This window comes from Haemaphysalis longicornis, unplaced genomic scaffold, assembly GCF_048455015.1.
Source record: "Haemaphysalis longicornis isolate Haplotype H1 unplaced genomic scaffold, Haemaphysalis longicornis Haplotype H1 scaffold_1, whole genome shotgun sequence".
NCBI lineage: Eukaryota > Metazoa > Arthropoda > Arachnida > Ixodida > Ixodidae > Haemaphysalis > Haemaphysalis longicornis.
The window spans coordinates 155490646-155634824 of NW_027526203.1; the positions used below are offsets into that span (position 1 = coordinate 155490646).

Genomic DNA, 144179 nt, shown 5'->3' on the forward strand with positions numbered 1-144179 from the left:
TCATCTTATGGTATCAATGGTAACTCTTCAATGCTGTTGCAGAGGGCGGGAAATTTGTCGACAATTAGATCCGACAGCAGAGAGTTCATGGCCAGAGGTTGAAGAATTAGTTTTCCATTTTCGGCATACTGTGCGTTGATGCCAAGCAGAGCCCTGTCAAGTCGCGACGCGCTGTCGATTTTTAAAGAAAACATCCGATTTTTCGGCGACTGCGAAATTTCTTCTCGCTTGCTTTTTGCTTCTTCCTGGACCCTGTCCTTTACAGTCTCTGGTGTGATGGCTCGCTTAGCATTGAGCGCTTTTAGGACCGGATCGATTATTTTCCGAAAGCCTGAGTCATCAATTAGCCGAAATGGCCGACCGTTTCTTGTGACTAGTTCAACGCAGCTATTCATGATGATGTCCTCTGTTATTTCGAGCGAAACACACTTCGGTGAAATGGGTTTAAACATGTTCTGTATATCCACTTGCCTGTGCTTTGCCGCAGGAGAGCCTTCCGCCTCGTCCGACGCAACACGCTTTGTAGAGTGGGCTTTGTCGGCCTGAATGTTGTCGTACACTTCCTTGTGGTGTCGCTGCAAATGACGCTCGAGGTTCCCACCATGGTCGCCCGACACAACGTGCTGGCAGTCCTCAATCTCGCATGTCGATGTCTTTGAGACGCTGTCATACTTGAAATACCGTCGAACGCGATTTGTTCTGTCGCGTCCCATCTGAACTATAGCTGCAAACGTTGTTACGAGGCACTTGGGAGGTGGCCGAACATCAGCAATGTTCGCTTGGAGTCAGTCGTAAAAACGTAGTGGACGCGCACGAGACAGTAACAACGTCGGTAACGAAACACACTGCAGGAATGTCACGCCTCCTCTTTGCATGTTCCACCGAACAGGAAAAACGAAATAAAAAAATTCCCGCGCCTTCCCGCGAGGGGAACACGAGTAAATGCAGAGCATTGGGGCCTCAGTACTGGTTGAAGGCAGTGTTGCTTCCATCGCTTCTTCCGTGATGCTGGAGTAGCAGACACGAGTAAACGTGGGAGCGAGCGTCAACCAAGGAAGGAAGGAACAACGCAGTGACTGAAGCACGAGCGACCGCTAGCGGCTTTATATTTGCAGCGCGCGCAGTAGAGGGAGAGCAGTACGGAGGGGAGAGCGCGCATGCGCAAGCAGCGCGCGCTCTTCTACGCCCCACCGCGCTGCTATCACGCACCTGTTACGCCGAGACACGACCGGACTGGAGGAGCGGCGAGCACGCACTTTCATATGAAAGTGCGCGCCCGCCGCTCCTCCAGCCCGGCCGTGGCCGAGACCGCGACGGAGCGTTCCGGGGGTGACGAGCGAACGGGCTGACTACGACGCATGCGCGCACCTGCTGCGGACGCGGAGCTGTGGACACCGTCCGACGCAGGAAGAGGCGAGGCTAAGAAATGCTCTGCATTTAAAAAGGCAGGCAGTAGTGGTGAATGGAAAAAAAGTAGTTTGCCTGCTAATCTATGGTCGAAGCTATCTGGTGGAAAATAAACTTGCTCGCGCATGCGCAGTAACTATTTTGCAAGCTGTCAATGGTGCAGACACCAATCCACCGCACTGTTGACAAGGCAAATGATACTGCCGGAATTCAACATGATGGTGCTAGCGACGCGATGTGGACGTACAAAGGGCGACAACGTTACCTTGACCGTGCATTTCTTGGGACCGTGCAGACATTTCCCGTGAACGGAAAACCATTAAAAATATTTCGGTTTCACTCCGGAACGAAATAACATATAACGTTTCGGTTACGTTTTCGTTCCGGTCAAAAATATCGTTTTTTAAGTGCGAATGCACTTTATAAGCGACCCCAAACCTTCCCCCGCCGCCGGCGGCGGCGGCGGCGGCGGCGTCCGCAGTCCTCCTCTTCCTAGCAACGGCGTGGAGCGGAGAGGAGCGTCGGTAGCAACGGCGCAGTGACGTCACTTCACCACGTGACCGCGCTCGCTCCGCCTCCTCGCCGTGGCTGCGCGGGTGCGCGCCGCTCCCCGCACCGCTCCTCGCGCCGTGACGTCATGGTATGACGTCACAGCGCGCCTCCTCTCCCCAGCAGCTGCCGCGCGCCTCTCTCTCCACCGTGACGTCACACTCTCTCCTCTCCCCTCGCTCGGCTGCAGCTGCCGTGCGCCGCTGTCCCTCTCCCCTTGCGCTTGTATCGTGTTAACTGCGCATGCGCCTTTTTGTATCTGCGCCTTTCGCTTATCACTGTTTCTGTACCGCTTGGCTGAGATAATGCAGCTGCCTCACGCTATATATACCGGCACGCTACCACAAATAAAGGCTCTTCTTTTTGTTGCTTCAACGCTGCGTGCTTACTGCTGGACGCCGGAACATGGTGTCAGAAGTGGGATTACGTTCGCCAACGCAGTGACAACAGGCAGAGGGGCGTCGCCGTGCACCTTCATGATGGAACTACTGAAGCCACCGCAGCCATTGGTGCTCTCGGGAAGTACAGCAAAGAACTGGAGCCTTTTCAAGCAGAGGTTCGAGCTGTTCCTGCAGGCAACGGAGCCGTCGAAAGAACCGAGGTCGGAGGCAGCCAAGACCGCACTCCTGCTCAGCGTTGCCGGAGAGGACGCCCTAGAGGTATTCAACAACTTTGCCTTCTTGGAGAACGAAAGCAAGGAAGATTACGCAACTGTTACGAGCAAATTTGAGGCGTACTGTCCACAGCAGCAGAACGAAGTATACGAGCGTTATGTTTTCCGCTCAAGAACGCAAGCGGAGGGGGAACCCTTTGAGCATTTCGCCCGGGACTTAAAGGGACAGACAACCGATTTTTGTCGCGTGTATGTTCTCTAGCTCATATGAAAGCCAGCGTTTTATATAGCCGCGTAACCACAAGCAATTTTAAAACAAACTGGCGGAAATAATTTTAATTTGGCAGCAAACTTCCTGAAATCGGAAGTGTGGCGGTTCGTAGTGTCGAAACTTGACACTACAATATGTGTCCCTGTCACGTGACCTGCAAACCTAGCAGCTACTGTAACTGCTGAAACGTTTATTTACGTATTAAAAACCTTTTAAGACAAGTGTTTGTGCAAGCTTAAATAATATATGTATTTCTAAACATTACTTTGAAAATTCTAAAGACACGCCGCCCGCTGCCGCTGGGTTGCTCTCAGTGTGGCTAACTGAGCCACCATGCCCAGAATCAAGGGCAGCGTTCAGTAAACAGACCCAGCGAAGGAGCTTTGACGATTCTGTTTGAGTCAGGGGCGTTTGTTCTGCCAAAAATATTTGATTTCAGTCTCCAAATACGCCAACGGCAGCTTAAAAAAAAAAAAAAAAACGTCGCGCCCGGGGAGAATCGAACTTCCCGCCTCCACAACGTGAAGCCAGATTCTACCTATCGTTTATCACAACAGATGGCGCATTCGTGCAAAATAGACCCTTGCAGTAAAAAAACACATAAAGGAACAGGAAAGCCTGCGATTCAAAGTTTTTTAGCTGGGAACAAGTTTTTAAATATCGTTTTTTATTTCGCATACAGACAAAAGTATGTTGCCGAGCTACTCTATGTCATGGTTGCCAGCATTAGTTTTGGGAGGGACACATACGGCTCGTAGATCAAAAATTTGATTTAAAAAGTTCTAGAGCGTTATCAGCAAAACCGTTTCTCGTCAAGGTGTTTTAAGTGATGCCCTTTCATTTGGGATAGAGAATATATACTCGACAAAAATCGGTTGTCTGTCCCTTTAAGGCGGCTTGCACGAAGCTGCAATTTCGAAACCTTGAGTGACTCCATGGTCAGGGACCAGATTGTTTTTGGAACAGTTAATCCGAAATTGCGCGAGAAAATGCTCAAAGTTAAAGACCTCACGCTACAAAAAGCGGAAGACATTTGTAAGGCAGACGAAGTGTGCGCTGAGCAAAATAATGCCTGGGCTGGTACAGTGAAGGAAGTAGCGCCGATCAAGATGCGCCAGCAGGCCAAATGTGCAGCGTGTGAACAATGTTCCGAATGTGCCGAGGAATGTAGGGTGGAACCCGAGAAAGCAATTGCACATATTAAGGCACGTAGACAATTCAGGTGTTCCCGGTGCCATCGTTCACACGAGCGTGGAAAATGCCCAGCCTTTGGCAAAACTTGTTTTCTGTGCCGGGGCGCTAACCACTTTGCTTCCTGCTGCAAGAAAGGGCCTCAAGTCAGTGAAGTACGGGACGAGCAAGATGACTTTGACATCCTCGATGTCAACGTTGGCAGCAAAGCTGATTGGCTGATCAACGCAACAGTGGCTTCCAAACAAGTGTCTCTTAAAGTTGACACAGGCTCACAAGCCAACTTGTTGCCTCAGTTTGTGTTTCAAAGCCTAAAATCGAAGTCCAGGTTAAGGGAAAGCTCCTCTGTTCTGCGCTCATACAGTGGCGACGCTATCAAGCATATCGGTGTTACTACGTTACAAGTTGTCGCGAACGGCCACACCGGTTACTTCGACTTCTTCAATGTTAAGAAGAGCACCCAGGCCATCCTGGGGCTGTCAGCGAGCGAAGCTTTAGGACTGGTCTCTCGTACTGTCGACGTAGTGAATACAAGCAGCACCATCCAAGTGATGACAGAATTTCCCGAGTTGTTTCAGGGCATCGGCTGTCTAACACGCCAGTACCACATGGTTCTGCGGGAGGATACAACACCGGTGGTCCAACCGGTACGACGGGTGCCCCAGGCGCTCCTGCAGCCCTTGCGAGAGGAACTGGACCGCACGGAGCATGAAGGCATCGTGGTCAAAGTCAGCGAACCGACGGATTGGGTGAGCCCCTTTGTCGCCGCGAGGAAAAAAGATGGTAAACTGCGTGTCTGCATTGACCCCAGGCGCATTAATGAGTGCTTAAAACGAGAGCACTATCAAATGCCAAAAAGAGAGGACATTGAGGCTGAGCTGGCCGGTGCCAAGTTTTTCTCTCGCCTCGACGCGCACTCGGGCTTTCATCAAATTCCTCTAGATGAGGCTACTTCGAAGGTGTGCACGATTGGAACGCCGTTTGGGCGCTACCGTTTCCTAAGGCTACCTTTTGGGATAGCTTCGGCACCTGAGGTTTTTCAAAAAACCATGAATGAAATATTCGACCAGGTCCCCGGAGTGCGAATATATATCGACGATATATTGATATGGGGTAGCACGAGGGAAGAGCACGACGCCCGCCTCCGCACAGCCTTGCAGTTGGCCAAGAGCGCCGGCCTAACTCTCAATGCTGCTAAGTGCAAATTCGGGGTCACCGAAATCGACTTCTTGGGCGACGTGATAAGCCGAGACGGCATCAGACCTAACCCCGCAATGACAACACCATTAAGCGAGATGCCGCAACCAGTTGACAAAGCCGGCGTCCACAGACTGCTAGGGGTGGTCAATTATTTTGGTAAATACATACCGCATCTGGCGGCGCAAAGAACGACGCTCCTGCGAAGCCTCCTTAAGAAAGACACCATCTTCGAATGGTCTGAGAACCATGCCCGCGAATGGAAGTCTGTTTGCGCTTTACTGAGCAGTGCACCGTTGCTAGCCATTTTCGATCCTCCTAGGGAAACAAAGGTCGTCGCAGATGCTTCGAAAAACGGCATCGGTGCGGCTCTCCTTCAGCGTTATGATGACAATTGGCGGCCGGTAGCCTACGCGTCCCGCACCATGACCGAGACAGAGCAACGATACGCACAAATCGAAAAAGAGGCAATGGCGATCACTTTTGGGAGCGAGAAGTTTTTTCACTTCGTATACGGCCGCAAATTCGTCATTGAGACGGACCACAGACCGCTGATAGCAATTGCTTCGAAGGCAATTGGTGACATGCCGCCACGACTTCAGCGGTTTTTTCTGCGCTTGCTCAGATTCGATTATGTTCTTCACTTTGTCCCAGGTAAACAGCTGTTCCTGGCTGATATGTTATCTAGATCGTCGCCAGTGGCACCGGGCACTATGGATGACTTCACGGAGGATGTTGACGTTCACGCAGTGAGCGTGTCTTCAGACCTTGTAAGCAAGAAAATGTTTGCTCGTCTAGCTGAAGCAACAGCTGCTGACCCAGATTTACGAACTGTGCTGCGCTGCATAAGAAACGGCGAAGAACTACAAGGCTGCTTGAAACCATTCAGCTCAGAGTTGACCGAAGTTCAAGGGATTGTCCTGAGAGGAACAAAGGTCATCATCCCTAAGGCTATGAGAGCTGAAATACTGGGTCGTATTCATGAAGGTCATTTAGGCATAAATAAGTGCAAAGCAAGGGCCCGTCGACTGGTATTCTGGCCCGGTCTGAATGGAGACATCGAAAATCTAGTGAAAAGCTGCGCTGTTTGCCAAAAGTACGCGTACAGGCAACAAAGTGAACCGGTAGTGCTCAGGCCAACCCCAGAGCATGCCTGGTACAGAATTGGCGTTGACATCTTTATGTACGCCGGGAGCTCCTACCTGTGCGTGTTTGATGCGTTTTCGAACTTTCCTGAAGTCGAAAAGCTGCCGGACACAACGACGGGCACCGTCATAAATAAACTTAGCTCAATCTTTTCTAGATATGGAATTCCCTTAGAAGTCTGCACTGATAACGGTCCCCAGTTCGCATCCCATGAATTCTCTTTGTTTGCCTCCAGATATGACTTCACGCACGTGACTTCCAGTCCAAGATTCCCGCGGTCGAACGGGCTCGCAGAAAAAGGAGTTCAAATTGTCAAAAGGATCATGAAGAAGACTGGTGAAAGGAAGGAGGACTTCTGGCTTGGTCTACTCAGCTATCGCTCGACGCCACTGGACGAAGGCCGATCTCCAGGTGAATTGCTGCAGGGCAGGAAATTGCGCAATCGGCTGCCCGAATTCAGACCCTGCTCTGGACGCCAGGACTTCAGGCGTCAGTCGTGCCAACCGAAGTCGTCGAGAGGGAAACCTTTGCCAGAACTCAACAAAGATGCAGTCGTAAGAGTTCGTGGGGATACATGGGATCGCAAGGCTCGTGTTTTGGATAAGGTGGCGCCGAGGTCTTATCGCGTCTTTACAGAAGACAGTCGGGTGCTTCGACGGAACCGGCAACACCTTCTCGCCACACGTGAATCTTTCCAGAGGGACGAAGCGGAAGACTCATCCCCCGACGAAGACATGTTCCAGGAAAATTCATGGTCGCCGTCAACGGTACAACCTGCGTCAACAGGAAGTTTGCCGGAGTCGACGACGGCAACCCCAACGCTAGAACACCAACCAAGGAAGTCCACCCGGCAAAGGCGAAAACCTAGCCGCCTTGGTTACGACGAGAACTTCAACCAAGTGACGTGTATATTGCTGTCAAAGTTCTAACTGTCATACGGAGGGAGATGTATCGTGTTAACTGCGCATGCGCCTTTTTGTATCTGCGCCTTTCGCTTATCACTGTTTCTGTACCGCTTGGCTGAGATAATGCAGCTGCCTCACGCTATATATACCGGCACGCTACCACAAATAAAGGCTCTTCTTTTTGTTGCTTCAACGCTGCGTGCTTACTGCTGGACGCCGGAACAGCGCTCGCCTCCTCTCTCAGCCACCTGGCTCGGCGCGCTCGGCGCGGCGTACCCCCCTATATATGCAGCGATAAACTGCCAGACCTCCGTGGGTCGGCTCGCGCGCGCTCACGGGCGAATGCCAACGGATTTTAACTTTACTCCCCCTCATAGCATCACCCCGTGCATTCGCACTTAACCATGTTCACCCTCGGGGAAATGCTTGGGAGTTTTTTTCGTTTTTCATTTTCGTTCCGTTCCGACACACTGCCCACAACAGCTGAGTACTCAGGATTTCAGTACGGGGGGAGGGGACACCTGAAGGACCACAAAAGTAAATAAAACAAAACAAGCGAAGGAAAATTTGATTGCTGCATTGAGGTGGATGTCAAATTTTTCTTCCCAGAAACTTACTCCGCCTTGCTGTTTTCCCCTAAATCTGGCCAATTAAAATAAAACAAGACAACACAAAGAGCCAAAGGTAACAATTTATACGGGTGATTACGTGCTCTGTCTCATTTTCCAAATATTTCAAAGTTTCCGGCCTCTAGATGCCATTCGAGGCGAGTGAGAACCATTTTTTTCATTAATTTTCCAATACAGGAGGTCATCGATATAGGGCGGAGGTTCGTCGTTAAAGTTGCTGGTTTGCCGGGTTTGGGGATAAGGGTAACTGGGCCTCTTTCCATTCTGGCGGCAGACTTCCAGAAGGCCACACCCGATTGATATGCGTCAGAAGCTCTTCTAATTTAGAGTCAGGAAAGTTACGGAGCATTTTATACGTTACGCCATCTGGTCCAGGGGCTGTGCATCGGTTTAGCTGAAATAGAGACTTCCGGAGTTCTGCCATGGAAAATTCAGAGTTCATTCCGGTATCCATATCTTCTCGTTGATCAGATATATGAGTATTCGATGGGTGCATGGTGGGTAGAAAGTGTTTCGAATTTCTTCTATGAGGGCGGGTTGATCGAGGTGCTGTGCCAATAGTAGTTTTCGAAGGGTGTGTCGAGGTTTTCTCTCTCCAAGGAGAGATCTGAATACGTTCCAGCCAGGGGAGATGTGAAGATGGCCATTCATGGCATTGCAAAAGTCAAGCCAATGCTTTGTGGCCAGTTTTTCGGCGTATTCCCGGCATTCCTGCTCTAGTGCTACGACTCTTGAGTGGAGAGTCACATTGCGTTTGTTTAGGCGGCAGCGTTTGAATAACGTGCAATGTTTGTCCCATAATGACAGGAGGTGGCTGTCAACATGTGGATGGTCTTCGGTGCGGGCGATCTTTTTACTGTGTCGACAAATCGTTGAATGTATCAGAGTACTCACTATGCCTATGGGCAGATTACGCGCGTCAGTGGCGTCCAAAGCTGCTCTAGCGTCTGGCAGTTGACGTCTAGCGTCTGGCTCTAGCAGTTGACGAGTTTTGCACGATGAAAGTTCGTGCTGGCTTGACGGATGCGGGAACTAAAATGGACATGCATTTCGAGAATGTAATGATCGCATCCTAGAGTTTCTTCAGTATTCTTCTATGTTGCTCTGAGAGGTCCTCGGATCCATGCGAGATCTGGGGCGGTGTCCGACTCCCGAACTGTCCCCAGTCGTGTAGGGGCAGATGATTCGGTGAGGGGTGTGAATTGATGACTGTCAACAAAATTTGCCAATTTACGGCCGAGTGGTACCATGCGATCGTAACCCCACGTAGTATGAGGACAGTACAAGTCACCAAGCAGGAGGACAGTATCACGAGCACTCGCAGTAGGGATAAGGGTGTGTAGCGGAGGCAAAGGTGCTGAAGGTTGGTTGGGGCTCCAGTACACATTGATGACCGTGAGTCGATGGTCGCCTACCAGAGTAATGGTGCTGACATATTTGTGCGAGGGTGTATTAATATGCGTGGTGTCATTTTGGGTGGTAGGGAGGTATTTACGCACGTAGGTAAGTGTCATGGTAGGTGTGGCGCTGGTGTCTACGATGCCTCGGCGACAATGGGTGATACTAGGTTGCGAAAACAATTGGTAGCCATGGGAATGACCCTCCAGCTTCTTGAACAACTATGATGTCTGGGTTGATAACGTTATGCTCCATATACATTCATCCTGATGTTGCACTTTCAAGCTCTGACTTCGGGGCGCTGGTTGACCAGCTGCCCGAACCATACATCCTTACAGGCGACCTTAATGCTCACAACTTTCTTTGGGGCTCTTCTCGCACGGATGCCCGAGGTCGCCTGATAGAGAAATTCCTTACATCTTCACGAGCATGCCTTTTCAACAATAAACAGCCTACATACCATAACATAGGACACAACACATACTCATATCTTGACTTGGCGATTGGCTCCGCAGTTCTCTTTCCTCTTCTCGAGTGGGGTGTGGGCACTGACCCATACGGTAGTGACCACTTCCCCACCTCACTAACATATATAGGTAAAGGCCCATGCAGCCCATCTTCCCAAAACAGGTTCAATGAAGCAAGAGCTAACTGGAATACATTTACAGAGACATCCAAACTACACCACACATCCATTGGACACCTACAGGTTGAAGAAGCTACCCAACTGCTCACGGCGCACATCCTCGACGCCGCCGAAAAGTCCATTCCCACCTCCTCTGGTGCCCCGCGCAACCAGAGGAGGCCGTGGTGGAATGAGGCCTGTAGGCGAGCGCGAGAGGCCCAGAACAAGGCGTGTGGTATCCTACGTCGATACCCCACGTCGGGTAACCTCATTTTGTTCAAACGGGCCAAGGCGTTCGGAAAACGTGTGCGCAGTGAGGCAAAACGAGAGAGTTGGCGTACATTCATAACATCAATTAACTCCTACACAGACACACGAAAAGTATGGACACGTATACGCAAACTCAAAGGACAACAGACACACAGCCTGCCCCTGGTCAGCACAACAGGAGACACACTCGAAGACCAGGCTGACACACTCGCACGACACTTCCAACACGTGTCCAGTTCAGCACACTACACAAACACTTTCATGAAACACAAACAAACGACCGAAAAGAAGCCTATACTAGATAGCAATAGGTCAACATCTTCTTATAACTCAAAGTTTTCACTGCATGAGCTGAGGGCTGCTTTGAGCACGTGTAAACCCTCAGCTCCAGGCCCAGACAACATCACATATACAATGATACAACACCTACACGCAGACACACTTGAAGCACTTCTAAATCTATATAATAAAATATGGCTTTCGGGGCACATCCCACACTCTTGGAAGGAGGCCATAGTAGTGGCTTTCTTGAAGGAGGGAAACGACCCGTCGTCCCCCTCAAGTTACCGTCCTATAGCCTTGACGAGCTGCCTGTGCAAGCTTCTCGAGACGATGATAAATCGCAGGCTCGTGTACTTCCTTGAGTACAACGGTCTTCTCGAGAGCTGCCAGGCAGGCTTCAGGGCGGGGCGATCCACGAATGACCAACTCGTAGCTCTTGAATCGTATATTAAGGATGCCTTCGTGCATGAACAGTATTGCGTAACTGTGTTTTTCGACCTCGAGAAGGCCTACGACACCGCTTACGGCTACGGTACCCTCAGTGACCTGAAGTCTTTCGGTGTTTCGGGCCATATGCTCAACACTCTTGCTAGTTATCTGTCCGAAAGAACTTTTCGCGTGAGAGTTGGTAACGCACTGTCAAGGATTCATGTGCAAGAAAACGGCGTGCCGCAAGGTGGAGGTCTAAGCTGTACTCTTTTTATAATTAAAATGAACTCTCTTGGTAAGGCATTGCCACCTACCATTTCTTACTCTATGTATGTAGACGACGTACAGATATCTTTTAAATCTTGTAATATGTCAATCTGTGAACGTCAGGTCCAGCATGGTGTTAAAAAACTTGCCAGCTGGGCAGACAAGAATGGTTTTAAACTCAATCCACAAAAAAGTTCTTGTGTTGTGTTCTCCAAAAAGCGCGGGATCCATCCGGACCCAGATATTACTCTGAATGGCGTTTCAATTCCTTTTAAAAAGGAGCGCAAGTTTTTAGGCATAATATTCGATAACAAGCTAACATTTGTTCCACACTTGAAACATCTTAAGCAAAAATGCCTAAAAACTATGAATATTCTCAAAGTTCTCTACCACCAGTCGTATGGTGCAGACAGGCAACTCCTTCTGCGGGTTTATAGCACCCTAGTGGGATCCCGCTTGGACTACGGCAGTGTTGTATATGGGTGCGCAACAAAAACGGCACTAAAAATGCTGGACCCGGTGCTGCATTTAGGGCTACGCCTCGCATGCGGTGCTTTTCGCACTAGCCCTGTCCAAAGTCTCTATGTAGAATGCAATAAATGGTCCCTAGATCACCAGAGGGTGTACATTGACGTTTTATATGCCTCAAAAATCATGTCTATGACAAATCATCCTTTTACTCCGACCATTAATGATGCATCCTCACAGCAACTCTTTTTAAATCGTCCATCAATCTCCATGCCGTTTCCTCTAACAGTGCGAGACGAAGCTTCTGAGCTAGAAGTCTCGTTTTCAGGCATTCACAAGACGCCCATCATTGATTCAATTCCACCATGGCATCTCCGCCCTGTGTCATGTGACATGTCTTTTATGCAGTTTAGCAAGAAAAGGTCACCAAGGATTGCGATTCTGCAGCATTTCTTGTTTGTGCAGCATAAGTACCGCTGTGAAGAGTTTTACAGTGATGCGTCCAAGACTGCAACTGCTGTGGCTTGTGCTGCGCATGGGCCAAACTTTCACGTCAGTAAAACAATGAACCTTTGTAGCAGTATATTCACAGCGGAAGCATACGGTATTTTAATGGTAATAAATCACATAGTCCAACATCAAATCCTAAAATCCATCGTGTACACGGACTCTCTTAGCGTTGTACAAGCACTTGCATCAGGAAAGCATTCTAAAAACTTTGTCATCAATCATGTTTTTAAGGCTATCATGTCTGCATATGCATCAAACCTTCAAATAACTTTCTGTTGGGTTCCAGGGCACTCTGGAATTGCCGGGAACGAAACCGCAGATCGAATGGCCACTGCAGCTACACTCTTGAATACAATGGACATAGCAACAGTGCCATACACAGACATGAAGCCACACATCAGACACCAACTTCGCAACAGATGGCAAGCACACTGGAGTGAACAAACAGATAACAAGTTACATGTTATAAAACCACGCTTGGGACCATACACCACTGACACACGCAACAGATACACAGAAGTTGCCCTTGCTAGGCTACGTATAGGGCACACACACGTCACACACTCGTTTCTCCTCACGGGGTCTTCAAGACCCCAGTGTGGCAGGTGTGGAGAAGCCCTATCCGTAGTTCACATACTCATTCAATGCAAAGCACTTCACACAACACGACGCAAACACTTCCCACAGCTATTCAGACTACACGTCCCACTGCACCCAGCGTTTTTCCTGTCTGACGATCCCATGTTTTCTATCAAGTGCGTTTTTTAATATTTAGAAGAAGTTCAATTTTTAGACCTCATTTCGTACCACGCGTGATCACTCCCTGGCCCTATACACCAGCCATGCTCATTGTCGTTTTGTGATTTTACTTTTTTTTTGCTGACTTTCTTAGTGTTTAAGGTTTCACCCCTCATATATGACTATTGTTTTGGCGCTCTTTGCCCCAGTTGGCCTTGCGCCATAAACATCCAACCATCATCATCACCATGATGTCTGGGTGTTTCCCAGGAAATTCCATGTGCTGTAGGAGAAGGTTTTTCTTTCTTCGGAGCCCACAACAATTCTATTGCCAGACTATGAGGGATTTACGGAGATGAGGAGGGTTTGGAGCCAATGCCGTATTATTCATTTTGCATCTAATCGTAATGTTCGGCCGAGGTGGGTGTGCGTTTATGCGGAAGGCGGTCGTCTTCAAGCGAAGAAAGGCGGGCGGTAAGCTCTCAAAGAGCAGCGAGAACCGGAGATAGAGCTTGAGATACGATGGAAGAGACTACTTGTTCAAGCAAGGAGGGGAGGATTTTATCCAAGGCGGCACGAACAATGTTTTGAATATCGATGTGCGTAACAATGGGCTGCATAACTTGGGAGGACGAGGTAGGGGCGGACAAGGGGTTGACTTATAGGGTAAGGGAAGGTAAAGAAGAGGTTGTTGGGCGCATAGTTTGGGGTGGGGGGGGGGGGTGAAGTGTTGGCGGCAGGAGGATTGACGGAGGGTGTAGATGTGGGTGAGGAGGGATTTGCTCGGCCGCTCACCTGTCGAGTTGGAGGAGGAGCCGGGCTGTTGGCACACAGTACGTTGGCGATAACCTCGTGCTTTCTGGAATCCAGGCGTGGAGGAAATCCAAGGTTTTGGGGTAGCAAGGAGTGGTTGACTTTCAGGCCCACCCGTTGCCCGGACCCTTTGGAGCGGCTCTGGTTCCGGTTCTTGAAGCCATGGGGGGACTTCTCCCGCATTTTGCTCCGGCTGCGTGAGGAAGCTAGAAGTTCAAACCGATTAGAGGTGGGCAAAGCAGACCAATCTTTGGCTGAAGCAGTCAATAGAGGTTGCTCTTGGGTTTTCATGTACCGCCGTCGCATGGTCCTCATGCGTTTCCGCCGTGCCTTCGTAGTTTCATCGCGTGCAGGGCAATTGGGGTCCGTCGCTGGATGTTCGCCGCTACAGTTGACGCACCGAGGCTCACAGTCGTGACGAGTGTCGGAAGGTGACTGGTCTGGAGGAAACTTGGTCGCGCATGTCGCGCAGCGCAGGAACACATTTCGGTTAGGGTAGGTGAGGGTCCGGTGCTCCAAGCTGAAGCAGTGGAGGCATTGCTGACTGTTGGGGCGGGGCGGGTATACTCTGAACACTGTTGAGCAGAGGACAACGTGGCGAGGTAGGGTAGGTCCTTCGATTGTGATGAGAAGGGAAGCCGTTTGACCAAGCCGGCGGAAGCGCAAATTTTTCGAGATGACTTCCTGCAGTTCCATTGCAAAATATTTTCTCTTTCCATTATGAAGTGTTCAGAGCTACTGGAGTGTGACTATTTACGTAAGGTCTTTCGGGGCTTGCACTCTTTGAAGAGGTTTTTTACCTTCTCTGGAGGTTTGGATGAAAGGACCCGCTCTTTCCGCTGCGAAGACAGGAAAGGTGCCACATCCATTTTGTCATCAGATCTGGGGGGGGGGGGGGTGGTATCCAGAGGACCGGACCCCCTGTACTTGGCTCCCTTTTCGGAGCCCTTCGTTCGACCCGCGATGGCCGAGGGTGTCAGGAACGCTCCTGGTGGCACAGGCGGTGCGGCGGGGGTGGAAGCTGCCGCGGGAGCTTCCGTCTCCATCTTATCCGTGCCCTCGCATGTGCTTTGGGCCGGTGGAAAGGAAACAGTGGGTGCAGCAGCATCCCCAACTGACGTGGTTGCCACCACAGCCGCTCCTGGCTCAGCGAGTGGTGCGGAGGCGAGTTGGGCTGCCTGGGGCAACCCAGGGGGGAGGGGGGGGGTGGTGGACCAAGCCCGACTCTCGGTACTGGGTCCCTGCCGAAACCAGACGCCGCTCCGCCCCCCCCCCCCCCCCCCCCCCCAGCGAGCTGCGTTGGCGTACTTCCCCTGAGAGAAAAAGGCGAACCTCTTTCGCGTCTGTGGGGAGGTGATGTTCTCGTTGACTCTTACAGTGATGATTTGTTTTTCTTGCTTGAACTTTTCACAACTCCTAGAATAGGCAGCGTGTGGTCCCTGGCAGTTCGCACAGGTGAAGCTCTCGGATTCGCAGTTGTCGGTTAAGTGATCATGTGCTGCACATTTTACACACATCAGTTTACCACGGCAAGAGGTTGTGCCGTGCCCAAACCAATGTCACTTGAAGCAGCGGCGTGGGTTTGACACGTAGGGTCGGACCGGATATCTCATGAAACCTGCGTTGACCGACTCGGGAAGTGTTAAGATTATATGTTTGGTTTCCATTTTTTGGTCATCTCGGCGTATGGTCATTCGCCTCACTGCTGTCACGCCCTGATCCCGAAGGCCGTCGAGAAGATCTGCTTCAGTCTCATTTAATAGATCCCGATCAGAGATCATGCCCTGGCAGCTATTAAAGGAGCCATGAAGAGAAAACACAAGTTTGGTTCATTCGAAAGATTGCCTCGTCAGAATCATACTGACACCACTTTTAACGTAAACTTCGCTCAAATAAGCTACATAATTAGGAAAAAAGGGAATGGCCATGCGACCCACTAGCTCATTTCCCGCAACAGAACCTATGATGTCATTCGAGCCAGTTCTGCGATTGGCGGAGGCCGGCGAAAGTAAACGCGAATTAGGCAGAGCTTACAAGCTTGCCGAACGAGCTATTTGCGCTTAAATTTAGGGCACATTCTTTTTAAAGCCGTAAGAATGGTGGTAAGTGTAAGTTACGAAAGCACATGTAAACATAGAAGTACCGCTTCGTACTGCTGTTGTTGGTACTGCGCGCACTATGCTTGTTTAGCTGCACAGAACTGCGGGGCTTTGGGGTTGTCTCAGACGACACTGGCCGATTGATTGCCGCGACGGTGTCTTACGTGAACATATTTGTCGAGCGAGCACTATGTTTCACGAAACCATTTTCTCCCAGAACGAAAAAAAGGCAGAAAACGACACGCCACGGTATGGTGGCGCCATCTAGGTACAGTAACGTAAACAAACGCGCGAGTACCTCAGTGCCAGCACAACGTACAGGGTGGAGACACCCTTTGAACGGTCCCGTGCCGCTGCAGTTGGGTCAACGTGCACAACACGTCGTTCTCGTTTCCCACGAGACCCAGCAACGCGAAACAAATAAGATGATTCAAACTTCGCCAGTTAACCCCGTTGCGGCGATAATTTTAGCGCGGTTTTGATACAATGACTTGTTTCGGCAGCGAGCGAGTGGACCAAAATGGCGGCGCCAGCGCATACGTGTCTCCACCCTGTACGGCGGATGCGTGAATCAAGGGACCCTAGGCTGCAGAGCGGTCGGTTCCTGTGATGTCATTTGGGACCCAGAAAACGCACGATTGAGCGGGAAAATCAAAATTTTTACCTAAATTGATTAATTTCTCAGTGAATAAAGCATCGTTTGCATTCGGACAAGCGCTGGGGGCACTATAAAACACGAAATCTTTCGAATAACACAAACTTGCATTTTTTCTTCATGGCTCCTTTAAGGCTGCGATGGGGCGTGATCTTGATGTCAACATCGACCATGCGCGTTTGCTTAAGGAGGTTAGAGGATTGTTTGTTTTCTACTTCAATCAGGACATCTCCCGTTGTGAGTTTCTTAGAATTGTACGACTTTCCGATAAAACTTTCAAAAAACTTGGAAATCAGAAAGACAGACTGATAGGTGATGGGTTTTGACTTATCCAGGGATTCCATTACCAAAAAGCGCGAGATATTATTGGGCTTTGGAAGAGAGATCGAAGGCAAAGGAGGAAAAGAAACTTCGGTGCGGCCCCTTTTCAGGGACCGATCACGTTGGGGGGGGGGGGGGGGGTGAAAATACCATATGCTATAGTATAAAAGCAGGGGACGGGGGTACTTCCTTCTCAAACCTTACCCTGAGAGCTTGAGAGGTCTCGGAGCTCCTTGCCTGGTAAATAACAGGGAGCCCATCCACCGGAGCTTGACCACGACTCCGACAGCCACCGTTCGTGGTTTCTCACCCTCCACCTATAAACACATCGCCACGGTTGACTACAGCTATGTTTGGGCGCTCGGGGTACTCGGTGTCACCAATACCGTCACCAAGATTACTCAAGGTGCCCTGTGCGGGGTTACGAGAACACTATAACAGCAGTTGAAACCATTAGGTGCCATTAGGAAGTGCATCGTTTTGTACAATATAGGTAGCCCTGTTAGTTGTTCATGACGGATTAAAATGTTTGCTCAGTGAACTCACGACATTACCAGCATGCATGATGGGCGATAGAGTTAAATGTGTTATTGAGATACTCCCGCCTTGGATTTCGCAATGCGTGAGTTTCGAGAATTCCGCACCTCTGAATTTTTTTTTGACATCTGGCTAACCGCTCATAGATTGAGTACAAAAGAACGCCACTTTGAGAAATATCTTGATGCACTCTGCGGTTACCCATGGTTTGTGAATTTTCTTAGTGTGTATGTGTGTTTTAAATTTAAAGCGCTTTTTGTGAGCTTGTAGGCACAAATATATGCAGATAAAGATATATGTTGACCACAGCGTGCCATTAGTTGAAGCAATTTGTTGTCTGAAAATTTACAAGGTAGTGACAGCGATGTCCTCAATCAGAGCAATGACAGGCAGTGAAGTTTTCCCTAATTGAGGACTAGCGTTTCTGTGAATTTGCTTCTCAGTTTTACGGTATTGTCTGTGAACTGTGAGGTGTTATTTTATGTATGTATGTATGTATGTATGTATGTATCTATTTATTTATTTATTTATTTATTTATTTATTGCCACATACTGCAGCCCTTTAAAGGAGCCATGAAGAGAAAACACAAGTTTGGTTCATTCGAAAGATTGCCTCGTTAGAACCATAACGACACCACTTATAACGCAAACTTCGCTCAAATAAGCTACATAATTAGGAAACACGGGAATGGTCATGCGACCCACCAGCTCATTTCCCGCAACAGAACCTATGCCGTCACATGGGCTAAGCTCTGCGATTGGCGGAGGCTGGCAGAAGCAAACGCATGTTAGGCAGGGCTTACAGTTTGCATAGCGAGCTAAATGCCCGTGAAACATACTGCACATTCTTTTTATGACAAAGAACGGTGGAGTAAACGGTTGAAGGTCAGAACAAACTCGCAAGCGTGTGCGCCAATGCGTACGAAACTAGCGCGCCGGCCGAGCTCGACATCTCGCCGCCGCGCAGACGAATTTTCGGGTTCGAGGCTCTTCGGGGCCAACGAACCGTTCCAGCACGCACAGCCGCGATTTTGCTTCGTATCGTAATCCCTTCGCAGGAGGTTGTCCGTCATATCGCCAACCAGCAAAGGTAAAAATAGAAACGAGGGGAGTACGGAACAGCAAGAAGCGACGAGATAGTGCCAGTCGTCGCGTAAGTTTCGAATGGTGTTGGCTTGCTGCTGTCGTTACGAGCTCGTTTCCAGTTTACAACCACTGAAAACTTCAGTTTGTTCAGTTACGGCAGGGACCCTTACGTTAGCTCACTCCTGGGACCTGCTGGCGCTCGTCGCCGACTTCGTCAAATCGCTCTGACCTTGGGGAAAAAAATGCCGTAAACACCGCGCATTGACGCTCGTATCTTTCTGGTCGAAGCAGAGAGCTCGCGCGAACGGCTTTCCATACACGACACCGGCCAACTGGCATAAGTGATACTGCTACTGAAATTGAACTATTATTAACCGTAATCAAAACACGGCACATACGTACCAGTCTATATTCGTCCGTCGCGACGGGGCTGACGAGGCAGCGGTGCCGACGGCTGGGCGTTCGTCTGTTGGCTATCGCGGAATGGTCGCTTTCCCGTCCACCGCGTATCCCACAACTCTTGCCGCTCGTGCACTTAGAAGCATTGAGCGTTTTTGTGGTGTGAGGTTGTTAAATGCAAGCCCGAGCTCCTCGGCGAGAGTTTTGTTCTCCGGATCAGGCGATTCCATGACTAGGGCTGCGGGTGCACTAGGTTTTACTAGTATTTCTAAAATGGCCGCCGTTTCGATCGACTCCCGCGTGTGGGTGCTATATGGAGTCGACATACTAAGTATCTGTTTCATGGACCGGCTCTATGACGCCATTGTACACGTCACGGAATGTTCAATTTTAGCGGGAGATTTAAAATTTTGGCTTAAATTGCCTTATTTCTCAGTGAATAATGCATCATTTGCTTCCGGGAAAGCGCTTGGGGTACTATGAAACACCTAATCTTTCGAATAAAACAAACTTTTGTTTTCTCTTCATGGCTCCTTTAAGGGCTATAGCAGGAGTGTTTGAAATACAGAGGAGCGATTAGAAGTGCATCACTTCAGCGAACAAGAAGTACAATTAACACCGCGCACACATTGCAATTCCATTCACAACAAAAATACTGGTCCTGTAGATGCCAATGTATGTAGAATCCTAGTTATACATCCAATGAGCGGGCACTGCAGGACGGGGCCCACATACCAACACAACAAAGCAAGGAACTATTGATTAAGCGCGACTTTCAAGAAAAAGCTGAAATTGATTTATCGATGCGCTCCTGATCTCACCCAGCAGTAAATTCCACTGTTCTGTCGTTCTTGGAAAAAAAACTAAAACTAATCAGTCGCATACGGCCACATGTTCATGGTCATACATCGTCCGCCAACCAAAAAGCTAGAGCTAATTCCTTTCTTTCTTCAGAACTATGTATACCTTGATTTGCCAGCGTTTATTACCTGAAACCGATAATAGGGGCGCTCCTATAAAATGGTGGCCGATGACCGCTAACCTTGGTCTCAATTACTCAGGATTTCGTTCCTGTTACATCAGCTTGTGCACTAGATAGATCGTAAACAGTCTCAGCTTCAAGTGTAAGGCGCGTGGGTTTGGGTTCACAAATCAGCTTTTAGAATATTTGATACGAGCAGCAGTGAAAGCTATGAGCCTTTGAGTACTGCTGTAAAACATGTGAATAGTTAGGTTAGCCCTAATTGCCGATTTTAGTTTATTAAAGTACGCTAATCGAAGTATATGTTTAAAGGGGCACTGACACAAAATTTTGAAGGCGAGATAACTTCGGAGATAGATTGGTGGGAACACATATACATCATCTGCAAAATATCAGCGGCGAATACAGCCTAGAACATATTTAAAATCAATTTTAAAGTGTGCGAAACGCAACCGACCTGCCAGCAGAGGACCACGCGCAATCGACATCCCGAAGATATCGTGTAAATAAACAACATCCAAACACGTCACGAGTTTGTGTTTGCCGCTTCCGCACTGCCGGCGCTTTTCGCCGGCTCGTCCGGCTCGCCGCTCCAATCGGAGGGCCGGAGGGCGGAGCTTCTGCTCTCGAGAACGAACGACCCGATCGTTGGCGGCGGAGGCGCCGTGATTTCGTCAGCTCATGGGGCAGCTGGCAGCGACCAAAGTTCTACAGCGATTCCAGGCACTCTGTTTCTATTACTGTTTATTACCATTGGATGCGAAAACGCGCCGGAGGCACGAAAAGCCCACTGAGCTAGCCGCACGATCGCTGTGCAGGCGGCGGCCACGGCCGCGAAGTGGCCCAGGCCGGCACAGGTAGCTCGAGTGATAGCTTGTTACCGCTGCACGAAGTTGTCCCCAAGTCCCGACCATGGTGGCTTACATGAGAAAGGAGTTAATGATGCGATGGCGGGTTGCATTAAAAATTGTCATCTGCACCTCTTACGAGAGCGGCACTCGAATATCCGCCGCAGTGCTAAGCCAAACACATCTGCAGGTGGAACTGTAGGCAGACCGGCCGGCTGCTCCCAGCGCGCGTCTTGCCACCCACCGTCTCGAGCGTCGCGCGTCGTTCTTTAGCCGCGGTAGCATTTGCACTCGCAGCGCCTGCGTCACATCCACGGTCGCTTTTTAGACGCAGAGCATCTGATTCACTCGCCTTGTCCCTCCGGCGTCGTCGTCGTTGTCGGCGTTGTCCACCCCTCTGCCATTCTCCTCGCCGCGCGAGCTGCGCTCTCCGCCGCTCTCCGCCGCTCACCCCCTCTCCTCTCCGATAACGAACACTCTCTCGCGAGGGGCATTGGATTTGATTTTATTTGATTTGATTTGATTGGATTGGCTTGGATTGGATTGGCTTGGCTTGGATTCGGTTGGATTGGATTTGGATTGCATTGGATTAAAGTGGATTGTGTTGGATTGTGTTGCGTCATAGCCGCGGCACGTTGCGTCATAGCCGCGGCAGACGCGCTGGGGCCGGCGCATGTGCAGTACTCTCTCTTCCGCGGTTTCCTCTCCTTCGGGCGCGCTGCGCATATAACCGGTGTGCCGTTCTCCGGCGAAGCAACATCCACGCTTGGCTCAAACACCTAGTCCACGCCGCTTTACAAGTACGCCAACGTCGTCATCGACTGGGACCAGCTTACGCAGTCCCCTCAACGTTATGCGCGCTATACAACGCGTTCCCTTCGCCGCTCCGCCTATGCGTCGCATCTACACAGGGGTTCCCGCGAGGGGAGGTGGGAGTTTTTTTCATATTGAGCGGGCATCTTAATACGCTGAAAACGACTAATACTTAATGGATATAATGATATAAAGTGTTAATTATGAGGTTTTGCACACCGCTCTATAACTTTCTAGTTGGAATATTTTGTCTAGCTTCCTTGGTTCGAAAGTTGGCCAATATATATATATATATATATATATATATATATATATATATATATATATATATATATATATATATATATATATATATATATATATATATATATATATATATATATATATATATATATATATTTATATATATATATATATATATATATATATATATATATATAGGGTTTGTAAATGAGGGGCTCGTTAGAAATACAGGAAGAAATGCCCGCAGTCTACAACGCCAAAGAAGGCATAGGGGAATGGTTAGAATATTTTTTACCGTTAGTAGTGACGTTACATTATTATTTATTATTGTTAATTACGTGAGAAAGAAAGAAAGAAAAACACGCGCCCAGAGTGGGGACCGAACCCACGCCTTTCGATTAGATCTCGAATGCCTTACCAATTCGGCTATCTGGGCGACTGTGTTCCGCTTCACTTTCTGGGGTATTTATATATACTACAACTGTATCTGACGCTTGAGGGTGGTAGCCAGCGCCACTCAGACTGCACGGGGAGAAGGGGACCTCTTTTCAACCCCCGGGGCGTGACGCGAACGTCTACAGCTTGTCATAAGCGGGTATATATAAGCGGGTATATATGCATATATATATACATATATATGCAGCTTGTCATAAGCGGGTATATATATATACATATATATACAGAAGCGGGTATATATATATATATATATATACATACATACATACATACATACATACATACATACATACATACATACATACATACATGCATGCTCGTATTGCAAGTCTTGTCTAAACTATTAGGGTACGAGTGGGAGGTATCCTTTCTGTTTTCTGTATCCCCTTTCCCAACTCTCTCCCAGATTCCTGTATTACACAAAGTATTCGCGCGGAGAAGTTTTCTGTAGAGGTATGAATTCCAACTTAGCGCCATGTATGCTGCAGGCACGTTGCAACGCGATGCGCGCATTCAGAAAAAGCCTGGGAGGCCCTTACAAACGCTTGTTCGCTTAATGAATCAACGTTTGTTTATGAAATGTTTTTTTTTTCATCGCTGGACATCATAAACGTTGCTCGACATGGTGCTTTACTGTACGTTTCTTTAAAGGCCCCTGTAGTGGCTCTCGAAAAAACAATATCGTGGCTGATGAAGACAGAACGCAGACGTTCTTCTTCCCCGCAATTGTGCTTCCCAAGTGCTTGCCTCTGCTACATTTACACAGCAGCAAAAAAGAGAAATACCGTCCAGGAACGCTAGCGATGGCCTCAGAATGACGCAAAAACACTGACCGCCGAGAAGAACAGCGCTTTCCGCTGATCATTATGCTCGTACCCAAGGAAGGAGCTTTATAGGCATGCGGTCGCTGGCGTCATATTGGGGCTACGATGGCCTGCGGTACTATGGTCGCCCGTGCTCATTTATAGCGCCAGCCGCCGCGGTATCGATGCGTATACGCGTTTGCGAGAGGGCCGGACGGCAAGCCCATTCTTTACGCCCCCCGGCTCGCATTCTCGCTCGCTCATTCACTCGTACCCACTCGGTTGGGTAGCCCATGGGCCTGCAAAACGACCAGTGGATGTGATTTCATAAAGGGTCATAAAGTGGCGGACGTTTGACGACAGCAGATAAAGGACGACATTCATGGGGCGCCGAGTAGGTGCCCTCTTTTCTCTTCGGACGTCCCTAAGGCGCTGCTCGGTGTGCCTGCAAAGAGGAAAGGATTACTTTCGTTGTTCAGCCAATGTTATCAACCCCGGAGGGACCGTAAAATGCACGAAAGTTCGGCCCTCTCGCTGAAGGCCTCGCCTGGTGGCGGCGACGCAGAAGGCCGTCCGTGGACAAAGAGAACGGCGCCGTCAGCAGACGTACGTACAAGACAATTTCCGAGCCTGGCACTGTGCGTCGTTCCAGCTGGGGGCTATATTGCATACGGCGCGTGTGCTACGACCACCCTCATATGCGTTTACTGCGCACTTTTGCAGCACTCACGAGTTTCCCTACAGCCCTGTTGCCATCAAGCTTCTCGCCGCGCCATCACTCCATCAGAAGCTGGCTGCATGGCCTGAAAGCTGATACGCTCGTTCGGATCCCGGTGCATAGATTACGACCGCACTCGTTCTTTATGTCCCTGCTGCTGCAGACATGCACTATTATTGAACACGCACTGACATGATATTTCTGAGTATTTGTAACCGAAGCACGCGGCAATTGGAGAGCGAAAACCCCAACTTTCGTTTTAGTTTGTACTTCTCTGAGACATAAAGCAGCAACTGTCGAAACACTGAGCAAATGTCGGTTGCAAACAACCACCTGGCGGTAGTATTTTTGACCTACATCCACACTTTGCTCTGTACACTGTATGTATGTATGTATGTATGTATGTATGTATGTATGTATGTATGTATGTATGTATGTATGTATGTATGTATGTATGTATGTATGTATGTATGTATGTATGTATGTATGTATGTATGTATGTATGTATGTATGTATGTATGTATGTATGTATGTATGTATGTATGTATGTATGTATGTATGTATGTATGTATGTATGTATGTATGTATGTATGTATGTATGTATGTATGTATGTATGTATGTATGTATGTATGTATGTATGTATGTATGTATGTATGTATGTATGTATGTATGTATGTATGTATGTATGTATGTATGTATGTATGTATGTATGTATGTATGTATGTATGTATGTATGTATGTATACACATGTGTATATACAGGGTGTCCCAGCTATCATGCACCAAGATTTATAAAAAGAGCAATGGCGTTACTCGAAGAAAACCTAGTGCATAATGTTTGCAGTACTGTGATGGAGCGGACAGTATTTTTTTCGTTAATGAGACTTTACTAATTAGTTGTAATTAATTATCGAACTCCAGAAGTACTGCCCTAATCACTAAAGTGTCAATGAGGCACCTGTAGGTGCCCACGAAAGGCATCTAACTGCGGTATTTTCAGCGACCAACTAATTGCGTACTCGTTTATTCTGCCTGATAAAGAAAACCCGCGAAATATGAAAAATACCACGTGACGGCGCCTCCGCGCGCATCGTAAAGCAATGCCCTCAAACAAGCTGCCTCTGAGTTAGCCAGAATGAAATAAACAAAAGAAAGAAGAAATCGCGACGGAGTTTGTGCCTTATCTGCACACGCACCCCGCCAATCTTGCTGTTGCTCCTCCTTCCATGCATGCCATTATCAAAGTCATGCGCTGTCTTTTCGGACGGGTGGCAGGCGAAGCAGTTGCTTTCAATCAGCTTGTTTGGGGACGCTGCTTTACAATGCGCGCGGGAGCGCCGTCACGGGGTATTTTAAATGCAGAGCATTTCTTAGCCTCGCCTGTTCCTGCGTCGGACGGTGTCAACAGTTCCGCGTCCGCAGCAGGTGCGCCTCTCCTTCCCTCCTCTCTCTCAATAGCAGCTGGCGCGCGCATGCGTCGTAGTCAGCCCGTTCGCTCCGTCGCGGTCTCGGCGTAACAGGTGCGTGATAGCAGCGTGGTGGGGCTTGGAAGGGCGCGCGCTGCTTGCGCATGCGCGCTCTCCCCCCCCCCCCCCCATACTGCTCTCCCTCTACTGCGCGCGCTGCAAATATAGCGGCTAGCGGTCGCTCGTGTTTCAGTCACTGCGTTGCTCCTTCCTTCCTTGGTTGACGCTCGTGCCCACGTTTACTCGTGTCTGCTACTCCAGCACCACGGAAGAAGCGATGGAAGCAACACTGCCTTCAATCAGTACTGAGGCCCCAATGCTCTGCATTTACTCGTGTTCCCCTCGCGGGAAGGCGCGGGAATTTTTTAATTAAGCGCCTCACGAGATCAGTACGTGGGGGAATTCGCAGAAACTGCCGTATATGCGGATTCGACAGTGTTACGGCGGCTCTGCTCTGTGATATCCCTCCGACGGTCACGTGGTCAGCTTTGTGCACACAAAATCCATGGTTTCGTGGCACTCGCTGAAACCGAAACTGCGACTGGCCGCATTAAAAATGCCTCTAATTAAACAACCGTCGCACGCTGAGGCAAATGAGGTTTCTACAGGTTATAAGTAGGTCACTAGCTACTTATCGCAACAAAAAAAAAAAACAAGATGCAAAATTTTTGTGTCAGTGCCCCTTTAAGGAAAGAAAGAAAAATCCCCAAATATTTGTTGGTGGACGATATATAACGATTAATATTTGCCGCAAGTGACTGATAGCACCTCAGAGTTCCAGACGATGCCGTGAAATTGAAAAGCAAATTGACAGAAAGAATACTCTTGATTAGTTCCGCATTTTCGCCTCGCTTACCTTGCCTCTTTGTAAGAGCTGTAGCCGGGCAGTAGACAACTTTTCTGTCGCAAGTACAACATGTTTGGGTTAACATGACGGCAACAAAATAAAACAAAGAGTTGTTGAGAAGTGCGGCTGTGCATTTGTGTTTATGCCTTGTGGATTAAAGAAATTGAGGCATCTGGTGACTTGGGAGTGCGTAATATCTTTTGAGGTCGTTGGTTTCGACGGAGCAACTGAACTGGGATAGTGGTCATCAGCGCGGGCCGTAAGAGTGCATCACACGCTGAAAACACTCAGTATGTATACTGGGCAGATATCTGCATTGAAAGGGGGCCGCAATTAGATATCGAAGTAGAGAAAACAAGAGCATGCAATAATGTTGATTAAACACAGACATTTCTAGGAATATGCCGTTGGTTGTATTGTATATGTCTTGTTGACATTTTTGGTGCTCCCTGCTTCTGTCTCGGACCCGTAATTTAATTGCGACGAGAAAGTTTTCTCCGATTCTCGCATTAGAAAAACGCATAGAAAACCCTATCAGCTGAGGACAGTAGGCTCAAGTGTAGAATATTTAAGACATTATTGCCACATGTGATGCGGAAACAACTCTGAATAGAGGCGTATTCCCGACTGTTCGTGTTAGATTGTGGATATTGCTCAACCTCACGAAAGGCGACACAAAACACCAGCACAGCAAAACACTACCTCACCAAGACACCTCTTGAGCTCTGGCCCAGGCGCTCATTGATGAACATGGGTCAATTTATTTATTTATTTTATTCCCGTGAGCAGAGTTGTTCGCATCATTCAACTCCGGTTCAGTTACATCGGCCAACACCTCGTTCTAACACGGGCAGCACTTTTTACTTGAATGTTTGGGTGGGCTGGTTGATCCAAGTAGGCCATGCAGTGGTCGCTAAAAAAGCAACTCCAAAAGTGAAGCCTTCTTCGCTTTAGGTTGCACAGCTTCCCAAAACCGCTCCTGGAATGCGCTGAGCTTCGGAAAGTCGGCCGCGCAAACAGTGCAGGTCAACCAGGCCAAGCTCACCTGCGGATAGTAGTTGCCGACAAAAAGGCGAATATCGTAGCTATCGGTGCTCAGCCTCTTAAGCTCCGGCATTGATCGTATTGCTGCATGCAAATGTTCAGGATCCACGCCCAATCGCTTCAGTGGCGCTCTTGTGGCCAGTGTCAGTCGCTGCAAACGCTTTAGAGTCTTCCACGGCTGACTCTCGGACGCGAGAAATGCTGCGACAGTTATTCCTGAACTAAGGTACAATTCACTCAGAGAGCCTGCTGCGGCGAAGATAGTTCGGAAGGTGTCAGGAGGGATGAAAGTGCTGAGCTGAAGCGACTTCAGACTGTTTAATCCATCTGGAGGAATGGACTCGTTCCGCACGCTGCATGCAATGATCGTGAGGTTTTTGAGGGCCACAAATGTCTTGGCGATGATTGCAAAGCTCACGTCATCAAAGTGGGATAGTGCCAAATCCGTCAGGAAGGGGACCGTGCGCAGATGTGTTATGTACCCATCAAAGGGGCACGGGCGATCCGCAAAGTATGTCACTGAGAGACGTGTCAGATTGAAAAAGCTACTGAGGCAGGCGATGACCGCCGTCGACGTTGTCGTCAGCTGCAAAGAAAGCAAAACACTGGCTTTAAAACGCTGTGAAACACTGGGGAATACACTTGAACGAATGCTTACACTGCTTCGCTATTTTGCATATAAATATTGTGTATGACTTGCTGGAACCAAAATTTTGTCTGTTGTGACCCGCACACATAACGGTACACTTCGCCGAATCATCAAAGCGGTTAACTATTGCGTGTATACGCGCACCTACGCAAACAGCGTACTTTATTACTTTGCTTCCTTCGCACGGCGTAGGCCCCGTGCGAAAACTCAGTTCTGCGTTTACCAAGCGCAAACGAACGCACGCTCTTCAAGCAAATCTCTGAGTGTACGTTGGGGGCACGTATCTCGCTCGTCCCGTTCCCGCTGTTCTGTGGACGGTAAGTGGCATCATACAAAACAAAATGCCGCTTTCTGGCGCCTTACATGCAGTAGCGAACACAACCCAGGATTATGGAAGGGCTCGGTAACTAACGGGCCGGCACGAAAATTGCAATTACTCATAGTAAGAACACGCAGGGGAAAAACCAACCCGCCGCCAGACATCACGGTCACTGTCGTTAGGAGAGTATGCAGGCTACGGTTGCTAGGACTGCACGCGCAAACAAACGCGAAGGTCACGTAACCCTTGGCGCTACTCAAAAAGCAAGTTAATTTGATAACCCGCATTATCCCAAGGATAACCAACCACCGCCACAGCATAAAAGAAGCGGACGTGCAGGCTCTGATCACAAGCCGAATGCAGTAGCCGACCGATTTTTCGTACCTGGAGGGGAACGAAAAATAGTCCCAATAAAGGAGCAGTCCAAAAATCCACGAGCCGCAAAAACGAAGTTTATTCAATCTAAATATGACTGAAGGAGTCGCGAATGGTTCCTTGCTTTAAATTCCTCCTTTGTTTGAGAACGTCTGCTTGCATCTCTGCAAGCGTCACATTCTCTTAGTAAACATGACAATCTTTGTGATGGTACGCGCAGTGAACAGATGATGGGGTGAACCGCGTGAACCACAATCACCTGGCAACCGATCAAGTGAAAGAACAACATGCACGACGACGCGCAGCACAGGGGAAAACTGATGATGACGTTGGCTATAGTCAGCGTCACCTGGTGCCTAAAAAGGGTGATTTCTAAAAAAAAAAAAAAAAATGGCCACGTACCACCCGTTTCAGGCTTTGCAGACTGCTTCCAGCGCAGATGACATGTAAAATTATGGCCTCCAAGATAAAACTTTGTTACGCGGCATAGTATTCAAAATGGCGTCGTCCTGGAGTCGCACCGTGGCTCTGCCGCGGAAAATTTTGTCCGAAAAATCGAACTTCTGCCTTTATTTTTGTCCGAAATATCCGTTCTTCATATACATTACTCCTATAGGAAAACTGGCGATTCCTTGGGGAAGTTCGGAATATCCAGCAAGTCCGAATTTTCGGAGTCCGAAAAAAACGGTCGGCTATTCTAACATATAGTGCACCTTATCACCGACTCACTCAGGCATAGACAAAGCAGATGGGCACCCTAATATCCACACCGCAGAAAAACGGCTACAGACATCCCTATCTAAGCCTTAACAAACCTTCTCTTACTGTTGGACATACATGTTACGACGATAAAATTAATCTAAGCTGAAATATTTAATCAAATAGAGTAATCAAAATGCACCGCTAAGGGGAGACACGTTATCAGGCAACTAAAGCACTAGACGTCTGATTTTTCCCCACGGGAGCCCGAACCTAATAGCCCCTAAAACTAGAGCGCGTATAACAGTAGCAATCACTGGACATAAGAAAAGTGCTCTAAAGCGACGTAGATGAAGGAGACACGAAATACACGTACCGGCGAAATTTTCGCGCAGCGCAAACTGCAGTCTACCCGGTCACGGCGCATAACGAACGCAGGGTTCCCCCGTCGCCAAGCATGATGTTGTAAACCGTGTTTGAACCCCCCGCCAAATGTCACGTGGTTCGGATGAGCCATGCAACGAGGAGGAGAGAGAGGATTGCTTTATTGCAAGAGAAAGGAGAAACGAGGAGGACGCCGAATACCCTATGTACATGCATTACACAGCGCGTGCTGGGCTTCTGGCCCTCCCCACCACATTTTCGCCACAATTTCCTCCTCCGTTTTTCTTCTGTGTTGGGTGTTTCCTTCGTTCGCTCGGTTACGATGTCGACAAGGCCGCCAAACCGCAGTAGCGGACGCTTAAGTGCTTCGAACTAAAATTTTTGTGTTTCTAGTACACTCTCTTTCGAACCCGTCGCAGGGTTCGCACGTTGCTCTAGTGGAGTGTGAACCGTTGTGACATGGATGGCTGCTTGAACAATACTCTGATTCTGATTGTGGGGTTTAACGCGCCGACGCAACGCAGGCGATGTGGCGCGCCGTAGTGGAGGGCTCCGGATTAATTTAGACCACCTGGGGATCTTTAACGTGCGCCGAAATCTCGTACACACGGGCGTTTTTGCTTTTCGCCTCCATCAGAAAAGCGGCCGCCGCGGCCGGGGCTTGAACAATACTCCCTCCTGCACAAGCCGACACTGAAGCTGTGTGGGCTGTGGAGGGGTTCGCTTCATAATGGAATGCGAGGTTGTGATTCTGAGGGTGAAGTGTGTTTGCCATGTTCTGAATTCGTTTTCTTTAGTTACGATCCAATTCTGAATCGGGTGGGTACAGTCTGCGCGGCCACCAGCTTTTTGCGCCAGGGTGAAGTGGCTTGTTCCCTAACTACAGAAATCTCAGCAGGTGAGTGTTACCTTTATGAGGGGTTCGAGGCCATTGATCGTCTGCTAATCTTGCGCCTTGCACACGCAGCGCATGCTTTCACGTTAGGCTCGTTTGAAGGACATCACCGATAGTTTTGGAGTTGAATAACTTGTATGCGTCAAACCCGGTCTCTTGGTGCGCCGGGGATTCGTTGCTTTCAGTATAAAGCATGCATAGGAGGATATTCGTATTATGGTATATGTTATGGGATGGATGCTAACGCCTGCATCCATGCTTGTGCAACGAAAGGCCTTCTTGTTAGTATTCAACGCAGTAGGCGCATAATATAATACGAATACGCTTTCAATATCAAACGCGCTCAAGAGGATATTCGCATTATGCTATGCGCGTATTGCGTTGAATACTAACGAGAAGGCCTTTGATTGCACAAGCATGGGTGCTCGTGAAAGTTTTTAAATACGTCTGCCCATATTTACGAGCGCCTTCGCACTACATTCAACAAATGCCGTAGAAAGCATGAATTTGCGCTTTCTATTTGGTTCATCAAACGGCGCAGTGAGCATTAATGTTTGGCTGCACAAAGGCAACAAAGCACAGTTATAAATGTCTCCTTACACTGCCAACATACCAGGCAGCAAAAATTTAGCGTTGCGCTAACTAAAACGCATATTGCAAGTAGAATGTATCAGTTGTTAATAAGTATCGCCGCCAAGCTCTCGCCTTCAAGTCACGTGCTCCTAAGAAATTTTGTATCGACGGAGGGTTTCGATAACGTAACACCAAGCACCAATTATTTTGAATGTGGCGCGTTTCCATCAACCGCTTTCTTTTTTTTTTGCGAATCGGCCCTAATTACGTGATTGCATTGTCTGCTACCAACGCCAGAAATGGGCAGAAACTGCTTCTTAGGACGACACATTTCAAACAAAAATCTCATATCAGCACCTGAAATAAAAAAGTACATTAACTTTGTAATTAAATGCAGATTAATAAAATAAAGCGCGATAGTTGGATTTGCTTGCCCCCAGTAGCCACCAGTGCAGCAGTGGAGCGAAAGAACGCACTGAAAAATGCGCGACGGCCTAGCCGCGCCTCCTTAGAGCGCACTGCCCTGGACTGGTTACGTCACCTCAATAATCGGCAAATAGCATGAATCGCATTTTAAGGCACTTGAGCTCCGCCTTGATTGATTGATTGTAGGGTTTAACTCGCCGACGCAGCGCAGGCGATGGCGCCCGCCGTAGTGGAGGGCTCCGGATTAATTTTCACCGCCTGGGGACCTTTAACGTGCTCCGCAACCTAGTACACACTGGCATTTTTTGCTTTTAACTCCGTTTTGAGATATTATCATCATTTTATGTAGGCGTCACTACAGCTCGTGTCTTCCGAGTTTCACCCAATCTCGGTCCTTCTGGAATAGCACCCCGAATCTGGCCCTAGAGACTTGCGGTCCCTACCCTAGTTTTCGTTGTTGCCCGGCGACGTAGAGCTCCGACCTGACTCGTTCACTCGTTCAGAGCACACACTGCGACACTCAGTAGAACGGTTCCTTAAAGCGAAATGTTTTGTTTTTGGAAGTGGATCAATTCGGCAGCCTCTTTTAACTGAGTGTGATTAGTTTAGAAAAAATTTGGTTACAGATGAGCAAGAAGGCCGCAAAGAATGGGGGGGGGGGGGGGGGTGCAGGGGGGATGGAGGAGGCTATAATGCGAGGTGCTGCGTAGATGAAAAGAAGCATCAGCCACTATTGGACAGATGGTTACTGTTAGCATTTCTGACGAACGGAAAACTTGGAAAGTATGTTCACCCCGCCAGACACCGGGATATGCATTTTCACCCAAAGAACGTCTTCTTTAAACTGGAAAGAAGAGGCTCAGTGGGATTTTCTTATAAAGAGTGGCCTTGCAGTAATGTGGTTGATAGCTCCTGTGGCACGCCACCTTTTGCAGTAGTTCAGCATTGCAAGCGGGTCAAGATTGAGGTATGCGCGTGCTATCTGGCTACACCTACACCCTCCATATAAACACTGCATACAGAACGAATTGTCTGCTCAAACTCTCTGTGTAGCTGAACGATTGTATAGAATGGAGGTAGTATGTCAGCTATATACTTATTAATCGACAACGACTGCGGTCTAATAGCCTGTTTTCCTAACTCTTGAGGAGTGTCTCTTAGGAACATAGGCATATAATCCAGCACGAGTTATAAGCACGTGCTGCGTACAGGCTCGAATGTTGACGAACCGCGTTCATATTCTGCATGCATCCTCAGCCAATCTCCGCGTCTTTTGGCGGAGCTGTATGGGATATGAGAAGAAATTCCTGAGCTAGCTCACGCTTAAGGTTGTCTTGAGCAATAGAATGACCGCGACGACCAATTACAGGTGAAATGTGGATACATGCAAAAAAAAAGCGTTCCATCAACGTGGTGATTCGCGGTCACCGCACTGGAGTGTTGCATACGGTAAGGCGTACCCGAGCCGAGCTCCGTGTTCTTCGTCATGCATGGGGTAGCGTGGTAAAGCGAGCGACCAGCAAATGTTGCTGCCTTGAAGATGACGACAAGAAGTCGAAGGCAAACTTCACTGGTTTACTGCATGGAGAGAGATGAGCCAAAGCAATACAAGAACAATGCCCCGACGGGCGAGGTTACAGTACAGGACTCGAGCAGAGTGACAGCATTGATCCACTGCTCCAACAGGAATGAACATCAGTGCTTAGGGGAATTTTGTTTATACCCAAAGCCCAAAGGTCAAACAAGCATTCTTCCCTCAGGTTTTTGCACACGGCAGGACATGGTACAGGAACAAACAACGCTCTTTCCAGAGTTCGTGACGGGTCCGTAGTGGTGGCGCACGCTGAGTCCGAGAGACGGGAGAGAGGAGTTTCTCCGCAACGGCGTCCGGGTCCTTCGGACAAGTCTCTGCGTGCCGCGTAGGCCGCGTAGGCCACTGCCGAAGTTTGAATCACGCAGGCAGCGAGGCGCCAACGATCCGGCCTTTCCCATGCACGTTGCGGCGTGTTGGGATCCGTTTGCTGTCGCTGCAAGCCTGAGTAACTGACAAAGAGGCGCCCACTCGAAAGGCGCACGTAGTGGAGGCTTCACCACAACGCAGCAGAGCGCTGCACGAAGCTTGAAGCACAGCGGCGCGCTGTGCTTCAAGAGGAATGTGGAAAGGAGTAATGGTTCCGGGTCTCACATTTGCGAATGCTGTACTCTGCTTAAAATCATACGTTCTATCAGGCCTTGAAGTGAACCAGAAAACGGTAGGCCGTTTGGTCTTAGGCGCGCATGGAAAAACAACTGACGAAGCAGTACAGGGAGATATGGGCTGGGCGTCGTTTGAAGTTCGAGAACCACAGAGTAAAATATGTTTTGAGATGAGGTTGAGAGCAATAGATCAACGAAGGTGGGAAGCTAAGGTTTTAAGGTACCTATACTTGAAAAGCGTGGACACGCAGTGGTTAAGGAAGACTAGAAGGCTAATGATGAAATACGGAAAGAACAGTTGTGGGGGCCCGTGTTCCCCTACGCCTCGCCTGCACATGTTTCCGCGAGCTGGGAGCCGCCATTTTGGGTAGCCGGCGCGTCACGTAGGTCGTGTCCTCTTCATGACCCCGCGCGACGCGCCGAACCGGCTTGCCGCGAACGTGTGCGCGAGGGCGCGAGGGAAGGAGGACCAGTTTGTCACCTTCCTTAGCGCCACCCTCTCCCCGACCTGGGGAAGATCTCCTCTCCCCTCCGAGCTGACCTGCGGGACGAACGAGCGCTCCGGCGGGGAGTCGACTGGGCGATTTGGTCGGAGTCGGTTGGCTCGGCTGTACCTACGCCGAATGCCCCGATGACGGTGAACCCAGTTGGCTCCACGGACTCTGCCGAGAGATTCTGCCCTGATCGGTCGCCTCGGGATGCCTCCCCTGCTCCCGCGGCCGTGATGACGGATATCGAGGTCTGAGCCCAGCGGCTTGAGCGAGCGACAGGAGCCACTGTCTCCCCGCGAGCGATAGTCGTGTTGTCTGGTGTATGCACTGTATCTGCCAGGCAATAAAGCCTTACTTTGGATTGCCGGAGCCTGTCTACCGCATGTGAGTACTCGAACCCGTGCGTGAGTCTTCGGATTCCGCAGGGCTAGTGTACGGCGCGTAGCGTTCTCTAGCAAAGCTAGCCGGGGTCCTCTGCTATCCCGTACGTTAGCCCACATTGGCGCCCAACCAAGGTTTTTTGCGATGACAGGGCGGCACCCCCGCTTCTCGTTGCTTGATTCCGAAGTTGACGTCTGGTTGTCGGACGAGATTGCTTGTGGTAACGGCTTGCGGGACGCCACTGTCGACCCGCTGCTGCCCGCCACCGCGCTTACGCCAGAGCTTTGTCGAGGCGGCGCCGATCTCCCCGATAACCGACGCGCCGCGCAGGAGAGTTACGGGAGCCATCCCACTTCTGCCGGCGGGAGGCACTCCGACAGCGCGAGGGATGATTACCCAGTCCCGCGCCTGTCGGCCGCCACCACTACGCCCAGGCCCCTCTGGGGCCCAGGCGGCGCTATCCTAGCAGGCAACCAAAGCGCCGCGCGGGAGTCACGGAAGCTATCATCCCACTCCTGCCGGCGTGCCGCACGGTGTCGGCGGGCGGAACGCTTCTTGCGACCACCTGCCGTCACCACGGGCTGCAACGAGATCATGCCCTCCGGGCCTTGGTCGTAGCAGCCCAGCGGATATGTTTGCAAAGGAGGAGCTGCGCCGCAGCTCTAGCGCACCCGACCCCGCCGTGTACGAGCCTCACGGCTCTAGCGGTGCGGCGGTCGCATCGTTCGCCGACGCGTTTGCGCCACGAACGTACCCCACCACGCAGACCTCGCAAGCGGTTACGGCTAGGGCGCACGTCGCCTGCCTTACGCCAGCGTTGTCTCGCGAGGAACCACCCCTGCCTTCGGCAGCAGTCGATCTCGCACAAGCCCTGATCAACGCGGTGCGCGCACAACCGAGCGTCAGGCCTAACAGCTCGCTCGGTAGCCTCAGAATACCCGAGTACGGCGGTTACTCTGACCGCATGAGTGCTACGGACACTACGGAGTACCTCGAGGCGCTGCACCGCTATCAGGAGGCGTCGGGTATGGACGACAGCGTGATTATAGGACGTGTTCTGCCTATATCGCTGACCGCCCAGGCTGCACGGTGGTACCGGCTGGTGGGGCGCGACGCTCGTACGATGGGAGAATTTGAAGCGCTCTTTCGCAGCGAATTCCTGCCCCCAGATTACGAGCGCCGCATGTTGAACGAGCTAGAGATGCGAACTCAACACCGAGATGAGTCTCTGCTCGAATACGTCAGGGCAATGCAGGAGTTGTTTTTGCTTGCAAAGCCCATGGCGTCGGAGGCGGAAAAGGTTGAGAGGGTGACGAGACAAGCCCACCCAACTTTTGCAGCGTACCTTCGAGGCAGTCAGTTTGCCAACCTCAATGAACTGGCCAGCGAAGCAAAACGCATCCAAGCCGATATTCTAGCTGCTCGCAGCTATCGGCCGCCTCCCCCAGCCCACGCCACGCTGGAGCCAAGGTGCGCATGGCAGGGTGCGTCCCCACCGCCCATGCCGCGCGCCGCGGCAACAGCAGCGTACGCGGAGAGCACGGAAATAGAGCCGCGCGATGTGTCGGAGCGCGCGCTCGACCCGTACTCGTACGCCATGCGGGCGCGTTCTGACGCCCAGCAAGGCATGCCGCAGCACGGCTACGGCCGGGGACAAAACGCGCATGAGGAACCCAACAGCTACGCCCGTGTGGAAAGCTCGAGGGGACCGAACGCGCAGCGCGACAGTCAGGGAGCAGTAGCGCACTCGGAACCCAACCGCTACGCCCGTGTGGCAAGCCAAGGGAACCAGCCAGCGTTGCGCGGACAGCGGCCTCCGGCTGCGCAGTCGCATCGCGGCACCGTCTGCTACAAGTGCCGCGCAACGGGCCACTATGCCCGCGCGTGCACCGCTCCCTGCCCGGCGCCGGAAAGGCAGCGCAATTCGGGAAACGCCAGCCGCCGTCGGTGAGCACTTCGTCGCCGACGGCTATGGCTACATTAGGTGGTGAGCCTGAGCCCCTAATCCCGATGGCGTGCAGGGTGAAAAGCCCCAACGCACTAGCGCCTTTCATGGCCCTTACGATCGCTGGTCGAAAGTTTGCGGCGTTGCTGGACAGCGGAGCGTCTGCGACGCTGTTCGGCGGTGATGTCCTCGCTCATTTGCATCGGAGAGCTATCTGATTGCGAGCTTGCGACATCACTTTACACCTAACGAGTGGGAAAGCCAACTCAGGCGGCTCGGCGAGGTTGGTGGTCCGATGGGAGAAACGAGTGCGACGCCACAGATTCGTACATCTCCCGGGCCTCACAGTGCCTGTAATTCTCGGCCGTGATTTTCTGGCTCGTACAGGCATTGTGATTGACATTGCCAACGGCGGGTATAGGCAAGGCGTTCATGCAGCCCTGCTCCCGTTTGCAAAGCTGGCCGAGGTATCGGAAGCGCGCTCCGCTCCGAATATCTCGCGCGCGCGCGGCAAAAACGCAACGCTGCCGGAGACGCTTTGCACTCCGGAGGCCGCGCGAGCGGGCGGGGAAGCCATGTCTCCCACCCGCGCAGCCGCCGCCGCGACGGTAGCTCGACGAGCGCGCCTTGCGCTTCCGAGAGCTCGCGCGGGCGCTCACCGCATCTCGCGGCGCCCCACGCACCCTCCCATCGCGCAGCGTAACAAAGGGAGCCCCGAAGGGACGGCTGCCACCCCGCGCCGAATCCCGGGCAACCCCCCCTTACCGCCCATGCCGGCAGTAGCCCCTGCCTACAATTCCGGTACGGCGTTCAGCAGCGAAGAGTTCCTTAAAACTATCCGTTTTGTAAATAGCCTGTATATTATAGGGATATATTGTTTTTCGTTGTTGTTTTTGTTGGGCTCAGGGAAGAGCCGTGCTCTGAGATGGAGCGAGGTGGCGCGGCCACCGGGTGTCCGGTAACAGCTGGTATTGCTGTCGGCACCAAGTTGTAAATATTTGTGAACCCGAATCATTGACAGGCCAGGAAGAGCCGAAAGTCTGAGGAGGGGGGCGGCGCGGCCGCCGTGGCGTCCGCTAAAAGCAGTTCGTATTGCTGCAGGCGCGTTTATTTGTTTGATAGTTTTGCTTTGTTCGTTTTTTGCTGTTTTCTTTTTTGTAGGTTACGTTTCTGCTCAACCTAAGGGGAACTTCTGCTGATATACATCCCATCAAAGGAGGCCTCTGACCCCTTCAAGGTGGTTATCCCGCGCAGTCGGCGAAGAGCGGTTTTTGAGCTCTTTATGCGACTCGCGGGCGGCCGGTCACGAGTGGGGCCAAAGGCTTACATTTTAAGTTCTGCCACACCGTGACTTCGCTTGATAACCTCGAATGTAGTGTGTGATACCGGGGCGGCCTTCTGCCCTGAGCACACGAAATTCCGGGTTATCCAACCGCTGCACCAGTGTTAGGGTTCCTTTTTTTTTTTGGCCCTAGCCTGGCCCGAGTACACTGTTTTGCTTTCCCACTCGGAAAGCAGCAGCAGGGAAGTTGGGCGTTGTTTTGCTGTTACTCCCGACTTGTTTCTGCAGCACGTCCCCCCTGGCGTTTGCCCCCGGTCTGGTCATGTCGCCCGCAGCCACACCACACGCCGCCGGTTCCGGAAGCTGCTGGTGCCTACCATCCCCGGCAGCCCAGGCCCCGTCCCCAGGCCGCAGCCCGCTTGGCGCAGTCCAGCGACGATCGAGATGCGGCCTCCTGAGCAGGCACACCTGGCGCCTCTCCAAGGCACCTGCCACGGGCGCTTCACTGGCAGCACACGAGCACTCCAAAAGCTGCTCTTCTGGGCTGGTCCCTGGCGGGCCCGGCCTGCACACTGTCGAGGCCACGACCCCGTGTCGACTGGCTCTTCTTGTGCCCTCACAACCATGGCGGCCGTCTCTGCGGCGGAAGCTGGTGGCCTTGCCGGACGAACGACTGGCTTAAGAGGCCCCTCCCGTCTGATGAGACGTCGGCCCGCCTGCTGCCTCGGCCTGCGGTTTACACCTGCCGCTCTCGCCTGCTGTTTACATCTGCTGCCTTGACCTACTGTTCCTGGGCTGCCCCACCTCCGGTGACTACAAAGACGCGCTGGACTGAAGGTGTGTCGTGGACTGTGCGTGTGGTGTGGTGCTGCTTCGAGATGGGAGAACTGTTAGGAACTTTGCGGACCTTTGTTGACCGGGGGCGAGTGCTGTTAATTTCGGGGTGTGTTGTACTTTTGCTCGGCAGCGGTTGTCCAAGCGGTGCAGGCTCGGTCTTGAGGAGGGGGGGATTGTGGGGGCCCGTGTTCCCCTACGCCTCGCCTGCACATGTTTCCGCGAGCTGGGAGCCGCCATTTTGGGTAGCCGGCGCGTCACGTAGGTCGTGTCCTCTTCATGACCCCGCGCGACGCGCCGAACCGGCTTGCCGCGAACGTGTGCGCGAGGGCGCGAGGGAAGGAGGACCAGTTTGTCACCTTCCTTAGCGCCACCCTCTCCCCGACCTGGGGAAGATCTCCTCTCCCCTCCGAGCTGACCTGCGGGACGAACGAGCGCTCCGGCGGGGAGTCGACTGGGCGATTTGGTCGGAGTCGGTTGGCTCGGCTGTACCTACGCCGAATGCCCCGATGACGGTGAACCCAGTTGGCTCCACGGACTCTGCCGAGAGATTCTGCCCTGATCGGTCGCCTCGGGATGCCTCCCCTGCTCCCGCGGCCGTGATGACGGATATCGAGGTCTGAGCCCAGCGGCTTGAGCGAGCGACAGGAGCCACTGTCTCCCCGCGAGCGATAGTCGTGTTGTCTGGTGTATGCACTGTATCTGCCAGGCAATAAAGCCTTACTTTGGATTGCCGGAGCCTGTCTACCGCATGTGAGTACTCGAACCCGTGCGTGAGTCTTCGGATTCCGCAGGGCTAGTGTACGGCGCGTAGCGTTCTCTAGCAAAGCTAGCCGGGGTCCTCTACTATCCCGTACGTTAGCCCACACAGTGGAGAACCCAAAACAGACAAGGTAACCAAAAAAGAGGCAAGGCAGATTGAAACGAATAAATGGAGAGAAAAAATGGAAGCTAAAACGTCGTTGGAGATGTACAGGGCTGAGAAGATGAACACCAGAAAGGAAAATTTCTACGATAATTCCCAGGGCAGTGCTTTCCTTTTTGAGGCTAGAGCAGGCTGCTTACGAACTAAGAGTTTTGTGGGGAAGTATTCACAAAATGATGGGGCATGCGTGGTCTGCGGAAAAGAAACAGAAACTATGCGGCACATGGTGTTAGAATGTGAGGGTATCCATCCAAATCTACATGAGGGAAATATTCGGCTTACAGAAGCCCTAGGATTTGAGGGTAGCACAGAGGAAGTTAACTTCAAGGCTGTCGAGTCGACGAAAAGAAGATTAGAATGCTGGTGGACGAAAAGCAGAGAGGGGAATATTGCCTAGGACAGTTACCACATGTAACAGAAAAGTATTTTGTGCCTAATAAGCTTTTTCATTGTGACTGCCCTAAGCAGCTATAGTATTAAACCAGAGTACAAAACATATATTGGTCATTTTTGGTAAGATGGTATGTCATCACCCGGCTACAAAGGGGAAACCAATAGCAATCATCATCATCATCATCATCAGCTGATTCGTAGCAGGTGCCAACAGCAACTTGGATAAAAAAGTTTCTATTGGACATTCACACTACCGGAGCCCAGTTGCTCCAGATCCGAATGACTGGTTGCGCCACTTGTAAATGTAATGCATGGTCAGCAAAAAAAGGTACATCCTACAGGCGCGGGTTCAAACACTTTGTTCGAATCTTAAGCTTGGGGCACGTTGTTTGGGCAGAGCGCAGTCGACGCAAGAAGGTAAATCGAACCCACACCGGTTCAAGCACTTTTTCTGTGATGTCAATATGCGCCTGGCGCACTTTTACCAGGAAACGCCGACGCGCCTCAGCCGCAGCTCGTGCGGTGTGCACGGCGGTGTGCCTTTTCTAACCCGGAACGGCCGCCAACCGTTATTCAGTTAATGGCAAGGTGTTCAAAATTGAATTCTCGTGAACAGAGCGATTTTCCCTGTTTTATACCGGTTCTTTGAAACCTTTCTTTCGCGCCGAACGTGCGGAAATAGCTGGAAAGGTTGTCTTTGAAAAAAATTGGCAGTTTCCGCAGTGGCTAAAAGTGGGTGCTCCGCCGAGCGGGCAGCCTCGCATCCCCAATTTCGCGGATAAATGAACACCGCCGAGAACGGGGGTGGTGCCATGCAGCACATTGCATTTACTGGTTGCAATTTTCTACTTTGAGGAAACCCAAACAGCCCGCCCTGTTACGTCACAGCCCGAGCCAGCGCCGCCAGCTGCAGTGGAAGCGGCCCGGCCGTATCCAGACCGCTTACAGCGAGCAGGTAGCCCCGCAAGCGGAGTAAGATATAAACAGGAGCGCCGACTGCGCCACAGAAAAAAAAAAAAATGTCCCGGTGGAGCGAGATTGCCATAGAGTTTCTTACTCTGTATACTAGAGAGGAATCTGGCGCTAGCGTCTATGCGGCTCACATCAAGGCCGTCTGTGTCGTCATGGGCCGCCATTATACCGTGCGCTCGCCTTAGTTTCATCATTGGCTTAGGTTTAAAAGTTTTAGTGGCTGTAAATTCAAATACAATGCCACAAGAAACGTGAATAAGAGTGTGTAATTATATAATTATAAATAAAACACGCTGTTTTAGAGTGAAAGAAATAAAAAAAATGTTTTTATTTACTGAGAATCTGCCAGTACGCGCGCTACTATTCTGTGGCCTAACGATAATGTAAAATTCTAGAAGAAACTCATTAAAGGGGTCCTGAAATACCTTCCGCCGATGCATGGATGTACATGTAACCAAATAAAGCAATGTATTAGCAATCTCCTCCTGCAAGAATTTTGTTAAAGCGATGAGTATTAGCCGAGAAATCGTAAATCAAAAACCGCGCATTATCGTCGCGCCGTATTTACTCCTCCTTTCAAGTTTTTCTTCGCTGTAGTCGGCGCGCGCGCCTTCCCTCCCATGATGCTGCGCTCCTCAGCGGTGACGTATTTCCGCTATTGCCCTCCTCAGACTGCCGTCTGCTACGGGCAAGCTCTTTCGGTCTTTTCATCTTTGTTGACACCATGGACATGGATCCCGCACTCCGCTCAAGGCTGGAAAAGCGAACGAAAGACCTGGCCACATGTGTGCGGCCTGGCCTTGCCCTTTCGCGGTGTACGCTGCTGCAGTTGCTATCGGCGGCACGTGAATTCTTTTCGGCGGCAAACTCGCAGCCGCACGGGGAGAATCGTGCGCTCGTTCCCTTTGATGCACCGCGCACTGTTTATCCAAAAAGCCGTCTCAGATGTGGCCCCGCTGGTGCCGGGTCTTATTTTGCGGCAGTGGTAATTCCTACCGGCGGCATGTGAAACAGACATTTTAAACCGACACAGAACCCGTGCAAAAACGCGCCGGATCGGGTCGGTTTATCACTGGCGATGAACGGGAAGGCGCAGAGCAAACCAGCGCCGCACTCGAGCAGCGAACACCCGTGTTCTGACAAGCTGCACCCATGTGTTGCATTCAACACTGACGGGAAAGCGTTTGTTTGCACTTCTCTACTAAAACTCCCCTCACGGTGTTTACGTAGCGGGACGCAAAAATTTAGCGTTTAGCGTATGCAAAGGCAACAAACGCTGTACCAGAGTCCTTCAATGCCTTTATGAAACTCCGCCGTCACGCTATGGGAGAGCTTCGTATGCTGCCGCGCCGCGCCGCTGGTGTTGATCGGAGGGCAGCCGGGTGCGTGGTCAGAGCGCGTTTGGCAGGAAACGGACCACGCAGTAAGATAAAACAGACGCTCGCCGACTTATTAGCAGTGCGCTTTCGCTTTACGTGTCGTGGGCCGCTCAAATGGACTCGTCATTTCGTGAGTGGCGAAAAAATGTGGTGCGAACAGGCATGCAGCCACGCTCCGTGCATGCAGCTACTGCGTTCCTGCCTGCCGGTCTAGCTACAGAGCAGCGGCGGCCGCCCGATGCCCTCCGATCTGCGGTGGCGCCACTCGCGGTAGCTTTTGTCCCCGTACGAAACTTGGTCGGGAGTTTCATGACCAGAGAAGCATTGAAGGGCTCTGGCTGTACTAAAACTCTCTATTCGCAGCAAAATAGCGTGCGTACGTGAGGCCGCAACATGGCGGCAAGTAGCGCGAGATGGAGGAAAGATTTTTAAATGCAAACCATCTCTTGCTCGGGGCTATGTCCGTCGGCGTCCGTCCGCACCTCTCCCCCTCTCCCCACCAGCTGTGCGATAACGCCGCTCTCCTCCTCTCCCTCTCTCCACGCCAGCTGTGCGATAGCGCGCCCGCTGCTCTTCCTCTCCCCCTCTCCCCCAGCAGCTGTGCGATAGCGCGCGCGCTGCTCCTTCTCTCCTCCTCTCCGCGCGCCGCTCCCCCAGTTGCTGCTTGTCCGATGAACTGAATGGATGCCAACAATTCTGTCAGCGAACTGGCTGGCACACCTTCTACCAGCGCCAGCCAGCTCACTCCCAGAACCGCGAGCACCTCTGAAGACAAGGCTGCGCAGAGGAGAGCTCGAGATGCAGAACGCAAACGTCGACGCCGAGCAGCTGATCCAGATGGCGTTCGGCAACGCGACGCCGCTTCGAAACGTCGACGTCGAGCAGCGGATGCCAAACTTCGAGAAAGTGAAGCCGCTTCGAAACGCCAGCGTCGAGCAGCGGATCCCACACTGCGAGAAAGCGAAGCCGCTGCGGCACGCTTTGCATCGCCACATAGTTCCCTTCGGGGAGATGGTGTAATTTTTTTGCTTCCGATGAACCGAGTTCTTTGCCCCTGTATTTTTAAATACGTCAAGTGGTTCGCACGTCGCCTTCACGCAGCTCTGTATCGTCGTAACATCGCTGACTGTCCGAACGAAGCTTGCAGCTACAAGCCAAAGCAGCGACCGAAGCTGTGTGTGTGTGTGTGTGTGTGTGTGTGTGTGTGTGTGTGTGTGTGTGTGTGTGTGTGTGTGTGTGTGTGTGTGTGTGTGTGTGTGTGTGTGTGTGTGTGTGTGTGTGTGTGTGTGTGTGTGTGTGTGTGTGTGTGTGTGTGTGTGTGTGTGTGTGTGTGTGTGTGTGTGTGTGTGTGTGTGTGCATCGCCTCGTGTGTTGTGGACGCGTTCGTTTCGCGATGAAATGCGACGTTGTACTTCTGCGGGTGGATAGTGCTTCCCATGGTTTGGATTATCTTTCTCGAGTGACGTACGACTCAACCTCGCATGGGGAATGTGCAGTGTGCCTGGCTAAAAGTCTTCTCGGCTTGCACACCAGAGTTAAGTGACTTGCTGTTCGTCCCCGCAAACCGGGCGCGAGGTGAGTGCCGAATTTACGACGGGCAGGAGGAAGCAACCGATCATCTGTCAATCGCGGTTCAGACTTGCAACGCATGTTGTGACGTTGTGTTTGTTCGAAACGCATTTCTGGGTTGTTTTGAAGTTGAATAAAATGTATGCGTCGAACCCGGGCATTCGGCTCAGGGTGTTCTCTGCGTTTGCACGAAAGAAGTGCCACGGGACTTCGACGCTTTCTTTATGGTACGTACTCACGTAAGATAATATCGATGTCGTGTTATGGCCGTCCTTCAATGCAAACGGTTAAGCGTTTGTTTACACTTGTTTCGTTTCTCCTAAAATGTCCAAGCACTCCGGCACTCCGCTGGCAGATCAGCCGGCGAGCCGACCCTGAGCAGACGACACATCTCTTTGCCGGAAGTGCGTGAAAAAGTCGCCCAATAGCGGATGTCTACCTCATGACGAACATCTGGGAATCGATGACGTAGACATGTGAGGATGGCGGCGTCCAAAAACACGCAGGGAAGGGTGAGAAAAGGGCGACAAACTTAGCAACAAAAGTGTGAGCTGTCCGCTGCACCTAAAAGAGTAATACTTGGCACAGCTGACGTTCACGGCCCAATCTAACGATTGCGCTAGTTCATTTAGTGTGCTCAAAACGCCTTTCAGGGCCCCTTTAAAGAATCGTATTTTGCAAACATTTCAAATAATAAATTGTTTGAAAAGCTCAGAAACGTTTTATGCGCGTATACCTAGAAAACGAGCACCTCGCCTTCGTGGTGTTTCCGTTCGTGTTTTCGTGACAGTCCGTCTGCTACAACTTTCGCAGCGGCAAATTACCCGCTCAGTCGAAATGTGCGGGTGCTATTATATGTACTCCTACTGCAAAAAAACCGGGAAGTGGACTCTTCTTACCACGAACTAACGTGTCTACTTATGGGTTTGTACTTACGTAAATTTGTACTGATAGTCGCTCGCCGGCGCTAGTCCTCCCGTTTGCTTACAATGAAGCACAGCTGTCTTGGCATGAAGTAATCGAGCGAATTTCGAGTTTCCAAACGAAGCGAGAGAAGCAAAGCGAGTTTCGGCCGGGGCGGCTACCTCGTAGACATAGCATTGCATAGTGAAGAAAGCAACTCGAAGAAGACGCTCAAGAATCTGATAGACATGCCAAGTCAGCAGCACTGATCTTACCATACGGCCATAACCCCCAAGCCGACATGGATTACACGACGCAGTTTCCTCTCTAGTATACTTACTGAGAAACTCTATGCAGACCGTCCAGCTTTAACCTTGCTCTCTTACTCTTTCGCACCCATCTCGTCATTGTGATTGCGTAGGTGGCTCTCCCCTGTTCGCTGTCCCCAACGGATTGTTTCCTTTCGCCGCTACATCTTTGTTTAAGCATGTCAAACTGTGGGTGCAATCATAAAAAAAAGGCGTACGCGCGCGAAACCTAAATTGAGCGGCGCGGGAAGTCGCACATCGCCGGTGACGCTCGCTTATTCCCTAGCTGCCAATGAGCGTTTAGTCAGACATACTCAAGGCCGGCTGAAGCATATCGTTCTAACCCAGCAGATCAAAGGCGCAATCGTATGACGACGATTCCGGAAGCGCCAGATAAACAATGAGAAATTGTAGTACCACGAACCACAGCATGCAGTTTAGCTTATTTGTGCTCACAGTACATCCATGCAGTGCCTAATTCGCCCTTCTTACTTCTTGCTCAACCGCTCTCCCGCCGTGGGCTTAATGATTTATACTTCTGCGCAAGAACAACGCTTATGAGGGTCGTCCGCAGTCTCCACAGACGCGCGGAATGACGCAAATTTCCGTTTCAACACCTGAACTGGATGGCCGCCGCCACGTAGAAAGGCGCTGTCAGCGTAATTAGGCGACCTAAGGACATCAAACGCCACCTCTACTTTAACCCACGTCCTAACTTGCGGAGTGATGTGAACTGTCACTGTACGGTCGTGTGATCTTGTCGATAAGGCCAGTGGATAACGCCAGATGCATTTCTGAACGACGTCTCCTGATAACCTAGTTTCTGAAAATAATGGTGTTCAGAAACAAAGAGCTAAGGAGGACACCTGCCTACATTCCGTCATATCAAATGCTTGCGTGTTAGTGCTAAAGGATTAGACGCGAGAGGTAAAAAAAGGAGCAGAGAATTTTATTCTAGAGAAACAACTTGACAATAACTCACGTTTATCTGCTGAATATTCGGATACTGCTCGCAGGCACTCCGAATTTCCGCAACGCTCGTGTCCTCAAGCATGGTGATTTCCGAGTCGGGCACCGCGACACTGCGTCCGAGGGTGAGCTCCGGGCACTCGCCCAGTAGTGAGATGCCTATGTCGAACTGCAAGTCTTGCGACAGACCGAGGACCTCGTTCACTGGAGCATGCACGAGACACAACTGCGAGGGACGCAAAACCAAGCGAAATATGCAATCATCATGTATGATGTATGAAACGGCGTGCAGGGAGAATAATCACATTTTGCTGAGATTGTTGGTTCGTATCGAGGATATTTCTTCAAAATAGAAGCACCGGAGATGCAATTGTTGGGCCCACGGAGAAAAGTGCTCGCACAATATCACGGCCGACGAAGTTCGCAGCGAGAGCCCTACCTCCAGACTTTCTGGACATCGCACATCGAGTTCTGATTGCTGAAATGTTATCAATGTTTGTTCAAAGCTTTCTTGTACCGCTTAATTATTGATGAGATGCTAAGTAGTTAGTGTCAACTTTGCTAGGTTCTGCGATGTTTCAGTAAGACGGAAGGCATGCCGCGCGGAGGTTGCTTTTATGGTTGCATTCGCCACTCCGACACATGGGTATGTATAATATGTCATTGCTGGGAAGTTTTTTTTGCGCGTCATATTCCTCAGCAGTTTTATTTTCTTGACACGAAATCGCCGTGAAAATCTAACGAGCAACCGATGGACCTTGGCTGATCTATTGGTATATTCCTGTGGCCATTTTGTGCGCACAGAGAATTTTTAGATTTATCCAACAGCTTGAATTTTAGATGCGACGCTCAGAGCACCTCTTGTCGGCGGCCCTGTCCTTCCTGCGTGCGTCCGTTGTTGTCCGCGTGCGTCCGTTGTTGTCCGCAGCCACTCTCCCGCTCTCCTCTCCGATAGCGAACACTCCCTCGCGAGGGGCATTGTATTGGCTTGACTTGGATTGGATTTAGATTGGATTAAAGTGGATTGTGTTTGATTGTGTTGCGTCATAGCCGCGGCAGACGCACTGGCGCCGGCGCGGGCCCAGGTGAGAGCGTGTGCGGCCCAGCACGCTCTCACTCCGCTGGTGGGCGGCGCTGCGCGCGGTGCTGCGCATGTGCAGTACTCTCTCTCTCCGCGGTCTCCTCACCTTCGGGCGCGCTGCGCATATAACCGCGGTGTGCCGCTCTCCGGCGGCCTTTCGGTCGACGGTTGCTCTCCGCTTGCGATTGAACCCCCCTCAGCGTCGCATCACACCAGGGTTCCCGCGAGGGGAGGTGAGCGTAATTTTTTTCCCGTGTCCGGTTCCACCTGAGAAAAATTCTATGGACTATAAATTACACATCGAGCACCTGCTGCAAAAATTGAAAATAAAAGTCTCAAGTATGATTGGTATTACCAGAGGAATTGTCACCGTGTGGATATAATTAACGTTTTGGAACTGGGTTCGGTCCCTCTGCTGACAAGTGCTTCCTTTTCGAATCTGAAGTAAAAATGTCCACGCTTAGAGTCACGCATGCCGAGCTCACGAACTTGCCAAAGGTTTAATGTGGGTCCGGCACGGGTAAAAGTATTTATTTCAAAAGATACTTTACTAATATTAGCCATTGAGATGACAACAGTGGACACCGAGCACACCGCTTATATCTGTCGGCCCCAGTAAACACTACAATTCGGAACAATGGTGTTCTTCCTGACTGCTAACCTTAACACTGTTGGGCTGTGTAATTAAGGAGTAGAAGGAAGTTTTTAGAATTTGTTTCTTCCCGAACAATTCTATTTTGTTGAGTTTAATGCCTATCGTTCATGCTTTGTTTGTGCCCCGAATGGTGAATCAGTTTTAGCGGAGCCTTATAATTGTATGAAAACTGAGGAAATATAAATCCCTACAAAACTTCCTCGCACAGGATTCCCTATATGGTTCCACATACGTTTCGGCCATCAAAAAAAGAATCGGGGTGCATGCTTCCAGATTTTTAATTTGGAAATTTCATGCTTACTGATTAAGCTACAAAACGTGAAGCCGTATTTCTAGGACGGTAGCCGAAGCCAATTCAAGAGACCCTATAAAAAGGTTATTGCATCAGAACCAAGTTTGGTGTTCGCTACGCGCACAGTAACTTCCACTACGAGCAGTGTAGAATCTCCTGAACAACAAATTTGGAATCCGCACCTTTGCAGCTTGCTTCAGTTGGAGGCACGGAAAATCGAGAACGTATATAAAATTCTCAAACAACGAAAGAGGTTCAAGACGCTGGTGCCTTGGCAGGAACGACATTCAGGACGATTCAGGTAGTGTGCACAAACACGAAGAAGTTTTCGTAGAAGCCGATTGCGAATACTTTATTCAGTTTAGGTGTTACACAACGTGTGTAACTCTAAGAGCAGAATATCGAGGCCCCAGCATGGAGATGACACTTGAGCGCTTCGCGCAGAATTAGTGCATCGGCTGCCTGAGTATGAAGGCTCATTGAAATCTACCCATTTCCCCCAATCACCATCAGATTCTCGTACTGGCTCGCAGGGGGGGAAACAAGGGTGGAGGTGGTCGAAAATCTTGACAAGTGCGGCGCACAGCTTAGGCATGAAGACAGGGTGGTATCCTGGAGATAATTCTGTCGGACGCGTCTCTGAAGTATTTTGATCAAAACGGCCCCAGGGTGGGTATGTAGTTGATTCTTTAGCCTATAATTTTGCCAAACAATGTTCTATAAAATCTTAGCGGGAGCTGGTGAATGTCCAAATGTTGTTAACTCATCCAATTGTATGTCAAAGATTAGCTGTTTTGGGTCACAGAAATTTTATTTTATTTATTTCAGAATAGTGCAGGCCAGTATTCTCCTAGCGGGAGAAACAAAGTGACACATACATTCAAACATTTGCCGGTACAGCATAGCCCACATATAAGGAACCAGGTTTTAACGAAATAGCGGATTTTACGAACAAATCTTCGTTTCCCGTCACCATTTGGATGCTAAGATTTTGTGTCCAGATATAGCGAAAACTGGATATAACGAACTGATTTCCGTTTTCCGATGTGTTCGTTATAAGCGGACTCGACTGTATCAGCAACCTAAAAAATGAAAAAGAATTCACACACACAAAAAAACATGACGGGAAAACATACCAGCATATTTGGTAACGCAGCACGTAGATAATACAGATCACAAAGCCATATAAAAATCAGCGTAAATATCACCTTTAAGTCATATAAGAAACACTCATATAAAACTAGATAACAAAAAGTAGTACATTTCAATATTCCAAAAAACAATAGGCTCAACAAAGGAAGTGCTGTTTTATGGCTCTGACAAGATTTCCGGTCGCCACAACATACTCACGAATTTAGAGGGAAAAGGATATTTTCGAGTAAGTTAGTTCTCGCAGAAACAGGCTCTCACGCGTGTACACGTGTGTTAAACGCTCTTGGAGTGGTAAGTGGTTATAGAAACACCGGTATAGTTTAAGCAGCCTTTTTACGGAGGGCTTGGTGTAGAATTAATTTGCAAATCTTTTTTCCTCGTGTTTACTGGTTGGGAATATGGCGGTCGGTCATCAGCTTCGTTGGAGAATTTTGCCGCCTGTACTTACCCAAAATCAAAGGAACATATTTAATTTAAATTATGAAAAAAACACATTTAATATATTTATTAAAGGAACGTATTTATTTTTTTTTAAATATTATTCTGAGCCGGCGTCATACTACAGACGCACACTGAAGTTTTGACCTCATGTAAATTAAGAAGAGGAAATGGACGTGGGCAGGGCATGTAATGCGAAGGCAAGATAACCGCTGGTCGTTAAGGGTAACAGAGTGGATCCCTAGAGAAGGCAAACGCTGCAGGGGGCGGCAGAAAATTAGATGGGCAGATGAGATCAAGAAGTTTGCGGGGATAAATTGGTCACGGTTGGCACAGGACCGAGGTAATTGGAGAAGACTGGGAGAGGCCTTTGCCCTGCAGTGGGCGTAGACAGGCTGGTGATGATGATGATGATGATGATGATGATGATGTCTGATAGGCTAAGCACAAGCGTGTTTAAACTTCTTCCTCAAGAAAAAAAGTTTTTCAATGATTATTCGCATCTGAGAAATGTTTTGGGACCATGAGAAAGTTTAGGTAAGCTTGACACCAAATACTTATGTGATCAAACTTCCGAAATGGTGCTTCCATGAAGGTGATACCGAAAAAACTGAAATACTTGTCACGCGTACTTCTTGAAATTGCTGTTTTCTGATCATCAGCTAGGTTCCATATCCCAGTCTTTGCACCGCTGTTCAACACTTTCCATAGCTTTTTGCAGCACAACCTGATCACTTACGAAACTAACATTGATTAGAAAAATAGTTAGTGCCCTTCCACTCTGTGCAAACGGATGACCTGCGAAGCTCCATGCCCTCCACGGAGTGCACGAAACAAAACACGTTTGTTCGTAATTTACGGCTGATCATACTTCCTATACTCGGTGACAACTTAAGAATGGCACCGAAAGTTGCCGCTGTGCCTTATCACCGTAGCCGGATGTTCCTCCGCGCGGCGCAAGTAGGGCGTTACTGGGAATATTTTGAACATGGCGTGAGCCGTTCCCGTGATTTTTTGGACTTAATATGCTTATAAACGACTCCAGTGACGACAAACAAACTGCGTGAGACAAGGCAGACGATATCACGCATTCATAGCAAACCCTTTCAAAACGCGCGCGCACTGACGTCACGGGTCCGGCGCTTTGGCGGAGTGATACACTACATGAGGTAGTGCCGTTCTTGAGTTGTAACCGAGTATAGCAATTACCTGAATGAAACTTGGAATGACCCGAGCTTTATTCTAGCGGACAAGCGTAGAGCTGTCTCTTTCCCTCCCGCGTCATAGGCATCTTATTGTTTGTGTAACACGCCAACACAACGAACATGACATGCCATCAGTAAGGGCATGAAACCTATAGCTGCGCGTGCCCGCCCCCTCCCCCCTACCTTCACTCCCCTGGTGCACGCATAAACTAGAAACTGTTCAGGATCTGGTGCTTAGAAGGGAAGGACACTGTCGAACACGTCGCTCTTGAAAGCCCTTTAAGCTGGACAAGCGATATTGGCCCAAGTCGGCGTTCTAAGCGGGCCAGTTGCTGTTCATCCAGGAGGGATTCGCAGCTACTCGACCAGCTGGAACATTAGGTGGCAACGGTGGCGGCAGTGGCTTCCCGTTGTTTTCGTGCCAATTCACGCTTCTGTTCGGGCTGACGCTTCTGAAGTTTCCGCTCTTCTTCCTCCAAGCCTGTTCTCCATCCAAGCGTGTGTCCCATAGCGAGTTACCACCTCGACGGCCTAGACCTTTATTCCAGCCGACACACACGTGGGTGTCTCTTTTGCTCCCCAGTCATAGGCATCTTATTGTGTGGGCAACACACAAACCAAGCCCCAAACCTCTCGATTACGGAGGACAGGGGAAAGGGCGCATTGAGCCATGAGACTCCCACATATAAATCTCCCACCACCACAACGGGTATGTCATCGGTAGCGCCATTCAGCCCTGCTGTGCGTGCATGCCCCCTCCGTCCCCCCAACCCGTGCACGCCTAAACCGGCAACCGGGGATGGGCGCATAATTATGCGTGAAATACATCGGCGAAGGGAAAGAGGCTCTACATGTGGCCAGACTGATTTATCATTATTCTTCCGCCAGAAGAACTATGACCAGCTGGTAAACGAGGGCCACCGACGCGACAATGTCGCTCGGAACGGCTTTCAAGCTAAAGAAGAGTTGTGTGTTCACGCCGCCGTTCCAACGGGCGCAAGTTGCTTTCAACCGGCAGGGGCTCGCAGCTAGTGGGCGAGGTAGAATTTGAGGCGGCAACGGCCGCGGCTACATTCCCTGCGGCGTCGGCTTTCGGGCGTTTTTACACTCATTCGCCTTGCTGTTGATTCTCCGCAATCATTTCATAATGGCGCTATACTGCCGCTGTCAGCCGGCTGCGCAACTTGTGAAAGAGGCATCGGTGGTGGCGAGGGGAATAACCGCTGTGATAACCGTTGTGAGGAGGAGCCCAGGAGCAGCGCCGAGTAAAAGTGGCTTAGGGGTTGATAAATTAGGGGTTGATACATATACTGCTTAGAAGTAAAAAAAAAAAACACGCAATAACAAAATCAGCCCCCGGAATCGACAGGGCGCAATCTATAAAGCCGGTCGTGCATCGCTCCCTACGTGCGGCGTGCGTTGCGTACGCGTAACTATAAGGGTTTCAAACTACATGCGCGTGGGCTACGTATACTTCTGACGTTCGCGTACGTGAACTCTGTACAGACGTGAAACTAAAACTGCCTAAGAACCCGCAAAAACTATGACGGCGCTTCAACGCACAGAATGTACAAATTCGAGCCTATCATATGAAATTTGCACGTGCATAGACGAGCTTCAATCAAAAGAAAGCTCCTCGATGTAAAGCAAAATTTCATAAAGCTTCCGCATGTTTAAATAAACGAAATGCTCGAAAAAAAAAAAGAATGCCACTCGAGCAGGCGCATGTGGTAGCAGTGTGGTTTATTTGTCTACGTTGACGTTTGACTTGACCGCGATTTCTTCTTGCTGGCCGGAATAATTTGGTAGCGGTCTGTAAAATCGGCATTTTTTTTTTTTGTATGACTGCTACTTTTTATGCAAACTTAGCCCCACCTGACAGGCGCGCGCCTTCCCTGCACGGCAAATTTTTGGCCCACCGGCTGCCATTGTCGCCGGCTGCGATGGGCAGATCGTTATCTATAGAGCCGGTCGTGTCCCAATTCGATCACGCAGTGTAAACACAGCACCAACAAAATTCGCGCCCGGAAAATGTGGCTTTAATTTGTCTGTTTCTAGACTGTATTAAGCTTCGGAAAGCTGACAAAGTAAAAACAACTCCACACCAGCGCAAACGCAATATGAATATTGGCTAACGACGCTTCGCTGACTTCCCTTCCCTGTAGTTGTGAGTTGTGTATGCCGGTGCGACTGGTACTCCTGTAGAAGATCTAACGACAATTAAAGGCAGGAGAATAGTCAGCGCAGTTTTTCTGGGTAAAAAGAAAATAAAATCAACTGTAACTTTTATTGCAAAGCGTAAAACCAAGATACGTAGCAGGACCTTTTGATTGATTGATTGATTGTGGGGTTTAACGCGCCGACGCAACGCAGGCGATGAGGCGCGCCGTAGTGGAGGGCTCCGGATTAATTTTGACCACCTGGGGATCTTTAACGTGCGCCGAAATCTCGTACACACGGGCGTTTTTGCTTTTCGCCTCCATCAGAAAAGCGACCGCCGTGGCCGGGAATCGAACCTGCGACCTCGTGCTCAGCAGCGCAACGCCTTAGCCACTGAGCCACCGCGGCGGGTAGCAGGACCTTTTGAGCTGGGTGCACTAGCACAGCGGTATTCAGGACGACCACGCATTTGCGGCCCCTTGTCTGCCTAAGGATGGAAGTCGTTGCTGATCAGATACTTGCTGAGGGGGAGCTTACTGCATGCACAATTGGTATCGAACAAACCCCCATCTTTGCAGCTAGGAGTGCTGTAAATCAACAAGTTTGCAAGAAGTAAACAGAATTGCACAGTCGTGGACACATGAAGCGGCAACACGAAAAATATGAACCAGAACACACGAATAGCGCGATTTCTTTTCCTGCAGCTTAGAATTACGCTTGGCTTAGTTACAAAAACAAAGTTGGGAAACGCGGCTTTCCACACGCCATTATTGGACCTCAACGAACAGTATTTTTCAATTTTGCGTGGTCTGGTTCATATTTTCGTGTTCACATTTCATTTGGCCGTGACCATGACTGTACATGTAGGGATAGGCCCTGGAAACTATACCTATTACCTGTGGCCGACCTTGTGTTGTATGGAGCATTGCAAGGGTGCACGCATCTCATTTCCAATCTTCAAGCCTTGTTTTCCTGCCTCGACTCACCGCAACGAAGTGTATTTATCTGCATAATTGAACTTGGTCTACTGCAGGCCTTAAAGGGACCCAGAAAAACCTTTTGTAAAAGTTACAAAAGGCCTCTATTGTCGCGTAGTACCAATATAGCGATACAATGCCGTTGGAATTATTGATCTACGTTCAGTATTAGCCGCGCCAGACGCAATTAAGTGCACCTCTCCCCCATTGCCGATCGATTCCTCCTCCGTCTCTGCTTCTTTCAAAACAGCTGGAAACACTGGGAATAGCCATGTGACATCGCGACGCTCGACTTCCGTTCTCCGCTAGCTACATTCCTGCGCCTAGGCACGCGTCAATCGCTGCGGACCCGCCTTTGCCTCGGGATCGCGCAGGAAGGAGGAAGAGCAACCGGAAGCCAATGGCAGTGACGTTGCCGGCGACCGACAATCGGCCGAATCAGGGGAGCGCTTCGCCGTTGCGTCAGCCGCGGTCGGCGTTGCGTCAGCCGCGGTCGGCTCGCTGCGGCGGCGCGCTCATCGGCTGAGAAAGGCGATCTTCAAAAATTGTTTACAAATTATCCGCACAACGTATTGGGCTCACACTTGGCTCAAAAATCCCCCGTTATGTGTTCTTCCACCTGAATGCATTTGATTGCCACCTTCACAAAGCTTTTCTGGGTACCTTTAAGGCCGCGCACCTTTTGTGACCCGGTGGAAAATACCAAGAGGAAACAGGCCGCGTTCTCACTAGGTGCGGTCTTCCAGTTGAGCATCTACGATGGCGCGGAGGGCATTCAGCTAAGTGCGCCTCGGCTCGTTCCTTGGCGCTGAATGGTCGAATACTCGGTCGGCCTGAGCAATGCTGGCAGGCTTATCTGGACGATTTCTTGAGCGAACAACATGAAAATAGCACCTCACGGCGGTTCCTAAAGTATCGATAATGCGCGATAACACACAACGTTGGAAGCAGTATACGCCTCGAGCTTCGAAATCGCTGCGCCGCCTGCCGCCGCTTCTTCACTGTGTGTACGGGATTAGCGCTGTGTGGCTGATAGGTGATCATACAGTGTTTTGGTTATCTTTCGCTTCTCTTTGCCTTTCCGCGCACTAAACAACTTGTTATGGTGACGTCTGTAAGCAAATAGCACGTTTGGTGCACTTTAAAAAACAGCTGCGTCTTGGTAAAGCGCCGGAACGCCAACAAGAGCTATCCGGAGAGCGTATTTCCAAACGCTTCGCTGCACAGAGCACCCATGCGACATGTGTGATGTCACTGCGTGCGCTATTCTTTTGAGCGCCTGCTAAAAGGTACGCACCGTTCGGTTTCTGTGGCCTCGATGTCGAGTACTGAGTACTGGCGCTGACGGCTTGAGTTCGATCCCCAGCAGGTCTATCTCTTGTTTTTTTTTTCCATTGCCTAATTTTCTTTTCTAAAGTTAATTTTTTTTTAAATAAAATCTACGCGTTGTTTTTGTTAATAATGGTGAACTGGCATGTTTTAAGTCGCTTTAGGCTGGGGGCGCAGGCAATGGCCATGTTGAATTACTGTTCTCCATCGCGAACAGAGATGTCACGTGGGTGTTCTGTGCTGTGAAGCGTTTGGAAATACGCGCATCCGGGGAGGCGGTTCTGCACGCTTCTTGGTCGCTCTTGCGGGTGTCGGCGACGGCAGCGGCATATCACCACTGTCCCCTTCAGACACGTCATGCACAAATAATTTCTGTTGTCGCCTCGTTTAGATCTGGTATTGGCACTGTAAGAGGTTGGTTCGTTTTGCAGCGCAGACAACAAATGCGGCTTTGCTTCAAATATGTACGTCGTACAAAAATATGTTTCGGGAATGTGATAACCCAATAGCTGACAATAAATTGTGCCTTTTATGGGAATATAAGCCACGCGAAAATGTTAAGTTCACTCAAAGGCTGTGCCTTGTTAAATATTTGTCCACTCACGCCTTATTGGCGGTGAGATCTTTGAGTGGCGCCCCCTGGCTCTGACGTCGGCTTAGGGATTCGCGCCGCTGTCGTCTGCTACACTCCGCTTGTGAGGGGCAACAGTGCCTGGGCTAGAAATCGCCCGCTTCGTTGCTGTAGTGCGTTAAAAAGCGTATTTCTAGCGACTCAGTTATTTTGCCAGCTTCTGACGCATCTGAATAATTTGAGGCTGTATCCCCCACAAGTTTGCAACACACGAAGAGATAGAGAACAACTTTCTTCAGAGTATCGGTCAGAAGATCGTGTGTAACTCGTCCTTTCTTGCTTATTCGCGAGGATCAGCGATCAGAGCTTCTCGATAAGTATTCAAAATGCGTAGGCTTCCCTGCAGTATTTTTGAGATGCTCCAATGAAGACTGAACAGTCTAATACTACGTACCAAGCAGCGGCCTCTACACGCTCATCGCACAGCAGGAAATAAAGCGGCTTTCTTCTGTTTCTTTCGTTGTTGTCTTTATCGGATTAATGTTTCTTGCTTTTTTTTCTTCCCAACGCATTAATTTTTCTGCGCCGTCACCAACTTCTTATTAGGAGATTTCGGGATGTTTGGGAGCCTCACAAAGGTCGTGTGGATATTTCCTTCATTTTGTATGGCATACATTCCCTTCTTCACAAATTAGCTTTCATTACGGCTGCGTGCAAGAAGGTGCGTATCCGCAGCGTGCTTTGTTTATTCACATGCAAATACAATGAGAAGGTTTGTGCTACGCCACCGCGATCGCGCCCTAAACAACGTGGTCCACAGTTATCGAAGGCGGCTTTTGTGCTCCGAATTTCTATCCTAATTATATCGTTATCATAACGAACTGACTCTCAACTCGAACAATGATGACATGATTACGGTGTTGAAGGCATGATATACTCGCTAACTAACGTAATAAATAGTATACCTGCATATATTACAAGACTCGAAATCGAAGAATTCCAAGTAGCTCTTTATTGCTTTTCAACCCTTCCAGGCGCAAAAGAACAAATCCTATTCTACTCGGAATGGTGTTCTATGATTTGAAGAAAATTACTTTTACTCTCTTCTCCTGGACTGAAGACCCGGACCACTAACCAGATCGATTTAATTGCTAAACAAAGTTTTCTCCTCCTCCTCTTGAGTGCAGTTTTCCTATAACGCATATCCGAATATCGGGAAGATATGGCTGTGCAAAATGTTCCGAAATATCCCTCCAGGTCTTAACAAACATATATGTGTTACTATAAATTTAACGAAGACGTGACTCGTTTTGCTCAATAAACCTCCATACTGGTTACATGCCTGGTATAGAATCAGCACGCGCGTATATACAGACTGGGTTATTTGGAACTCAACCTACAGTTTTTGCAGTCTATAGTGCATGTCGGCAAACTTTCATGCCTTGACAACGTAAAGTGATGTGACAAAACACGTTGGACCGTTCGGCAAGGTTGCAAAAACTGTTTTACCTTACATATGATCACCGGGAATCGTGATGCCTTCTGCCAAAGCCGACAGCCCTGAAGGCCTAGAATTTGTTTTGGTCTTCCATTTTCGCTGTTGTCGGTTATTAGCAGCTGACTGTTCCTTTGTTCGAATGCTAACATGAGCAGCTGACGCCTAGCTCCGACTCTTCGCGCTCCTCACAGGACCGGCTTCGCAAGGAATGGGGTGGCGCCGGCAATGTTTCTCCCGTAGCGGTATACAAAACTATACTTTAATTGATACCATGAGGTAGTGTATGCGATTTTAAGCCTATTATTATGATAAAAAGTTACCCACACGCCAATTCTGGTGCGGACAAGCATCCGACGTTGACCGAGCGCAAAGAAACAGCAGAGAGAGAGAGCCTCAGTGAAGCAGACGACAAATGCGAAAATCCCTAAGCTGACGTCACGGAGGCGCGCTTCGCAGCGCCGCCTGTGTTCGCGCTCACCGCCAATAGCAAGAACCAAGGTATAAGTTAATGAAACCAAGGAAAAATGAATGGTCTACAAGGCAGAAATAAATAAAATAGTCAAACGGGGATGAAAAAAAAAAACGTAGTGCAGCTTCGGAAATGCCAAGGACGTTTGTTTAAGCAAGGTAGTATTCACCAGACCAACTAGATGCGAAATGCGCTGATAGTTCGCAAGACATTGGGGGGAGGAGGAGGGGGACGCTGAACTATCGATGTTTGCAAATGCGGAGCAAAATAACGAACAAACGTTTTAGTAATCACTTTCAGTTTGTTTTTCGCCTTCAACGAACGGCTGATCACTCGGCGGGCGCATTTTTTGAAGAATACAGTGTAGGCAGTTCACAAGCGATACAAGGTGTCGTTGGAAGAGTTGATTGATTGATTGTAGGGTTTATTTGATTGATTGATTGTGGGGTTTTAACGCGCCGACGCAACGCAGGCGATGAGGCGCGCCGTAGTGGAGGGCTCCGGATTAATTTTGACCACCTGGGGATCTTTATCGTGCGCCGAAATCTCGTGCACACGGGCTCGTTGGAAGAGTGTGGTATCTGATAAGGTCCTCTGATTTCGCTTTATGCTAAATTCTGCAGTCTCCCTGTGTCATATGGCGATGTTTCTTAGAAGAGTTTAGTCGTGGACACGGATTACTCTCTGAGCCCGTCTCCGCGCTTCTCGTGGAGGATAAATGTAACAGATGAATCTTTGCGAGCGCTAACCTCGTGAAAAGACGACAAAGCATTAAATTGGTCGTTAAATTATCGTACTCCCGAGTATAATTTTGCATTATCCATAGTACTTCTTTCGTATAATGTTTGTGAAATTTATGCCGCATGGGCTTATATCTGATATGTGACATTGGCAAGCGTAACTTGCGGGCTGTCAGGTATGAGTGCTCCGATAGACTATGTAAGCGCACAAAGCCGATTTACTTCATAGTGTATGGCCGCAACATGACCATCGGATGAAACACTGCTTACGGAGACACTGATACTAAATTTCAGGGCAGCGGAATTGCAATCAGCTGTATGCATACGCTGGATTCGGGACGCCGGTGTGTGACACACAAATGGCGCTCATACAGACCGAATGCACCACACTAAGATCGCGTCATAAACGTTTATACTCTCGTAAACATGCACGATTGCACACAGAGTGCCTGCTCCACATTATTCTGTATTTCGAACGCGCGCAAACGGTAAATCGCAGTCTTGAACGAGACCAAAAATCAACGGCGACAGGGGGGAGCGGGCCGGTGACGCCCGCGGCTGCTTTCGAAACGGGCCGCTAGGGGGATTTCAGTGGCGCCCCTACTAAGGTCCCTGAAAGAACTAAGGTAGCGCCAACTGCTCCCTCCTTCTCCGCTACCCTCCTCTTTTTTTCTCTCCCCTCACCCGTGGCGCCGCCGTCCCTTTAACTCCGCGGCGGGGCCGCCATATTTGTTGGCCACTTGAGAGCAGACGCCCTCGCTACGCTTCAGGGCGCTCGCTGCAGTTTGCTCTTGTTTTCGCGCCGAAATCGCTCTGTGGTAGCATTTATAGGATTTCTAGAGCCCCGTTTTACCAACACGCACTGAGTGATAGTGTTTTGTTTTATATTTTTGTCTACAAGGGGATATTTGCGGGGCGGATGCCGCTGGCGCATACGCACAGCGCGGTTTTTGTTTACGTGTGCGGCATTCTGTAACACCTCAGGATAGCTCGTGAATGCGAAAGGATCGAGCGTGGACATTTCAAACTGCTCTGTTACGGTAGTTCCGTTCTTGCATTCGCGTGACTGTGGTCGTGCAATCACTGCACAGAGGTCTTGCGCACGGTTCGCGGCAGTATACAGTGCGCTTCATTCGCAAATGCCGTAGTTCGAGCGCTGCGCTGGCGTCCTTGCACTCGCCTTTCTTGCGATAATTGTGTATCCTCAGCGGCGTTCACTCTGCGCCCGCTTTTACTAACGAGCCTACCTTAATTCCGCGCAGTTTAGAGTGCTTTGCCGTTTTTGTAGAAATGTTTCCTTCACCTTCATGTCGTTATAGGCTGCTGTGAGTAGACTAAAAACATACACATGCTGTTGTGCGTGTGTGCACGTACAGCGACGTGAAAAGCCCCTGCTTCCCCGACTTCGCAGCCGGATACACTAAACTACACTCGCGGCCGTACGTTCATGTGCGAACCTAGTGAAAAACGCAGACTTGTAATTCTGGGAATACGCGCCAGAGAAGACTGCGATCAATCGATCGGGTAAACTGAAATTACAGATTTGTGGCCTCTTATTTCTCATACGAACCAGAGATCGAGTCCCTCTAGGTACAAATTATGTAACTAGTTACTGCAGTTAATTAATCCTGCAATACGTTTTTTTCACCGGGCGCGGTCGTTTACAGCAGTTATTAATGGAGGCGCCTGGACAGAATTGTTTTGTGGTGGGATATATTCTGGCAGATTTGTACATTGCACTAACACAGGGATACACCCGAAAGAAATTCGAAAGAGGACCAATGTCACGATGATTATCAAGAGAAAACAATAAATCACAAAAATGAATTGGTGCCAGCAAATAGATATTTTATTGGAACAAACGTCCGTAATGACGTCGTGCAGGTGGCTTGTGCTGCTGACGTGGCTTCCCGTGAGAAAAAATGTTGGGAGTGGCATTTGGGTTTAGTTTTTTTAACGCCAAGCTTCTCCAATATCCGTTGCTCAAATTGATCCGTGAAATAATCCTATTGAGAAGGGAAAAAAAATGTCGCCACCGAGTTTGAGATGCGCCACAAACACTTCGCAAATATAGGCAATAATGCATTGCAGAAGGGAGTTAGTGACTGCTCTACCGTAGCATGGTCAAATTCGTGTTCGCGCATCTGCTCAGTGCCGCGTCCGCTCAACTCGCTACACTAAACCCGTTTAGCAAGCGCTTTGCTGGACAAAAATATGTCTGCTGAAAATAATATAGTCGCCCAGTGTGTTTTGGTTCAAATCGCAATGACTGGATACGCTGCGCCATTGACTACTAAGATGAAGTAAGCGCGCACACTGCAAATGTACGGCATCACGTGTAATGCAAACGTAAGTCGTAATTAACGTTCCTCTGTGCATACACGGAAGAAAGGGCGTACAGCCGTTACGGTGCGAATATGCATTTGAAGTGCTCATTCAAAAGTGCGCGATTTTAATAAAGCGATAACAGAAATTGCGCATCAAACGTACGTCAACGGCGCGATCACTATATTAGCTGACCTTAAATTGTTTTACCTAGCCGCAATTTTTTTTTCTCGCAACAGCCTCAATTTGCGCCGCACCGACCAAGCCCATTTTACGCAGCAAATCACTCCGATGTCATAACAACGGGATTATAATACCACCCGCGTAGCTAACACACAAAACATGACTTCACGCCAAAAAGAGCGTACACGCACTCGGAACGCACAGATACATGGTCAAACGCAAGCTGCCGTCTGCCAAAACAAGCATGAATTCAGGTGAACAATTCTCGCGTCACGAAAACCTTACGACAACTGACTGAACATGCTACTTCGCTGATATTGATGCTGGAAGTTAAGCGCGCACATGACAAATACACGGCCTCTTACCCAAACCAAAGCTTACGACGGGACGAACTCGGCGCTGCGCGCAATGCCTACTCAGAACAAAGCGTGGACGACGGTCGCGAAGGGAATACGCATTTCTTCGTAAGTGACCGTTCAAGCTCGCGCAGAATTTAACAGAGCAAGAACAAGCATTCAGAAACTTACCTCGCAAAAGAGTGATGGTAGCGTCGGCCTGAAGTATGCCCGTTCAAATCTATGCAACCAAACTTTTCTCCTTTCTGCGTCGCGTTTCCCGGACGGAATAACGAAGTCTTGTGCCCTGCCTGACGATATTCGCGCTGCCTAAGGCACAACACATCGACACCGAGAAGCAACCTAAAACGACACCGGCGCGACATTTTTTCGAAACGAGCAGCTAATTCTTACTTTGCTATTAGCTGGCGCCTACGATAAAGCCGGTACTGAAGCACGGTGGCGACGGTGGCTCGGAAGCCAGCAATGGCGTCGCAGCGGCGGCGTTGCGCAATGTCCCAGCCGGCGAGGCATCGGCGAGGCGACCCGGCGGCGGAGCAAAAAAAACAAAACCACGTGACTTTTCCCTTGGCCAATGGCGCGCGGCGTTCGCCGGCGAAAAAGAAAATGGCAAAAAACGAAGTAAGAGAGGAGCGCGGGCGAGGGCGAAAGGCGGCGAGATCTAAAGATGGCGCTACCTTAGTAATTTTAGGGACCTTAGCCCCTACAGGCCGCGCTTGAGGCGTATACGTATTGCGATGAAACCGAAACCGAAACTGGTTTGAGCAACTCTGCAAAATAAACCACGAGAACTGCACCCCCACACATATGCCTGTTGCCAAATACCACTGAAGTTTTTCGTAAAGAAAAGATAGCCTTGACACGCACGCAAATGGGTATGCATGAGCATTAACATCTTACATATCGTTCGATCGCATAGCAAGAAGAGTTCGCGTCATTTCGCGTCGCTGCGGTAGTTGTTTGGGCCGCCGCAAACGTCGCATGATGTGTTTTCTTCTTTCAGGTTTTCCAAATAAATAGTGCTATGAAACGATGACAAGTACGTTTATTTGAGCCCCTCTACGTAATGCAAACACAAACAGAAGTTTGTAAAATTCACCTCAGTGTCCCTTCACTGTCAAAATCTGAAGCAGGGCTCGTCGGGGTTGAAGCAGCACTAAATGCACGTGGAAGGAAAAATCGAATAAATTTTTACGCTATTTTTCTATCATCTAATAACAACCGTGGAAGAGCATTGATCTAACATATCCGCGAAAAACTTCTGTTTAAAGAGCCTTTCACAAAATACGAGTACTTACGTTCATACATTTGAGAAACAACAAATCATCTAGTAGCTCCGATGAGATGTAGAGGTTGTGCGCGCCGATACCAGGTGCAGTGCCACAGAGCCATTGGAGCTGTGAGGGCTGCTTTGTCCTGCGTTTATTCTTGGCACCTCCCGCATGGAGTCTCAAATCGTGGTAGAGTATTAGCGCTGTAACGGCTGGGAACCAGTCCACCAAGTCATCGATACGGTCCCTGCGTTAGTTTGGAGCGGTGGTTAGAGGAAGCACTGTTGGAATGTAGATATATGGTGATAAAATTGAAAACAACACGAGGCCGTTTTAGTAGCAGCTTGCCTGTTGTGCACAATGATGAGCCTCTTGGTCCTCCCGCGCAGTGCCTTCCGGGAAGCAGCGAGAAATGTTGGCGTCGATCCTAGTTCTGGACAGCCGGCAAAAACCGCCACAGAAATGGACTGCTTTGCGAAAAAGTCCTGTAGTTTCATGAAGACCTCCCTATTCGCCGTAAGGAGCAAGCCACTAGAGTCGAGTGCAACCTCGGGTGGGGTATGCCCGGTGGAGAGCGGCTTCTCTAATTTGAGGACGACACTGTCTTGGAGATTGGCGAGTTCATCTGGGTCCCCGATGTCACGAATGGCCGCCATCATCGCTTCCTCGGAGCTCATTTTCTCTCCTCAGAAGGGTATGAAAGTAACTGGGCTGAGAAAAGGGAAAGACACAAAAATGTTGTAGTGCCTCCTGATCTTTTGCTCCAAACGTAGGTTATCTTCGTCTAACGAGAAAACATAAAGAAGTCGGAAAAAAAGGTTTTGTTGGGAGGAACGATAACGTTTCATGAGCATCACAAATTTCTCTTCTTAATGAAAGCCCTTTGCGAGTAATAGCGCTTTCAATGCAATGCGCCAAATGTTCAGGAGGAAGTGTTCACCTAATAGTGTCAAACAATGTGCATGACGTCGCCCCCGTTTTATTGCGTTTGTAACCGTTTTCGCGAATGGCGGAACGAACAACTTCGTCAGCTGGTAAGGGTTGTTGGCTACTAATAGCGCTCGTTGGCGATTACCAAAAAAAATCTGGACAGAAATCGTTCTGCTACATCTATTCTTTGCTTATCGTCTGTGAGCAGTGCGAGTAATCGTTCTGCTACATCTATTCTTTGCTTATCGTCTGTGAGCAGTGCGAGTAGGGCTGATTGTTTTTGCGAAGCGGCGAAAAATGTATCGGAAACAAAAGTTTCCGCATGAATCGACTCCACTTCTTACGCCATGGAAATGGAAGCAATTCCGGCTAAATCACTCCTTTCTTTCTTTATTACATTAAACAGAAAACGCATTCTTTTCAAAACACACTTGCACAGCTAGAGACGAACAAGTAGGATTAGATCAAAACCACACACACACAGACACATGCATATATCAGATGAACACACGCACACGCACGCACGCACACACGCACGCGCACGCGAACACGCGCACACACACGCACACACGCACACACGCACGCACGCAGCACCTGCAGCCCACATGCATTGGCCCCTACATGGTGTTCAGTTGCCATATCTTATAGCGTAATCGAGACACCTGCATTTTCAACTTTTTTTCCCTTCTATCTCTGCTTGTTCTTTTGTTGTCTCACGTGCAAAGCCCGACTTCTCTATACATACTCGCCCAGTAGCCATACAGTGGTGTGTGTGTGTGTGTGTGTGTGCGTGTGCGTGTGCGTGTGCGTGTGCGTGTGCGTGCGCGTGCGTGTGTGCGTGCGGGTGCATGCTTGTGTGCGTGTGCGTGCGCGCGCGCGTGCGCGTGTTTATAATGGGTGCGCGTGTGGGTGCGTGTGTGCGCGCGCGTGTGCGTGTGCGCGCGTGTGTGCGCGTGCGCGTGAATTATTACTCTCTCTCTCTCTCTCTTTCTCACCTACAACGTTTTGAACGATTATCCGATTTCTCAAAAAGTGCAATGCATAACCACTAAAACAATTTAGTTTCAGACAACACTCATCTACCGAACTTGCACTGCTACGACAAAAATAGAACATTCTTACCAACATCGAGAATAAACTGATAACGTTAGGATTATTTATGGACTTTTCTAGACCCTTTGACAGAATGAATCATCGTACTGTTCTTTTAGAACTTTCAGCATACGGAATCAGAAATAATATGTTTAATTTAATTTTCAATTATCTCAGTAAACGCGTGTAGTGTGTCACAATTGATAGTTTTCAATCTGCCTTCAAGCATGTTAAACCTGGGGTTCCTCAGGGAAGTTTGCTAGGTCCCCACTATTGAATATATATATTAATGATCTGATACAAATAGATAAAGAAGTTGAGTACGTAATATATGCAGACGGTACTAGCTTATTCTTAACTGGCCAGGATGCAAATAGCTTAGTGGGAAAGGGAATATAGTCTGAGCAAAACTACACACATGGTCTATCAGAAATACTCTTTCGGTCAACTCAAACAAGACAAAAGCCATATCCTCTAAAGCCAAAACACGACTTATGACTTCTCTCTCACTGGGGGCTAAGAAATACAAATAACTAAGGTAGTTCAATCTCAGGGCGTTTACTATACTGAGTTTATGCTGTGGGATGCTCGTATCGAGTACACGAAAACTAAACTCTCTCGTACAGTCTAAATACTTAGGCAATTGCAATAGATGCTGCCGGTAAAAACAAAGCTTCTTTCTTACTTTTCTATAGTTGAATCCAACATAAGATACTGTAACTTAATCTGGGGTAACACTACAGCTACCAACGGCAATAAAATTTCAGTGGTACAGAATGGTGCATTGAAAGCAATAGCAAATGTGCCAAAGATATCGTCTTCCGACCACTTGTATTCAAATGATCACATAGTTAAACTTATTTCGTTGTATGATTTTCTCCTACTTCAACTGTGCAAACCATTGTCCGAACGTCCAGCGACATTGCTTGAGGAAACGATTAATTTACAAAAAAAAAAAATACACACTGCCATCAAAGGTGTCATCCTGAGCACTGGTACTTGACTCTCCCTCGGACTAGTTACGGATTTCAAGCACTAAATTATGCTTTGCCTACTCTGCTCAATCGATATGGTCTACCCAACTCTTCTGATGGATGGTTCGCCGTCCTAACAGATAAAAACTTTCGTTTTCATAACAGAGGCTTTGAATGTACGTATTATTTTTTTGTCTTTTGTTGTTCACGATGTTCACTTGTCTTCTTGCTACACCTGCCTTTGCCATGTCTTTGATACTTTTTGCGTTGTATATATTTCTGTTGAATTCTTACGGATGAATTGTTTTTTTAGCGGCACGTGAGGTACATATAAATATTCATCTGCCTTTAAGTGCGTAACTTTGTTTGCACTGGAAACAGAAGTAGTGCTTTGATTCCTGCACCTGCTCTTGGTTATCCTTGCTGCCTATATAGCTCAGGGTGGGAGCATCGTCAAGCTTCTGCACGGCGGGTTTTTTGCCTCCTCCTCAACAGTGTTATTTACATGTCTGAAATAAGCGTGAAACTTGAAACTTGAGTACTCAAGGTGCCCCGTGCGGGGACAGTTCTAGGCACTGTGATAGGAATTAAAGAGATAGTAGCCATCTATAGTCCGAGCTCATAATTCCGCACTTCTTCCAAAGATGATACACAGGAAGCAAACTTACAAAGCCTTGAAGGTGGATAAAGGCAGTATCAATAATGGGGGAGGATAAATAGGGAGAATATAATGTATACAGCTACCGCCTGTTACGGAAACATTTAACCATCCCGCGATTAGGAGCACTAGATTTAGAAGAGGGGTATTTGATGGGGATATATTCGAATCGGTGGCGAGACAGAAGGCGTATCACCACGTTACGAATGAGGTGCTATCAGCAGAATGAATAAAGAAATCAAGGTTGCTTTGGTACCAGCTAAACGTGGACCTACGGCGATGAAATGGATGTGACAACCCCATTACACCAACCTCCTCAGAAAATTTAAAACTGCGTCAGAAGAAGGGCTATTGGCCCACTGAGGTAGTGTGACAAAGATGTTACTGAGCTGGACAAAATGCTAGCGAGCCCTACATTGCGAAAGAACCCTGCTGGCGGCCGTTAACTGCGAAGCAAACAATCGTAAAGTCTCACCTCAATGCATGGAAAAAGCTCGTCTCCGGGTGGCGTTAGGTGCTTTACTGAAAGCTACTTTGTGCTTCTTGTCTTGGAACACAAAGTGGAAAGCTTTCGGTGGTGCCGCTTATCTTCCCGCCAGTTCACGCGAACACCTTAAGCGTACTTGGTAGCGGTAGCGTGCCAAGGCTAATTAAACTAGATTGACCTTTATTTTTTATTCTGACAAGCGCATCGTCACTTGCGACACTCTCTTTAAAACACCTGTTTTTATCGTAAGTGCCGTACACTGGGTACCGTTCCGTTGCAATGAAGAATGCGAGTGGCACGGCTTAGTTGGTAGAGAAGAGAACACAAGAACAATGGGTAGACGCTGACAGAGGGTCCGCTCCTAAATAAGGCTGCTCTATTGACAGGCGCGTCATCCGCGACCGAAGTCGATACAGTCCCCATTTCACGCTGGCAATGTGCCAACCGACAACAATTAAAATACCGAGATTAGCGAACGTGCTGAGCACAAAAAAAGCTTGCCAATTTGGACATATTCACGTGCCGCACGATCCCCGTGGTGGGGATCAGTGAAGTATTACAACCAGGCCACGTTCCAATAGGCACTTCAGACGACGCCCAAGAGATTATCGCGGTTGCGTTCCATAGTCGCGCTATCTTAATTAAAAACGCGCCTACATGGGCAAATGACCTCGCTAAACATCCCTCCATTAGTGTTCGCAGCCCTCAGACGCACTCAGCAGGCGCATGTGCACAGGCGTTCCACATCAGAAAATGTTGGTTCTGTCTACATGTCCAGCACTGGAAGCGCATGTCCTTGGGGCGCGGCGTGTACCGTGTTCGCAGTAGATTCGATGCAGATTTAAGACGCCCCACATGCATGCTTGACCTGCTCGTCCAGGCTAGTGCATAATATTTTTTTGAACTGCGGCAGAAAAAAATTGAAGGTCATTCCGCCTGTGAAAGTGGACGACCAGCGGAGCTGTGTAGCATCTAGGAGGGTAAGGGGCGTACCCGTACTCATTGTCGTACACAGCGGCGGCACATCACCGTGCATGCGTGCGCGCACTTTGAACGTTGCCACGTAAGCTTTCTTAGTATTTGTTTGCCAATTCTTAACTAAGCCATTCTCAGTTCGACCCTAAGACGCCGATTTCAAACTATTTATACTTACACGATATTAATAACTGTCCTTCAGCTTGTTTTATTTCGTGGAACTTCGGACTTGGCGTATGGGGGAAGGACAGTTGCGTCGTATTTCGCCTTTATTATCTTTTTTGCCTATTCCGTTTTTTCGTTTGAAATTTCGGATAAATTAACTTCTTTTCTTTAAAGGGCACGCGAACAATACGCCAGAAATTTAGTATGACTACTAAAACTATTCAAGCTGTAGGAGATAAACAGGAAATTATGTATGACTACAAAAACTATTCAAGCCGTAGGAGATAGACACACTCATAACTGCTGCCCTAATGTTAGCTCATCAGCTGGGCGTCCTAAAGCCCAACTACTACGTCTCCAACTCTGCATTACTCATTTGCACCCCCCGAACATAACAGCAGGGCCGGTAACCGGCTATGTTAGCGATTATCTCCCAATCTTGCCTTTCATAGCGATAAGGCACGACAGGAACAAGAAGCCATCCGGGGAAGTTCTCTTATCACAACATATCGCCACACGTGCTCGAGCGCTTGCGCTCACTTATCAGTGAAAAGGGATTTTCTAAGAAAAGAAGGGGTGTGATAAAAAGATGAAAAACCATGGGTTCGCTATTTGGTATTTTGGTACTCTATAAAATAGAAACTTTAAAAAAATCACTCCCTTATCTCCCCAAAACGACATTTCAATCGGCTATTGTAACTCAGGGGATGCGTGAATTGAATTTTATTTCCTTTTTACGCAATGCTATCAATATCTCTTTGGCATTGTTACAGGAGTAGGCGTACGCCTTCAAAGGCACAGAAAAGATGCGCAGGTGCGCAGGTACAGCGCCAATATAATTGTAGTAATGCAAGGGCACATTCGGAGTATGCATAATCATAATTATACCAGTGAACATTCAGAGTATGCATAATAAAAGAGTACAGGTACCAAGATCCATGCGAGCAAAACAAAGTTGAAGCTTGTGAGGCATTTCACACATTAGTAACGTCTCACCGATTAAATACAACAGCAAATACAAATCAAGTTGCTGAACTTAGTACACTTTTTTCAGAAAGTTGTAGAAATTTCTCAATTGTTGGTAGCTGGGTAATGACAGGGTCTAGTGTATTCTATTCTTGAATGCGGCGTGTAAAAAAAGAATATCTAAAAGTATCGCTATTTAATTAGTACTCGTCTAATTCCCTGTCGGTCTAGTTTCGCGAATGGTCAAATAAGAATCAGGATTTATTCTGAACGATTTGTGGATTGCTTGATAAAGAAATGTCATCCCAAGAAGCTGTGCGCGGCTTGTTAGGGTATGCAAACCTGCTCGACGTAATAGCTCATTTAACGCAGAACTGAACCATGCTGCATCACCGTATTATACTTTTTTTTGCTTTCACACCTACCACTAGACCAAGAAAAAATTCGCAGGAAGTGAATACATTAACGGTTGGTATTACAGAATGAATTACTGTAAAAAATGGCTCCAATCCACGCTGTGAAGGTGGTTCAGAAGCAAAGGTCTAAACGACACCCACAACAATTGACCATGCGAACCACCAAGGTGTCCTTGATGGTTTGGGCTCGTAGCGTCTTGTGTCGGGATTGGTCTTGGTAACGTCGTCGCAACAAAGCGGATGCACTTTACTGCAGCTCCACGCTGCGATGGCGGCTCTACAAAGAGTGAAACCAGAGATTCTGCCAGCCGTTACCTGAAATTCGCGGGGGCGGCGTCCCGAACGCAGCAGCAGCGTCGGCAACGGCCGGGCTAGGGCGGTGGACGCCGCCGCTGTAGCCCGGCCGTGAGTCGGGAGAAAGAAAACGAAGAGGAGCGTCATTCGAAGGGTGAGACAGCGGAACCTAGCCATCCTGATGGGCTAGCTTGGGGCTACACCACCGCGCGGCACAAGCGGAGACACCTAAACAATTCGGCATGTGAGCTTAGTGGTTCCCATTTATACCGATTTAAACTAGTCAGTTCAGTAAGTTTCAAAATTGCGGGAAAGCTGAGGGAACTTTTATAATCGCTATTTATCAGAACCAGTTTCTGCTTTCGGCTTTTTTAATACCTCTTAAAATCACAGCAAAATGGTATTCACCAATTTAGAACAGGGAGTCCCATTCGTGGCAAGCAGTGCGAAAAAGGGAGCGTTTCCCTTGCCGCCAGATGCCTGTGTGTGGTCTCTACATTTTGTTTTCCCGCCCTGCAAACCAATCCTTAACGTATCTTTGGCGTAACGTACCACTTAATTCCGTGGGGTCCGGATTACCCAGGAGGTGCTGTCAAACAAGTTAATGAAGCCGCGCGAAGGAAGCGCGCAATGGACGCGGAGCACGCCAAAATAGGCCAAAAACAACTGTCGCTAAAGCAGACGACAAAGCCGTCCCTCCAACGCCGCCGCCGGTGAGCAGGCACTTCCACGCGGGGAACGCTGGGTAAATTCCCCGCTCGCAATCTACAGTGTGCTCCGTGAGTGAAACCTTCCGCCTCGCCCCCCCCCCCCCCCTTGAGGCATGTGATTTGTTGAAGTCCCAGTTTTACGCACTTGAAAACTTCAACGCTGGAGTTTTATTGCGAAATGCACCAAAATTTTTGCGTTGCGTTATGTTGCATGTATACGTTGCTTTGATTCCTACACGCCAATGGGCGTGCCTTTACCAACTTGCATCATATAAAGTACTAGCTCACCTTCACAAGGACCTGACAGAGTATTCGTCATTATAACTCGCCGACTGCTTCCCGTTGTTTTAAGTGTGAATACACTTTATAAGCGACCCCAAACCATCCACCGCCGGCGGCGGCGTCGGCGTCCGCAGTGCTCCTCTATAAAGAAACAGCATCCGGCGCCAGGTTTCGATCCGCGGACTTTGCGGCCGCAGCGCGACGCTCTACCGATCAAGCCACGGACGCGACGGTGATATCAGTGTTGACGCGCCTTATATCTTTAACGCATTCAAACTACGTCGTCAGCGGCGTGCGTTGGCGACTCAGCGGCGTTATAGCGGCTTGATAACTGCGTGGTGTACACGTGATACTACAAACCCGATGGAAGAGATGGAAGAGAAGGCGGCGAGGCGGTGGGCTGCGGGGGCCGAGCGCAAGCGCCGCAAGCGGGCCGACAACCGTGCATTCGCACTTTCACATTCTCCCCCTCGGGGAAATGCGGGGGAATTTTTTATTCCTTGGCTCCCGCTGAAGTTGGCGTATGCTTTCGTGCAGATTGACAAGGGTTGTGTGTCATGGCTGACTCATCGGGCGGCCCCAAGGGCGGCCGCCGCTGGGAGACGAGGGGGAAAGGAGGCAGTGGAGGCTTGATCGGAAGACGCCGGGGGTCCCGTTCGAGGTCCCGGGCCAGTTCGAGACCCCGGGCCGAGTCCAACCAACGAGAGATACTCGCCGAGAAAAAGGTGGGCTGGACCCACGGGTCTTCCGTCGCTCTAGGGAACGACAGAGAGTTCCCACCCCTCAACCCTACCCCACCTCCCACCTCTAGCCAAAACACCGCAACACGTCAAGGGTGCGGCGATTGTACAGAACTTAAAAGACTAATCGAAAGGCAAAACACCTAGATTCAGAAACGGAACATGCACAGGTCGGAACACTCATGAGTAAAATAGATGCGCCAGCTAGCGGTAGCTCAGCGACTAAAGTAACCAAAATGAACAAGGCGCCCGATGGTGTCAACGAGAAACACAAGGTGCCACGGAGGGACCCCCCCCCCCTCGCCACTCCAAGAGCGGAGAGGAGAGGCGTAGCCCACGCAACAAGCATCGAATGCTCAAGAAGCGATGGACGTCGAAACCACCGTTGACCGCGAGACGGCAGCAGCGGCGCCGCAGACGTCAAAGCAACAACAGCAACCGCCGCAAGGGGGCGAACTGGCAGCGATACTCGCAGCCATCAATCAAATCAACGAGAAGCTCGGCAATATGGATGCCAGGCTAGAGGCCTTAGAAGGTCAAGTAAAGGTCCTGTCAGTCAAGCACGAACGACTGGCGGCAAAGGTAGCAACGATAACCGTGAAGAACAGGTTCGCAGCGCTAAAGAAAGCACGCGCCAATAAAATCAAGGAATCGATCGCGTACAGGCGCGGTCGCATCGAAATGCCAGAAGAAGATGACAAAGAAGCCAAACAGTAAAAAGCACACCAGCGGGGGGATACAACGATCATTTACCAGCGGAATTGCAGGGGTATCCACAACAAGGAGGCCGAGTTACAACTTTACATAGATAGGCTCGACTAGAAACCGGACATGATCGCGTTGCAGGAGACGCACGGCAGAACCAAGACTCCAGGGATATGTGACCTACACGGACCCAACGGAAGGCGGGACGGCGATACTGGGGCGCAACAACGTGGCAGCGACCCAGCACCTCACGGCGCAAAGGGGCTGCGAACGCACGCTGGTCGAGGTTCACACAAGGACGATTGGCAGCGCCGGAAACGTGTTTGTGCTGAGCGCATACTACAGGCCGTCACAAAGGCAGTGCGACTTTCAAAAAACTGTGGGCCAGGCGAAGAGGTTGGCGGGGAACAGGCCGCTCCTGGTCCTCCGCGACTTCAACGCCCCTCACAATGCATGGGGTTATAAATACCAATCTAAACGAGGCAAGGCCCTAGCAAAGGCAATGGAGGACCAAGACATGGCGCTCTCTAACGAACTAGGCGTCGTCACCTGAAAGGGAAACAGTGTCAACAGGGACACCACACCGGACCTGTCGTGGATGGCGGGCTCCCTAGAAGTGGCCTGGCGGAACGAAGACGTAGACCTGGGTTCCGATCACAGCATCATAAGTATAACTATCAAGGGACCATGGTTCCGGGCGGCCCTCGTCAAAGCCCAGGTCACTGACTGGGACCGAACGCGCAAACACGCGGACGATGAAAACGACACCTCCGAAGAAAACGCGGATGATGGCAGACGTAAAACGTACGCAGAATGGGCGCGAGAGCAAGAGATCGCGCTCAACAACGGTGCAGGCGCCCTTCGTCGACGCCAAGCTAGCCCACATGTGGGCGGCGCGGCACTCGCTCACGCGAAGATGGAAGCGTCAACGTCGAAATAAGACGCTGGTCAAAAGTATCGCGATACTCAACAAACAGGTTGCTGAATATGCAACCAAGCTGTGCCGAGGGAACTGGATAAGTACGCGCGACGGGTTGCAGGGCAAGCTGTCGGCGCGCAAGACCTGGTGCCCGCCAAGACCTGATCGACCCGCTGAGCAGCAAGACCGCAACCATCCGCAACCTCACCAATGTTCTGAACGTTTACGACGGCAACGGCCAAAAGCTCATTGAAGACCTCAAGGCGAAATACCTCAAGACGGAGCGAGGACGATTTCTGATACCGGAGGAGTACGGGGCACCGGAAAATTCGGAATTGTACGAACCGTTCACTATCACGGAGTTGTTAACAGCAAGACGAAAGTAATAAGAAGAGCGCACCGGGAACGGACGCCATTACATACAAGCTGCTCAGCAGCATGAGTGATGCGGCGGCAAGGGGGCTCCTGGGCCACATCAACAGTACCTCAGAAAGTTCGAAGTTGCCCGCAGAATGGAAACAGGCCGAGGCACGGTCCATACCTCAACCCGGCAAACCTCTGACGATCGAGAACATGCGCCCTATATCCCTCACGTCCTTTTTGGGAAAGGTCATGGAACGCAGGGTTCTCAGAAGACTTCAAGCACACCTGGATGAGACGAGTCAGATGCCAGTGACCATGTTCGGATTCCGCCAGCACCTGAGCACCCAAGACGTCCTGATCCAGTTACACGAGCTAGTGATAAAGAGAGCAACGAAGGCACGCGCCCCGGGGGATACTGACTCTGGACCTCAAGGAGGCCTTCGACAACGTGTCCCACGCCAGCGTTCTCGAGAATCTGCGCAAGGCGGGGTGTGGCAGCAAGACCTACGGCTACATTAAATACTTTCTAACAAAGAGAACGGCGACCATCCGAATAGGAGAGGAGTGGTCGGAGCCTGTGGAGCCCGGAGACAGGGGTACCCCACAGCGGTCGGTCCTGTCACCTCTACTCTTCAACCTGGCCCTCCTGACCCTGCCCGAACTACTCAATCAGATCGAAGGCGTGGACCAGGCGTTCTTTGCCGACGATATAACGGTGTGGACGAACCACGCGGGGTCCGATGCCTGGGCGGAGGAAGCCCTGCAGAGAGCGGCAACGGCCGTCCACGAGTATGCTAAGACCTGCGGCCTGAGCTGCGCTCCACAGAAATTTGAGCTTCATGGTACAGCCCGGAAGACCAAAGAAACAGCCGCCGCCGAACGTGATTATCACGATCGATGGCACAGAGATCAAGCCAACGCCGCAGATCCGTATACTTGACCTGCTGTTGCGGAGTGACGGCAAGGCGCACGCGGCCGTCAACAAAATCAAGACAACATCACAACATATCCTGAGCATGATCCGGATAGTCACCAACCGGAGCAGAGGCATCAAAGAAGACACACTGCGCCTGGTGCAGGCGTTCGTCCTGTCACGCCTCACGTACTCCGCCCCGTACCTCCAGCTTACGAAGGCGAACTGCGAGACGCTGAACACAACGATAAGCAAAGCAGTCAAGCTCGCCATGGGCATGCCAAAGTACTCATCTGCACAAAAGCTGCTGGACATGGGTTCCCACAATACGGCGGAAGAGCTAGTGGAATCACACCTATTCAACCAGAGAATGAGGCTGAGCCGGACAGAGCACGGCCGGGCCGTTCTAAGCAAGATAGGTTGGTAAATTGAACAGCAGCTGACAATGGAGACGCTCCCCACAACGTGCCCTCATAAAAATCTTTACCGAGATTTAAGAAACTTGTTAAAGATATTGCTCAAAAGAATCCTATCAACATTTTGTCAACATTCTATAGAATATTTCTATTGAGTTTTCATTACAAATTGGCCACCGCGTTTCAATTAAAAGTCTATAGAGCCAAGTCAGTAGGCCTTATCGGTTCCGAATGTAGTTTCTTATGAGTTTCTTATGGGGTTTTTATAAAATATATTCAATAGGTTTTCTATGCAATTCTTACTGAGTACAGTCGCAACAGCCTTTTGCGTGGAAATCAGGTTTGAATATAGTTCCTGACGGATTTTTATTAAATTTATGTCAATTAATTTTTTATAAAATTTCTATTGAGTATAGTCGTAACATCGTGTTACGTGTAAATAAAGTTTGAATAGAATTTTTGATGAGTTCTTTTTAAATTTGCCTGGACTAGCTTTCTTTAAATTATTATTGAGTATGGTCGTAACCTGTTGCGTTTGAGTAAGCTTTGAATACAGTTTCTGGCGGGTTTCTATTAAATTTATCTAAGTTAGATTTCTACAAAATTCTTATTGTGCCCAGTCATCACAACCTGTTGCATATGAGCTAGGTCTGAATAGAACGTCTGATGAGTTTTTATTAAATTTATCTCTATTACCTTTCTATAAAATTCTTATTGAGTATAGTCGTAATATCCTGTTGCCTGTGAGTCAGGTTTTCTGGCAAGTTTTAACAGAGGAGCTTTGCAGGGGCTCGAACTCTCTGGCGGTGATGTCCGCCATCCCAGGCGCCACCGCTCCCAAGTGCTCCCAAGTCGAAGTGATGGGACGTGCATCGCGCGATCTCGGTTGATGAGGCGGGGCAGGCGGCGCTATAGCACCCCACATATATGCACCGATAAGCTACCAGACCTCCGTGGGTGGGCTATAGAAACGCAATACAGAGTCTATTGAAACTCAACATAATGAATGTAATAAGATGCTTGTTGCGTGTTCGTTATAAAAAGTTTATTGCCTGTCTAATGACCCCAGTCCACACATACGGAGTTCAAACGACTTTATAGAAAGGTAATACAAAGTTTGTTAAAACTCAATTTAGTGAAGGCAATAAAATTCCTGTTGCATTTTTGCAATAAAAAGTTCATTGACTTTATATTGGCCGCAGTTTTTAAGATGGGAGATTTGGTTCACTCTATAAAAACTCAATATGAAGTTTATTAAAACTCAATGTCTTGAAGGCAATAAAATGTTGGTTGAGGTTTTGCAATACAATGTTTGTTGACTTTTTAACGAGCATAGTCTATAAACGACGAGTTTTAATTGACTTTTTATTGACTCTATAGAAACACAATAGGGGGTCTATTAAAACTCAACGTCCATTTTCATGAGGGTGGAGAGAGATTAGTAAGACAAAGCCCGTCCCCTGGAACATGCAACAGGGGAGGAACGACGAGAGACGCTCTGCGCGGACCAAGGCACTGGCTCGACAGCTGGAAGAGGACCCCGAAGTTCTTTACGCGGACGCCTTGCTTGCCAAGCACGGCACTAGAGCAACGGCAGTCGTCACCACCATCGATAAGCCGAGTTAACGTAACATAAGTGCAATGGCGTGCATGATCAGGTAATCCCCACAATTAAATCAATTAGCTGTTTTCTTTATTGGAAATTAGCCTAGTGCTCATTAATATAAAGACTGCTAGACACACAGAAAAACATTAAGGGAAACAGAAATATGTAGCGTGCAGTCATGTGGGTATGTATAGCACTTAAATATTGACCCATTGGACACATTAACTGAAACAAATTACGTGCATTTTCGATTAGTCACTTTCGGAAATGTCTAATGTATGTTCCATACCTGAAATGATCACGATTACAGGGAGCTAGATACCTTTAAGACTCGTGACACATTTAAAACAAGGGCTCATTTGATTGATTGATTGATTGATTGATTGATTGATTGATTGTAGGTTTTAACGCGCCGACGCAACGCAGGCGATGAGGCGCGCCGTAGTGGAGGGCTCCGGATTACTTTTGACCACCTGGGGATCTTTAACGTGCGCCGAAATTTCGTACACACGGGCGTTTTTGCTTTTCGCCTCCATCGGAAAAGCGGCCGCCGCGGCCTGGAATCGAACCCGCGACCTCGTGCTCAGCAGCGCAACGCCTTAGCCACTGAGCCACCGCGGCGGGTACAAGGGCTCATTTAACTCCGTCCTCAATATCGTTGTGTGTCACTATGATGGCATGAAAGTGGACGGCATGAGGTATTTATTTAATTACATAATTGCTCTGTTGTCGAGAATATGATGCGCCTAGGTATTCGTTAACGAAAGTGAGTTGACGAATTAATGTGTAACATTCAAAGTGCTATAGTGCTCTTGACGTTAAAAGGAACTACAGGCACTCCTGAAACATTTCAGTAGAAAAGGGGGGGGGGGTTTACACGGACAGCGTGGATGTTTATGTGCAGACTTTGAATAAAACAAACAAGTTGTGAAATGAACACAGCATTTGATGCGAAGTAAAAGAAAAAAAAAATTCTCAATATTCTTGAATCACCACTTGTGCCAACCATGATGCACCTTTGATGCCAACGCTTTCATCGCTCGAGGGCAATGCCGCAGTTTCTGCAATCTCATTCGGCACGTGGCTGGACAAGAGGGATTAACATTTGAGCATGTCCCTTGAACGTTTCCCAGCCCGCCTTCTAGCACACCAGTGCTCGTTTGTAAAAAAAAAGCTGAGCTAATTGGTCAATTTGCATCTTGAACAGCACTAAGAAGCGCCTCTATTGTCCCTGTTCCTGTGTCTAGTCTTCTTAGCACTGTTCAAAATGCAGTGCTTTTGTTCACCGTCAGAAGCAAGGTGTTTCGTGATGATCTGGCGGCTTTTCTTGGCAAACGCCAGGGTCTTTGGCTTGAGCAGCTTTTGTTAAGGAATTTCTGAGTGCCAGCTCCTGCTCAAAGCATTCGGCTCACTTAAAACGACACAGGCCTCTGGAAGCCTCTTGTTAGCATAATCCTGAGCCAAAGGGCCTGCGCAGCAGTAGACAAAACTGCCGAATTTTCTGTGAGGCTATGGTTCAAGCTGATGAGCTTTGAGGTATGCGTAGTGTACTTGTGGCTTCGCGAGGTTCTGGCTGTGCTTCAGTGGGGCCAAGTCTTATTTCTCCTGCGTAAACGTCGGGCGCGCATGTCACAGACACAAAAGACCCGTTGAGGTAACCTACAGGACGCTGTAGGAATGAAGAGTCACCGAGCCTAAATACGGTGCACAAATGCTTGCAGGGAATTTTTATTACATTGAAGTCGATGCAGGCGCATTCTTGAGGCAACATCTTGATTGTGCGCCACCCATACGGTTGCAAGCACACTTGGTACTGTCTAGCTGTGCCTGCGGCATCCACACGACCCTCCGCGCACTTCACTGCAGTGTTCATTCTCTGCATCATCAGCTGGCCTCTCATGCATGTACACGGGGGTATTGCCTCTAAATGCTCTGTAATTGTTATTGTATCACACGCCCGCTGTAATCTCGTGGCCCGTTTGGTAGAAATTTCTTTACAAGAGCAGAGAACAAAGTAGTCAACAATTTTTCCCCCGGTTGGTGTTCTGGTATTTATTAATCAAACCTTTGTTTTGGGCCTCTGTACCATTATTTGTGATAATGACTACATTGAAACACTGAAATGAAGCCTGTATATTCTTTTACCTAAGTGTCTTTCACGGCCAGCTCGTGGCATTTTGTACGACCTCAGCCTGTTGTTCGAGCAATGTTGCGATCGTTGACGGTCACATGTGCAATTCCATTTCTTCGTAAGATAAATTTTCAATTTTAGTTCACCGACAAATAATTACAGCATACTTTGACTACACATAGCAGCCCGTCCTTTTAAGCGATTGGTGCGAAGCTGGCTCCCTGTGAAAGTCGGACAGCACAACTTTGCGTTCCCGAAAGCACTCGTTCATATCAGTTCTTTTAGCTTGACTGTAGTCGACCATCGAGTATTCAGGACAGAAGTGGGTATTCCATTCCCCGAAAACTTTAAGGGCTTTAGGTATGCAGGTTTTGCCTCGAACTGTGACAAAAGCACCAAAGGGTATGTATCCAAGGGACATCTTCACAGCGAACAAAAGAAGCGGTAATGCGTAACTTGCTTATTAGAGGCCTGGAGGCATGAAACTGGCCTTATTCGGTATTCATAAAAAATATTATTGATTTTGCCCAAGATGGCCACCACGATGTGAGCAGGATGTATTTCGCTTATCTCCCATTTTGCCAACTTCTCCAACTCATTTAATTTGGTTTTTCCACTTATTTCATTTATTAGGAGGAAAAAAATACAGGTAACCGTGCCTCATAAGCAATGAGGCAGTTCAGTCGGCGAGAAGTTGGAAAACTAAGAGCGCACAACATGCTGGTGTGCGATGTGTTCTCAACCCGCCCACTTCAGAATTCTCGAATGCTTTTGCACTGCACCTGAAAAGTGGCTGTGGTCACAAGTTACTTTCGTGTGATTTCATGTCTGTTGTATAAATAATCAGTGCTTTGACGTTTGGTAAAGTGCTCCAGACTTGTGATTTTTACACAGCTCGGTATAATACAGTAAAAGCTCGTTCATTCGAATTTACCCTTAATTCGAACTGATGCCCTGGTCCCGGCACAGCCCTGTATATTTCAATGGAGGAAAGCTCCCGATAATTCGAACGCGTCGGTATCCAGAATGGTCAATTCGAACTGGGATCCCCTGGCTTCCATCGCTCCTCATAGAAGTCTGAAGTCTGCCCAGAGTCATAACAATGTGTTGGAAATCCAAACCAAACCAAATTTACCATAGATATTCAGAACAACGCAGCAGAAAAACAGCATCGTAGAGCGTGCGCTACGGTACTGCGACACCTTATTTCGCTTACGCAGGGAACGATCAAATAATTTCGTTCGCTGTTCGAGCTCCATGAACATATTTACGAAACCACCTGCCACAAACGTCTAGTAGCGCCTAATTCTTGATAACCAGTCCAGAGGTGGCTTCTTTGTGTTCTACCAGCGCAGTGTGGCGCGATGTCTGTTCATTCCAGCGTCCGCCCTCTAATTCGAACTACTTTATGGTCCCCTTCAAGTTCGAATTAAGGAGGTTTTAGCGTATTAATGTGTGCACTTTCCACTCTACTCTTCAACGGCTCCTGAAGGTCCCGGTCGAAAGCTAGAAAACCTGTCCAGGTTTCGGCCTCATTCATAGAATCTTGTAAATATCGTCTCCTGTGGATCATCATCTGCGTCGTGATCTATGATTATTAGGCAGTGTACTTGAGTGAGTGAGAAAAGCTGAAAAGCTGAGTTTAGCTGAATGAATCAAACAACAAAAAACGTGTGTGGCTTCTTCTCATTTCAAAAAGCCGCGAGCTGTTGCTGCTCGGCTCGCGCGGCAAAATTTTCTTGAATTTCAGGCCGCCAGCTGCTCAGCCCGCACCACGGAGCAAGGAGAGGAAACTAGGCTTCCTAACGCGGCCAGATAATAGAGTTTTAGCAGTCCGTCCGTTCCGTTCGTTACGTTGCTACCGGGTTGACCGGGACCGGTATGCGCCTGCGCGCGCGGAAGGGCGAGGAGGCGCGGACATGGCGAAGGCAGGCCCGCGGAACTAATCCCCCTACCGTGACGAATGCCCAAGTGCCCAGACGGGTCCCGGTCAACCCGCTAACTACGTACGCGACGGAACAGGCGGACTGCTAAAACTCTCTATTAATTGAAAATTTGTAGCGAAGGTTTTTCAAACGTGACCGGGATGCTAATACCAGCAATACAACAAACATACATTACGACATTAAACACATCTGTTGGGCAAGTTGGTGCATTATGATTGACAAAAAATATAGAGCGCGACTCAGACAACGATAGTAAAGAAGGACGACGGGACAAGCGCTTGTCCCGTCGTCCTGCTTTACAGTCGTGCTCTATATCTTTTTTTTCAATTCATTACGACAGACGCTCGCAATGCAATTGAACGAGATCATCGTAACTCGTACGCAGTAATCTTTCCGTGCAGCGCACGCTATAAAAGTGGTGTTTTGCGGCACCGCACGAGAAGCAAACACCAAGTTTAGGAGCATCTGCGTCGATCGCGCCGCTGGAATACAAACAGTCGACCAAGTAACCGACGCGCGGCATTCCCGTGTCCAGCCCAGTAGCGGCGCCATGAGACCGTACTATCCCGTTCGTGCTATCTCGTTCGCCCTGGCTGGAGCCCAGTCCCGTGTTATTCGATGCTTTCCAGCGAACTCCCGCTGTTGTCGTCCAGCTCGGCGTTTTCCAGTGTTTTGCGTCATTTCCAGCGTATTCCATCGCTCTCCCCATGCTGGAAAACGCAGGGTTCTCCGACAGGGACCTCATCGACACCAACACCATACACAAACAAAAAACAAAGCATACATTGTGATCATTGCACCTGTGCTTCCAGGAATTCTAATTCAGCACACTGCCGATTGAGCGATGGGTGGCTTATACACATTGACGCTTCCCGGTTGACATGGCAAGCTTCGACTATCTCTCTTTGCGTCTTGCCCTAGCGCTTGTGCATGACCATGTATCGCGGTCACACTTAGTGGGAACACGGGAGCGCGTGGCGCGAGCTACTACTAGAGCATCCTAACGGCGCCGCGCGGAAACAGCACGCATGCGCATTGTGAGGGTCCGGAGGGCACAGAGCTCATCGCGCGCATCGCGTCACCGGGCGGCAGAGCGTCGTCTGCTACATGCGAGCTGCCGGCGTTAAACGAGAGGCAGATGTCGCCAGCGGCCGTGAGCCGCATTCGCAGGTGTACGCAGCAATTTGTTGCTGGAAATCAAGATCAGATCGCCGTTCGTTCCTCAGATGCGCACCGCTATTCTGCCGTCTTGGCGTTCACAAGCAAGAATTTTCACCGCGAGCTGATGAATCTTTGATGCGTGACCACACTGGCTATGCGCGGCCACTGCGCGCATCGTCTGTGGGGATGTCATCTTTAAGGGAAGTTTTTTCTTTGTGGGCGTAAATATGTCCGAAACGCCGGTCATGGTGAAATACGTTTTACGCCAGTGAGGTCGGGATCCACGCATATATATCTTTTATGCGTGTTTTTACTTCATCAACAAACTTCGTTCGTCCTTGTTCCTTTCGCGCTTACTTACACGAAGATGGCCTGGGTGTCGAAGGGAGCCGACCTCAATTAACGTCATCGAGAATGTTTGGGGTCGCATGAAAGTAGAGGTGAACCGGACCCCCATATCTTCGGCCACTGAGGACGAGCTGTGGGCCGCAGTGCTCGCCGATTGGCAGCGGCTGGAAAGCGACACCTCACTTGTGACAGCGCTCTACGAGTCGCTTCCGTCAAGAATGTCTGCTGTCGTCGAAGTCAACGGCGACATGACACACTATTAAGGGCGTCTCAGCTGGTTCCTTATCATGTTTAACGGCCCAGACCACCGTATTTCATTAAAAAAGCTTGAAATAAAGTGTTTCCTCGGCCATTTACTTTACAGCACTTTCGTTACTGGCATTGCCATGCGAAATCATTTGCGCGCTCGCGTCAGCGATAAGCCCGTCGCTGATACCTTTTCGCCTTGAAAAGCATACAAAATGTACTAACCTTCAAACAAAGTTCGTAAAGTTATGGTTCTGCCTATTGTGGAGCTGGCGGGGACAATTCTTATCCGAAAAAAAAAAATCCTAGACGTCTGCAGTTGTTTATTGCTGCGGTTCGCGGCCACTGGCAACGTCTGCTGCTCGTTTAGCGCCGGCAGCTCGCTTGTAGCAGACGACGCGCTGCCGCCCGGTGACGCGATGCGCGCGATGAGCTCTGTACCCTCCGGACCCTCACAACGCCCATGCGTGCTGTTTCTGCGCGGCGCCGTTAGGAAGCTCTAGTAGTAGCTCGGGCCACGCGCACCCGTGTTCCCACTAAGTTTGAGCGCGATAGTACAACAGTCGACAGTTGTGTTTTTTCGCAAACAGAAGTTTACAGACACGTTTTTCGCGCTACTGACAGTGCAATGCCAGGTGCGCGTGCAAAGTCTGACCACGTAAAAGATGTCATGCACGCGCTTCATGGGCAACCGTTATGGTTTGCAGGTTAAATGGCTAAAAGAGGCAACGTGCCGCAACGAGCGAGAAAGCCAGACGCGCCATAAAGCTAACTAGTGAGACTGTTGCGTCGAAATCAGAACTACAACAAAGGACAAGAGTGGAAAAAAACCCTACGTTCATTGGCTGTCACGCGGTATCGAAAAAGTTTGCTCCGGATACGGTGTGAACATCGTGTTTCCCGCCAAAAAAAGGGCCAGTCAGATTTGCTCCGGGGTAGAGGAGAGGATGAATAATTCGGTAGCAGCACGACAGCTCAGGCAGCAAGTAAAACACGGAAAGCAGTTTTGCTTTGCGCACAATCAGTCGTGTACCGTCTGCTGCCGGCATCGCACTACAAGGAGTGCGGAAAAAATGACTCTAGGCCTCTCTTAAAAAAAAAAAAGAAAAAGCTACAACTGCCATGTACATGCATAAGGGCGGGACGGAGAGATAGTCGAAACGTTCGATATCAACCCGGCAGGGTCAATGTTGTTACGAATCGGCCAGCGCCGCAGTACTTCCCCGCACCACTCCTCGGCTGTGCAGCGAAGCCACTCGTGCGCCTTTGAAAACACGCGCCACCATGTCGGCAACAAGTTGCGACAAAGCCGCGTCAGGCGCTTTGCTCTCGCGCATTTCACAACTTCGGCGGCTGCCTGCGAGGCTCGTCTCCACGCTCTTCAAGGACACAGAGGCCCCGTCGATCGCAACGGAGTCCTCCTCTCTCCCCTCTCTCGGCTCAACGTGCCCGAGGCTATGAACGGCTTACGAACTCTGGAAAGAGTGTTGTGTGTGTCTGTGACGTTCGTGCGTGTTCCAGCTTGTTTGCATTTGCCGTTATCGCTTTTGGGTATAAATAGAGCTGCCCAAGCGTGGTAAATCATTCCTGTTAGAGCAGCGAATCGATGTTGTCGCTCTGCTCGAGTCCTGTATTGTAACCTCGCCCGTCGGGGCATTGTTCTTTGGCTTCGGATCACCTCTCGCTATGAAGTAAACAGTTACGTTAGCCTACGGCTTCTGGACTTCTTCACGGCTGCAACAGCGGCTGGCCGCTCGCATCATACACGCTACCACTCGTATGTCGGAGGCCACGGAGCTCGGATCGGGTGCCCCCGCCCGGTCGCAACAATGTGTATAAGCCACACATCGCTGAATCTGCAGGGTGCTGCGTTGAAAATTTGAAATTCCTTGAACCACACGTGCAGTGATCACGTGTGCTTCAAGGAATTCAATTTCTGTGCGTGTGTTAGGCCGGGTTCAGACTGTTGCCCCAATTGTGGCGGGAACTTTAGACGTCTCGTTCACGTCTCAGCCAATCGAACTGCGCGACACGCCGTTTTTTGCGTCCATAGATCGCGGTAAGGCTATTGCGTCGGTAGTCTGAACATAGCGTTAGTACCGATGAAATTGCGTTATGGCATCTATCCCACTAAAAATCTTTTTCCTAATAAAGTACGAGTTGCGACCAGCGCGCAGTACTGTGAGTTCTTTTTCTGCCATGACGTCTGATCCGCGTTTCTTCCTAATTATGTCGTAGCTCTCAAAGTGAAGAGGACACAACATAAACTTCTGACGCCGATCGTCGCATAAGGGAACTTGGTCGCGAGAATATGCGAGACTTATGAACGTTCGAGGATTTTGGCTACGAACGGTACCAGAAGGCGCCCCCCGAACGCTCCCGCCAGCGTCGCCACATATGGACATTCCTTAGTGTTGCCTAGCAACAAGTGTTTTCTCGTGTGGCATTCCTTTTAATGGCCTTGGGTTGAAATCATGACACTGACACAAAATGTAATTGATGAACAATCTTCCTCGGCTGCGCCCTATGCATGCTGATTGCTCAAAACAGGGCACCTCACTTTTCCATCGCACGCGCGTTTGACTTACAGGCTCTATTCAGAGGTATGCGCTGGTGGGTAAAACATGCTTTGTCATGGTCCAGCAGACGCGGAACACTGATTAATGTTGGCATAATTTATTCAGCTAAGAAGATGAGCATAAACCACAATAGGAAAGAGCAAGCAGAAATATCCTGCTTGCCATTACTAAGTGAAGGCATTACACAAGAAAGAAGGTTAGTCCAAGCACGATATAAGTTTGGTTATTTTTATTTGGTGTAAAATATAAATACACTAAGCGTGGAAAACAAAATCATTGCACAATCAATTCAGTGCACGGTTATGTACTGATGCTAGTAGAATGCCCCCAATGGCAACCTCGCATGCTCCGGAGAAGTGTATCACCTGTGAACTAATTTTTTTTTATATTTCACTTGCATTTCTGCCCCGGCAGTCACAGTTCACAGCAGTCGGCAGTACAGTTCGCGCTGCACGACGAGAGAACAAGCAAATAAATTGATTTGGCTCAATCTTTTGTAAAAAATGCATTTGCCGAATATCTACCATGCTCACAACATAAAAGCCGTTTTAGATCGGCCAATGTACACAACAACATTGAAGTAAACATCGAAAAAACGAGGACACGTAATATTAGACGTGGAGGTAACGCATGAAAAAACATCAAGCGATTTTTTGTAGTCTAGGCTCGCACGGCAACCTTAATACAAACTTCGTTACCTTGAACACAACCATCCTTTTCAAGATCGCTTACCCTGAAGTCCCGAAAGATGCGGACTATTTCGTTGTGCGTGTCTTTCGGTTTCTTTATTCTATCAATCACCACACCCCACGCGGTTGCACAAGCGAATTCTGCTTTCCTAGTGTCAGCTGGATGACCAATCACAAACGAAATTGTTTTGCGAAATGGCCACGACAATAGCTCGTCGTATTCACCTTGGTGAATGCTGAAGACACAACGAATCCACTGTCCACCGGACAATGTCTCAACTTCAATTCCTGGGAGGATCGAATATCCGTAGAAGTATTTTGGTTCCTCAGGTTGTATCAATTTTTTGTCTGACTGACTAGCGGTTTCAAGGGCTGCCGACCAATCAGTGATGGTCCAGTCCAGAAATGAAGAACCATTTTCGGTGTTATCTAGTATTAATCCAAAAATTATTTGTGAAGTTTTCTCTAGGGACGAAAGTTGGGTCTTCAACTCAGTGACACTCTCGTCGGTAGCAGGTTTTTTCTTAAGCCACTCAGCCATAGTAGTCTCTATTGACTTGAGGCTGTCTTCGAGGTCATTTTTCGTGGCGTTAATCTGCCTAGTTTGCTCCTTGAGTAAGCACCTCGATTCCGAGCACGAGTCGTCAATGCTGACTTGGGCAATAATGAAACCTTCGCTCCAACCTTTCCGACTTCCTGCTTGACTAGGGAAATATTTTTGTTAACGTCAACATAATACGGTTTCTCGTCGTCTGCTCCACGACAACTGAACTCATGATGGTCTACAATGTTCCTGTTCGCAATTCGGCAGTCACACTCTGGGCAAAATACTGTGTGGAACCCGCAGTCATCAGAGAAGTGCTCGAGGATCTTGGAGACATGGCCCACAGCTTTGCAGCCGTAGCCCTTATTCCAGCAGAAAATCTGAAAAAAAAAGCAAAAGAGCACGTTGGAGTGAAATTTCAAGGGCTGCGGGTGAGTCTAAAAATTTCTGAATATATGGCACGAAACCTTATGCGGGGAATGCTATGATTAAGCATGGGAGTGAACGTGGTAACATTTGCAACCTCGTGTGGTGTATTTAGCCGTGGTGCTTTATCGAGGCTGGTGGCTTTCCTGTTGATGTGAAGGTTGATCTCTCACAATGCAAAAACCAGATGCTTGGGTATTATGGGGGATGTCACCAGAAAAGAAGTCCTAAGTTCAGCCACGATGGCACGCAGCATCGAACATTCCACTTGGCAAGATACAAACGCACGGCGGTTGCAAACTGTTTACGTTAGCAAGCTTCCAAGGTTATGATGGTCAGAATTTTTTGTTGTTTGAACAATTATCTTAGCTACATTTTTTGAAGACCACAGGTCTGCAGACTTTTTTCTGGCCGTTTCCAGCGTCTCGCATTTTCCCAGTGAAATTGCATTGTAAGCTATTCCAGAAAATAAATGCAGGGCACTGAGTACGTTCAAAACTTTTTGGCTTCGTTTTTTTCCACGTAGCATATCAAAGCAAGCGTGGAGAAAGAAAAATCGGGTAAAAGAGCAAGAACCAAAAGGATATGAAAGTAAACGATTGTGAGCAAAGCAACAGTCACCTACTGCGAGTTCAGGTCTAGGAATGCACGATTTCCAGTTTTACGTAGAAACTTCAGTAAGGCTTGTAGGACGTGTTTCTGCGCTCAGTGGCTATTTTCATACCGTTCAGCCAAGTGGAAAGTAGCCTCTGTGCTTGCGTTCTCTCAAACGGCCTTTGTGGCAGAGCACATCCACAGCGGATGCCTCTCGAGTCAGTTCCTGAATGTTCGGGCGTGGGCCCCTCACCCCGGTCGGCTGAGCGTGGGAGTGCTACCCCATCCTGAACATACCCCAGAGATATTTCTTCCACCTGAGAAAGACTAAATAGAACAAAGCTTACACACGCGGGAATTAAAACAGGTGTCCCGTGTCTGAGGCGCGATTTTCGGGGTAAAGAAAGGTAGTGCGGATCGCAGCGTAGGGGGTGTGGGGTAGTTTCAGGTACGAAACAGGGTGTTTGCTGTTGGGCTAGTTGGCTATTCTAATTAAAATTGCTACAGCGCGAAAAGGACAAAGGCACCAGAAAAATATAAAAAACGGGAGAAGCGCTGCCTTCCAACTGAATTTACTATGAAGAAACTGGCACTTTTTATACGCACCCATTATGTGAACCACAGAAAAAATAAAAGATAAAATTAAAAACGTACCCACAAAACAAAGAAAAACACACACCCCATCAAAATGCCTCCACTCGCTTGACACAATCTATAAAGACATCAGATTATGTCGTACCGGATAATCACCACGTGTTAGAAGGAAAATTAATATGTTTTTGTAAGAAGGTATAGGCGTGGGCGGGTTGGTTATTCATACTGAACGTTCACTCCGCAGAAAAGAGTCACAGAAGTTTCGTATGGCGGTAGGGGTGGAGTGATTTTGTGACATGGGGATCGTGTATCAGCGTGTTTATTCCTAACAAAGTTAGTTGCATGTGTGCGCGTCGTCTCATGTTCTTTCTGTCGTCTTCGTCTGTTTTCGACGCAGTGAATATCAGCTGTTTTTGTAACAACGTGATGGACGCCCTGCTAACGCATTTGCTACCTAACTTGTCAATTTTACGTGCTGCTATTATGTCTCGCGTAGTTTGACTTCCGTTCCTTCCTACAACCTCGTACGTGCCAAAGTGGTTTGCACGCGCAGGATTTGCAATGAAAGGCCATCGATCATTGCCTTTTCTAACGTTGTTGTCGTGCTCCCTTTACCAGACATTTAAGCATCTGCCAGTTTGACAGACGTATATTGACCAACATTTTTAGTGGAATGCGATAAACGACAAGCTCCACTCATGGGATGTACTGAACACGTCGATTTACGTACAAACCATGATTTCTCACACCTGACTTGGTTGTATTCTTGGCAAATTTCACAATCCTGTGGGCAGCGCTAAGCTCTACCTTCAAGTGTACATGGTTACCGATCTTTTTCAAACCGCGAGACAAGCCATGAATGTGCGGAACAACGACAACCTTTTTTCTCGCTTTCCTGAGGAGACTTATCGTGCCCATCCGAACGATGGCAAGATTTAAAGTTACCGAAGATGCCCTCCGTCACCTTAGGTGCTACATAAAACATCGTGTGCGTACGTCACATGTGTTCGACATTTCATTAATGGCATTCCGCTAAAACATTGTGGGTAAGTATACGTCCGTCAAAATGGCAAACATAAGCGACAGGTTGAGAAAGCACGGCAACAACGTTTTGAAAAGAAACGATGGTCTTCTAGCCTCTCATTGGAAATCTTGCGGGTGAAAACCACAGCTTGGCATGTGCGGGGGGGTAGGCAGGGGCGGAAGTCAAACTACGTGTGAGGATAACAGCCGCACATAAAATTCATAAATTAGGTACCATATGCGTTAGCAGGACGTCAAGCACGTCATAACAAAAAGGTTGATATTTCTTCTAACACGTGGTGTCCATGGGATACGACATCACCTAGTTTCTTTTATATTGTGTCAATTGCGAGAACGCATTTCATGTGGTGTGCATTTTTCTTGGTTTTGAGGGTATGTTATTTTCTCGCCTTTGATTTTTTTGTCTTCAAGTCTTCTACAGATGGGTGCGTATAAAAGGTAGAAGTTTCTTCATATTACATTCAGTGGGAAGTCAACGCTCGTTGCGTATTTTCCTCGTGTGTTTGGTCGTTTTCGCGCGGTAGCTATATTCAAATGGAACGCGGATCGGAAATTTGATCAGCTAACTGATTCTTAAGATTCGGAGAATGCCCCTGCTGCCAATGCATCCGCATCATAAGCTGTGCCATCTTGTAGAGGTGGTGTGTAGCATGCATATTTGAGGCATCTTGTTCACTTGCGTGAGGTCCTCCAATGCGCTGATCAAATCTGCAATGTTCGGCCGTGCCTCTGATGTTGCGCAGTGCGCTTGCCGCTTTGGCAGTGCCATGTATGCTCTGGAGCTGGAATTGCGGTGGGCCTGGAGCGGTGGGACCTGGAGAGGTGAAGCGTCTCGGTTGAAGTTTTGGATGTGTCTGGATGTGATCAGTCCTCCCCACAGTAGAGCAGCTAGTTCGGTGTGTATTACTTAGTGACGTTTACGGAGGGCCGCATTGGTGGTAAGAGCTGGCTGGTCACTGAGAAGAAGCTTTGTTGTCTTAGTAATAATAGCATGACACCATGGTGTCATGCTATTATTAGGGTTGTTGTCACGAGTGGCTCAGTATTGATAACTTGCACTGTCCTAACTGTAGCTGTCATGTTGGTGCACTGCGGTCACTGTGAAAGACTGCGAACGTATCTGCTGCCCTTATCTGGAGTAGCGCTGGCAGAGCTGAGAGCAGTGCACCAGAAAGAGCAGTAGTGCCGTCATGTACAAGCCATGAATAGAGAAGCGAGTGTAGCGCTGCAACCACTTGAATGTGGAAACTATTGAGGCGCTTGGCTACTTCACGCTGTTTCACAAGCTCCGTGTTCGTATTTATTTGGGCGTGTTTACGCAACATGGAAACCGGGGTGAGAAAATCAAACGCATCTTCGGGATGAGGCTTTATTCTCGCCCGATGTTGTATTGTCAGCCTCTTAAACTGCCTGGGAAAGTAGGCGCCGGTAAAGACCAGGCGCGCACGAGTCGCTCAGCCACCTACGTGCGGGCTCTCATTTGTTGTTGCGTTCCAACGTGTGAATTTCAAAGTGGTGGACAGTTGCCGGGCTTTTCAGACCAGTCGATAGCCGCACCAAACTTATTCATTTTCAAGTCACACTACCCGTAGTTCTGCAGTGACTGATACTTTCAGGAGTATAAAGTTAGCCTTGGAGTCTTCTTCCTACCTCGCAGGTACCTGTGGATAGCCCACTTTCTAGGCTGAAGTTTCCTTATCAGCTCATATAACAAAAGCATGAACACCGAGGGCTTGGCGGAGGGGATGTAGTGCGAAGGGAAGTTTCTGTGTGCAGACCGCAGCGTGTCATGACATCGCCTGCGTAGAGAGGAAATGTGACAGAAAAGATGTCATGTTCGTGGAATTCCAAGGAAACAAATGCGATATTAAGCGTCAGCAAAAAGCAATGCATTGCCCCACAATTGGATGTAAACCAGCCGACATGTTTCCCATCGACTCGCATTGAAAAAGTTTACAGAAACTGCTGTAGGGCCAATCATGGTATTCATTGCAGGAAGGGAATGTCCACAATACATGACACAGTTTCAGAGCAACGGGGTGCGTACAGAAGCGGTGAACTAGTGCGCACAATAGGCACTGCAAGATATTCATCGTCCGAACACTACATACAACAAACCAAGCGAAATTTCAGTGCCCTTTCACTATGAAGGTTCACCAGCGAAGCTGGTTGGAGCCCACGGAGTACACAAAGAAAAACACGTGTGTTGGTAATTTGCGTTTGAGCATACTTTCTATCTAATTAGCATTATGAAACTTCGAAGGACCAGAGTTATTTCAGGGGACAAACATGGGGATATCCGTTTTCCTCCCGTGTCCTAGGCATCTTGCTGTCTGTGTAACACGCCAACCCAAACCGGTGGGATCGGGCTATGTGACAGCCTCGTTGAAATCTTCCACCAGCACAACTAGCATGTAATCGGTGAGCGCGTGTACCCTTGACGGGCGTGAATGCTCCCCCGCCCTTCCACCCTCTCACAATGCACGGGTGAAGGGGTGACCGCCGATGTGTGCGTGCGTGGACGGGAAGGACACCAAACAAATCGTCGCTCCGCAAGCCCTTCCAGCTGCTCGTGTCTGTGCGGTAAAGACATGGACCATAACGTGTTTCAAGGAGCATTCCAATTAAGAAGCGAACACAAACACTATAGCTCTCGAAAGGGAAAAGTTCCGTTCCACGCATGTTTTGCCTTCCTCGCTACACAGGGAAACCGAGTCATATACAGCTCTCAGTGAAAACAATTGGAGTATACAAAAAATAATATAAAACATACAAGCCAGGATAAAAGATGTGTCGCATGCATGAGCGTACTGGATTACTGACAGCGTATATACTCTAGAGCGCAGACATTTTCAGTAATTGAAAATACACGGTGAAAAAATATTCAGAAAAAATGTACTGTTGCCGCATGCATTAAATATGACAAGGGGCTATTTTATAACAAAGGATAAGGCACAACAGAGTAAGTAACAGCCAAGCCCTGCTGTTCACGGGCATGGTGTTTGCGGGAGGTTGACGGACTGGTTGGATGCGCACCAAGGCAATCTAAGTGGAAAGTTACCGGAGGGCAGGTTGAGGCAGATTATCTCATATTTCATGCATTCTAATCTGTAGAGCAGTATATGTCTTTATATGTCTGTATATCTCTTTATGTGTTCACTATAAAGCAGTATATGTCTTACCCTCCAATTTTCACTCTGGTGAAGCAGATTTACTCGGCGCCGCTCCGGGACTTCTCCTCGCCACCGCCAATCCCTCCTTTACAAAGGTTATCACAACGATTATTCCCCTCGCCACTACTGATGCCTCTTTCCCAAGTTGCGCAGTCGGCTGACAGCGGCCGTAGCGCCGTCATCAGGTGATTGCGGGGAATAAACACCAGCGCGAATGAGTGTACAGACGCCCAAAAGCCGCCGCCACCGCCGCCGAGAATGTAGCCGCCGCCGTTGCCGCTTCAAATTCCACCTCGCCCACTAGCTGTTGAAAGCAACTTGCCCCGTTGTTCTTTAGCTTGAAAGCCATTCCGAGCAACATTGTCGCGTCGGCGGCCCTCGTTGACCAGCTGGTCATAGTTCTTCTGACGGAAGAATGATAAATCTTAGTGTGGTCACACATGAAGTCTTTCTGTCTCCATTCGCCAGTATATTTCGCGCCTAATTAGGCGCTTATCCCTCGTTGCCGGTTTGGGCGTGCACGCGTTGAGGGTGAAGGCAGGGGGAATGCAAGCATGGCAGCGCTTCATCCCGGTACCGAAGACATACCAGTTGGGGTGGTGGGAGATTTCAACGTGGCAGTCTCATGGCTCTATACGCCCAGTAAGCTGTCCTCCGTAATCGAGAGCTGGTTTAGGGCTGGGTTTGTGTGTTGCACACACAGTAAGATGCCTACGACTGGGCAGCAAAAGAGAAACCCACGTGTGAGTCGGCTGGAATAAAGGTCGAGACCTTCGAGGTGGTAACTCGCTATGGGACGGACGCATGTCAATCACTTGGAGGAAGAGGAGCGGAAACTTAAGAAACGTCAGCCCGAACATATGCGTGAATGCGTGCGAAAACCACAGAAAGCCGCTACCGCCGCCGTTGCCGCCTTAAGTTCCAGGTGGTCGTGTAGCTGTGAATCCCTACCGGTTGAACAGCAACTGGGCCGTTTGGACAACCGACGTGGGCCAATATCACTGGTTCAGCTTAAAGGGCTTTTAGAGCGACATGTTCGACAGTATCTTTCACTTCTAAGCACCCGCTCATGACTGGTTGCTGGTTTATGCGTGCACGGGTTGGGAGAGGAGGGTGGTAGAGGGGGCGGTCACGCGCATATATACGTTTTATGCCCTTACAGGTGACACATACGTTGTGTTGGCGCGAGGTTCAACATAGCGGTCAAAGACCCAATGCGACCGGTCTGGTGTCATCTGTGGTAGAGTGGATTGGGTTGGCGTGTTACACAAAAGGTAACATGTCTACGACGCGGGAGGGAAAGCGACAACTCTACGTTTGTCCGCTAGCATAAAGCTCTGGCCTGTTCCAAATTTCACTAGGTCATTTGCCTAGGAAGTATGCTGTGTCGTAAATAAACAAACATATTTTGTTTCGGGCACTCCATGGAGGCCGCGCTGATTCGCAGGTCATCCTTCTTCACAGAGTGGAAGGACACTAATTTTTTCTTGTACGCTCCCAAGAAAAAAAACAGGGGAGTTAGCCTTCGCTGTGAAGTCAACGTATCCGGACCGCTCCTGCAGGCTGCCTGGTTATTGATTGATTTTAGGGTTCGACGCGCCGGCGCAACGCAGGCGATGATGCGCGGCCTAGTGGAGGGCTCCGGATTAATTTTGACCACTTGGGGATCTTTAACGTGCGCCGAAATCTCGTACAGACTGGAGTTTTTTTTGCTTTTCGCCGCCATCAGAAAAGCGACCGCTGCGGCCGGGAATCGAGCCCGCGACCTCGTGCTCAGCAGCACAACGCCTTAGCCGCTGAACCACCGCGGCGGGTGGTTGCCTGGTTACCTTTTTGAACTGCAACCCAAAGGAAGCCTGCACTTGCGCTATAACTAACACCAGTTGTACTGCGTTTACCGCATTTCCCTCGCGTTCGTAATTATATTCAGGTCTGGACTATTGGGCGTCTATTGCAATAACACGCAGCCAGTTTTTCCAGCAATACTTGCGCTGCCGTTCATTTTCGACGGGGCGCACCGAGCAAAACATTATCTCCTAATGTAATTTGTTTCTTTTTACAGCAGAGGTGTTTGAGGCTCTGGTTCCGCCGTCGAACGTTACCAGAAAACTGAGCTCAGCCCAGCGCACGTGCGCGTGCGCCTCGTGAGGAGCGCCTGGCGTGAGCCAGATCGACCTTCGAGAATGCTCTGCCCAGCGTTCGTGGCTTGCCCTCTCTCGATCGGGCTATTCTTCTGGTAAGTTCACGTGCGTTCGCACCTGAAGTGGGCAGGACAGTCGCCGAGTTCGCGCTAGAGGTAGAGTTCGCGAAGCTGGTTGCCGCGGGTTCTAGCGCGTGCTAACGTGGTCCTCTGTAAAAGCTTGCGGAAAAACTCATCCGGGTGTGCTCGTCATGGAGAACGTCCAGCGGCAAGGAGGGAAATCTCTGTGAGGTGCAAAAGCCGGGTCTCCGAAGAAGGGAGAGGAGCCGCCAGCTCTGCTGTTTCTCCAGCTTTGCACCACTAGTGCAAGCTGGACGATTTTTTTTAAAGCGAAGCTTTACTACTTTCATCCAGCGATTTCACGGAGGATGCGTAAGGTGACCTTTTGACCGGAGACACAGCCCCGGTGATACAACCCTCGAAGCGCGTCGCCTGATTCGCCGGGCCCGCTGTCCGCGCTGCGCACAAGGCCACGTCTTCACTCGTTCTGTGCAGAAGGAGCAGCGGTCGCCGCCGCCGCTGCGGCCGAGGCAGCCGACCACCCCCGCAGCCTCCCATGCATGCGGCGCTGGGTCGTCTCGGGCAACGTGACTCGCCTCGCGCCCGGCGAAGAGGAGCGGTGCGTTCGCCATGAATTGATTGATTGTAGGGTTTAGCGCGCCGATGCAACGCAGGCGATGAGGCGCGCTGTAGTGGAGGGCTCCGGATTAATTTTGACCACGGGATCTTTAACGTGCGCCGAAATCTCGCACAGTCGCGTGCGACTTGAAGGTAATCGCGCGAGCGTCGACCGACGCGCGACCCCGACCATAACGCCCCCGCGCGGCTTTTAAATGCAGAGCATTTCAGTAACTCACGATGTCACCCGCGTTGGCGTCCGTAGTCCGCACGCTCACTGCGCATGCGCGTCGAGTCGAGGCGAAAGCGAACACATCTCTCGCGAGGGGCATTGGATTGGATTCGAACACTCTCTCGCGAGGGGCATTAGATTGGATTGGATTGGCTTGGCTTGGATTGGCTTGGATTGGATTGGCTTGGATTGGATTAAAGTGGATTGTGTTGGATTGTGTTGCGTCATAGCCGCGGCACGTTGCGTCATAGCCGCGGCCGGCAGACGCGGTGGGGCCGGCGCATGTGCAGTACTCTCTCTTCCGCGGTTTCCTCTCCTTCGGGCGCGCTGCGCATATAACCGGTGTGCCGTTCTCCGGCCAAGCAACATCCGCGGTTGGCTCAAACACCTAGAGTCCACGCCGCTTTACAAGTACGCCAACGTCGTCGACTGGGACCGGCTTACGCAGTCCCCTCAACGTATATAAGCGGCGGAGCGCGCGTTCGAAATTCAGTCAAGGGCGTCTTTGCATGGCTTACGCTTGACGTGACGCTTTGCTTGACTCGAGTAGATGCGACGCATTTACTCGAGTTCCCCCCGTGGGAAGATGCGGGCGGCTTTTTTTTTTACTGCGCCTGGTTCCTAGTCTGCACATTATTCTCCCCCTCGGTCGCTGTTTCTTCAAGCAGCTATCACCCTGCGGCAAAACAAGTAACCTTTCCTCTTTTTTTGTTTCTTATCGTGCACGCAGCGACGATGTTTCACTTAACGTATCTGGTTTACTTGCCGCGGGAGGGATGACTTCTTGAAGGAACAGCGACCGAGGGAGAGAAGAATGCATAAACTAGGTCCCAGGCGCGCCGAAAATGCCACGTGGGGGCGTTATCGTCTTTATTGGTCGAAGGTAGCGCGATTACCTTCAAATCGCACGCGACTGTACACACAGGCGTTTTTGCTTTTCGCCTCCATCAGAAAAGCGGCCGCCGCGGCCGGGAATCGAACTCGCGACCTCGTGCTCAGCAGCGCAATGCCACTGAGCCACCGCGGCGGGTACGCGTTCGCCATGAATGAAGGCTGCGTTCGCCCCGGCGAACTCCGCTTTTGCCCATCCTCCTCCTGTGAGCGTTGCACGGAACCGAACGGATTTGAGGCGTGGTCGGCAATATAGCTAAATCAAACGTTAACCAAGCGAAACCAAGACTCAACCAGACTAAGCCAAGCTTTTGCTTTGCATATCCAAGGTTTGCTGAGCTAAGCCACAACCATTTTTTTCTTTTGGGCAATGAACCCGATATGTGTCGAAGTGGCTAGTCTTCAATCTGCTCATTTGCACATTTTATTTGTACACCTTTTGGTCTGCTGAAAGCGATGCAGACAATACCTGCAAGGGGGGGGGGGGGGGGGGGGTTGTTTCTTGAACTTCCGTGAGCCGACCATGATTTTGGCAGCACTTGCCAAATTTATCAGTGGGCTTTCCAACCACATGACTCCACAAACTCAACTCCAAGAGAATCAAGCCTCGGAAGTCACGCAGATAAAAATTAGTGGAATTCCTTACGAAACGGGAGTTTTCTTTCCTGAAGGTTTCTTCCTGGAATTTCCTGAAGTATTCCTCACGGCGCAGTCGATCAAATGCTGGCATTAAGCATTAAAAGCGCCCCTGCTGAGCAGTGATTGTACAGCGACATTTCGCTGGAGTTGGCGATAACACGAGCATTAGCACATCTAGTTGGGTCAGCCGGATGTGTCCGCCGAACCTCGCTATCTAAGCGCATCTACCCTAGGTCGCCCCGCATGCAGTTCAGCCTTGAGTTCCTGTATATAGCTCTCCTTGATGTGGAGAGTTGCGCTTCCATCCACCATCTTGAGTTCCAAAGCAGTGCGGGAAAGCCACCCGACACGCATGTTGGAGCCCCTGCGCCAATTCCAGCGGCGGGCAGAGTCGGCTCGCGCGTGTACTGTCGACTTCGCCAGCCGCTGCGTGGGACAGCCGCAGCCGCGAATCTGCGCACAACTGCAAAGGGAGGTTGGGGCGCAGCACTGACAGCGGGCTTTCCTTTCGTAATGGAACCGGCGGCACGGCGGCTCGTGGAAACAAGACGCGCAACTCTGGCAAAGATCATACAGGGCTTCTGTGCAGTCCAGTTTGGCCATCGCTCGCATTCGCCGTTCAACTTTTCGACCGTCTGTGCATCAGCATAAGTTAGCAAATGCACTCACCTCACGTTTCATTAGCCGGTCCTTGGAGAAGGTTAACCAGACCACGTCGTCTTCTTCCAACGGCTCCTTGTCCAGGGGGCAGCGGTTGTGTCCGGAGGCGCAGCTTTGGTAGCACGGCCGACACAGCACATGACGGCAGGGCAACAGTGCAGTCGCGGAAGGAACTAGGCGGCAGGAGCTGCACACTCGGTTCGAAGCGATGTCATTCACGAAATATGTGGGCCTGAAGTCGAGGCCGGGGCAGAATCCAGATACCGTGTAGGTCTTCGAACGAGCCATGGCAAGTTGGCGGGAAGCACTTGTAAAGCACTCCACACCTCAGCTACCGCGCCGGTACAGTTGTCACACACCGTGAAACTGGCAGCAACCGGAGAGACGGTCTTGAACGGCGGGTATTTTTTCATCGATAAAAAAAAACTGACGATTGCGTCATTAACAATAATGGCTGACACTACACTGCTAGAATAATTCTGCGCAATAAAACGCTCGGTAAAGCGCGCAGATAATGCCACTGTCGGATGCCTCGTGTAATCGGCAGTGTTCAAAATAGCTGCCACTGCGTTTGCGCTCAAACAGCTCGATTTGATGAAGAATATCTCTTTACTACAGTCTGCCAATGGGCATGTGCAATATAACCCGTGGCACATGCTCGCGAAAAACACGTTTACTTAAAAATCTACCGATTACGACGCGTCGGGAAAAGATTTCTAATCAGATGAATGCGTCCGTAACGCCAAGGTAGAACCGTCGCCCCTGAGTGATTCCCACTATATCATTTGTCTCGATACAGCCCCGAGCGTGACGGTTTACCCAGCATTCCTAATTTCCCGAAATTCTCATTGGCATTAGCAGCGTCCTTCAATGCCTTTCTGGTCATGAAACTTCGCCGTCATGCTATGGGAGAGCTTTGTACGCTGCCGCGCCGCGGCGCTGGTGTTGATCGGAGGGCAGCCGGGGGCGTCGTCAGAGCCCGTTTGGCAGGAAACGGACCACGGAATAAGATAAAACAGACGCTCGCCGCCTTGTCAGCAGTGTGCGTTCGCTGTACGTGTTGTGGGCTGCTCAAATGGACTCATCATTTTGTGAGTGGCGAAAAAAATTTGGTGCGAACGGGCTGCGTTCCTGCCTGCTCATCTGGCTACAGAGCAGCGGCGTCCGCCCGATGCCCTCCGATCAGCGGTGGCGCCACCCGCGGTAGCCTTTGTCCCCGTACAAAACTTGGCCGGGAGTTTCATGACCAGAGAAGCGTTGAAGGACTTAGCTTTCTCATCGCTTTGCTCGACGCGTGAAACATTAAAAAAAGGTCTACGTAACCAATTCTTCGACTTTCACGCAGGGACGATCCATGGATTAATTGATTGTGATTGATTGATTGTAGGGTTTAACGCGCCGACGCAACGCAGGCGATGAGGCGCGCCGTAGTGGAGGGCTCCGGATTAATTTTGACCACCTGGGGATCTTTAACGTGCGCCGAAATCTCGTACACACGGGCGTTTTTGCTTTTCGCCTCCATCAGAAAAGCGGCCGCCGCGGCCGGGAAACGAACCCGCGACCGAATAATTGATTGTACTGCAGTAGAACGGACAATTGGGCTAGTTGGTAGCTGTTCATCTTGAAGGTGGAAGCGCTCACAAAACAGGGACGAAAGTAGAAAAAACATAGACGACACGGCGCTAACTCGCAACTATTTGTTTATTGAAAAGAAACACAAATATATACTTTTAACATCTCACGTGGTGCGTTCATCTCGCCCAAGATAAAACCATGAAATTCACTTCTTAACAGGATTAAATGCATACGGATGTACACGCGACAAACTAAGGGTAAGGGCATTACAACAGCGAAGCCATAACAAACCAAGAAACCGCTACGATCGCAATGAGTTGCACAGATAAAAATATTCTTTGTCAGTTATAAAAATTGATGGGGTACTAACACATATATCTCCTGACCTTTTAATGTGAAATGCTTCAATCAGCTCTCGAGTGGTTTTATCTAGATGCCGTGCCAAACTCTGGTATCGCACAATATGGGCGATTAGCCGTGCGTGGTGCAGTGTTCCCATAGTTGAGAGCCCTGCTTTGATTTTTCACTGTTTTAGTGTTCTTGCAGACGTATGTTTAACATCGCCCAGTTTGTCCTACATAATTGTGGCCACACGTCATCGGTATCAAACAGACAACACACATAGCACAACGCACAAAGGGGGAAGTATGTTTCACTTGGCATGCTTGTTTTCTTTGCGGCTTCTCACTGGGTGATAACATTCTGTCTATTTTGCCGCATAACCTGGTCAGTTTGTTTGGGGCCGAGAAAACCACATTGACGTCGTACCGGTTGGCAACATTTTTTAACCCGTGCGACATTTTGTGCATGTACGGAATGACGACAGGTCTTTTAACCTTATTTTCTTTTTCTCGTTCCCCCCAGTCTGATTTAACACCTTTAATTAACTTAAAGATTATCTTGCGAATGACAGATTGCGAAAAACCAGCCTTGTTTAGTCTTTCTAACTGGCTTGTGAAACTACTAGATATTTTTTCTGTGCACGATTTTGTGAGGGATGCTCGCAGACAGTAAACACCTATCCCCATTTTTACGATATTTGAGTGGTCAGAATTGAAGTTTAGTATGGGCTTCTTTGAACGCGGGAAGTAGGACAAGCATACCTGTTTTTCTTCTCGATACAGCCTCAGATCCAAGAACTGTAAGTCCTGTTCCTTTGGTAACTCAACTGTGAAGCTCAGTCCACAGCCGTACTGTTTAAAAAGGGTCAAAACCTTAGTCACCTTTTCTTTGAGGCTATCAGGCTTTACAAATACAAGAAAATCATTGACGTATCTGACAATTTTACTGGCCATCTCTCCCAAGCTAGTCTCAATTTTTCTGTCAATCCTTCCTAGAAATATGTTGCTCAAAACAGGGCCAACTTTAGACCCAATGCACACACCTGTTTTTAGATGCGAAGGCATCTCATTTACTCGCCTTGTCCCTGCATCCGGCGTCGTCGTCGGCGTCCACTCCTCCCCCATTCTCCTCGCCGCGCCAGCTGCGCTCTCTGCCGCTCACCCCCTGTCCTCTCCGATAGCGAACACTCTCTCGCGAGGGGCATTGGATTGGATTAGATTGGATTGGCTTGGCTTGGCTTGGCTTGGCTTGGATTGGATTGGATTTGGATTGGATTGGATAAAAGTGGATTGTGTTGGATTGTGTTGCGTCATAGCCGCGGCAGACGCACTGGCGCCGGCGCGTCCCCTCACCGTTATGCGCGCTATAAAACGCGGTGCTTGCGCCGCTCCGCTCCCTCGTTCCAGCGCCGTTCCTCCGCTGTCCAACGCTGCAACGTGAACCCCCTATGCGTCGCATCTACACAGGGGTTCCCGCGAGGGGAGGTGGGAGTTTTTGTACCTAAAACTTTCCTTTCCATCCCGCAAACGTGGACCTCAAATAAAACGGCAGTATATCCAGGAAGGTGTTGACAGACACAGCACAACTGCTGACGAACTTTATCTCGTTAAACCCTACAATCGATCAAATATCTCCTTATTCACAGTTGCTCGATGCTGGCGTTTGTTTTTTGTTGTTCTGGATACTACAAACTTCGTTACAGGGCGTTTGTCTCGATGACGTTCGGTGAATATCAAATCGGCTTGTTTTTTAATGTGTGTGCCGTGGTATTCACCTCGTCGGATTTTAACTTGACAGCGTTTACGGCGTTGCGTTAGTCGCGTCGCTTCCGTCGGCGATCGTGTTCCTGTCGCTCGTTCCATGCTTGATGCATGTGGTAGTGTAGACGGCTGTTTTAGATGCGACTGCATCTCATTCACTCGCCTTGTCCCTGCATCCGGCGTCGGCGTTGTTGTCGGCGTCCGCCCCTCCCCCATTCTCCTCGCCGTGTGAGCTGCGCTCTCCGCCGCTCACCCCCTCTCCTCTCCGATAGCGAACACTCTCTCGCGAGGGGCATTGGATTGAATTCGAATGGATTGGCTTGGATTTGGATTGGATTGGATTAAAGTGGATTGTGTTGGATTGTGTTGCGTCATAGCCGCGACAGACGCACTGGCGCCGGCGCGTCCCCTCACCGTTATGCGCGCTATAAAACGCGGTGCCTGCGCCGCTCCGCTCCATCGTTTCAGCGCCGTTCCTCCACTGTCCAACGCTGCAACGTGAACCCCCTATGCGTCGCATCTACACAGGGGTTCCTGCGAGGGGAGGTGGGAGATTTTTTTAGATGCAGAGCATCTGGTTCACTCGCCTTGTCCCTCCGGCGTCGGCGTCGTCGTCGTCGGCGTTGTCCGCCCCTCCCCCATTCTCCTCGCCGCGCCAGCTGCGCTCTCCGCCGCTCTCCGCCGCTCACCCCCTCTCCTCTCCGATAGCGAACACTCTCTCGCGAGGGGCATTGGATTGGATTCGATTGGATTGGATTGAATTGGCTTGGCTTGGCTTGGCTTGGACTGGATTTGGATTGGATTGGATTAAAGTGAATTGTGTTGGATTGTGTTGCGTCATAGCCGCGGCACGTTGCGTCATAGCCGCGGCAGACGCGCTGGGGTCGGCGCATGTGCAGTACTCTCTCTTCCGCGGTTTCCTCTCCTTCGGGCACGCTGCGCATATAACCGGTGTGCCGTTCTCCGGCGAAGCAACATCCACACTTGGCTCAAACACCTAGAGTTCACGCCGCTTTACAAGTACGCCAACGTCGTCATCGACTGGGACCGGCTTACGCAGTCCCCTCAACGTTATGCGCGCTATAAAACGCGGTCCCTTCGCCGCTCCGCCTATGCGTCGCATCTACACAGGGGTTCCCGCGAGGGGAGGTGGGAGTTTTAAATGCGAATGCATTTCTTAGTCGGGGGTTGTCATGCTCCGTCGGCGTGCGCCCGCAGGTGTACCTTGCGCGAGAGAAGACGAGATGCCGCGAGCAAGCTCGCCTTCTTCTTCTTCTTCTCTACTTCCTCCTCGTTCAAAGCGCGTGCAAGTTCCTCTTTCTCCTCCTCTGCTTCTAAATGCGAATGCATTTCTTAGACGGGGGTTGTCGTGCTCCGTCGGCGTGCGCCCGCAGGTGTTATCTCTCCGCGCTCCTCCTCGCCCCTAGCAACAGCTGTGGCGCGCCTAGCAACCGGAGCAGGCGGTAGCTCGGGCGTGTGAGGGCGCTCGCATCACGGAGCTCGTCGGGCTCTCTCTCCTCTCTGCGTACCCTCTCTCCGCTCGCTCCGCTCGGAATCTATATAATGCAGTGGAGCGCGCGCCTGGCGCCTTGATAGCGATTCTTCATTAAGTACGCCATTAATAATAATTACTCGCACCGCACTCATCGGTGCACCCAATGCATTCGCATTTCCGCACGATCCCTTTCGGGGAGGTGGGGGGATTTTTTTTGTCCACTGGCGAGCTGCGGTGTGCAGGGATGGCGTAGTTCGGCGCGTTGAGGACGTTGCTTCGATTAAGGTGTGCGTTGCGTAAGGTGCGGGAGCCGGTTGGCTTTTCGTTTAGCGTGCGGTGGCGTGGTGTTGTAGGGTGGCGTGGCGGATCGGTCAAAATCGTTGCTCGCTTTCGCCGTAGTTGCTTCGGAAGTGAAACCGTTGTGGTGAGGAAGCGGACGTAGTTCGTCTCGTCCGTTCGGCCCACATTCCTTGGCGTCGTAAGCGTCACTTCATCGGTAGGGTGTTCGATGCTTTCGTCTGGATCGGGCTCATTCGTTGGTGTTCTTACCGTGTCCGTGTCGTTGATCAGGGTCTCCTCTTTTGCCCGTTGTTTCGACAATGCTAAAATTGTTATCTCTCCGGTACAAGCAGGCTCGAAAGCGTACCGTTCGTCCCGAGTCCGCTTGCTTGTGGTTGCGTCCTCTTGTACGAAGTGGGATTTGTCGTGTCAGTCTTGATCGCAGCACTGGGGGTGGGGATCTTGTACGTTCCGGCTAGGACGTGCACAAGCGCTGGCCGTGTCGTTGCTCTTCGATGGACCTACCTGCACGTGTAATGTCGTTCGTTCGCTGGACTCGGGTTGGAGCAGCGGGTGCCAAAGAGCTCGTACGTTCCGGTAGTGTTGAATCGCGTGCGCTTGGTTATTTGTTGATTGTGGCAAGGTTGATTTCTGCGGTTGTGATATTCGCTGGCCGAGTCCATATAACAGTACCGGGAGCGGAGGATGTCGCATATAGCGGTTTCCTGTGTGTGCGCTGGCTTGGTCGCGTTCCGTGCGCTTCGCGTTTCGTTCGCCGTGGTCAGCTCCACGGGTCCAAGTTGGCTGTCTCGTCTTTCTTGGGAAACTCCCCTAAGATTGGTGTGCGGTCATTCGCCACGTATGGTGCGTTCCGTGCGCCGTGCGTCTCGCTCGTCGTGGCCTACCCACCAATCCGGATGCGATGTCGTTGTTTGCGCGGACCGGGGCAGGGACAGGACATGCAGGAAATGTACGTACTGGCCCCGTTGCGTTCCGCGCTTTCAGCGTTTCGTTCGTGTACATCTGGACCGGAAGAGAGGGTGCCAGGCACGTGGTGCTTTCTGGCTCGTGCGAGTTGCGTACGTTGCGCGCCTCGTTGCTCGTTGCTGGAATGACCTGCGCGCGGGCGATGTAGCTCGTCGATTGGCCCGGTGTCAGAACAGCATGTATTCGTGATCTCGCCATTACCATATGGGAGAGGTCTGGCGAGCAGGCAATCACAGTTTTGCATACGTCGTCTCGTTAGTGTGCGTGCCGTCGTGCATGCTGCCGGTGTCCGGATCTCGTGCAGTTCAGGCACTGTGGCAAAAGTGTGTCTAACTCTCGCCAGTTGTCTCAGAAAACTTTCTCGTTCTTCACGCAGCATCCTCCTCACAAACAGCGCCGCTTGCAAGTTCCTCTGCCGTTTGTCGTCGTAAGCAGCCTGAAGTATCGTTGGCACATTCGTTCGTTTGGAGAGCTGGTGACGTTGCTCGTTGTCCACTAGAAGACGCGAGACGATGTCGTCCTTACGGTCAGAGCAGGGCAGCCCTCATAATCGTCGTGCTCTTACGAACTGCTGTTTCTTCGTTGAACATAGGACCTAGCGTTCCGTTGAAGTCAGCAGTGGGTCGACCACCGTTGACGTGGGGTCCGACGGTGCCCCATGTCTGCGTGCCGCACTCTCGTAGTCGTGGTGCGGTTCGTCCGCGTCGTTCGTCTGCTCGTCCGTTCGTCCTCCCGTGGCGTCAAATCCTGATCCTGTCGACTGCGCCATGTTAGCTAGGTCGTGGCTCGAATGAAAGGCTAAACAGAATTTTTTTAAATGTGAGGTTACATATACATCAGGACAAAGGAGAACGGGAAGAAAACGTCTTACACTGTGCACTGTTGTAGGGCGACGCACTACGCGAAGGCCCGTACACGGGAGAGAGCGAAACAGAACGTAACACGTAACCACTCGCGTTGCGTCTAGCATCTCCTCGTGTTGTCAGTAATAAAGCACCGGAGTCTGGGGCGCGTCGTGCTCTTGTGGGAATCGGGGCTTCTCGGCGCTGCCGTGGCCGTAAATTGCGGTTTTCTGACTGTCTTCCATCGGCAGATTTTCTCGCCCGTTTTCGTTTCTCGGTGCACTGAAATTCTGTGAATAATCAGACCTTACTGACAGTACTCACTTTTACTCAATCTGTACTCCCCTGTATTTCCTTGTACATAATCTGCACTAACGTTTGATCGTATTCAACAATGTTTCTACTAATTTGGTCAATTATGCAAGGTGGTAAATATCAGCGTTACACAGACGTCATCATTATCATCTTTAAATATCATTGTTACAAATATCGTTACCGTTTGGTGCAGTGCAAATAAACTACACCATGCTTATTTAGACAACGGTAGCTTTGAACAGGCGACCAAAGTTGCCAAATATTTTAGCGCTCTCGAGGCACATCGTGTCGCTCAGCTTTCTTCAGCATGTCTTTCTTTCTGCGATTGTCATTGTTTGCAGTTGATTTCAATATCGTGTAGAAAATTCCTTTATTAGTGAGAATAAATTTTCATCGGTCTTGCGAAGTGAAACCAAGCCTAGATGCACGCTGTATGGAATAAATAATAGTAGGACCCGATGTTCCGTCGATCGTATCGGCTACATCCAACCAATACCCTCAGTTACGGTTAACGCAATGTTGCATCATGCGAAGTGGTACATCTGATGCAATGTTGCGTCATGCAATGTTGCATCATCGTCGGTAGCTCTTCGCAACACCTGCTAGGCAAGTATTCCTTCCGAGTGACTGATTAGTGAGCACTCTTTCTGCGTCTTCAAAATTACTTCTCTGACACCCTTTCGAACATGACCACTGATATTAAAGCAGCCATGAAGACAAACCACCAGTTTGTGTTATTCGTAAGCTTTCGTGTTTTATAGTGCCCCCAGCGCTTGTCCGAATGCAAACGATGGTTTATGCCCTGAGAAAGTAATTATTTAAGTTAAAATTTTGATCTTCCCGCTAAATCGTGCGTTTCCATGATCTGCAATGACATCACAGGGCCTTGTTTACCGTTAGAGAACCTAGACGGCGCCACCACACCGCGGCAAGCCGTTTTAATTCTGCCTTCGGTTTGTTTGTGAACGTATTTGTGCCTGGCTTGTTTTCTTCATGGAGATAATCGTTTCGCGAAATATGGTGCTCGCTCGACAATACGGTCACGTAAGTCATTTTCGCTTGCGTCAATCGGCCAGTATCGTCTGAAACCATAGAGATAATATACTGAATCTAGAGGGAAAGCGCGCCGCTGAGCCAATGCATTGGCACCGTACGACACACAATGGCATACATGATACAATGATTTAAAGGTTGCCAGCTGAGCTTTTGCTTACTAAAAACGGCAAAAGCGATGGGTTGTAATCTGGCAACGTGCTACTGTGACGTTTCCGCGTTCGGCTAGCGAAGCATGCCGGGATTAATTGTAACATGGCGGACCGCTGGCCAGGCGGATTTGTGTAGGCGGCGTCGACAGCATTGCGTGGTTTATCTCCTGTGGGTAGGTAACCGACGTGTTTTCGGCTTAGCGTGTGAGTGGTATGTACTGAGACTATTTGAGCAAGATGTGGCAACGCTCACACAACACTTGCGCCCAAGCTGGAATGCGACTGATCGCATGCGCGAGGACGCCAAGGAATCAGCTGATCCGTACTGGGGCGCACATAAAAATGAATCTTCGTCATCATCTCCGTGCATTTTTGCGCTTTGTCGCTTTATTTGCCATTCTGTGACAATTTGCGAGTCGCTCAATGCTTTTCAAATGAAGTGAAGTGAACTGTGGCTTTAACTGAATGTAAAACCTTTATTGACACCAAAAAAAAAACTTTATCGCATGGGCAAACGCTGACATTGCCGGTGAGTCGCGGCCCTTTGAAGCACAGGAACGAAAGAGCGCGGTCGATCGCAGGCCAACGGAGTAGCAGAATGCATGCCAAGGGGGTATGCGGGAGTATGCGAAATACACTCAGCGGCGTGTCCCTTTTTTTTCTGTCTGTATTCGTCAAGTTCTAGCTGCTTTCCACCACTTCAATGGAAAGCTTGCGGGACTGAATGGGCAGTATTGAATGGGCAGTAATTTGCCGTACATAGCGCGCGAGGAGAGAACATTGACTTATTGACTTATTGTGAATGATTAAAAAAGAAACCGCATTTCATTACTTATTTTTTCGTTCTACCTTCACGAACGTTTGCGCGAAAGTTAGAAGCATGAAGAGCTATAAGAACTTCCATGAATAAAACACCTGGAACCGAACGATTATAAAGGCTCCTTTTATTTCTCTTCCAACGGGAACGATCGCTGGATGCCACTCTGTAGCCTGTAGTGAACTTGCGGTAGTCAAGGTCAGATCGGAATCGCTGTTCCGGCGTAAGTTGAGGGGCAATAGATAGGGTGCTTATTGTGAAGAAACGAATGACAGCGTCGCAAGCGGCCGGGGAGGCACTTGCTCAGCGCGTGAATCCGAGTTGTACCAGTTTTACACGTTTTGCACGCACGCAGATCTTAGGTGGAGACTGCACACACACACACACTGCGCAAATCAGGCGCAAGGGCCTGGCCACTTCCTAGCACACTTAAAGAAAATCGAAACCGAAACTGAACTACGCACTTACTCTTTCTTCTCTACTTAGAGCTTAATTACACTAAAAGTTTTTATAGAGCTAGTTTTAATTACTGCGGCAATTATTTGTAACTATTTTGCTTCAGTTCTTTGTTTTAGTTAAAAAATTACGGAACAACATTTTAGAGGGCTGAATACAATTGATATGGCAACCATGGGAATTGTATCATGTCAGCGCACACGATTCGTACGGTCTCGGAGCTCGCTTTACCCTCCCCTCCCCCCCCCCCCCCCCTGTCTGAAACAACCCCAAAGCCCCGCAGTCCTGTGCAGCTAAACCAAGCATAGTGCGCGCAGTACCAACAGCAGTACTCATCGGTACTTCTATGTTTACGCGTGCTTTCGTAACTTACACTGTTTCTCCCACCATCTTAGAGCTTTAAAAAGAATGTGCCCTAAATTTAAGGGCAAATAGCTCGTTCGGCAAGCTTATAAACTCTGCCTAATTTGCGTTTCCTTTGCCGCCCTCCGCCAATTGCAGACCTGCCTTGTATGCATCATAGGTTGTTGCGGGAAATGAGCTAGTGGGTCGCATGGCCATTCCCTTTTTTCCGAATTATGTAGATTATTTGAGCAAAGTTTACGTTAAAAGTGGTGTCAGTATGATTCTAACGAGGCAATCTTTTGAATGAACCAAACTTGTGTTTTTTCTTCATGGGTCCTTTAAATGACCTTATTGAAGCCGAAAAACGATAAGTGATCATTGTACGATTAACGTGGTATTGTGTTCTATTTGGTGTTGTTCTTTTGCGCAGGTGGAGGAGACAGAACAAATTTCCGGAGGACGAGTTGTAACGAAAACAAGGAAAGAGCGGTCATCACGGTATAAAAGGACCAAAATTCGAGTTATGCGCAGTATGCGGATACGGACCATGGAGGTCAGTTAAAAAGTGTTCCTCTGACGATTGTTTGTAAGCCCAGCTATGGCTGTCTGCAACACGTACTCAGCCGACGGCCTAGTGATAGCGCAAGGTTTTAGTAGGATAGAGAGTTTGAAGGATCACTATGATTACATCGGCACTAGCAAGGATTTTTGCAACGTGACCTATTGCTGCAAGTACTGCAAGAAAAACGTACGAGGCAGGAAGCTGCCATGTATACGGCGGGGCGGGATATAAGTTGCAATGACAAATTATCTTTATGACAGACACAGAGAGGTTGACAGACCGACAGACAGACAGACCAACAATGTCGCGCTTGAGTAGCCACAGAAAGACTATATCATTTAAAATTAGCTGCAAAGAGACGTTGCCGCCACTGTTCCGCATGCAGCGAACATTGCGTAACCTTACCCCTCGCCGCCGCCGCCAGACCGCAAAATAAGAGATAAACACAAAAAAATCGCGCCAATCCATCCCGTGAATGTGGTTGGAAAGCAAAGCTGTAAACGGCACCCATAACGATTACTCATGCGACGTCACTTAAAATCACTCACATCGCTCTATAAATAGTAATACCAGAGAGAAGTGCACTTAACCACACCATTTATTACTTCAAAGAGATATTCTCGGTAAGGTTAACTCAATGCATGATGCATGAACGGTGTTTGGTTGAGTTGTATTGGTGTAGCACAAGAGGAAACTTTTTTTTATAAAATCAAAGTAAGCTCCAACCCGGTGTTAGACGATCTTACTTCTCCGTGTCTGCGCCGCGGACGGAGGCGACGAGACTTGCGGCTGAGAAGGAGGAGGAAGAAATACTGCTGTTCAGATTTCTGAACGGCCCAGAGTGCAGCCCTGGGGAGTGATTCCTTCTTCTGTGGGGCCCATATGCAGTCCGCGCGGCCTGTGTTCTGTCCACCCGCTGAAGCTGGGTAGGTAGAGAGGGCCTGGAGAGTAGCATCTCCCATTGCTCTTATGGGTAGTTGACGGAAAGAGAGGAGGGTGCTCAGGGCTAAAGTCGCACACCCCGATTACGGGGCGGGGTGTTCCTACTTCTGAGCAAAATTTACATTCAGCGTCGTAGCGTTTCGGGTGCATTAAGTGAATACGCGTAGGCTGTGGGAAGGAGCCCGGTATATATGAGCCGTAGGGTAGTTTGTTGTTCTCTGGAAAGGTCAGGGTAAGGAGAAGGTACGGTCTGTCTTAGAAGGCGATAATGCTGGATTATCTCCCTGGACGTGACAAGCGGGTGACTGTCCTCGTGCAGCTCCACAGCACGGGAGGTAAAAGCGCAGGCTTGTTGGGTGGGCGTATTTGTTGCCCTCCATTGAAGCGTTAGGGGGTGTCCAGATGAGCTGAATGGAACCATTTGGGGAGTGGTTTTTTAGCACGAACAGTGCAGGTCAGGACACCCAACCCGACTGGTAATTCCAGTAGGATTGCTGCGAATCGGTGACTACCCTCCGAACCCCTGGTTGAGTGAGAGCCAAGGTGATGGCTGCGTCTTCTGCTGCCGTCATTTGTTGGGTCCTAAGCGAGGTACACGCAAGGAGGCTGGTTCTGGTAGCCACGATGATGGCGTGTTCCTGCCCTCGATGTTTGGAGAAGTTTCTGTAGATAACTGCATGAGCCCCACCGAGGGTGGTGTTTAGCGCTTGAGCCCGTGCTTTTCGGTGACCCTCGTCATGTGAGGGGTTCATATTTCTAAGCAAAGGGAGCATATTTCGTTTTAGTCACCAAGAGTCTGGGAGTATGTCAAGCGGAGTGACATTCTGGGCTGCCCAGCCAATCTGGTGAAGCATGAGGTTACCCACCGCTGTTCTGAGCCGGACCTTCTGGTTAGAAAGATGGCCTTCTATCAGCTCTTCCACCGTGTTGTGGAGCCCGTGTTAAGCAGCCTCAGTGTGGACGCACTCATGAGAAGACCAATGGCCTGGTCAACCGCCTTTCTAATCATTATATAAAGCATCTCTATGTCTTCCTCGTCGAGAAGAAGACAGGGGTTTGACGTAAGTGACTCTCCAGAGGACGATAGCTTCAATTAATCGAAAGCTACCAGATTCCTTTAGGCCTGGCTTCCTGGTGGCAACTCGCCTGATGATGTGTATGATTTGATTAATGCTGTTTTTAGGCGCTACACGGAGACGTCACTCTTGGTGTTATCCTCGAGATGTAGGTCCAGGATCTTGATGCTGGGGCTTAGAGTGATGGCCTGGTCATCAAGGAGTATTTGAATGTATTCCTTGATTTGGCGTGAGGGCGGATGACAAGAAGCTGGGATTTTTTACGTGAATACTGGAGGCCACAGGCTTTAGCACATTGGCGTACTAAAAGTGAGATTCCATGGGTTGGTGCGAGATTCCTTTAATTTTTGTAACTCTCAGCACATGAGCAAGGTGCGCACAGGGCCGCTAGACAGGCGTGAGGGGTCGTGTGACGCTTTCACGTGGCATTCAGCGAGAAGGCAGGGGGTAAACCCGTAGATGTGCTTGGTGAGTACACCATTTGTCTTCCCGTGTTCGCGTGGGCTCGTAGCTAAATCGGTAAGACAACGGGCTCTCGCTTTGTTAGTCTGTTAGTTCCAGGTTCGATTCCCGGTGGTGCCAGTAAATTCTTTTATTTGTTCGCTGGAGTTTTCTGGTGACACCAACGGTCGCGAAAGAACCCTTGGGGGGTAGAGGTACAAAGCTTTGCTTTAAAACCAAACCATCCACCGACGCCGGCGGTGGATGGTTTGGGGTCGCTTATAAAGTGCATTCGCACTTTATAAGCGTTCTTGAGTTGTAACCGAGTATAGCAATTACCTGAATGAAACTTGGAATGACCCGAGCTTTATTCTAGCGGACAAGCGTAGAGCTGTCTCTTTCCCTCCCGCGTCATAGGCATCTTATTGTTTGTGTAACACGCCAACACAACGAACATGACATGCCATCAGTAAGGGCATGAAACCTATAGCTGCGCGTGCCCGCCCCCTCCCCCCTACCTTCACTCCCCTGGTGCACGCATAAACTAGAAACTGTTCAGGATCTGGTGCTTAGAAGGGAAGGACACTGTCGAACACGTCGCTCTTGAAAGCCCTTTAAGCTGGACAAGCGATATTGGCCCAAGTCGGCGTTCTAAGCGGGCCAGTTGCTGTTCATCCAGGAGGGATTCGCAGCTACTCGACCAGCTGGAACATTAGGTGGCAACGGTGGCGGCAGTGGCTTTCCGTTGTTTTCGCGCCAATTCACGCTTCTGTTCGGGCTGACGCTTCTGAAGTTTCCGCTCTTCTTCCTCCAAGCCTGTTCTCCATCCAAGCGTGTGTCCCATAGCGAGTTACCACCTCGACGGCCTAGACCTTTATTCCAGCCGACACACACGTGGGTGTCTCTTTTGCTCCCCAGTCATAGGCATCTTATTGTGTGGGCAACACACAAACCAAGCCCCAAACCTCTCGATTACGGAGGACAGGGGAAAGGGCGCATTGAGCCATGAGACTCCCACATATAAATCTCCCACCACCACAACGGGTATGTCATCGGTAGCGCCATTCAGCCCTGCTGTGCGTGCATGCCCCCTCCGTCCCCCCAACCCGTGCACGCCTAAACCGGCAACCGGGGATGGGCGCATAATTATGCGTGAAATACATCGGCGAAGGGAAAGAGGCTCTACATGTGGCCAGACTGATTTATTATTATTCTTCCGCCAGAAGAACTATGACCAGCTGGTAAACGAGGGCCGCCGACGCGACAATGTCGCTCGGAATGGCTTTCAAGCTAAAGAAGAGTTGTGTGTTCACGCCGCCGTTCCAACGGGCGCAAGTTGCTTTCAACCGGCAGGGGCTCGCAGCTAGTGGGCGAGGTAGAATTTGAGGCGGCAACGGCCGCGGCTACATTCCCTGCGGCGTCGGCTTTCGGGCGTTTTTACACTCATTCGCCTTGCTGTTGATTCTCCGCAATCATTTCATAACGGCGCTATACTGTCGCTGTCAGCCGGCTGCGCAACTTGTGAAAGAGGCATCGGTGGTGGCGAGGGGAATAACCGCTGTGATAACCGTTGTGAGGAGGAGCCCAGGAGCAGCGCCGAGTAAAAGTGGCTTCACGGGAATGAAAATTAGGGGTTGATACATATACTGCTTAGAAGTAAAAAAAAAAAAACACGCAATAACAAAATCAGCCCCCGGAATCGACGCGCAATCGACAGGGCGCAATCTATAAAGCCGGTCGTGCATCGCTCCCTACGTGCGGCGTGCGTTGCGTACGCGTAACTATAAGGGTTTCAAACTACATGCGCGTGGGCTACGTATACTTCTGACGTTCGCGTACGTGAACTCTGTACAGACGTGAAACTAAAACTGCCTAAGAACCCGCAAAAACTATGACGGCGCTTCAACGCACAGAATGTACAAATTCGAGCCTATCATATGAAATTTGCACGTGCATAGACGAGCTTCAATCAAAAGAAAGCTCCTCGATGTAAAGCAAAATTTCATAAAGCTTCCGCATGTTTAAATAAACGAAATGCTCGAAAAAAAAAAGAATGCCACTCGAGCAGGCGCATGTGGTAGCAGTGTGGTTTATTTGTCTACGTTGACGTTTGACTTGACCGCGATTTCTTCTTGCTGGCCGGAATAATTTGGTAGCGGTCTGTAAAATCGGCATTTTTTTTTTTTTGTATGACTGCTACTTTTTATGCAAACTTAGCCCCACCTGACAGGCGCGCGCCTTCCCTGCACGGCAAATTTTTGGCCCACCGGCTGCCATTGTCGCCGGCTGCGATGGGCAGATCGTTATCTATAGAGCCGGTCGTGTCCCAATTCGATCACGCAGTGTAAACACAGCACCAACAAAATTCGCGCCCGGAAAATGTGGCTTTAATTTGTCTGTTTCTAGACTGTATTAAGCTTCGGAAAGCTGACAAAGTAAAAACAACTCCACACCAGCGCAAACGCAATATGAATATTGGCTAACGACGCTTCGCTGACTTCCCTTCACTGTAGTGAGTTGTGTATGCCGGTGCGACTGGTACTCCTGTAGAAGATCTAACGACAATTAAAGGCAGGAGAATAGTCAGCGCAGTTTTTCTGGGTAAAAAGAAAATAAAATCAACTGTAACTTTTATTGCAAAGCGTAAAACCAAGATACGTAGCAGGACCTTTTGATTGATTGATTGATTGTGGGGTTTAACGCGCCGACGCAACGCAGGCGATGAGGCGCGCCGTAGTGGAGGGCTCCGGATTAATTTTGACCACCTGGGGATCTTTAACGTGCGCCGAAATCTCGTACACACGGGCGTTTTTGCTTTTCGCCTCCATCAGAAAAGCGACCGCCGTGGCCGGGAATCGAACCTGCGACCTCGTGCTCAGCAGCGCAACGCCTTAGCCACTGAGCCACCGCGGCGGGTAGCAGGACCTTTTGAGCTGGGTGCACTAGCACAGCGGTATTCAGGACGACCACGCATTTGCGGCCCCTTGTCTGCCTAAGAATGGAAGTCGTTGCTGATCAGATACTTGCTGAGGGGGAGCTTACTGCATGCACAATTGGTATCGAACAAACCCCCATCTTTGCAGCTAGGAGTGCTGTAAATCAACGAGTTTGCAAGAAGTAAACAGAATTGCACAGTCGTGGACACATGAAGCGGCAACACGAAAAATATGAACCAGAACACACGAATAGCGCGATTTCTTTTCCTGCAGCTTAGAATTACGCTTGGCTTAGTTACAAAAACAAAGTTGGGAAACGCGGCTTTCCACACGCCATTATTGGACCTCAACGAACAGTATTTTTCAATTTTGCGTGGTCTGGTTCATATTTTCGTGTTCACATTTCATTTGGCCGTGACCATGACTGTACATGTAGGGATAGGCCCTGGAAACTATACCTATTACCTGTGGCCGACCTTGTGTTGTATGGAGCATTGCAAGGGTGCACGCATCTCATTTCCAATCTTCAAGCCTTGTTTTCCTGCCTCGACTCACCGCAACGAAGTGTATTTATCTGCATAATTGAACTTGGTCTACTGCAGGCCTTAAGGCCGCGCACCTTTTGTGACCCGGTGGAAAATACCAAGAGGAAACAGGCCGCGTTCTCACTAGGTGCGGTCTTCCAGTTGAGCATCTACGATGGCGCGGAGGGCATTCAGCTAAGTGCGCCTCGGCTCGTTCCTTGGCGCTGAATGGTCGAATACTCGGTCGGCCTGAGCAATGCTGGCAGACTTATCTGGACGATTTCTTGAGCGAACAACATGAAAATAGCACCTCACGGCGGTTCCTAAAGTATCGATAATGCGCGATAACACACAACGTTGGAAGCAGTATACGCCTCGAGCTTCGAAATCGCTGCGCCGCCTGCCGCCGCTTCTTCACTGTGTGTACGGGATTAGCGCTGTGTGGCTGATAGGTGATCATACAGTGTTTTGGTTATCTTTCGCTTCTCTTTGCCTTTCCGCGCACTAAACAACTTGTTATGGTGACGTCTGTAAGCAAATAGCACGTTTGGTGCACTTTAAAAAACAGCTGCGTCTTGGTAAAGCGCCGGAACGCCAACAAGAGCTATCCGGAGAGCGCATCCGGGGAGGCGGTTCTGCACGCTTCTTGGTCGCTCTTGCGGGTGTCGGCGACGGCAGCGGCATATCACCACTGTCCCCTTCAGACACGTCATGCACAAATAATTTCTGTTGTCGCCTCGTTTAGATCTGGTATTGGCACTGTAAGAGGTTGGTTCGTTTTGCAGCGCAGACAACAAATGCGGCTTTGCTTCAAATATGTACGTCGTACAAAAATATGTTTCGGGAATGTGATCACCCAATAGCTGACAATAAATTGTGCCTTTTATGGGAATATAAGCCACGCGAAAATGTTAAGTTCACTCAAAGGCTGTGCCTTGTTAAATATTTGTCCACTCACGCCTTATAGCAAGAACCAAGGTATAAGTTAATGAAACCAAGGAAAAATGAATGGTCTACAAGGCAGAAATACATAAAATAGTCAAACGGGGATGAAAAAAAAAAAACGTAGTGCAGCTTCGGAAATGCCAAGGACGTTTGTTTGAGCAAGGTAGTATTCACCAGACCAACTAGATGCGAAATGCGCTGATAGTTCGCAAGACATTGGGGGGAGGAGGAGGGGGACGCTGAACTATCGATGTTTGCAAATGCGGAGCAAAATAACGAACAAACGTTTTAGTAATCACTTTCAGTTTGTTTTTCGCCTTCAACGAACGGCTGATCACTCGGCGGGCGCATTTTTTGAAGAATACAGTGTAGGCAGTTCACAAGCGATACAAGGTGTCGTTGGAAGAGTTGATTGATTGATTGTAGGGTTTAACACGCCGACGCAACGGAGGCGATGAGGCGCGCCGTAGTGGAGGGCTCCGGATTAATTTTGACCGCATGGGGATCTATAACGTGCGCCGAAATCTCGTGCACACGGGCTCGTTGGAAGAGTGTGGTATCTGATAAGGTCCTCTGATTTCGCTTTATGCTAAATTCTGCAGTCTCCCTGTGTCATATGGCGATGTTTCTTAGAAGAGTTTAGTCGTGGACACGGATTACTCTTTGAGCCCGTCTCCGCGCTTCTCGTGGAGGATAAATGTAACAAATGAATCTTTGCGAGCGCTAACCTCGTGAAAAGACGACAAAGCATTAAATTGGTCGTTAAATTATCGTACTCCCGAGTATAATTTTGCATTATCCATAGTACTTCTTTCGTATAATGTTTGTGAAATTTATGCCGCATCGGCTTATATCTGATATGTGACATTGGCAAGCGTAACTTGCGTGCTGTCAGGTATGAGTGCTCCGATAGACTATGTAAGCGCACAAAGCCGATTTACTTCATAGTGTATGGCCGCAACATGACCATCGGATGAAACACTGCTTACGGAGACACTGCCACTAAATTTCAGGGCAGCGGAATTGCAATCAGCTGTATGCATACGCCGGATTCGGGACGCCGGTGTGTGACACACAAATGGCGCTCATACAGACCGAATGCACCACACTAAGATCGCGTCATAAACGTTTATACTCTCGTAAACATGCACGATTGCACACAGAGTGCATTCTCCACATTATTCTGTATTTCGAACGCGCGCAAACGGTAAATCGCAGTCTTGAACGAGACCAAAAATCAACGGCGACAGGGGGGAGCGGGCCGGTGACGCCCGCGGCTGCTTTCGAAACGGGCCGCTAGGGGGATTTCAGGGGCGCCCCTACAGGCCGCGCTTGAGGCGTATACGTATTGCCATGAAACCGAAACCGAAACTGGTTTGAGCAACTCTGAAAAATAAACCACGAGAACTGCACCCCCACACATGTTGCCAAATACCACTGAAGTTTTTCGTAAAGAAAAGATAGCCTTGACACGCACGCAAATGGGTATGCATGAGCATTAACATCTTACATATCGTTCGATCGCATAGCAAGAAGAGTTCGCGTCATTTCGCGTCGCTGCGGTAGTTGTTGGGGCCGCCGCAAACGTCGCATGATGTGTTTTCTTCTTTCAGGTTTTCCAAATAAATAGTGCTATGAAACGATGACAAGTACGTTTATTTGAGCCCCTCTACGTAATGCAAACACAAACAGAAGTTTGTGAAATTCACCTCAGTGTCCCTTCACTGTCAAAATCTGAAGCAGGGCTCGTCGGGGTTGAAGCAGCACTAAATGCACGTGGAAGGAAAAATCGAATAAATTTTTACGCTATTTTTCTATCATCTAATAACAACCGTGGAAGAGCATTGATCTAACATATCCGCGAAAAACTTCTGTTTAAAGAGCCTTTCACAAAATACGAGTACTTACGTTCATACATTTGAGAAACAACAAATCATCTAGTAGCTCCGATGAGATGTAGAGGTTGTGCGCGCCGATACCAGGTGCAGTGCCACAGAGCCATTGGAGCTGTGAGGGCTGCTTTGTCCTGCGTTTATTCTTGGCACCTCCCGCATGGAGTCTCAAATCGTGGTAGAGTATTAGCGCTGTAACGGCTGGGAACCAGTCCACCAAGTCATCGATACGGTCCCTGCGTTAGTTTGGAGCGGTGGTTAGAGGAAGCACTGTTGGAATGTAGATATATGGTGATAAAATTGAAAACAACACGAGGCCGTTTTAGTAGCAGCTTGCCTGTTGTGCACAATGATGAGCCTCTTGGTCCTCCCGCGCAGTGCCTTCCGGGAAGCAGCGAGAAATGTTGGCGTCGATCCTAGTTCTGGACAGCCGGCAAAAACCGCCACAGAAATGGACTGCTTTGCGAAAAAGTCCTGTAGTTTCATGAAGACCTCCCTATTCGCCGTAAGGAGCAAGCCACTAGAGTCGAGTGCAACCTCGGGTGGGGTATGCCCGGTGGAGAGCGGCTTCTCTAATTTGAGGACGACACTGTCTTGGAGATTGGCGAGTTCATCTGGGTCCCCGATGTCACGAATGGCCGCCATCATCGCTTCCTCGGAGCTCATTTTCTCTCCTCAGAAGGGTATGAAAGTAACTGGGCTGAGAAAAGGGAAAGACACAAAAATGTTGTAGTGCCTCCTGATCTTTTGCTCCAAACGTAGGTTATCTTCGTCTAACGAGAAAACATAAAGAAGTCGGAAAAAAAGGTTTTGTTGGGAGGAACGATAACGTTTCATGAGCATCACAAATTTCTCTTCTTAATGAAAGCCCTTTGCGAGTAATAGCGCTTTCAATGCAATGCGCCAAATGTTCAGGAGGAAGTGTTCACCTAATAGTGTCAAACAATGTGCATGACGTCGCCCCCGTTTTATTGCGTTTGTAACCGTTTTCGCGAATGGCGGAACGAACAACTTCGTCAGCTGGTAAGGGTTGTTGGCTACTAATAGCGCTCGTTGGCGATTACCAAAAAAAAATCTGGACAGAAATCGTTCTGCTACATCTATTCTTTGCTTATCGTCTGTGAGCAGTGCGAGTAATCGTTCTGCTACATCTATTCTTTGCTTATCGTCTGTGAGCAGTGCGAGTAGGGCTGATTGTTTTTGCGAAGCGGCGAAAAATGTATCGGAAACAAAAATTTCCGCATGAATCGACTCCACTTCTTACGCCATGGAAATGGAAGCAATTCCGGCTAAATCACTCCTTTCTTTCTTTATTACATTAAACAGAAAACGCATTCTTTCCAAAACACACTTGCACAGCTAGAGACGAACAAGTAGGATTAGATCAAAACCACACACACACAGACACATGCATATATCAGACGAACACACGCACACGCACGCGCGCACACACGCACGCGCACGCGAACACGCGCACACACACGCACGCACGCACACACGCACACACGCACGCACGCAGCACCTGCAGCCCACATGCATTGGCCCCTACATGGTGTTCAGTTGCCATATCTTATAGCGTAATCGAGACACCTGCATTTTCAACTTTTTTTCCCTTCGATCTCTGCTTGTTCTTTTGTTGTCTCACGTGCAAAGCCCGACTTCTCTATACATACTCGCCCAGTAGCCATACAGTGGTGTGTGTGTGTGTGTGTGTGTGTGTGTGTGTGCGTGTGCGTGTGCGTGTGCGTGTGCGTGCGCGTGCGTGTGCGCGTGCGGGTGCATGCGTGTGTGCGTGTGCGTGCGCGCGCGCGTGCGCGTGTTTATAATGGGTGCGCGTGTGGGTGCGTGTGTGCGCGCGCGTGTGCGTGTGCGCGCGTGTGTGCGCGTGCGCGTGAATTATTACTCTCTCTCTCTCTCTCTCTTTCTCACCTACAACGTTTTGAACGATTATCCGATTTCTCAAAAAGTGCAATGCATAACCCCTAAAACAATTTAGTTTCAGACAACACTCATCTACCGAACTTGCACTGCTACGACAAAAATAGAACATTCTTACCAACATCGAGAATAAACTGATAACGTTAGGATTATTTATGGACTTTTCTAGACCCTTTGACAGAATGAATCATCGTACTGTTCTTTTAGAACTTTCAGCATACGGAATCAGAAATAATATGTTTAATTTAATTTTCAATTATCTCAGTAATCGCGTGTAGTGTGTCACAATTGATAGTTTTCAATCTGCCTTCAAGCATGTTAAACCTGGGGTTCCTCAGGGAAGTTTGCTAGGTCCCCACTATTGAATATATATATTAATGATCTGATACAAATAGATAAAGAAGTTGAGTACGTAATATATGCAGACGGTACTAGCTTATTCTTAACTGGCCAGGATGCAAATAGCTTAGTGGGAAAGGGAATATAGTCTGAGCAAAACTACACACATGGTCTATCAGAAATACTCTTTCGGTCAACTCAAACAAGACAAAAGCCATATCCTTTAAAGCCAAAACACGACTTATGACTTCTCTCTCACTGGGGGCTAAGAAATACAAATAACTAAGGTAGTTCAATCTCAGGGCGTTTACTATACTGAGTTTATGCTGTGGGATGCTCGTATCGAGTACACGAAAACTAAACTCTCTCGTACAGTCTAAATACTTAGGCAATTGCAATAGATGCTGCCGGTAAAAACAAAGCCTATTTCTTACTTTTCTATAGTTGAATCCAACATAAGATACTGTAACTTAATCTGGGGTAACACTACAGCTACCAACGGCAATAAAATTCCAGTGGTACAGAATGGTGCATTGAAAGCAATAGCAAATGTGCCAAAGATATCGTCTTCCGACCACTTGTATTCAAATGATCACATAATTAAACTTATTTCGTTGTATGATTTTCTCCTACTTCAACTGTGCAAACCATTGTCCGAACGTCCAGCGACATTGCTTGAGGAAACGATTAATTTACAAAAAAAAAATACACACTGCCATCAAAGGTGTCATCCTGAGCACTGGTACTTGACTCTCCCTCGGACTAGTTACGGATTTCAAGCACTAAATTATGCTTTGCCTACTCTGCTCAATCGATATGGTCTACCCAACTCTTCTGATGGATGGTTCGCCGTCCTAACAGATAAAAACTTTCGTTTTCATAACAGAGGCTTTGAATGTACGTATTATTTTTTTGTCTTTTGTTGTTCACGATGTTCACTTGTCTTCTTGCTACACCTGCCTTTGCCATGTCTTTGATACTTTTTGCGTTGTATATATTTCTGTTGAATTCTTACGGATGAATTGTTTTTTTAGCGGCACGTGAGGTACATATAAATATTCATCTGCCTTTAAGTGCGTAACTTTGTTTGCACTGGAAACAGAAGTAGTGCTTTGATTCCTGCACCTGCTCTTGGTTATCCTTGCTGCCTATATAGCTCAGGGTGGGAGCATCGTCAAGCTTCTGCACGGCGGGTTTTTTGCCTCCTCCTCAACAGTGTTATTTACATGTCTGAAATAAGCGTGAAACTTGAAACTTGAGTACTCAAGGTGCCCCGTGCGGGGACAGTTCTAGGCACTGTGATAGGAATTAAAGAGATAGTAGCCATCTATAGTCCGAGCTCATAATTCCGCACTTCTTCCAAAGATGATACACAGGAAGCAAACTTACAAAGCCTTGAAGGTGGATAAAGGCAGTATCAATAATGGGGGAGGATAAACAGGGAGAATATAATGTATACAGCTACCGCCTGTTACGGAAACATTTAACCATCCCGCGATTAGGAGCGCTAGATTTAGAAGAGGGGTATTTGATGGGGATATATTCGAATCGGTGGCGAGACAGAAGGCGTATCACCACGGTACGAATGAGGTGATATCAGCAGAATGAATAAAGAAATCAAGGTTGCTTTGGTACCAGCTAAACGTGGACCTACGGCGATGAAATGGATGTGACAACCCCATTACACCAACCTCCTCAGAAAATTTAAAACTGCGTCAGAAGAAGGGCTATTGGCCCACTGAGGTAGTGTGACAAAGATGTTACTGAGCTGGACAAAATGCTAGCGAGCCCTACATTGCGAAAGAACCCTGCTGGCGGCCGTTAACTGCGAAGCAAACAATCGTAAAGTCTCACCTCAATGCATGGAAAAAGCTTGTCTCCGGGTGGCGTTAGGTGCTTTACTGAAAGCTACTTTGTGCTTCTTGTCTTGGAACACAAAGTGGAAAGCTTTCGGTGGTGCCGCTTATCTTCCCGCCAGTTCACGCGAACACCTTAAGCGTACTTGGTAGCGGTAGCGTGCCAAGGCTAATTAAACTAGATTGACCTTTTTTTTTTATTCTGACAAGCGCATCGTCACTTGCGACACTCTCTTTAAAACACCTGTTTTTATCGTAAGTGCCGTACACTGGGTACCGTTCCGTTGCAATGAAGAATGCGAGTGGCACGGCTTAGTTGGTAGAGAAGAGAACACAAGAACAATGGGTAGACGCTGACAGAGGGTCCGCTCCTAAATAAGGCTGCTCTATTGACAGGCGCGTCATCCGCGACCGAAGCCGATACAGTCCCCATTTCACGCTGGCAATGTGCCAACCGAGAACAATTAAAATACCGAAATTAGCGAACGTGCTGAGCACAAAAAAAGCTTGCCAATTTGGACATATTCACGTGCCGCACGATCCCCGTGGTGGGGATCAGTGAAGTATTACAACCAGGCCACGTTCCAATAGGCACTTCAGACGACGCCCAAGAGATTATCGCGGTTGCGTTCCATAGTCGCGCTATCTTAATTAAAAACGCGCCTACATGGGCAAATGACCTCGCTAAACATCCCTCCATTAGTGTTCGCAGCCCTCAGACGCACTCAGCAGGCGCATGTGCACAGGCGTTCCACATCAGAAAATGTTGGTTCTGTCTACATGTCCAGCACTGGAAGCGCATGTCCTTGGGGCGCGGCGTGTACCGTGTTCGCAGTAGATTCGATGCAGATTTAAGACGCCCCACATGCATGCTTGACCTGCTCGTCCAGGCTAGTGCATAATATTTTTTTGAACTGCGGCAGAAAAAAATTGAAGGTCATTCCGCCTGTGAAAGTGGACGACCAGCGGAGCTGTGTAGCATCTAGGAGGGTAAGGGGCGTACCCGTACTCATTGTCGTACACAGCGGCGGCACATCACCGTGCATGCGTGCGCGCACTTTGAACGTTGCCACGTAAGCTTTCTTAGTATTTGTTTGCCAATTCTTAACTAAGCCATTCTCAGTTCGACCCTAAGACGCCGATTTCAAACTATTTATACTTACACGATATTAATAACTGTCCTTCAGCTTGTTTTATTTCGTGGAACTTCGGACTTGGCGTATGGGGGAAGGACAGTTGCGTCGTATTTCGCCTTTATTATCTTTTTTGCCTATTCCGTTTTTTCGTTTGAAATTTCGGATAAATTAACTTCTTTTCTTTAAAGGGCACGCGAACAATACGCCAGAAATTTAGTATGACTACTAAAACTATTCAAGCTGTAGGAGATAAACAGGAAATTATGTATGACTACAAAAACTATTCAAGCCGTAGGAGATAGACACACTCATAGCTGCTGCCGTAATGTTAGCTCATCAGCTGGGCGTCCTAAAGCCCAACTACTACGTCTCCAACTCTGCATTACTCATTTGCACCCCCCGAACATAACAGCAGGGCCGGTAACCGGCTATGTTAGCGATTATCTCCCAATCTTGCCTTTCATAGCGATAAGGCACGACAGGAACAAGAAGCCATCCGGGGAAGTTCTCTTATCACAACATATGGCCACACGTGCTCGAGCGCTTGCGCTCACTTATCAGTGAAGAGGAGTTTCTAAGAAAAGAAGGGGCGTGATAAAAAGATGAAAAACCATGGGTTCGCTATTTGGTATTTTGGTACTCTATAAAATAGAAACTTAAAAAAAATCACTCCCTTATCTCCCCAAAACGACATTTCAATCGGCTATTGTAACTCAGGGGATGCGTGAATTGAATTTTATTTCCTTTTTACGCAATGCTATCAATATCTCTTTGGCATTGTTACAGGAGTAGGCGTACGCCTTCAAAGGCACAGAAAAGATGCGCAGGTGCGCAGGTACAGCGCCAATATAATTGTAGTAATGCAAGGGCACATTCGGAGTATGCATAATCATAATTATACCAGTGAACATTCAGAGTATGCATAATAAAAGAGTACAGGCACCAAGATCCATGCGAGCAAAACAAAGTTGAAGCTTGTGAGGCATTTCACACATTAGTAACGTCTCACCGATTAAATACAACAGCAAATAAAAATCAAGTTGCTGAACTTAGTACACTTTTTTCAGAAAGTTGTAGAAATTTCTCAATTGTTGGTAGCTGGGTAATGACAGGGTCTAGTGTATTCTATTCTTGAATGCGGCGTGTAAAAAAAGAATATCTAAAAGTATCGCTATTTAATTAGTACTCGTCTAATTCCCTGTCGGTCTAGTTTCGCGAATGGTCAAATAAGAATCAGGATTTATTCTGAACGATTTGTGGATTGCTTGATAAAGAAATGTCATCCCAAGAAGCTGTGCGCGGCTTGTTAGGGTATGCAAACCTGCTCGACGTAATAGCTCATTTAACGCAGAACTGAACCATGCTGCATCACCATATTATACTTTTTTTTGCTTTCACACCTACCACTAGACCAAGGAAAAATTCGCAGGAAGTGAATACATTAACGGTTGGTATTACAGAATGAATTACTGTAAAAAATGGCTCCAATCCACGCTGTGAAGGTGGTTCGGAAGCAAAGGTCTAAACGACACCCACAACAATTGACCATGCGAACCACCAAGGTGTCCTTGATGGTTTGGGCTCGTAGCGTCTTGTGTCGGGATTGGTCTTGGTAACGTCGTCGCAACAAAGCGGATGCACTTTACTGCAGCTCCACGCTGCGATGGCGGCTCTACAAAGAGTGAAACCAGAGATTCTGCCAGCCGTTACCTGAAATTCGCGGGGGCGGCGTCCCGAACGCAGCAGCAGCGTCGGCAACGGCCGGGCTAGGGCGGTGGACGCCGCCGCTGTAGCCCGGCCGTGAGTCGGAAGAAAGAAAACGAAGAGGAGCGTCATTCGAAGGGTGAGACAGCGGAACCTAGCCATCCTGATGGGCTAGCTTGGGGCTACACCACCGCGCGGCACAAGCGGAGACACCTAAACAATTCGGCATGTGAGCTTAGTGGTTCCCATTTATACCGATTTAAACTAGTCAGTTCAGTAAGTTTCAAAATTGCGGGAAAGCTGAGGGAACTTTTATAATCGCTATTTATCAGAACCAGTTGCTGCTTTCGGCTTTTTTAATACCTCTTAAAATCACAGCAAAATGGTATTCACCAATTTAGAACAGGGAGTCCCATTCGTGGCAAGCAGTGCGAAAAAGGGAGCGTTTCCCTTGCCGCCAGATGCCTGTATGTGGTCTCTACATTTTGTTTTCCCGCCCTACAAACCAATCCTTAACGTATCTTTGGCGTAACGTACCACTTAATTCCGTGGGGTCCGGATTACCCAGGAGGTGCTGTCAAACAAGTTAATGAAGCCGCGCGAAGGAAGCGCGCAATGGACGCGGAGCACGCCAGAACAGGCCAAAAACAACTGTCGCTAAAGCAGACGACAAAGCCGTCCCTCCAACGCCGCCGCCGGTGAGCAGGCACTTCCACGCGGGGAACGCTGGGTAAATTCCCCGCTCGCAATCTACAGTGTGCTCCGTGAGTGAAACCTTCCGCCTCGCCCCCCCCCCCCCCCCCCCCTTGAGGCATGTGATTTGTTGAAGTCCCAGTTTTACGCACTTGAAAACTTCAACGCTGGAGTTTTATTGCGAAATGCACCAAAATTTTTGCGTTGCGTTATGTTGCATGTATACGTTGCTTTGATTCCTACACGCCAATGGGCGTGCCTTTACCAACTTGCATCATATAAAGTACTAGCTCACCTTCACAAGGACCTGACGGAGTATTCGTCATTATAACTCGCCGACTGCTTCCCGTTGTTTTTATTCCTTGGCTCCCGCTGAAGTTGGCGTATGCTTTCGTGCAGATTGACAAGGGTTGTATGTCATGGCTGACTCATCGGGCGGCCCCAAGGGCGGCCGCCGCTGGGAGACGAGGGGGAAAGGAGGCAGTGGAGGCTTGATCGGAAGACGCCGGGGGTCCCGTTCGAGGTCCCGGGCCAGTTCGAGACCCCGGGCCGAGTCCAACCAACGAGAGATACTCGCCGAGAAAAAGGTGGGCTGGACCCACGGGTCTTCCGTCGCTCTAGGGAACGACAGAGAGTTCTTACCCCTCAACCCTACCCCACATCCCACCTCTAGCCAAAACACCGCAACACGTCAAGGGTGCGGCGATTGTACAGAAATTAAAAGACTAATCGAAAGGCAAAACACCTAGATTCAGAAACGGAACATGCACAGGTCGGAACACTCATGAGTAAAATAGATGCGCCAGCTAGCGGTAGCTCAGCGACTAAAGTAACCAAAATGAACAAGGCGCCCGATGGTGTCAACGAGAAACACAAGGTGCCACGGAGGGACCCCCCCCCCCCCCCCTCGCCACTCCAAGAGCGGAGAGGAGAGGCGTAGCCCACGCAACAAGCATCGAATGCTCAAGAAGCGATGGACGTCGAAACCACCGTTGACCGCGAGACGGCAGCAGCGGCGCCGCAGACGTCAAAGCGGCTGTCCCTATCCGCACGCCTCGCGCGGATTATTTTTAAAACTGTCCGCACGCCTCGCGCGGATAACTTTTAAAACTGTCCGCACGCCTCGCGCGGATAATTTTTAAAACTGTCCGCACGCCTCGCGCGGATAACTTTTAAAATTGTCCGCACGCCTCGAGCCCGAATGCAGCCAATGCAGCGCCGTGTGCCGAGTTTCTTTTTCCGGGTGTTATTATGGAGGCAAGTGCAGCGTCGGTCTGCTAACGCTCGGCTTCGCGTTATGTGCTGTCCTGAGCCAGCCAGCTCACGGGTGAAGCCGGCGTGCTAAGCCCTCGTCGGAGAAACGGCGACCACGACGACACCGACCCATCTCCTGAAGAATCGAGGACGAAGTTTGCCATCGCTAGTTCTGCACTTCCTATCCTACAAGCCACGTTGCAGCAATGTGCCAGAGATCACCACACGAGCAAATGCCGTGCTGCGATATGGCGAATACTGTGAGGTGAAGATGATTGTGTGCATCGGGGCGTAGAGCTCGACGTACTACCACATTCGGCTTGTGATTGCGGTGACAGCGTAGCACATGGTAAATGCGCGAATGAGGTGGAACCGAGTGCAGGGTGCGTTCTCTGCGCTATAGCCCTTCATGTCGGCGCATTCGGCGGCTGAGTTCGATGCTTCGATGCTTGCATGGGCAGCGATTGCTGCAGGCAGCCGTTGCAAGCAATGCGCGGTTGCACTAGTCAGCTACGGTCGCCTTGGCGTTTGTTTATCGCCCGAGGTTCTTTCTTTCAACGTAGCTGCTACCTGCGTAACATTGAAGGGGAAAAAAAACGTGATTATCGCACGGAACTGATAACCTGAGCATGCGTGTGTGGTATATTCTGTGCAGACCTTGAGTGCTTAGTATTGTTCTGCTGGTGCTTGCTTGCTACTGCGCGTATTAGTTTTCAGGCTAGAGGAACAGGCACAGTGCCAAAGCGATACTGAATCAAGTCTTCATGCATTGGTTTTGAAAACAACACGAGGGTACGTAGAATAACGCTCACAGCACAAAATAAAAACTAATGGAAAAAAAAACTAGGGCTGTTTGCTGTCCTTTAATGTGCCCGTTTTTTTTTTATTGTGAGCATTATGGTTTACCCACTAGCTGGCCCCCTCATAGCTGTGCTAGATGTGATGAGGCGTCAAAGACCCTTCCAAAACACTGCGTATGAAAAATCAGTCGACTTCTTGCCTATAAAAATTTAGTTCGAAATTACAAGCGCTCCATTTTAAAGCACTCGCTTTTGTGGAAACTGCTGTTGTGAGAAGCGAGTGTGATGCATTTAAACAACACACATCATTGCCACATTCTTGCTAGGTAGGGCACATTGTATGCACTGCTATTATGAGCGCGTTAAAGCATTATAAATGTGGTATTCATGCCGAGAGAGAGAGAGAGAGAAATCTGTACTATATAGGCAGCCATAGTCCAGGTTGCCTGGCCGTCTCCTAATCTTCATTAGAAGACAGCCAGTCTGCAAATCTCACAGAGTTCCTCACTAACCCAAATTCCATGACCACCAGAAGTTCTTGCACCGACTTCACGTCCACACCATGATCCGCGCTCAGCCAGTCTTCCCAGAAAGTGTGTGGCGGCAGGTATAGTGGATGGCACCCCCAGAAGAGGGGTAGTAGTGGTGGGGTGTGAAGGGCAGTTGGTTGTCGGTCAAGTGGGGCAGGAGGATTACATTTATATAGTGGACACGAGGCTGGGCAAGAAGGGAAGGGGTTTGTGCATTTCGGACCATAGATGCAGCTTCACGAGACAGGGTGAGGTGGGGGACCCGGAAAGACTGCCTAATGGTTCTAGCACATGTGCAATATGTGGGCTTGGATATACAAAGCTTCTTAGCAAAACTGTACACAACTCAGGATCTGCTATGATGCCAAAGAGGGCACTGGCAAGCATTTCATCACACGAGTTCTTGGAGTGTTACGTCTTTCCTTTGTCATTGTTCCAGCCATGCTGTTTTTTCCTGTTGTGCAGAACCAACACACTGCCACTGTTGTACATGATGCGACATGTGTTGACCCCTAGTCAAAAATTCTGTGTGCGTGCATCATGTGTCGGTCCAAATTTTTCTGTTCAATATACTCTATATGGTAATAGAGGAGCTAGAGCCAAAAGCAAACACTTCAAAAGCTGATAATTCCAACCTGTGCCACCAGTGTATACATTCACTCTTGAGAAGGGGAATTATATCACAGTCATCACAGTGTGTGCCTTTGAAAGTTCTTTCCAGAGAGGATGTATCCGTTAATCTTTTGTATTATGAGTGCATGAGACAGCACACATATTAAAAGAGTAGTTACTCATAATGTTCAGTTCTTCCTACGAGACTGAACTGGGCCAATCTTGTTAGACCATAGGCAGTGCAAGTGTTTCAAGATATGTACTCGCTCGTGTTGTGGTGTTTATCAATTTCCTTTTCTTGGGTTGGTGTTCTGCCTTTTCTTTGCACAGTTTTGCCTTTTGAATTCGTGCGAAGCTTGACATTGTTTTATGAAACAGTGAAGTTCCAACTTCTGAAAGATTACATACACAAGAAGCTGTTTGAATAGTTGCTCAAATTGGAAATTTCATGTCAGTAGTCCTTTAAATCACCTTTATTCTTCACAGGGGCAAGGAAGATGAGAACAGGGCTGCTTTCGACATAGGTGCCTTAGTAACACCACTCTTCACTCAGCACAAAGGAAAAAGTAAACACAAAATTTCGTTTCAGGTTGCTATAAAAGGACCATTACCTTGTTCATAATTTTGTAATGAAAAGGGAAATAGGTGACATCAGTGCCAGAGAAAGGTGCCCGGAAATTGTTTTCATTTCTGTCAAGGGCAGGTAGAATGCAGCAGCTTCTGGTGGTATTATGCAAAGGGAGGGGTAGTAATGTGGAGTCATATGCGTGATTGTTAAACACATTATTGTTGCATTTTATTGAGTGCCGGAAATACCACAGTTGAAACACCTTACATGATACAATTTTAATGTCGAGGCAGTGCTGTTGCCTAACTCACCGTGCTTGTGATGTCAGCTTGTGAAATGAGAGCAGCCTTAGTAAAACTTTACTGAAAGAAATGCTGAAGATAAACTAATTTGAAATCCACTTTCACTCGCTAGTAACTTTTTTCCGAAAGAAATTGAGCACAATAAACCTTTTGCCCAAACAGCATCATATTGTTTTCATTTTTTTTTCTGGATCATGCTCCTCACCTTTTCACCCACAAACGATAACTCCGGGTGGTTGATGTTAGCCTCAACTGCAGCTTATGGTCTAGTTTTTAGGTGAAACTGTGCAGACATTTAGAGGGTGTTTTTTGGATGGAATCGGTGCAACAGAAACGAAGAGAGGGGAAGAAACATAAAGACTGTCGCTGGTCTAACAACTCATGTTACACATGTTAGATTTATCACGTAGCCATAGCTTTAGCCATGAAAAACATTATGTCTTCTGAGTGCACGACAAACTTTCCCACTGCACTACAACTAACCTGAAGTTGATATTTGAAAGTGTTGGGTATTTTTCAGCAGGCTATTCGACCGAAAATGGTACCCTGGAGCCAATGTGCAGCGAGTTCATACATAGTTTCACTAAGCCTGCCTGTGCAGAAGGAGCTAACATGAGGCCAAATGTGAAAAATATGCAAGATTTTTCAAGTGACAAAGATTTAGTCTCATCTATATGCATTAAGTTGATTTAATTCCTGAACCATATACTGGGTCTTTACAGTGACATTTCACCCGTTGTCCACGGGTCGTCACAAGATTCTCCACACCACAGGAATACATGTGAGCAAGAAATGCCAGATTCCCTCTCGGGGAGTTCGTAGAGAGTCCAGGACTGATAATTGAAAACACCTACCGTTGTTGCATAACGACTTCTGTTGAGCACTTTTTGGCTTGCAAGTTTTTTCTACTCCCCCTACGCATTTTTTTCTTCTTTTACAGGTTGCCTTTTAGAGTAAAAAAGGGAGACCTAAATGGGATTGAGAAGAAAGTGAGCGAAAGGCTGGGAAAGGCAGTAAAGGAAACGACAGTGAAGAGTAATCATAGCGGGACCGGTGCAGTGCTATCAGCAGTCTCTCACACAGGTCAACAACCAATAGACTACCTTCACTGCACACACTGCTAAGAATGGCCTTGGTCCCACAGTGGATTATCAGCACCCTCCTCAGCCATAGGTCGGCCAGTCAAGACTGCATTTGTGTGAGAGGAGCTTCCTCCTCCTGGAAACAGCGCAAGGCAGGGAGCAGGACATTAGAGGGCAGAGATTTTTGAGCTAAAGAAAACAACAGAACCTGACGGCGGTAACTTGGCAAGGATTCACATAAGGCGAAGGGAAAATGTGGTCGGCAAAGTGGTTACAAACATTCAGGCTGTGCTCTTGCAAATACCTGTATAGAGATCTTGAACAGCGACCATGGATACGCCGACAAACTCAAAGCATCACCAAGCTATTTCAGGTGCTTCACTGTGTTCATTGAACTAGCATACACGTTATCTTGGGTCGTACAATGCTTACAGCATTGACAGCACAACATACGTCTAAGAGTACGAGTGCAGGTGACGACGTCTGGGTGGGTGAGGTTGCGGGGGTGATTCCCCCTCCTCTCAGTGGAATGGCTACTTCTGTGTGCAACACAAAGTGGGCCCGAGAAATAGTAGCAATGGCTGTACACCACCATGAGGGAAGGTGTTACGGTCAGCGGAGGCTCGCTGTGAAAATGAGGATAGAGCACCAAGGCCACTAGCAACTGGAGGAACTTCGCTCTTTTTTGCTCTCATTTACAAAGTTTACGCCGTCACCGCAATCACAGGACGAATGTAGCAGTACATCGAGCACTACACCCCGATGCACACAATCATCTTCACCTCACAGTATTCGCCATATCACAGCACGGCATTTGTTCGTGTGGTGATCAAGGGCGTCCGCAGAACTTCTTGCAAGGGGGGGCATCCATTAGCGGGGGGGGGGGTACGATTGGTTAGCACCCAAAAGGCGTATTTGGGGTTACAAAAATTAATTACAAACAGCAAATTAGAACCAGACTTGGAGAATACACATTAGATTTTATTACCGAACAAATAACTAAAGTTAATAAAGAAAATGCGAAAACTTACTGCCACTTCGTAAAGAAAAGTGGTAAGTCTCGCTGTGTGAGGATTCTCGACTCACGCCAACTGATCACCAGCACACAGCCCAATACGTTCCCAAACATACAACTGCACTCTGTCAATCTTCCTTGAATAGCAGCTGCAGACGCCTTGGGTTTTTCTGGGCAAATTGCGAGATGACGTGTGTGATGAAGTCTGTTGAAATGGCTCACACAATATAGATACTACTGGCCTCCCTGACTTTCAATGCAGTACAGGCGTACAAGCGTTTTGAAGGGCTGATTAATAGGTTTCGTTTCGGCGCTTGGGTGGTGCCGACATTTCGCAATTTCGAAGGAAAAGGTGTACAAGGTGATGGGACGGCACAGGAGGATGTTACACTCTCCCTACTAAGTGTACCAGTGAAGATTTTTTGCTAGATATAGCTGCAAATTTGTCCGAAAACTGAAGTTCTTGCGGTAAGACTGCATAAATCTAGTGTTTAGAAAAAAAAAAAAAAACGTCAAACCCTTCAGAATTGTTTGCTATCTTCAATAGCCATCACAGGCAGTCTGTTTCATGACCGTGTCAGTCCGTCACATGACCGGCAATGTTAGTCAGTGTCTAAAGTGCAATGTTGACCGCAGTCCTGGAGGGCGTTCCATACGGATACGCAGGACCTCAGTGTGCTAATCATTTGAGTAGCGTGGATTGTTGGGCTAGTTGGTTCACGTACATAACTAAAAAAATTCCCCGCATTTCCCCGAGGGGAAGAATGTGAAAGTGCGAATGCACGAGTTGAATTTGCGCGGTTCGGTAATGTTCGCGAAAGAGAGATCACACACACACACACAACTACAAAGAAAGAAAGATGCATTTAAGCGGGTGCATTAGCCCTTCTCACGCCCGATTCCTGGCCAATCCCCCACGTGGGTATGTGCCATGCCAGCGGCCAGGCAGCGCGCGCCCATCTCCCCCCGTTGCCAAGGAAGACGAGGAGATTCCTGGCCAATCCCCCACGGGGGTATGTGATGCGGACATCGCCGGTGGACGCAGGTTCAGGGTCGCTTAAGAAGTGCATTGCACTTAAAAAACTTTTTGCTAAAGGACGGGACAAAGGACAGAACGTCGGTGTCGTTCTGTCCTCTCTTCCGTCCTTCAGGGCAAAGTTATTTTAATTATGGGCCAACCAAGCTGTGCAGCTTTTTTGTAGTGCATAAAAATGTTCGAATCGATCAATGCCCCCCCCCCCCCCCTTCCGGACGCCCATGGCACTGGTGATCTCTGGCACATTGTTGCAACGTGGCTTGTAGGATAGGAAGTGCAGAACTAGCGATGGCAAACTTCGTCCTCGATTCTTCAGGAGATGGGTCGGTGTCGTCGTGGTCGCCGTTTCTCCGACGAGGGCTTAGCACGCCCGGCTTCACCCGTGAGCTGGCTGGCTCAGGACAGCACACAACGCGAAGCCGATCCTTAGCAGACCGACGCTGCACTTGGTTTAAGTAAGGAAATCATCGTACTAGCGAATACTAAAGTAACCAGCCACGACAACGTAACACGCGGATAGCATCCAAGTTGAGTGCGGAAGAAACTGGGGCGTCCATAATAACACCCGGAAAAAGAAACTCGGCACACGGCACTGCATTGGCTGCATTCGGGCTCGAGGCGTGCGGACAATTTTAAAAGTTATCCGCGCTAGGCGTGCGGACAGTTTTAAAAGTTATCCGCGCGAGGCGTGCGGACAGTTTTAAAAGTTATCCGCGCGAGGCGTGCGGATAGGGACAGCCCGTCAAAGCAACAACAGCAACCGCCGCGAGGGGGCGAACTGGCAGCGATACTCGCAGCCATCAATCAAATCAACGAGAAGCTCGGCAATATGGATGCCAGGCTAGAGGCCTTAGAAGGTCAAGTAAAGGTCCTGTCAGTCAAGCACGAACGACTGGCGGCAAAGGTAGCAACGATAACCGTGAAGAACAGGTTCGCAGCGCTAAAGAAAGCACGCGCCAATAAAATCAAGGAATCGATCGCGTACAGGCGCGGTCGCATCGAAATGCCAGAAGAAGATGACAAAGAAGCCAAACAGTAAAAAGCACACCAGCGGGGGGATACAACGATCATTTACCAGCGGAATTGCAGGGGTATCCACAACAAGGAGGCCGAGTTACAACTTTACATAGATAGGCTCGACTAGAAACCGGACATGATCGCGTTGCAGGAGACGCACGGCAGAACCAAGACTCCAGGGATATGTGACCTACACGGACCCAACGGAAGGCGGGACGGCGATACTGGGGCGCAACAACGTGGCAGCGACCCAGCACCTCACGGCGCAAAGGGGCTGCGAACGCACGCTGGTCGAGGTTCACACAAGGACGATTGGCAGCGCCGGAAACGTGTTTGTGCTGAGCGCATACTGCAGGCCGTCACAAAGGCAGTGCGACTTTCAAAAAACTGTGGGCCAGGCGAAGAGGTTGGCGGGGAACAGGCCGCTCCTGGTCCTCCGCGACTTCAACGCCCCTCACAATGCATGGGGTTATAAATACCAATCTAAACGAGGCAAGGCCCTAGCAAAGGCAATGGAGGACCAAGACATGGCGCTCTCTAACGAACTAGGCGTCGTCACCTGAAAGGGAAACAGTGTCAACAGGGACACCACACCGGACCTGTCGTGGATGGCGGGCTCCCTAGAAGTGGCCTGGCGGAACGAAGACGTAGACCTGGGTTCCGATCACAGCATCATAAGTATAACTATCAAGGGACCATGGTTCCGGGCGGCCCTCGTCAAAGCCCAGGTCACTGACTGGGACCGAACGCGCAAACACGCGGACGATGAAAACGACACCTCCGAAGAAAACGCGGATGATGGCAGACGTAAAACGTACGCAGAATGGGCGCGAGAGCAAGAGATCGCGCTCAACAACGGTGCAGGCGCCCTTCGTCGACGCCAAGCTAGCCCACATGTGGGCGGCGCGGCACTCGCTCACGCGAAGATGGAAGCGTCAACGTCGAAATAAGACGCTGGTCAAAAGTATCGCGATACTCAACAAACAGGTTGCTGAATATGCAACCAAGCTGTGCCGAGGGAACTGGATAAGTACGCGCGACGGGTTGCAGGGCAAGCTGTCGGCGCGCAAGACCTGGTGCCCGCCAAGACCTGATCGACCCGCTGAGCAGCAAGACCGCAACCATCCGCAACCTCACCAATGTTCTGAACGTTTACGACGGCAACGGCCAAAAGCTCATTGAAGACCTCAAGGCGAAATACCTCAAGACGGAGCGAGGACGATTTCTGATACCGGAGGAGTACGGGGCACCGGAAAATTCGGAATTGTACGAACTGTTCACTATCACGGAGTTGTTAACAGCAAGACGAAAGTAATAAGAAGAGCGCACCGGGAACGGACGCCATTACATACAAGCTGCTCAGCAACATGAGTGATGCGGCGGCAAGGGGGCTCCTGGGCCACATCAACAGTACCTCAGAAAGTTCGAAGTTGCCCGCAGAATGGAAACAGGCCGAGGCACGGTTCATACCTCAACCCGGCAAACCTCTGACGATCGAGAACATGCGCCCTATATCCCTCACGTCCTTTTTGGGAAAGGTCATGGAACGCAGGGTTCTCAGAAGACTTCAAGCACACCTGGATGAGACGAGTCAGATGCCAGTGACCATGTTCGGATTCCGCCAGCACCTGAGCACCCAAGACGTCCTGATCCAGTTACACGAGCTAGTCATAAAGAGAGCAACGAAGGCACGCGCCCCGGGGGATACTGACTCTGGACCTCAAGGAGGCCTTCGACAACGTGTCCCACGCCAGCGTTCTCGAGAATCTGCGCAAGGCGGGGTGTGGCAGCAAGACCTACGGCTACATTAAATACTTTCTAACAAAGAGAACGGCGACCATCCGAATAGGAGAGGAGTGGTCGGAGCCTGTGGAGCCCGGAGACAGGGGTACCCCACAGCGGTCGGTCCTGTCACCTCTACTCTTCAACCTGGCCCTCCTGACCCTGCCCGAACTACTCAATCAGATCGAAGGCGTGGACCAGGCGTTCTTTGCCGACGATATAACGGTGTGGACGAACCACGCGGGGTCCGATGCCTGGGCGGAGGAAGCCCTGCAGAGAGCGGCAACGGCCGTCCACGAGTATGCTAAGACCTGCGGCCTGAGCTGCGCTCCACAGAAATTTGAGCTTCATGGTACAGCCCGGAAGACCAAAGAAACAGCCGCCGCCGAACGTGATTATCACGATCGATGGCACAGAGATCAAGCCAACGCCGCAGATCCGTATACTTGACCTGCTGTTGCGGAGTGACGGCAAGGCGCACGCGGCCGTCAACAAAATCAAGACAACATCACAACATATCCTGAGCATGATCCGGATAGTCACCAACCGGAGCAGAGGCATCAAAGAAGACACACTGCGCCTGGTGCAGGCGTTCGTCCTGTCACGCCTCACGTACTCCGCCCCGTACCTCCAGCTTACGAAGGCGAACTGCGAGACGCTGAACACAACGATAAGCAAAGCAGTCAAGCTCGCCATGGGCATGCCAAAGTACTCATCTGCACAAAAGCTGCTGGACATGGGTTCCCACAATACGGCGGAAGAGCTAGTGGAATCACACCTATTCAACCAGAGAATGAGGCTGAGCCGGACAGAGCACGGCCGGGCCGTTCTAAGCAAGATAGGTTGGTAAATTGAACAGCAGCTGACAATGGAGACGCTCCCCACAACGTGGAGAGAGATTAGTAAGACAAAGCCCGTCCCCTGGAACATGCAACAGGGGAGGAACGACGAGAGACGCTCTGCGCGGACCAAGGCACTGGCTCGACAGCTGGAAGAGGACCCCGAAGTTCTTTACGCGGACGCCTTGCTTGCCAAGCACGGCACTAGAGCCACGGCAGTCGTCACCACCATCGATAAGCCGAGTTAACGTAACATAAGTGCAATGGCGTGCATGATCAGGTAATCCCCACAATTAAATCAATTAGCTGTTTTCTTTATTGGAAATTAGCCTAGTGCTCATTAATATAAAGACTGCTAGACACACAGAAAAACATTAAGGGAAACAGAAATATGTAGCGTGCAGTCATGTGGGTATGTATAGCACTTAAATATTGACCCATTGGACACATTAACTGAAACAAATTATGTGCATTTTCGATTAGTCACTTTCGGAAATGTCTAATGTATGTTCCATACCTGAAATGATCACGATTACAGGGAGCTAGATACCTTTAATACTCGTGACACATTTAAAACAAGGGCTCATTTGATTGATTGATTGATTGATTGATTGATTGATTGATTGTAGGTTTTAACGCGCCGACGCAACGCAGGCGATGAGGCGCGCCGTAGTGGAGGGCTCCGGATTACTTTTGACCACCTGGGGATCTTTAACGTGCGCCGAAATTTCGTACACACGGGCGTTTTTGCTTTTCGCCTCCATCGGAAAAGCGGCCGCCGCGGCCGGGAATCGAACCCGCGACCTCGTGCTCAGCAGCGCAACGCCTTAGCCACTGAGCCACCGCGGCGGGTACAAGGGCTCATTTAACTCCGTCCTCAATATCGTTGTGTGTCACTATGATGGCATGAAAGTGGACGGCATGAGGTATTTATTTAATTACATAATTGCTCTGTTGTCGAGAATATGATGCGCCTAGGTATTCGTTAACGAAAGTGAGTTGACGAATTAATGTGTAACATTTAAAGTGCTATAGTGCTCTTGACGTTAAAAGGAACTACAGGCACTCCTGAAACATTTCAGTAGAAAAGGGGGGGGGGTTTACACGGACAGTGTGGATGTTTATGTGCAGACTTTGAATAAAACAAACAAGTTGGCAAATGAACACAGCATTTGATGCGAAGTAAAAGAGAAAAAAATTCTCAATATTCTTGAATCACCACTTGTGCCAACCATGATGCACCTTTGATGCCAACGCTTTCATCGCTCGAGGGCAATGCCGCAGTTTCTGCAATCTCATTCGGCACGTGGCTGGACAAGAGGGATTAACATTTGAGCATGTCCCTTGAACGTTTCCCAGCCCGCCTTCTAGCACACCAGTGCTCGTTTGTAAAAAAAAAGCTGAGCTTATTGGTCAATTTGCATCTTGAACAGCACTAAGAAGCGCCTCTATTGTCCCTGTTCCTGTGTCTAGTCTTCTTAGCACTGTTCAAAATGCAGTGCTTTTTGTTCACCGTCAGAAGCAAGGTGTTTCGTGATGATCTGGCGGCTTTTCTTGGCAAACGCCAGGGTCTTTGGCTTGAGCAGCTTTTGTTAAGGAATTTCTGAGTGCCAGCTCTTGCTCAAAGCATTCGGCTCACTTAAAACGACACAGGCCTCTGGAAGCCTCTTGTTAGCATAATCCTGAGCCAAAGGGCCTGCGCAGCAGTAGACAAAACTGCCGAATTTTCTGTGAGGCTATGGTTCAAGCTGATGAGCTTTGAGGTATGCGTAGTGTACTTGTGGCTTCGCGAGGTTCTGGCTGTGCTTCAGTGGGGCCAAGTCTTATTTCTCCTGCGTAAACGTCGGGCGCGCATGTCACAGACACAAAAGACCCGTTGAGGTAACTTACAGGACGCTGTAGGAATGAAGAGTCACCGAGCCTAAATACGGTGCACAAATGCTTGCAGGGAATTTTTATTACATTGAAGTCGATGCAGGCGCATTCTTGAGGCAACATCTTGATTGTGCGCCACCCATACGGTTGCAAGCACACTTGGTACTGTCTAGCTGTGCCTGCGGCATCCACACGACCCTCCGCGCACTTCACTGCAGTGTTCATTCTCTGCATCATCAGCTGGCCTCTCATGCATGTACACGGGGGTATTGCCTCTAAATGCTCTGTAATTGTTATTGTATCACACGCCCGCTGTAATCTCGTGGCCCGTTTGGTAGAAATTTCTTTACAAGAGCAGAGAACAAAGTAGTCAACAATTTTTCCCCCGGTTGGTGTTCTGGTATTTATTCATCAAACCTTTGTTTTGGGCCTCTGTACCATTATTTGTGATAATGACTACATTGAAACACTGAAATGAAGCCTGTATATTCTTTTACCTAAGTGTCTTTCACGGCCAGCTCGTGGCATTTTGTACGACCTCAGCCTGTTGTTCGAGCAATGTTGCGATCGTTGACGGTCACATGTGCAATTCCATTTCTTCGTAAGATAAAATTTTCAATTTTAGTTCACCGACAAATAATTACAGCATACTTTGACTACACATAGCAGCCCGTCCTTTTAAGCGATTGGTGCGAAGCTGGCTCCCTGTGAAAGTCGGACAGCACAACTTTGCGTTCCCGAAAGCACTCGTTCATATCAGTTCTTTTAGCTTGACTGTAGTCGACCATCGAGTATTCAGGACAGAAGTGGGTATTCCATTCCCCGAAAACTTTAAGGGCTTTAGGTATGCAGGTTTTGCCTCGAACTGTGACAAAAGCACCAAAGGGTATGTATCCAAGGGACATCTTCACAGCGAACAAAAGAAGCGGTAATGCGTAACTTGCTTATTAGAGGCCTGGAGGCATGAAACTGGCCTTATTCGGTATTCATAAAAAATATTATTGATTTTGCCCAAGGTGGCCACCACGACGTGAGCAGGATGTATTTCGCTTATCTCCCATTTTGCCAACTTCTCCAACTCATTTAATTTGGTTTTTCCACTTATTTCATTTATTAGGAGGAAAAAAATACAGGTAACCGTGCCTCATAAGCAATGAGGCAGTTCAGTCGGCGAGAAGTTGGAAAACTAAGAGCGCACAACATGCTGGTGTGCGATGTGTTCTCAACCCGCCCACTTCAGAATTCTCGAATGCTTTTGCACTGCACCTGAAAAGTGGCTGTGGTCACAAGTTACTTTCGTGTGATTTCATGTCTGTTGTATAAATAATCAGTGCTTTGACGTTTGGTAAAGTGCTCCAGACTTGTGATTTATACACAGCTCGGTATAATACAGTAAAAGCTCGTTCATTCGAATTTACCCTTAATTCGAACTGATGCCCTGGTCCCGGCACAGCCCTGTATATTTCAATGGAGGAAAGCTCCCGATAATTCGAACGCGTCGGTATCCAGAATGGTCAATTCGAACTGGGATCCCCTGGCTTCCATCGCTCCTCATAGAAGTCTGAAGTCTGCCCAGAGTCATAACAATGTGTTGGAAATCCAAACCAAACCAAATTTACCATAGATATTCAGAACAACGCAGCAGAAAAACAGCATCGTAGAGCGTGCGCTACGGTACTGCGACACCTTATTTCGCTTACGCAGGGAACGATCAAATAATTTCGTTCGCTGTTCGAGCTCCATGAACATATTTACGAAACCACCTGCCACAAACGTCTAGTAGCGCCTAATTCTTGATAACCAGTCCAGAGGTGGCTTCTTTGTGTTCTACCAGCGCAGTGTGGCGCGATGTCTGTTCATTCCAGCGCCCGCCCTCTAATTCGAACTACTTTATGGTCCCCTTCAAGTTCGAATTAAGGAGGTTTTAGCGTATTAATGTGTGCACTTTCCACTCTACTCTTCAACGGCTCCTGAAGGTCCCGGTCGAAAGCTAGAAAACCTGTCCAGGTTTCGGCCTCATTCATAGAATCTTGTAAATATCGTCTCCTGTGGATCATCATCTGCGTCGTGATCTATGATTATTAGGCAGTGTACTTGAGTGAGTGAGAAAAGCTGAAAAGCTGAGTTTAGCTGAATGAATCAAACAACAAAAAACGTGTGTGGCTTCTTCTCATTTCAAAAAGCCGCGAGCTGTTGCTGCTCGGCTCGCGCGGCAAAATTTTCTTGAATTTCAGGCCTCCAGCTGCTCAGCCCGCACCACGGAGCAAGGAGAGGAAACTAGGCTTCCTAACGCGGCCAGATAATAGAGTTTTAGCAGTCCGTCCGTTCCGTTCGTTACGTTGCTACCGGGTTTACCGGGACCGGTATGCGCCTGCGCGCGCGGAAGGGCGAGGAGGCGCGGACATGGCGAAGGCAGGCCCGCGGAACTAATCCCCCTACCGTGACGAATGCCCAAGTGCCCAGACGGGTCCCGGTCAACCCGCTAACTACGTACGCGACGGAACAGGCGGACTGCTAAAACTCTCTATTAATTGGAAATTTGTAGCGAAGGTTTTTCAAACGTGACCGGGATGCTAATACCAGCAATACAACAAACATACATTACGACATTAAACACATCTGTTGGGCAAGTTGGTGCATTATGATTGAAAAAAAATATAGAGCGCGACTTAGACAACAATAGTAAAGAAGGACGACGGGACAAGCGCTTGTCCCGTCGTCCTGCTTTACAGTCGTGCTCTATATCTTTTTTTTCAATTCATTACGACAGACGCTCGCAATGCAATTGAACGAGATCATCGTAACTCGTACGCAGTAATCTTTCCGTGCAGCGCACGCTATAAAAGTGGTGTTTTGCGGCACCGCACGAGAAGCAAACACCAAGTTTAGGAGCATCTGCGTCGATCGCGCCGCTGGAATACAAACAGTCGACCAAGTAACCGACGCGCGGCATTCCCGTGTCCAGCTCAGTAACGGCGCCATGAGACCGTACTATCCCGTTCGTGCTATCTCGTTCGCCCTGGCTGGAGCCCAGTCCCGTGTTATTCGATGCTTTCCAGCGAACTCCCGCTGTTGTCGTCCAGCTCGGCGTTTTCCAGTCTTTTCCGTCATTTCCAGCGTATTCCATCGCTCTCCCCATGCTGGAAAACGCAGGGTTCTCCGACAGGGACCTAATCGACACCAACACCATACACAAACAAAAAACAAAGCATACATTGTGATCATTGCACCTGTGCTTCCAGGAATTCTAATGCAGCACACTGCCGATTGAGCGATGGGTGGCTTATACACATTGACGCTTCCCGGTTGACATGGCAAGCTTCGACTATCTCTCTTTGCGTCTTGCCCTAGCGCTTGTGCATGACCATGTATCGCGGTCACACTTAGTGGGAACACGGGAGCGCGTGGCGCGAGCTACTACTAGAGCATCCTAACGGCGCCGCGCGGAAACAGCACGCATGCGCATTGTGAGGGTCCGGAGGGCACAGAGCTCATCGCGCGCATCGCGTCACCGGGCGGCAGAGCGTCGTCTGCTACATGCGAGCTGCCGGCGTTAAACGAGAGGCAGATGTCGCCAGCGGCCGTGAGCCGCATTCGCAGGTATACGCAGCAATTTGTTGCTGGAAATCAAGATCAGATCGCCGTTCGTTCCTCAGATGCGCACCGCTATTCTGCCGTCTTGGCGTTCACAAGCAAGAATTTTCACCGCGAGCTGATGAATCTTTGATGCGTGACCACACTGGCTATGCGCGGCCACTGCGCGCATCGTCTGTGGGGATGTCATCTTTAAGGGAAGTTTTTTCTTTGTGGGCGTAAATATGTCCGAAACGCCGGTCATGGTGAAATACGTTTTACGCCAGTGAGGTCGGGATCCACGCATATATATCTTTTGTGCGTGTTTTTACTTCATCAACAAACTTCGTTCGTCCTTGTTCCTTTCGCGCTTACTTACACGAAGATGGCCTGGGTGTCGAAGGGAGCCGACCTCAATTAACGTCATCGAGAATGTTTGGGGTCGCATGAAAGTAGAGGTGAACCGGACCCCCATATCTTCGGCCACTGAGGACGAGCTGTGGGCCGCAGTGCTCGCCGATTGGCAGCGGCTGGAAAGCGACACCTCACTTGTGACAGCGCTCTACGAGTCGCTTCCGTCAAGAATGTCTGCTGTCGTCGAAGTCAACGGCGACATGACACACTATTAAGGGCGTCTCAGCTGGTTCCTTATCATGTTTAACGGCCCAGACCACCGTATTTCATTAAAAAAGCTTGAAATAAAGTGTTTCCTCGGCCATTTACTTTACAGCACTTTCGTTACTGGCATTGCCATGCGAAATCATTTGCGCGCTCGCGTCAGCGATAAGCCCGTCGCTGATACCTTTTCGCCTTGAAAAGCATACAAAATGTACTAACCTTCAAACAAAGTTCGTAAAGTTATGGTTCTGCCTATTGCGGAGCTGGCGGGGACAATTCTTATCCGAAAAAAAAAAATCCTAGACGTCTGCAGTTGTTTATTGCTGCGGTTCGCGGCCACTGGCAACGTCTGCTGCTCGTTTAGCGCCGGCAGCTCGCTTGTAGCAGACGACGCGCTGCCGCCCGGTGACGCGATGCGCGCGATGAGCTCTGTACCCTCCGGACCCTCACAACGCCCATGCGTGCTGTTTCTGCGCGGCGCCGTTAGGAAGCTCTAGTAGTAGCTCGGGCCACGCGCACCCGTGTTCCCACTAAGTTTGAGCGCGATAGTACAACAGTCGACAGTTGTGTTTTTTCGCAAACAGAAGTTTACAGACACGTTTTTCGCGCTACTGACAGTGCAATGCCAGGTGCGCGTGCAAAGTCTGACCACGTAAAAGATGTCATGCACGCGCTTCATGGGCAACCGTTATGGTTTGCAGGTTAAATGGCTAAAAGAGGCAACGTGCCGCAACGAGCGAGAAAGCCAGACGCGCCATAAAGCTAACTAGTGAGACTGTTGCGTCGAAATCAGAACCACAACAAAGGACAAGAGTGGAAAAAAACCCTACGTTCATTGGCTGTCACGCGGTATCGAAAAAGTTTGCTCCGGATACGGTGTGAACATCGTGTTTCCCGCCAAAAAAAGGGCCAGTCAGATTTGCTCCGGGGTAGAGGAGAGGATGAATAATTCGGTAGCAGCACGACAGCTCAGGCAGCAAGTAAAACACGGAAAGCAGTTTTGCTTTGCGCACAATCAGTCGTGTACCGTCTGCTGCCGGCATCGCACTACAAGGAGTGCGGAAAAAATGACTCTAGGCCTCTCTTTAAAAAAAAAGAAAAAGCTACAACTGCCATGTACATGCATAAGGGCAGGACGGAGAGATAGTCGAAACGTTCGATATCAACCCGGCAGGGTCAATGTTGTTACGAATCGGCCAGCGCCGCAGTACTTCCCCGCACCACTCCTCGGCTGTGCAGCGAAGCCACTCGTGCGCCTTTGAAAACACGCGCCACCATGTCGGCAACAAGTTGCGACAAAGCCGCGTCAGGCGCTTTGCTCTCGCGCATTTCACAACTTCGGCGGCTGCCTGCGAGGCTCGTCTCCACGCTCTTCAAGGACACAGAGGCCCCGTCGATCGCAACGGAGTCCTCCTCTCTCCCCTCTCTCGGCTCAACGTGCCCGAGGCTATGAACGGCTTACGAACTCTGGAAAGAGTGTTGTGTGTGTCTGTGACGTTCGTGCGTGTTCCAGCTTGTTTGCGTTTGCCGTTATCGCTTTTGGGTATAAATAGAGCTGCCCAAGCGTGGTAAATCATTCCTGTTAGAGCAGCGAATCGATGTTGTCGCTCTGCTCGAGTCCTGTATTGTAACCTCGCCCGTCGGGGCATTGTTCTTTGGCTTCGGATCACCTCTCGCTATGAAGTAAACAGTTATGTTCGCCTACGGCTTCTGGACTTCTTCACGGCTGCAACAGCGGCTGGCCGCTCGCATCATACACGCTACCACTCGTATGTCGGAGGCCACGGAGCTCGGATCGGGTGCCCCCGCCCGGTCGCAACAATGTGTATAAGCCACACATCGCTGAATCTGCAGGGTGCTGCGTTGAAAATTTGAAATTCCTTGAACCACACGTGCAGTGATCACGTGTGCTTCAAGGAATTCAATTTCTGTGCGTGTGTTAGGCCGGGTTCAGACTGTTGCCCCAATTGTGGCGGGAACTTTAGACGTCTCGTTCACGTCTCAGCCAATCGAACTGCGCGACACGCCGTTTTTTGCGTCCATAGATCGCGGTAAGGCTATTGCGTCGGTAGTCTGAACATAGCGTTAGTACCGATGAAATTGCGTTATGGCATCTATCCCACTAAAAATCTTTTTCCTAATAAAGTACGAGTTGCGACCAGCGCGCAGTACTGTGAGTTCTTTTTCTGCCATGACGTCTGATCCGCGTTTCTTCCTAATTATGTCGTAGCTCTCAAAGTGAAGAGGACACAACATAAACTTCTGACGCCGATCGTCGCATAAGGGAACTTGGTCGCGAGAATATACGGGACTTATGAACGTTCGAGGATTTTGGCTACGAACGGTACCAGAAGGCGCCCCCCGAACGCTCCCGCCAGCGTCGCCACATATGGACATTCCTTAGTGTTGCCTAGCAACAAGTGTTTTCTCGTGTGGCATTCCTTTTAATGGCCTTGGGTTGAAATCATGACACTGACACAAAATGTAATTGATGAACAATCTTCCTCGGCTGCGCCCTATGCATGCTGATTGCTCAAAACAGGGCACCTCACTTTTCCATCGCACGCGCGTTTGACTTACAGGCTCTATTCAGAGGTATGCGCTGGTGGGTAAAACATGCTTTGTCATGGTCCAGCAGACGCGGAACACTGATTAATGTTGGCATAATTTATTCAGCTAAGAAGATGAGCATAAACCACAATAGGAAAGAGCAAGCAGAAATATCCTGCTTGCCATTACTAAGTGAAGGCATTACACAAGAAAGAAGGTTAGTCCAAGCACGATATAAGTTTGGTTATTTTTATTTGGTGTAAAATATAAATACACTAAGCGTGGAAAACAAAATCATTGCACAATCAATTCAGTGCACGGTTATGTACTGATGCTAGTAGAATGCCCCCAATGGCAACCTCGCATGCTCCGGAGAAGTGTATCACCTGTGAACTAATTTTTTT

The 144179-nt window shown here is 49.3% G+C and overlaps 2 protein-coding genes and 1 long non-coding RNA gene across 6 annotated transcripts; 2 read left to right on the forward strand and 1 right to left on the reverse strand.

Moving 5' to 3' along the window:
• The first annotated feature begins 2289 nt into the window (after positions 1–2289).
• Positions 2290–7472, forward strand: LOC144138286 (uncharacterized). Of its 2 annotated transcripts, none has more exons than XR_013315865.1 (2): positions 2290–2615; positions 6610–7472. It is a non-coding gene; the product is annotated as an uncharacterized LOC144138286 (long non-coding RNA). The 2 variants fall into 2 exon arrangements; XR_013315866.1 differs by lacking the exon at positions 2290–2615 and adding an exon at positions 3769–4780.
• A 19268-nt stretch (positions 7473–26740) lies between these two features.
• Positions 26741–116810, reverse strand: LOC144138294 (uncharacterized). 3 transcript variants are annotated; one of them, XM_077670509.1, is made up of 5 exons: positions 116673–116810; positions 62943–63305; positions 62622–62841; positions 45906–46118; positions 26741–27611 (listed from the first exon to the last, which is right to left on the reverse strand). In XM_077670509.1, the coding sequence occupies exons 2-5, from the start codon at positions 63269–63271 to the stop codon at positions 26895–26897; spliced, it is 1479 nt and encodes a 492-aa protein (XP_077526635.1). In that variant the 5' UTR covers positions 63272–63305; positions 116673–116810; the 3' UTR covers positions 26741–26894. The 3 variants fall into 3 exon arrangements, with proteins under 3 accessions (XP_077526635.1, XP_077526627.1, XP_077526644.1); XM_077670501.1 differs by lacking the exon at positions 116673–116810 and adding an exon at positions 66724–68068; XM_077670518.1 differs by lacking the exons at positions 45906–46118; positions 116673–116810 and adding an exon at positions 66724–68066.
• A 16526-nt stretch (positions 116811–133336) lies between these two features.
• Positions 133337–135170, forward strand: LOC144155286 (uncharacterized). Its single transcript, XM_077686629.1, has 4 exons — positions 133337–133434; positions 133589–133784; positions 134264–134619; positions 134657–135170. Exons 1-4 carry the CDS (start codon positions 133337–133339, stop codon positions 135168–135170), a joined length of 1164 nt encoding a protein of 387 aa, XP_077542755.1.
• The last annotated feature ends 9009 nt before the right edge of the window (positions 135171–144179 follow it).

What these genes read in the sequence shown, in the direction of transcription:
- LOC144155286 (XM_077686629.1), top strand. Translation starts at nt 133,337, where the DNA reads ATGGCAGACGTAAAACGTACGCAGAATGGGCGCGAGAGCAAGAGATCG. An exon ending in GACGCCAAGCTAGCCCACAT is followed by an intron (nt 133,435 to 133,588) that starts GTGGGCGGCGCG and finishes GACGGGTTGCAG; the next exon opens with GGCAAGCTGTCGGCGCGCAA. An exon ending in GCGGCAACGGCCGTCCACGA is followed by an intron (nt 134,620 to 134,656) that starts GTATGCTAAGAC and finishes TGCGCTCCACAG; the next exon opens with AAATTTGAGCTTCATGGTAC.
- LOC144138294 (XM_077670509.1), bottom strand. Translation starts at nt 63,271, where the DNA reads ATGAGCTCCGAGGAAGCGATGATGGCGGCCATTCGTGACATCGGGGAC. An exon ending in TGTTTCTCAAATGTATGAAC is followed by an intron (nt 46,119 to 62,621) that starts GTAAGTACTCGT and finishes CGTCCCTCGCAG; the next exon opens with TTGTGTCTCGTGCATGCTCC. An exon ending in CGAATATTCAGCAGATAAAC is followed by an intron (nt 27,612 to 45,905) that starts GTGAGTTATTGT and finishes CTTTCTTTGCAG; the next exon opens with CTGACGACAACGTCGACGGC.